Source organism: Podarcis bocagei, assembly GCF_964188305.1.
Source record: "Podarcis bocagei genome assembly, chromosome: 4".
NCBI classification, from domain to species: domain Eukaryota; kingdom Metazoa; phylum Chordata; class Lepidosauria; order Squamata; family Lacertidae; genus Podarcis; species Podarcis bocagei.
The window spans coordinates 54099374-54243552 of NC_138128.1; the positions used below are offsets into that span (position 1 = coordinate 54099374).

General features: G+C 41.8%; 2 protein-coding genes across 11 annotated transcripts; one reads left to right on the plus strand and one right to left on the minus strand.

The window, feature by feature from the left end:
• The first annotated feature begins 9781 nt into the window (after positions 1-9781).
• ENO4 (enolase 4) lies at positions 9782-36809 on the plus strand. 7 transcript variants are annotated; one of them, XM_081192987.1, is made up of 14 exons: positions 9793-10349; positions 11876-12004; positions 15090-15280; positions 16209-16351; positions 20064-20233; positions 22332-22463; positions 24885-24950; positions 25744-25800; positions 28432-28599; positions 28866-28991; positions 32488-32677; positions 33453-33520; positions 34515-34632; positions 36295-36809. In XM_081192987.1, the coding sequence occupies exons 1-14, from the start codon at positions 10167-10169 to the stop codon at positions 36405-36407; spliced, it is 1854 nt and encodes a 617-aa protein (XP_081049113.1). In that variant the 5' UTR covers positions 9793-10166; the 3' UTR covers positions 36408-36809. The 7 variants fall into 7 exon arrangements, 6 of the variants coding, with proteins under 6 accessions (XP_081049115.1, XP_081049114.1, XP_081049116.1 ...); XM_081192992.1 differs by lacking the exon at positions 9793-10349 and adding an exon at positions 10462-10673; XM_081192991.1 differs by lacking the exon at positions 9793-10349 and adding an exon at positions 10462-10612.
• An 827-nt stretch (positions 36810-37636) lies between these two features.
• Positions 37637-108597, minus strand: SHTN1 (shootin 1). Of its 4 annotated transcripts, none has more exons than XM_081192983.1 (17): positions 108492-108597; positions 102575-102627; positions 96955-97015; positions 88407-88501; positions 81947-82115; positions 80840-80937; positions 79523-79604; positions 77943-78037; positions 73102-73248; positions 64394-64547; positions 61285-61399; positions 57326-57408; positions 55997-56103; positions 54750-54803; positions 52471-52591; positions 51614-51785; positions 37637-43777 (listed from the first exon to the last, which is right to left on the minus strand). In XM_081192983.1, exons 1-17 carry the CDS (start codon positions 108547-108549, stop codon positions 43573-43575), a joined length of 1869 nt encoding a protein of 622 aa, XP_081049109.1. In that variant the 5' UTR covers positions 108550-108597; the 3' UTR covers positions 37637-43572. The 4 variants fall into 4 exon arrangements, with proteins under 4 accessions (XP_081049109.1, XP_081049112.1, XP_081049110.1 ...); XM_081192986.1 differs by lacking the exon at positions 108492-108597 and adding an exon at positions 108128-108217; XM_081192984.1 differs by lacking the exon at positions 108492-108597 and adding an exon at positions 107934-108076.
• Positions 108598-144179: the final 35582 nt, after the last annotated feature.

Here is a 144179-nt window from a genome sequence, read left to right on the forward strand (position 1 = left end):
TTCTTTGGAAATCTGCATTCAATTTCCTGTATCTTTCACTATCTCCCTCGCATTTTGCTTGCCTTCTCTCCCCCGCTATTTGTAAGGCCTCGTTGGACAGCCACTTTGCTTTCTTGCATTTCTTTTTCATTGGGATGGTTTTAGTTGCTGCCTCCTGTATAATGTTGCGAGCCTCCACCCATAGTTCTTCAGGCACTCTGTCCAGCAAATCTAAATCCTTAAACCTGTTCCTCACTTCCACTGTGTATTCATAAGGGATTTGGTTTAGATTGTATCTTACCTGTCCAGTGGTTTTTCCTACTTTCTTCAGTTTAAGCTTGAATTTTGCTATAAGAAGCTGATGATCTGAGCCACAGTCAGCTCCAGGTCTTGTTTTTGCTGACTGTATAGAGCTTCTCCATCTTTGGCTGCAGAGAATATAATCAATCTGATTTCGATGTTGCCCATCTGGGGATGTCCATGTGTAGAGCCGTCTCTTGTGTTGTTGGAAAAGCGTGTTTGTGATGACCAGCTTGTTCTCTTGACAGAACTCTATTAGCCTTTGCCCTGCTTCGTTTTGATCTTCAAGGCCAAACTTGCCAGTTGTTCCTTTTATCTCTTGATTCCCTACTTTAGCATTCCAATCCCCTATAATGAGCAGAACATCCTTCTTTGGTGTCACTTCTATAAGGTCTTGTAAGTCTTCATAGAATTGGTCAATTTCAGTTTCTTCAGCACCAGTAGTTGGTGCATAAACTTGGATTACTGTGATGTTAAAAGGTCTGCCTTGGATTCGTATTGAGATCATTCTATCATTTTTGAGACTGCATCCCAGTACAGCTTTCGCCACTCTTTTGTTGACTATGAGGGCCACTCCATTTCTTTTACGGGTTTCTTGCCCACAGTAGTAGATATGATAGTCATCCGAACTGAATTCGCCCATTCCCGTCCATTTTAGCTCACTGATGCCCAGGATGTCAATATTTATTCTTGCCATCTCATTTTTGACCACATCCAACTTACCCAGGTTCATGGTTCTTACATTCCAGGTTCCTATGCAATATTTTTCTTTACAGCATTGGACTTTCCTTTCGCTTCCATGCATATCCACAACTGAGCGTCCTTTCGGCTTTGGCCCAGCCGCTTCATCAGCTCTGGATCTACTTGTACTTGTCCTCCGCTCTTCCCCAGTAGCATGTTGGACACCTTCCGACCTGAGGGGCTCATCTTCCAGCGTCATAACTTTTATATGCCTGTTGTCTTTGTCCATGGAGTTTTCTTGGCAGAGATACTGGAGTGGCTTGCCGGTTCCTACTCCAGGTGGATCACGTTTGGTCAAAACTCTCTACTATGACCTGTTCATCTTGGGTGCCCTGCTCGGCATAGTTCATAGCTTCTCTGAGTTCTTCAAGCCCCTTCGCCACGGCAAGGCAGTGATCCATGAAGGGGGAAAGAACTATACTAAAGGTTATATCCAATGAAGTTGCCCTGTTAGTTTAAGGACTTAAGTGGGTCTACTCTGAGGATGACTAACAATGGATAGCATCTCCTGCTAGTTGCTCATTTTCCATCATTCTTTGTTGTGTGTCAATTTTGGCATATGACAAGAGGGGGAATAAAGGGCAAAGACAAGTTAAATTCCTTTGATATTTAGTGTTGGGAGTTTTTTGGTTGTTTTTTAGGTTTTTTTTTACTATAGCAATATATTCACTTGTCATGTTCTTTTCTCCCCTTCTTGTCTGTAACCATTTCCTAGAATTGCATAAAATGTTGCTTAAACTTTTCACATGAACTCTCTGTGTATTGGGAGTTCAAGCAAAGGCCAGTTTGTTCCAAAAATAGACAGCAGTGCCAGCTTATTGACACCAGCTCCTTCTCTTCAGATGTGTTAGGTTTGGAGGTTGTTTTTGTTCTTTTTACCTTTCATGTAAAATGTCTCTCTAGAGCCCTAGTTGTTTTCACTCCTATCACACTGCTAAAATTGAAGTAGATACCTATTTTTTGGTCCCATGTTACCTAATGACCTACGATAGTGACATTATTGTTCCTTTGCCAAATTTCCTCTATATAAAGTATGCAATTATTATACAATATAATAAATCAGCAGTGCATCTGTTTTCTTTCCTCTCTGGAATTTTCAACTACAGAAGAGTCAAGGTGCATTTTAAAGTGGATTACCTCTTCAGTTAGTGATAGTTGCAACACCAAAACTACTAATGGACAACAAATTCAAAACAAATTGGTTCTGCCATGTTTTGATTGCAGCTATAGAGAGCAAGGCTAGTTACTAATACAATTGTTATAGTCACTTAAGCTAAATATACCTTTGGTACCTCAGCTATAAATATTGAATTAAACAACACATGTCATAGTTGTAGTAATCGAAGAACACAATATCTATCTCAGCTTTTTTATATAAAAAAATACAGTCTTTATTTTCCTTAAAAGTTAAAGAAAATAAGAGAATATTATACTCCAGATGGGCGGGGTATAAATAAATTATTATTATTACCGTATTATTATTAATATTATTATTATTTAACTGTCATATTTTAAAATATTTACTATAAGGATGCCAATACAGATAACTTCCCAGTAAACTTCTCAATTTGTTTAAATGAAACATTTATTTTTTTCCCTTATTAAAAACTTCAGTTATTTGGGGAATAAGGAAAACACTGAGACATTAACACCATGCTAAATTAACATTATATGCTTCTTTTAAAAGTTTTGTTCACTGAGTCAAATATGCTAAATCATATCTCAACTGAGTTAGGATATCAGAATATCTTTAGATTCAAAATGTTCCCAAAAACCCACATCTCCCAGCAGAAGTAATAGTCTATTGGAGAACTTAAGACTTGTATCAAGTCTCATTCCAGTCACCAATTTCAATATTATCATAGTTAGGTTACAAAAAGCACAACTGTAATCCTAGGTGTGTCTTCTCAGAAGCAAGCTCTGCTGAGTTCTATAGGGCTTGGTCCCAGGTAAGTGAATGACTGATTGCAGCCTACAATTATTTTAAATGGCTATTCAATCCTTTAGAATATATATTAACATCATCTGGTTCAAAAACCACAGTACAAATAATTCAGGATGCAAAATATTTTATTGTCTTTACCTTAACGTAGCATGAGTTCACCTGAAAAAAAGTGTGGATTTTGCCAAACATCTTGTTACTGCTTGTATCTTAATATTTCATCATAGCATTGTCAAAAAGTTTTGTCATTCTATTAAGCTAAACTTGATCTTCCATTTTGAAATTGTGATTAAATTATGAGTTTTGCATAGGCATAGCAATAGTTGATATAGAAACATACACACATGCACAAAATGTAAATTGCTTATAGTCTGCAAGCCCATTAACGCAACAAATGACAACATTGCCAAGAGAGTCATTATAGTCTATTGTGTCAATGATCCTTGAACTAATAAGTCTTTAAGTAAGCCTTGACATGATAGCTTACAACAGCTCCTTCATAATGTCAGTACAATAGAATCCTAGTGAGACTTGAGATCATTCTCTTACTATGTAAATAACCTATATTGTACAGCACATACAAATGTACACACTACAGTCTCCAAATGGATTAGGGGGAAATTGCTGCTGGTTACCCATAAGCTAAGAAGTTAGTGATGGGAGTTGTACTGAACACTAAGCAATTATGTCTGAGTTGTGTTTTTTTTTGTATCCCAGAGCATTAATCAAGCTGGAAGGCCATCTCATACTAACTGGCAGGAAAAAATATTCTTTAAATACCCCTTACTCCTGATAACATTTTATGGAGAAATGCTATGTTAATGCAAAGTTATAACCACCCCCATGTTATAAATTTTATGTAGTCATCATTTTTAAAAAGAACACTAAATGCAACAGCACAGGTATGACTACTCTGTAGCTGGTGAGCCTTGAGCGGTTTCTGTGCAGTTTAAGTGCAACTTCATTTTCTTGAGAAAATGAATCAAAATGCTGCTGTCTAGGTACTAGTCATACAGTAAGAAGTTACACCTTTTCCTCAAACACATGCAGGCATCAAAGGGGAAGACAGCAGTAGTGCAGTCCCCCAGCCTGCAAATTATTGGAGTTTGCAGACCAGTTTGGCTGGAAGGGAAGAAACGGAACTGACTAGAGAACATCAAATGGTGTCAGGGACTGGTTGGACACAGAGGAATGATGGGGGGGGGGATGAGACCAGCTGGGGAATACTAAAGGGAAGAAGGCTCAGAGCCTGGGGAATGGTGGTGGGATGACAATGAGTGGTCCGAGGGAGAAGACTGGAAATAGAAGGTGTTGGAAGCTGAAGAGGTAACAGGGATTAGTGATCAGGGAGAGTCTGTGGCAGAGAGAGGAGGAGGAGGAGGAGGAGGAGGAGGAGGAGGAGAGTGGGATGAGGGAAGTCAAGAGGCAGAGATGAGTGAAGAGGCACAGATGTTTTCCTCTCCTGCAGTGACAAGCTACCCTGGTCTCCCAGAACCAGGAAAGGCATGAAGAAGGCAGAGGAGAAATTATTGTCACACATGTGCAGTCTCAGATTGCTTGGCTGCCCCATTATCAAAAATGTAACTTTGAAATGAAATTTCCAATGGGAAGCATAACAGTTCCTTCCAAACTGCAATTCAATGTGAATTCCACATAATTGGAATTGGGGATCTAGCAGGAATTTAAGGATAACCCAATTTAGAGGAAATGAAACTAACCAAAGTTTGAGACAGTCACTTTATCTGGAGACATATGGAACTGAAAGTGATGTCGCAGGAGACTTTTCCACAATTTAGCCAGATCTCATGGGATGTAGAAATACACTGCAATCACAATCGCACCTCCTATAAGGAATGTCTTTTCAATTTAGAAACTTCTTTGGTGAATACAGAGACACGAGGAGGGATTAACTCCCTGGAGAGATACTGTGATATTTCAGAAAGGATGTGAAAGGAAAAGAAAATGATTCAGTGAAGATTTTTCTTCATTACTTCCCAGCCCACCAAAGTGAGCACACAATGAGGGAGGTTCACAAACATTGATTTTAGATCTGAGGAAGTATACAGCTAACAGCATTTTAAGTGTATCAATTTTCAGTTAGTTCAACAACATTACAAATGAAAAAAGAAACAAAGTGAAAGTTTTTATGGGAAATTGCAGGCTAAAAGTGATCATTTAGATTGTGAAATGTTTCTTTTCATGAAAAGTAAAGGGTTTTTAAATACAGAAGTAAAGTCAGGTGGGGCTTTTGCTTGCTTTATCCTTCCTAGACATTTTGCAAGCTGTAATCTGTGTCCCTTTCAGGATGGTAATCTTCAGCAATTTTGTTGCTCAAAGAGTCTTTTTTTGATCCTAAGAGGTACTTGCTAGAAAATTTATAGCAATAAAGATCATAACCAACCTTTGAGAAGTCTTGAGAAACAGTACACTTTGTGTTCAAAAATAAAAAAGGCCGAACACATCTCTAACCAAACTATGCCTAAAGCTTTCTGCAATAAGCAGTTTATACAAAAAAGAGCAGTTTAAAGCTTGCTTATGAATATTGTCAAACTTCATAAATAACTAAGTATAACCCTGGATTTTTCTGTAGCCCTTCTTGTATGCAACAATAAATAGTCCTTACGAAGTTATTCCCATTTTATAGATGGAAATGTTTAAGACAGCAGAAGTTCAAGTAAATGGTCTACGGAAGGCAATGCATCAAGGTTCAATGACAACACAGAAGAAAGAACTAAGCATTTTCATATGAAAACATTACAGTGCCTAATTTATTGTGATGTGTATAAACAGCTTCAAATGTTGAAATGCAGTTATAGCATACCTCTTTGCACAGTTGAACGAAAGAGCAAATGTAGAAAGGGACAGAGTAAAACAAATGACATATTATGGCTGTGTTTGAACATTGTAGTAAACCATGGCTTATCATGATGAGAATGAACCACAGAGAGCCTTGGGTTTAAGTGTATTTCCTTCCTTATCCCTCTGTGGGTATCTGCAAATAGTTCTGTTTTTGATTAACTGCAGTTCATCATTTAATCTCAACCTGACAAACAAATAAATCTGTTTATTCTTAACTTGCAGCACTGAAGTGACCTCCCCGGGGTACAAGCCTGGGCAGTGTGATGGAGGTCCTGGGCTGCCCAGATGACAAGAACCCCCTCTCGGCCTCATTGATGTGGCTCAAAGGAAAGCAGTGCAGTTTGGACCAAACTGGCTGCAGGAATTGCCAGAAGGAGACGTACAAGGCACCACCCAACCCTCTGAGGGACTTCACTTCAGATTTGTGTAGGGTTTACTTCTTGGCCTTTTCTTCTCCCAAAGAGACTGCAAGGCAGTGGAGGTTTAGGATCACAGTTTTCCTTCTCCTAGATGTGCTGCTTTCTCAGGTTGACGAGCCCCTACAGCACTTGCAGAAACTGTCTTCTTGACTGTTGGACCCACTATTGGTCTCACTTACTCAATCTGCCAGAGCTGGTCTTCACATTCAAGGGAAGTCCCTAGCTCATTGAAGGTTTGAGACCCATTGGCTACTCTCACCTTGTTTAGCCAGCCAGTCAAAGCTATTTCTGATGTGGCCACTGTTGCATGCTGACAGCTTCTAGGAGTCACAGGTGAGAGCTGAGTGCAGGGTGGAGATCAAAGGTAGACAAACTACTCCAGAAGGAGCACAGTGTGTCTCCCACCTCCCCCAACCTCCCTTATTAACTATGGTTTGTTTAAAATAGGCCAAATTCAAACCATGAATTATGAAGTGAGCTTGTCAATCAAAACTGGAAGTGAAAGCTTCTGATCTTTTTGTTGCTCTGCTAGAGGAGAGCGAAGAGCAAATGAGTCCAAGACTCACAGCAGTTTGTATAATAAACCATGGTTTGTTATGATGTGTGAATGAAGCCAGATCCTATAGCAATGTGGGAAACTTTCTTTCTTAATCTGTCCAACTAATCCAACTCCCATCTCTTGCAGGGGCTCAATTAGTGCCAGCACCTTCTGTCAAGAGTTTGGGTGTAACCTTTGACGCCTCCCTTTCTATGGAGGCACAGGTTGCAGCCACGGCAAAGATGGCATTTTCCCATCTCTGCCGTATTAAGCAGTTGGTCCCTTTTTTCTCTCGCACTGATCTGGCCACAGTGATCCATGTGACAGTCACCTCCAGGCTTGATTATTGTAACTCACTCTACGTGGGGCTGCCCTTGAAGCTGACCCAGAAACTCCAGCGGGTGCAGAATCCTTATGGGGTCCTTGCCATGGGATCACATTCATCCAGTACTTTACCAGCTGCACTGGCTCCCGGTGGAGTACAGGGTCAGGTTTAGGGGACTGGTTTTGATCTTTAAAGCCCTGTGCAGCCTAGGACCATCATACCTCTCCTGGTATGTCCCGCAGAGGACCTTAAGGTCCATAAAAAACACTTTGGAGGTCCCGAGCCTCAAGGAGGTTAGATTGGTCTCAACTAGCGCCAGGGCCTTTTCAGCACTGGCCCCGACATGGTGGAACACTGTCACAAGAGACCAGGGCCCTGCGGGATTTGACATCTTTCCGCAGGGCCTGCAAGACGGAGCTGTTCCGCCTGGCCTTCGGCTTAGATTCACTCTGACACCTTATATGGGATTTGGTATATAAATTTTCCTTTGGCTTTTTTGGTGGCCCATGTAGGACCAGCACGGATAGCTGTCTCGGGTGAATACCTGGTGTTTCCTCCCTTTATGGTCTTGATTTAGGGGCTACTACTAAAATGAGGCTGCATTTTAAGCCGTATTTTAATTAACTGTTTTTTTTCTATTACGTTTTATTGTGATTTATATTTGGTGTTAGCCGCCCTGAGCCGGGGAGGACGGGATATAAATAAAAAATTGTTGTTATTATTATTATTAATCTGATCCTTTCTTTGGAAAATTGGAGTGGGCCGCTTATCATTTTTGGAAGCTGAGCTGCAGGAGGGCTTTCATGATACAGGTGAACCACTTCCTGTTTTGAAACTTTTTTTTAAGACAAAACACCATCCCTGCATAAAAGGGCATATTAGGAGGTCTGAGGAAACCCAAAGGTTTTGCAGAAGGACAACAAATATTTAGGAAAAAACCAAAGGTGAGAAACCTCCAAAATACCAAAAAAAAACCAGAACACATTCAGTGGCTATGGGATGCTGACCGGAGGGCGGGGGAATGGAAAACCAGCAGAAGTGAAATGGAATGGAGTTTCATGAAGGCAGGTATGGTTGGCTGCTGCTTAGCACATGTGAGTGACTCAACCGGAACAGGAGGGGTTTGCTTCTGCTTCTCTCTCACCCTCTGGATGGCCTAGTGGGGAAACATGTGGCTTGTGGTGCTGTGCAAAGACAAGAGGAACAAACAAGAGCGAGGCCTCTGCTAGCTACAAGGCTGGATACAATGGCACTGCTGAGTTAATGGCAGTAAAAGCCACTGCCTATGCTGGTTTTTACTTTAGTCTCAGCAGCATGGAGAATTAAACCCACTGGGCCTAATCAAGGCTGTTTCACCACCCAAAGGGAAAGCACAGGAGACAAAGAGAGGTCATGCTGAGGCTGCTCCTGTCTTGGACCACCTTTCCTTGTGGAAACTGCAGCAAGGACCATGGGGCTTACTGAGCCTCCTCTGGGTGGCTGTGTCACTCAAAGGAAGAGAGCAGGTAAGAAGCCTTGCAGGACCAGCTGGCACCTGTCTGGCTTGCTCAGTGTCTCTAAAGGAGTGACAGGGAGCCTGTGGTGTTGCAGATATCAGTGGGGAGTCCAATTCCCATGAGCCTCAGGCTGCATGGCTAATGGTGAGGAAGGATAGAACAGCTTGTGTGACAGCAGCTGCAGGTGGCGGTATCACTGGCTGAGCAGCCGGCATGGGTAGCACATGCAGGTACTGGGAAATTCCCCCCATTAAGGATTCCCTTATTCAGGTTGAAAACTGCAGTGTCTGAGCTGCTGGTAATAAACGAGGCTGCCCAATACCAGGTATGTTAGGCTGGCCAGCAGCAGAGGCAAGCAAGGTAATAGCTAGAGGGGATGCTGTAAAACCAGAAAATTCATGGGTGGAAGATGATGTCCTATCTACAAGGCCCCTTGCACTTGGGATGCAGTATCCTCCTCTGAAAGGAGTCCTACTTGTCCATGTAGGAGGCCCCTTGAAAGGACATCAGGAAGCTCTCCCATATAATGTGCCCTCTGCAATGCTGGAAAAGATTTCAACAGGCAAGGACACACTTGTGTGCTGTGGTAGCAGAAACAGCCAAAGAATGTCCAGAGCTGGGTGCAGAGCTCTTAACTGCCATTTTGTCTGCCGCTCCCCCATCACCCCCAAGGCCAAGTGGGGCTCCATTGGTACAGCAATGCCTGGCAGTGCGGTTTGGGGGCACTTCCTGATGATTTCCCTGTAGTGTGGAGTTGAAAGGAAAAAAAACTCTGGCTGCTCCCTGCCTGACATGAAAGGATGAAGGCTTGGGCTGCAAGCACTGATGAAAGAAGGCATGAGTCCCAGACAAATAAGTACCGAGACAAGGGAGAGAAAACAGGGCTAAATAAGGGAAATAAGTGTTTTTTGTTTTTTAAAGTTAGGAAAAACAACACAGGAAATGGAAGCAAATCGAAAAGCGACGCACATGCGAAAACAGAATCGGAGGCAAAAAACAGCAGTTGAAAAATTGGTCAAAAGGTCACAGAATTGGTTGCGGGGACGGACCAAAATGCAATCACAAGCCTGAGCGGAATGACAGGTCTCTCTCTCCCTCTCTCTCTCTCTCTCTCTCTCTCTCTCTCATACACGTTCTCTCTCTCACACACACACACATGCGCACAGAGGCGTCTGTCCCAGGTGAAGGCAGGGAACCGGCTGAGCTGACAAAGACTCGACTGCGCTTCCCGCCTTTGGGCACCAGGTGGCGCTACAACCCGCCGTGTCCCAAGTTTATTCATTCTCCGGAGGAACCTAATCAGCCGGCGCCGCGCCGGAGACGTTAACAGGGCTCAGCAGGAACCTCCTCGTCGTGGTCCTCCCTCAGAAGTCGGGGCTGACGGATTCCGAATGGGCTCTGCTAAACTATTCGGCACAACTATTCGACCGAAGCCCGAAGGAAAGAACTTGAGGAGAGGAGGAGAAACGGGAGGAACGCGATCCCGTGAGAACACGGTAATCTCGGGGCGGGAGGTGCGCGTGCTCCGTCTCCTAGCAACGGAGCCCCGGCGCTTCTCCGAGGAGACATGGAGTATTGCGGGAACCGGACTGCGGGCGAGCAGCTGCAGCAGCCGCAGCGGCGGTTCACCATTACTGATCTCAAACACCAGGCTGCGGAGTATTACCGCAGCAACGAAGTGCCGCAGCGCCTGGAGGAGGTGCTCAACGCCATGTTCTACCAGCGCCCAGAGGACTTCTACGGGCACCTGGTAAGCCGGACCCCTGTGTAACGGCACCCCCGCTTGCGCATGCGCCTTTGGCCCAAACCGGAGGACGGTACGATGTGTGCCTGGTGCGCACGCGCACCGGGAGTAGGGGGGGGGCGGCGGGAGACGCCTTAGGTGTGGGACCGGCTGGGTGGGAGTGCAGAACTCCCAGTGACCTTAATGCAGGTCGTGTGTTCCTGGTGTGTGCATCTGCATGGTAGTATTTTGGCCCTTTACAGGGCGAGCTTCTCCATGATATTTCCGAGGCAAGTCCCACTGAGCTCCTGTGTGTCCCCATTCAATCCAACGAGAGTTACTCCTAGCTAAGTGGGTATATAGTGGCTGCAAATTTACGGAGAGCCTTGACAGCACCTTAAACACCAAAATATTTATTTTATGGGTTGAAATCTGCATCATCATATGTGAAGAGTGCACTCTGGTACATGAAAACCCGTGCCATAATAAATTTGTTTGCAGAGCAATCCTGTGCAGGTCAACATAGAAGTAAATTGGGCAGGGAATGGTTAACATATGCTAACATTGCTACATATCAGTATAATTTGTACTGTCACCTGCATTATGATGAGCAAGGCACACTTAGGAGGTAGAAGGGTTCTCATTCTGTACAATTTGCAAGTCTATTGTAAAGAGGACGTTCATGAGATTCATGCCACATGACTGTATACTGGTAGGTTGGCAGAGTATACTTACATGGTGTATAATCTTATGAATTTCCTCTGAACAATATACTGTAGCATATACAGTAAATGTCATGATCTGCCTTTGTTTCCCATTGGTAAAATTGTAATCTTATGACATAATCTCAGTGTTAATTCGGATATTAATAAAACAAGGGTTATAATGCACTAAGCCCACTAGAAAATGTGATTTAAATGATTGGTAATAAAAGAGGGAATTAGAAAATGCGAACATACTTTTTATGATACCATATGTCATCGGAAGCAGAAATAGTATTATATGTCATAGCAAGCTCACATTTGGGCAGGCTACCAAGACCTGCCAATATTTGTGGACCTCTACCTCTGAAATTCAGCCATCAGTAGAAAACATCATAGTGCCTTTTGGAGTGCTTCCTGATCGATTATTTCTCCTGATTGCCAGGCAGCATGCCCTATACTAGCGTGTGTCAGGGAAAATGCTGGTCCCTGTATTAATTCCTGCTAGTCCAAAGGGCAGGCTAGGATCCTGCAGAATCAAAGTCAGTGGCACAATCCAAGAATTTATTGTGATCCATCCTTGACTTCATTGCAGATGAACTGGTATCATTACAGTTTACCATACTCCAGAAGATTTAGTGAAAGCCAAGAGGGTACCATTAGGATTTTAAAAAGAAAGGAGATAATATTGTTGGTAATAGGTATGATCCCAAGCCATGGGTGCAGGAACTACTAAATGAGCAGTCTGATAAATGTCAGGGAAAAGTTTCACTGCAGACGACTGTGTACTAGGAGAATAGAAATCTCATTTTAAATATATGGGAAATAATTTCTATAATTGTTATCTTCCAGGCAAACTACTTCTCTGAATTATCAAAGCCTCCAGTGATAACCAAATTAGTTGGGAAAAAGGTGCTTGATGGGATTGGTCGGCCAACGTTAGAAGTGGAAGTGTCATGCCGAGTTAGGAACTGTGTCAAGGTATGAACTGTTATGTGCTTAATTCTCTATTTGATCCAGAGATATCTGACTGCCAGACTGAGGGCTGCCTGCAAATAACATTGTCCGTGAGCTTATATGGACACTGGTCAACCCCTGCCAATTTTTGTCTCAATATGATGAAACCAAAAGGCCTAAAGTAGGTTTGATGTTAAAATGTGTCAAGGCATTTAACATATCTAGGTGTTTTCCCCCTTAACTAGCTGCTGTGTGTTATGTGTGTGTCAGGATTGCGACCATGGTGCTTGGAGAAGGGTTTCCAATACTTCTTTTTTTCCTTGATGAAAATCCCCCCTCATGCTATTAATGTGAACAGAATCTAATTAATGTGTCCTAGGGCTGGTAGCAATTTTGGTGGAGCGTTTCTTCAGGACCACTGCATGGTAGAAAGTGGTAATGTTTCCTTTGCCTGTGCACCATGATCCTGAGTGTAAAAAAAGTTTAGGGGCAAATTAGACATCATACTATCACCCTTTTGAAATTTGGAAGGGTCTTGTCTGCTGTGACTTTTTATAAAATGTCTTCACTAGGGTTGAGGGATAAGGATAAGGATGAGACACCCAACAGTGAAGTCTACACAGGGCTGGCCCAAGGCATTTTGCTGCCTGAGGTGAACCAGAAAATGGCACCCCCTGGGAATTGTGGTTTGTTAAGAGTGCTGGGTTAGGGCATGGGCAGGGAATATTAGGCTCAGAGACCAAATGCAGCCCTCTAGGCCTTTCTGTTGAGGTCCAGGCCAGTCCTCTTCAGTCCTGCTTTGCATCCTCTTTGAGGTTTTTGGGTTTTTTTTTGTTAACTGAAATGTCTTTTTGGATGGAGAGAAGGTACTGTGGTTGTGGGATAGGGCTCATCTCACCCCCCTCAAAACCCACTGCCTCTTTCCATTCTGCTGGCTGACCTCTGTCTTGCCTTTGAACCATGGCTTACTGGAAACCGTGGCTGCTCTCTTGCAAAGCTGGGAGCTTGTCCATCAGGAGGCAGCTGTGCACGCAGCGTGCCACTTGAGCAGGACTCTGTGGGTTAGTGGCTTGATAGATTTACGGAAAAGACGATGTTGTGAAATGGGGAGGAGAAGTGCTCTGGTGAAGCAAGGGGGACTAAATGCAGATGGATAACAGGGGTGGGAGGAGAGAGAAACAGGAATGCCGGAAACAAGGGAGGGTGAACTAGAGAAGGAAAGAGCAGGGAAGGAGAGGGAAAGTAAAGAAGCCAGAAAACAAGTATGATTTGGAGAATGAAAGTGCGGGGGTAGGGTGGGGGACTTTTCTGCATTCCTGAAGAAATTGCTCCATGGAGGAAGCAGGGAGGTGTGGACTGTACCTAGATGCAAATTTGCCACCCCTCACAGAGTGCCACTTGAGATCATGGGAGGGGTAGCCCCAAGTTTACACTTCCATGAGTACATATCCCTCACTTGGGTAACAGAAATGGCATGAGTGGAAGGACAGAAGACACCCAGTGTTTCTGTGTATTTGCTCTTCAAAAATGTATATTAAGGTGTATTCAATATTAAGGTATATTCAATAGAGAATCAAAGGATAAATAACTGTTAGATGGATTTGTAGCTGGTTGATTGACCGAACCCAAAGAGTACTCATTAATGGTTCCTCGTCACCCTGGGAAAAAGTGACAAGTGGGGTGCCGCAGGGTTCTGTCTTGGGCCCGTTGTTGTTCAGCGTCCTTATAAACAACTGATGAAGAAATTGGGCGGGGGGAAGAATCATAGGCATAGCCAAGGGGGGGCAGCTGCCCCCTATAATCCTCAAAAATTATTGAAAAGCATAAAAAAAATACTCAATTAACTGCCCCCTAACAAAAGCTTGCCCCCTGTAATGCCCTCTTTTAGGTGGAATTTTAGCCGTGATCTCACCAAAAAAGCTCAACAACTTTTTGGGACCCCCATAACAAAAAACGTGGCTACGCCCATGAGGGGGATGCTAATCAAGTCTGCAGATGGCACCAAACCGGGAGGGGTAGCTAATGCCACAGAAGACAGAATCAGGATTCAAAATGACTTTTAACAGATTGGAGAACTGGGTCTAAACTAACAAAATGAATTTTAGTAGGGACAAATGTAAGGTTCTGCGCTTAGCCAGAAAGAACCAATGCACAAATATAAGATGGGGGACACTTGGCTTACTAGTAGTACATGTGAAAAGGATCTTGGGGTCTTAGTGGACCACCACCAATAGTGTGATGCTTCAATAGAAGTATAGTATCCAGATCAAGGGAAGTAATAGTACTATTCTCTTCTGCCTTGGTCATACCACACCTATAATTCTGGGCACCACAAGGGATATTGACAAGCTGGAACATGTGCAGAGGAAGGTAACTAATATGATCAAGTGCCTGGAAACCAAGCCTTATGAGGAATGGTTGAAGGAGCTGGGTATGTTTAGCTGGAAAAGAGGAGAGTGAGAGAAGATATGATAGCCATCTTCAAATATCTAAAGAGCTGTCACATGGAAGATAGAGCAAGCTTGTTTTCTCATACTCTGGATTGTAGGACTCGAACCAGTGGCTTCAAATTACAATAAAGGAGATTCCAACTTAACATCAGGAAGAGCTGTTTGACAGTAGGAGCTGTTTGACAGTGGAGTGGTCTCCCTTGGGAGGTTGTGAACTCTCCTTCATTGGAGATTTCTAAGCAGAGGTTGGATGTCTATGGATGCTTTAGTTTAGATTCCTGTATTGCAGGGGGTTGGGCTAGATGGCCATTGGGGTCCCTTCCAACTCTACGATTTTCTAATAATATAACCTAGAGGAATTTGCATTATTCAGAAGGTCATATAAACAATGTAGTTTACATGGTCAAAGAAGCATATGGACTAAACAAAATTGAAATGAAAGGAGCTGTGAAGAATTCTACTCTAGCAATAAAATTCTTTTAAATACCTTGTCAAAAGATTTGACATGTGGAGTTTATAACATTCGACAGTGAAAGTGGTAACCCTCTCCATACATCAGAAATAAAGCTTAAATAAACCTTTAGCACAAAATGATTTCAATGTAGTGTTTATTATGTGAAATTTCAATGGTGAATCTATTTTTAAATACTGTTCTGCAGAGGATTTGTTCCAGCATGATCTCTTCTCATGCTGAAATTCTTGAAAATGCTTCACCAGAAGCAATTGATGCTGATGAAAGGGAAAGAGAGGAATCTATAAAGATAGCAATTGAATGGATAAATGAATCACTGAATGAAATGTTCATAGGCCTTCAACCTACTGACCAGCATAAAGCTGATGAACTTCTAGGGTAAGTTTCACATATTTATTCTGCATGTTATATAGCAATTCATTTCTTTTGAAAATCCATTATGTTGCACTTACAAGACTGTAATTCAGGCTGCAATTCTATACTTGAGAGTAAGCCCTTTTGGACTCAGTGGGACTTACTTTTGAGCAGACTTGTATTGGATTGTACTTGTGCTTACCAGCATGTGGCATACTTGAGGATTTGAAATGGCTGTGCTTCAACCATAACAGTCTGGTGGTCTGGAGGCAGATTATGATTGAGTTTAAGCTTAGTCTGTAAATAAAATTATCATCTACCTTGGAGGATACCAGCCTGGAACCCATGAAAAACTTTACTGTGTCAGAGCCTGCTGCCATTTTATTTTAAATAAAAAAGTAAGTCTCTAAGCCCTCCTAGAAAGTTAAGCAAAATGTGCAGGTACCCTTCTAAGCAATTTTAGTGAAATGATCACTCATGGGCTAAAACCACTGATAGGTAGGAGTAAAATTAGAGCTGTGATAGTTGCTTGGACACCAGGCAATGGAAATACCTTGGGTCCGAAAGAGTTGCTGTTTCCCTTTCATGTACTTTATCTGCTTCTGCCTTATTTTCTAGTAGTCCTTAGAATCTCCATAGTTTGCCCTTCATTTTTACCTAGCAACCAGGAAACATCTTCCCCGTGGTGGGTTTCTCTGAGTTCATGTACTCCCTAGAAGTTATTTTCTGCAAATATAAACTACACGGTAAGTGTGAGTGGGGAGGTTAAAGACCCCCCCCCCCGGCAAATACAAAATACCTCTCTAATTTTGTGTTATGTGTTTTATCAGAAATGTATTACTATTTATAGAAGTGAAGGTAACAAATTTCAGTGTACCCTGACTTGCGTGTGTCAAGAAGTTTCTTGAAGTACTAAAGCAACCAGCGGTTACTGCGCTTCCTTTTATTACAGTGAATATTTTGCAAAGAAAGCAGAAGCAGATGAAGAAAGAAGGGAAGCTGAAAAGGAGAAAGAGAAAGAAACACAGGAAGCAGAGGCTTCTGGTGCTTCAGCTGCTCCAGCTCCTTCTGGGAAAAAAAAGCCAAACAAAGCAGGTTATAGAATAGACCTTGTATCTATAAAGTAGATAGCATCCCGTTCCATTTAGCAAATGGGTATCATGGCTCTCAGGCTTGTATCCAATGAAGTTGTCCCGTTTTTACAACTTCTGGTTGTGTAATGGAACGTCCCCTCCATCTTCTCTTCCTACATGCCCCTTGCACACCCACCCACCCACCCACCCAAATCTTTCTCTGGAGGGTTGGCGGAACTCCCAGAACAGATTTGGGAGGCCACCTGGGGAGGAGAGCATGGTGAAGTTCTATTCTGCAAGTAGGAGTCCTTTCTGGGATAAAGACCCACATTTACTTTCTTACCTAAGCTTGTGGAAGGGAAGGGTAGTTCAAAGCATGCTTCTGCTATCACATTTTTATGAAATGTTATTGAAATGTTATCAATGTCGCATTTTTATTGTTTTTGAGTAAGCCACTTATTATTATAGGAAGGGGTATAAAATGTTATACATACATACATAAATAAATAAATAAAACTTTTGCACATAACCCGTTATGCTTTCCTGGATTCTCCACCCTTCAACATATCCCCATATCACTCTGCATACTGGACTTAATGATCCCAAGTAAAGTCATGGCAGTTGTAGATTGAGGTGTGGGTGGGTGGCTTGCTTGCCTTTGTTGCTATGTGATGCTTCCAAGTGGGAATCACACAGGCAAAACAAAAGAAAAAGATTGGGAAACACTTGATCTGGATACCTAGCTCTCTTTTCTTGGGCAATGCCTTATCTGAGTATCAGACTGCATTATTTGTCTTGACATGTGAATATGCACTCCGTTGTCTCATGTTGATTTGTTCATTTTATTAGGAATCAGTTTAATAGAGGAACATGGAACAGCACACCTGCTGTGAAGTTTATGTTTGTTTAATGGGATCTGGCAGGGCAGGAAAACAGCACAGTGGAAGGGGGCTAGGGTGTCTCCTAGCCACACCCTTTGGCTTTAAATTGAACTGCTAGCTGATCTAGTTGCCAGCCAGGGCCATGCCACTTGTTATCTGTAACGTTCAGTAATGTTCCACTAATGGAACCAACATCCAGATCATACTGACCCTTGAGAGCAAGAGTCTTAAGGATGCAACACCCATTGACTGTTTAACTCGAGGGAAATGTGTCGAATGTTTCTCCTCTTATTGGCTTTTTGCATAATTGCAGTGACCTGTTCATGATAAGAAGAAAGCGTTCTTATTCGTATACTCTTTAACATTTCATATCTTTCATGATTCTCGCAGTGTTTTTTTGTCTGACAGTACTCACCAGTATGGAGTACCATCACCCCTTTTGTAGCAGCTCATGACAGCCATTTTATGCCAGCATCCATGGCATTTTTATGAAGATTATGAGTACTGGCACCCCAATTTGTACCAAAAACACTGCTCAGAGTTAAATTTGCTTAAAAGTAGTACTGTAGCAGAAGTTTGTATTGCTGCATTTGCCTCACTGATAATTTTAATTGCCATTCTTGATTTCTTAGCAAATATAACAAAATCATTTTTACTTTTCTGGGAGAAAATATTTAATTACTGGAATTTCAGTAGTCTCAATAGAAGCCGTTATAGAGAAGTTGAACTTCTGAAGAGTAGAATTTGTCATTTTATGGAGAATAAAGGTGATTTTTGAGAAACTTTGGAGAACAGCCTGTTGCTTCATGCCTGACACCTCACTCATAATGCACTCATTGCTGTGCATTCCAGACCTAAGGAATATCAAATATATGATGTGCTTCAAATATATGATGTGCTTCAAACACTTAAGTTGGGTGTCTGCATAGAGTTCCATAGCTGCACTTGACAGCTTTCATGTTCTGCTGTTCGAAAGTTCTGTTAAGTGCTTGGATTAAAAGGTCAGGTTTTCAAAGGCACTCAGCACCCACAACTAGTGCTGGATTTTCAAAAGATGCCAGCTCCTATTTTAGAGTCAAAGCAAGCCATTGGATGATAAGAATTTGAGGACTTGAGGACATAAATGTCACAGTGGGAGTTTATGGTTGCTAAGCTCTGTGCTTCAAAAATCCAGCCATTATTAAGGTGTCCAAGTGAGAGCCAAGTAATTTTCAAAATCTACTCTGGATTCTTAAGTTTTGTGCATATAAAACGCTCTTTGGAAAGTCTGCATCTAAGGGTGCTGGTAGATGAAGGGCATAATAATAAGCAATGGAAGAGAAAAGGAAATAAAAGAGAAGGGTTCTATCCAAGACTGAAACAAGCCTTCATTGCAGAGGTCAAAATATCAGATTCTTATGTCTAAGAACAGATGTGATTTAAGCCTAAAGGTTAGGTGTGACAGCATGGGTTATAGCCTTCATCATGAGAGGGAAAGAAGGCAAGCCAACCAGCCAAACCAACCCCACCTTCCTCTCACCATTGCCACTGTGGATGACGTTTATTCTTCTCTGACTCCTCTGACTCCCTGACTAAACAACAGCTTCAACTTTCTGTTGGACCACTTTAAGCGGTCCAGCTCCTGTCTATATTGGGAGGAGTGGTATTTAATTAATTGGTTTATAAACTGCTCCTATATTCAGTAGTGTGGAAATGGTGTAGAGAAATAAATATAAAGCAGATAAAAAAACATAAATTTTATTTATTGAAAACTGCAGACATATACTAATTTGGGACGGGCTGGGCGAAAAGTTTTTGACATGACAACATGGAGGCTTGTTTCCCATCTGTGGAAGATGAATTCCAGACAACTGGTGCCACAGTTCTCAGAGCATGTGCCTAAGTCACAGCATGGTTTACATGCTTTGCTATAAACACCAACAGATCTCTATTCCCAGATCTAAGTGACCAGCATGGGATGTAGGGGGGAGAGGTGGTTTCTTAGATGCAGAACTGCACTGGCAATTACCGTTTCCACAGCTGTTGTATTCTGGGTCAAAGCACGTGTCTGCGGAGCACACATAAGCCTGCCCTGTTCTGCCCCCATTCCTCCCTCTTCTGGGTGCAAAAGACCTGTGCGTTGGCAGTTGAGTGCTAATTGGACATGCGTAAATGGTCGCCACCTGTATAGGGATTCTTATACCAGTAGCAAAGTCGTGAATCTAGCTTGGTAGCAAATTGGCAGGGGTGAGTTGAATAACAAGGTCTCAGACCAAATTCCCTGCTCCCGAATAAGCTATGCTTTTATTAAAGGTATCAAGTTAAACACTTTTGGGGGAAATTATTTTAGAAAAAAAGTTAATTTTACAGTTTAATTCAAGCCCCTTTTCTTTCTTGCAACTCTTCAACTTTTATATGGAATATTTTAACTACCCCCCCCCATTGAGGACAAGAGTCTTGGTTAGGTTTCTGTTTCTCCTTAATTACCAGGTTCTCATGCAAAACTTCCCGAATTAGTATCCCTTGCATGTTTCACCTTCCTGCAATTTTTTGAAGCCTATATACACGAGTTTTCAACATAAAGGGCAACCATTTTACAGCCTAGTTACAAACAAAATGCTTCAAAGTCCTGTTCCATCACAACAGGAGATTAGTATTAGAAAGTTCGTTAGAAGAAGTGTCTTAATATAAGGGGTTAAGATGGCAGTCCTCAAAACACCTATCTCTGGAGCAGTGTCTTTGACGCCAATAGAATTGATCTAGAATAAGAAGTCCAGATTCTTTGTTTTAATTGACTTCATAGCCATATTTTACTTAACCCTATGATGTTGATATTGTCAATAGAAAACTATAAACATGTTTTTGTTTTCTCAGCAAAGAAGTTGTCTGTGCTGGAGAAGCCAATCCCTCCTGCAGAACCCACGGAACCTGTAGTTATGGGTAGCATGGCTATTGGGTGTACATCTCTTGCTTTTGCAAAGACTGCTGCGACTCTTCGTGACATGCCTTTGTACTTACATATCGCTTTGCTGAAACACAATCAGGTACTTGTCTGGATTTAAGCATCCAGAATTCTCACTCAAGATAGGAATAAGAAGTAATCCAGACATACGTGCAGCCTAAGTTCTGTGGAACCTTTTGCTCAATATTGATGTGGTTTGTATCACAACCATATTCTCATACATTTATTATACAAGTATGACTTACCGTATTTTTCGCCCTATAGGACGCACCGGCCCATAGGATGCACCTAGGGATTTTTTTGGGGGGGGGGATAAAGGGGGAAAAATTATTCCCCCCCCAGCCGCGGATATCTGCCCGAAGCGTAGGGTGCTTTGCTTCAGCGCGCCCCGCGCTCCGTGCAGCAGGCTGCTATCCGCAGCCTAGGGAGCCCTGCGGGAACTCTCGCGGGCTCCCCAGGCTTGCTGATAGCTTCCTGAAGCCTGGAGAGCGAGAGGGGTCGGTGCGCACCGACCCCTCTCGCTTTCCATGCTTCAGCGAAAGCCTGCATTTGCCCCATAGGATGCACACAGATTTCCCCTTCATTTTTGGAGGGGAAAAAGTGCGTCCTATAGGGTGAAAAATACAGTGGTACCTCGCAAGACGAATGCCTCGCAAGACGGAAAACCCGCAAGACGAAAGGGTTTTCTGATTTGGAGGCGCTTTGCAAGACGAATTTCCCTATGGGAAATCTCCGGGGACCTCTTTTAAATGCTGGTGGTGGGGAGCAAAGCCTTTCCCCCCCTCCGGCCTTCAGAAGAGGTCCAGGAAGGCTGGCGGGGGCCGAAAGGCTTTGCTCCCCACCGCCAGCATTTTAAAAGCAGTCCGGGATAGCAGGGAAGCGCTTCCCGCTATCGCGGACGGCTTTTGAAGGCAGGCGGGGGGGAGTAAAGACTTTCGCCCCCCCGCCCGCCTTCAGAAGAGGTCCTGGACCTCTTCTGAAGGCGGATGGGGGGCGAAAGTCTTTGCTCCCCCCGCCTGCCTTCCCGGGAGAGCGGAGAAAGGCAGCGCGTTTCTCCGCTCCGGGCTTTTGAAGGCAGGCGGGGGGGGGGGCAAAGACTTTCGCCCCCCGCCCGCCTTCAGAAGAGGTCCAGGACCTCTTCTGAAGGCAGGCGGGGGGCGAAAGTCTTTGCTCCCCCCTGCCTGCCTTCCCGGGAGAGCAAAGAAAGGCAGTACGTTTCTCCGCTGTCCCGGACGGCTTTGGAAGGCAGTCGGTGGGGAGCAAAGACTTTCGCCCCCCGCCCGCCTTCAGAAGAGGTCCAGGACCTCTTCTGAAGGCTGGCGGGGGGCAAAAGTCTTTGTCCCCCCTGCCTGCCTTCCCAGGGGCTTTTACATCGCCCCGGACAGCGGAGAAGTCCTCCGCTGTCCCGGGCGATTTTAAAATGCCGCCCGCCAGCATTTTAAGATCGCCCCGGACAGCAGAGAAGTCCTCCGCTGTCCCGGGGTTTTTTAAAATGCTGGGGGTGGGAAGAAAAGCCCTTGTCCCCCCCCCAGCCTTCAGAAGAGGTCGGGGGACAGACTGTCCCCGGACCTGGTCTGAAGGCGGTTTCCATAGGAACGCATTAATTGATTTTCAATGCATTCCTATGGGAAACTGTGCATCGCAAGACGAAAAACTTGCAAGAAGAAAAAACTTGCGGAACGAATTAATTTCGTCTTGCGAGGCACCACTGTACAGTAGCTCTGTGCTCTTTATTCCACCAGAATCCATAGTAATGGCCGTAATGAATCTGGCAGATATCTCTGTGCTAGAGCGAGGGCTTAGTCATCACCTGGTGTATTGCTGTGCAAATTTGTGCCCTTGGTCACTAAAATGCAACTGTCACATTTTGTGACATATCAATTAATTCCTTTGGTTTTAATTCTAAAGGTGTCCAGGTAGTCGATGCTGCCCCATGCTTACTGTGCTTGCTTAATTTAATAATGTGCTGTTGACCAGCAAGTAAGCCTCCCAGAGAACTGCATGGGATGGGATGGGATGTAAATGCCGAAATTAAGTAAATAAATAATATGGAGCAATCAAGCTGCATCTACAGTTCCAGCAGTCCATAGTATTTGGGGGCATATGTAATCATCTTTCTGTTCTGGATAATTTGCAAAGTGAAGCCTAAAGAAGTTCCCATATGACTTTTTCCACTTTAGGAATCGCCTAAAGAACTGGCTTTGCCACTTCCAATGGCAACAGTTTTGAGTTGTGGAAAATCATCACCTGGAAAACTGAATCTATTGAAAGAAGTGATGGTTATACCTCCACACTGGTTACCAGTTAAGCAGGTACCATGTGCAACTGTTTTCCCTTTTGTTTATAATAAATCACAATATTAAAAAGCACTTGGTCATATTTTAATCAACCTGTAAGAAGTTAATTGCTTTTTTATGGCGTAATCCAACTTCCCGTTCCCTACGCTTATACCTGCTGTCTTCAATTGGAGTAAGAGTGAACAGGGTGTAGGACTGAAGCCTTACTGCCTCACTACTTATTACAATTGTGGCATAATTTCTAATGATGTGGGGTTACAAGTATTAAATACCAGGCATTAGGTGGGAAGAGGGCATTTTCCTCAGGAATAAAGTATGTGGTTTCAGTCTACTCTCTCCAGTTGTGTGATAGAGGTGAAAATCATCCACTCCATGTAGCAATTAGCACAAGGAAAAAGTCTCATTGGTGTCTCTGTGCTTGGTATTATTATTATTATTATTATTATTATTATTATTATTATTATTATTATTATTATTATATGATTGCTAAACACATCATTAATGTAACATGTTATTAGGTCCTTAAACATAACAAAGCATTTCTGAAGAAATAAAAAAATATTTGTGCAGTAGCACCTTAGAGACCAACTAAGTTTGTTCTTCAGATACCTCGTGTGCATGCATACGAAAGCTTATGCCCAGAACAAACTTAGTTGGTCTCTAAGGTGCTACTGGAGAAATACTTTTTTATTTATTTCAACTGCATCAGACCAACACGGCCACCTACCTGAATCTAAAACATTTCTGAGTTGGTTATAAGTATATGGAGGAATCATGCATTGTGCTTTTAATGCACAACACCCCATTCATTTACATCTGGGAAGTTGCCCGTGGATATGTCTCTTGTGAGTAATATTGACAATGGAAAGATATAGCAGAGTTCTGTGTTATAGTAGGCATTTCATTTTCACAAAATGAGACATCACATTCCTATAGAACGAATGAGTTATTCTCCTGAGAGTTCATTATTATGATGATTCCAAATACCTTGAAGATAAGTTTTAAAATTTCATTTTCATAGATTAATGTTTTTGTCAAATCACCTTCCCAGGTAATGTTTGTTCAATCCCACCTCACTCCTTTCAGATTAAGGATGTATAATGGTACACTCATGGATAGAACAACTGAGAGCAATGAAGTGGGTGAGATGGGAAAGAGATTTAATTAGATATGGTAATCTTCATTTGAATCAAGTGGGAATTGGCATAGATCCCCAATTACCAGTTCCTAAATGGGGGAAAAAATGGTTAAAGCAAATGTTTCATTCTATTGCACAACATCATGTGTGTGAACAAAATTAACTCAGGTCTAATTGCATGTTGGCTTTCCCTCCTGCTAATACCTGGATTTACTTACTTGGCAGGATTTAAGATACTCTTAATCCCCCACAGAACATTGCCACTGGTGTTGCGGTTTCTCCTAAACTTCTCATGCAACTTGGAACATGTCTATTAAAGTGAATAGCTGCAGTTTAATGAGCATACTGATCAGAAGAGCGGTGGTTCGAATCCCCGCGACAGGGTGAGCTCCCGTTGCTCGATCCCTGCTCCTGCCAACCTAGCAGTTCGAAAGCACGTCAAAGTGCAAGTAGATAAATAGGTACCGCTCCGGCGGGAATGTAAACGGCGTTTCCGTGCGCTGCTCTGGTTTGCCAGAAGCGGCTTAGCCCTGCTGGCCACATGACCCGGAAGCTGTACGCCGGCTCCCTCGGCCAATAAAGTGAGATGAGCGGCGCAACCCCAGAGTTGCTCATGACTGGACCTAACAGTCAGGGGTCCCTTTACCTTTACCTAGTAACTTTTGGAAAAGGTCACTTGTTTTCAGAATGTAATTGTTGTGAGCCTGGCTACTTTGGGACGGGTGGCAGTTGCTGTCAGAGGAAGAGGAGAGTGCAAGCATGTCAACAGCATGGAGTGGACCAAGGAGCGTGATGCCGCCAGCTCCATTGCCCCTGGCTCCCTGTCAAGCCCGTACAAACAGGGAAGGAATTCCCTAGCAATGGGGGAAGGCATCAACTAGTCAGGAGGGGCGGTTGGACAGCTGGAGGAGTCAGAGGGTCTGACCTCTGACCTCTCACAGAGAACTCAGTGCTGCCTGCACCACTGGGAACAGGCCCCTGCCCCATTTGGAGAAGTGTGTGCCACCAGTCTCATTGGGAGAGAGGCTTGTGTCGCAAGTGACCATGTCTCACTTTTAGAAACTGGTAGAGGGCTGTGCCCCCCTCTTTTAAGGACTTCTTAGCTTTCATTCACTCATGAACTTTTAGGACTGCCTTTGGTGATCTGCAGCTGTAGTGTGGCCTAAATTGCTGTAAGCCTTGAATAAAGCTTACTTACACACATACTGTCACTGAGTTTGGGATGGGAGCCAAGGCAATTACTTTTAATAGGGGAAAAAATTGTTTTTCTGTGGGATTTTTTTATTTTTATTTTGCAGGGTGTAGAAAGATGTGTGGATATTCAGAGAGAAGTAATGAAGTTGCTGAGTCAAACTACTAACGTGGTAAGATAAGTTATAAATTAATCATTTTTGTATTTTCAGGAGTGTGTGTGTGTTTATGTATATGTTTATGTGTATGTTTGTGTGCATATATACCTTGCTTTACAGAAGGTATACACAAGTCCAGTCTGTTGTCCTGGTTGGCAAGTTAACTTTTCAAGTAAAAGCCACCAGAAGTAAATCAAACCCATTATCTTTTTATACAGTATGGCAATCATTTATTTCATTTATGCACCAGGAAGACCAAACAAGAAAGCCACCTCAAACTCATGGAGAGACCCATTTAATTAGGGACTCAAGTTACTATTGTGTCTGTTTTTCACATTTCTATGCAGGTGCCAGGATGTCTATTAAATTTTTTTCAATAGAATGATTAGCTGCTTTTGCATTGGCTTACGGTTCACGTTTATTTATTGACACATATCTGTTACTTGCTGTGACAAATACAACCTCTCCAGATGCCCTTAGGATGTGGTGTACTATTATATATGTCATTTATATTTCATGTGCCTAAATTCTGAAAAAAGTCATCAATGTGCTTCATTTTGTTTGCTGCAAATAATCTGTTCAAAATCAGGGAGGTTTATTCATAGTGATGTTTTGGATATCTGTTGTCAGTTTGCAATAAATACATTCTGTTTCAAACTCTGTGTTCTGTACTATACCCAACCTTTATCTTGGATAATATCTTTGAAGCTATTACAGTATTTAAAAGATGGCTAATTTTTTGGTTACTATTTTTCCTGAATATATAATGTTGGTATTTCTAAACAAATTTTTAAAACCTTTGTAACAGCCTAGTTCTGTGGGAGAAGGTAAAAAGACTTCACGGGATGCTGCAAAAAAAGCTCCGGTAAGAAAAAATAACAATACAGTTTTCAACTTGAGGAGTGGATTATTGCAGAAAACAGTTGTTAGAATCATAAGGTGATAGGTTTATTAGCAAGTGTGATGGCCCTTGATGTATTGAGACTTGTGTACCATTATTTGTTGGGAGGGATTTATATTATACTATATTGTGAATAGAAAAAGAAGATTGCTTTCCATCAATCAGCCTTTCTGACATAATCATATCAACCATTAGAAGCTCAGGTTTGTAGGAATTCCTACTGCACTTCACACTGATTGAAGAAGGAAATGGAGGCACACACTGTCTCTTAAACCTGGAACCAATGTTACTCCTGTGATGATGGCAGCACAGTGCTCAAATAAGTCATGCTGGTTTTGTCTCTAGATCCTGTTACTTGGATCTGTATCAGTCCACAGGTTGCGATTTCCTAGGTATTCTAATGACTTCCCATGAGCTAGGTTCAGTCATGTGTTCAAAAGCAGAATATGAAACCATCCAGTACCGGTAAGAGTTACTTATTTTTGATAGCCAAATTGGAAGCCCAATTTGGATAGGAATGATTTTTTTAAAATTATTTATTATAAGAGCATTCCTAAAACAACCAATTCAATAAAAATATCATAGTGATGCACACTACAATAATTAAAACATCATAAAATTATAAAAAGCATAAAATGTAGAACATGTTTATTCTATTTTATTTATTAGACTGGGAGTTAGCAGTGCCCCTGTGAGGATGTATGTATGAACAAATATGGGTTATGTAGGTTGGATGGCGAGGAGCGGATGCTCTCCAGGGTAGGGAGAGAAGAGCAGGTAAATTTAAGTGGAAATTTTTACGTGTACAATTGCATTTTAAAAATGTTTTCTCTGTAATACTCTTAGATTTAATGTTTAATAAACGATTACATTAAATGGATGTATTTTTATTTAAACCGTTGCTAAAAACCATTTTTATAAGGTAAGAGAGGAAACTAAATAAATATTGTGTGAAAAATGTAGTGTGATAAATAAAAATATACTGGATCATATTTAACATTGGTTCTGCTCAGAGTTAGACCCATTGAAATGAATGAACATGACTAACTTAGCACTATTAATTCCAGTGGGTCTACTCTAAGTAGCACATACTTGCACATAACTGATAATTACATAGACTTTTCTTACAACAACAACAACAAAATTTTTATTTATACCCCGCCCTCCCAGGCCAGAACCAGGCTCAGGGCAGCTAACACCAATAAAATTACAATAAAACGTAATAGGAAAGAAAACAACAACAACAACCACAAAATAATTAAAATACGGGTTAAAATACAATTTAAAAAGCAGCCTCATTTTAGCAGTAGCCCATAAATCAAAACCATAAGGGGAGGGAAACATAAGGGTCAGACTGAGTCCAAACCAAAGACCAGGTGGAACAGCTCTGTCTTGCAGGCCCTGCGGAAAAATGTCAAGTCCCGCAGGGCCCTGGTCTCTTGTGACAGAGTGTTCCAACAAGTTGGGGCCAGTACTGAAAAGGCCCTGGCCCTAGTTGAGACCAATCTAACCACCTTGCGGCTCAGGACCTCGAGAGTGTTGTTATTTGTGGACCTTAAGGTCCTCCGCGGGGCATACCAGGAGAGGAGGTTCCGTAGGTATGAGGGTCCTAGGCAGCATAGGGCTTTAAAGGTCAAAACCAGCACCTTAAACCTGACCCTGTACTCCACCGGGAGCCAGTGCAGCTGGTAAAGCACTGGATGAATGTGATCCTGTGGCAAGGACCCCGTAAGGAGCCTCGCCGCGGCATTCTGCACCTGCTAGAGTTTCTGGGTCAACTTCAAGGGCAGCCCCACATAGAGCTGATTTAGTAGGATTGGGGGATGAGACAAATAAGCATGCATATAATTGCAGCCTTTTGGGTTGATATTCTTAGGATTTTACAACAACTGTTGTTGGTGGTAGGATTCTGCCAACAGCTTCAGTGTTACATTGTTTGCATTCTAGGGCCAAGATGGCTTCTATTTCTATTGTCATTGGCACAAATTGCCCACTTTTAAATGGACTTCAGTGGAAGAGTTTGGCACATGGTTAAATCTCTCCCACTGAATCAGATTAATTATGCTTCATTTTAAGTGAATCATGCCCATTACTTGTGTTTCATATTTTATTAAACTTCATAGGAATATTGCATCATTTGGAAGCAACAGAGTTGTTTCATCCTGTTTCTTTTGTTTAATTGCCTAAGGACTACAATATATTTCTATTTTCTCCCTTTTCAACTTTGTGGAAGTATGTCAAATCTGAATGTATGAAACAGCATGCTTGGAAATAGTATTGTTATCTCTATGTGTCATCTGTTCATAGAAACTGGGAACATTAGCCAGGCCATCTGCAAGAAGCTGGTTGCCTTCATGTAGATGCTGATAATTTATATACAGTTGATGCACATACAAAATAATAATCCAATCATAAACTGAATTATAAAATAGCTATACAGGGAGAGAATGTTCTATCTGGCTAGGTTGTAGGACAGTATGGTACCTATATAATGCAGCAGGGGATGGTCTTGGGGGTCTTATTCGGAGATTGGCAGAACACTTCTTGTACATGACTATATGAAATTAATACCAGTGTTTTTAAATTCATTTACAGTCTCCTGTTCTTAAAAAGATGTCTCACTTAGGCTGCCTGGTAACAGGGTTTGAAAGTCTTGAACAACCTCTGGCTTTGATCCAGTCTGCTTGTACACACCTTTCCTTGGAACTAGGAATAGATGTATATTTGGGAATAAATTGTGCTGCTCATGAACTAATTGACTGTGTAAGCATTAATTTTTGGTATCTTTATTTTCTTTTGTCCTTTTCAGTACCTCTTCCTCTCTCCCCAAAAGGGATCTATCAAGGGGGTGGGCTCTGTAAAGGGAAGGAAGTCGATCAACAGACTTCATTCATGTAAAAGACCAGTGGCTCCTTTGCGGCACCTCAATGTTTCTAATTATTGTACTTTATTCCTATCATTATTAAAAAGAAAAGTGAGCACCTTCAACTCTGATAGTGATTTTTACCTTTCAGTATTTTTAATTTTAGTCTAAGGGAAAATATGAAGTGATACTTGGAACATTCAAGAGCCCTGATGAAATGGTGGATGTGTATGTGGACCTAATTCGTAAATTCCCATCTATTATGACATTAATAGATCCACTGAGGAAAGAGGTAGGAGCTTTCTCTCTCTTTATTTTGGTATTTTTATCACTGTCCTTGGGGAGAACCCAACAATAAAAGAAACACATAAAACGTGCTTAAACTTTGGGAGGGATATGTTTTATAGAAAAGAGGAAGTCATAGAGGAAAGAAAATTTCACTGAGCTTCATTCCTCAGCATTGTGGCCCCGATCCAATTAAAGTTAGACACACTTCAGTCCCACTGAAATCAATGTGACAGAATTTTGACTAAGATGACAATCCTGTATCGGGATATGTCTGAGTAGACAAGAATAGCATTTTGTTGTAACTTAAGATCCATTATAATGCTTAATTCCCATTGATATCAAACTTTAGATGGCTGGGGGCCTGTTTGTATGAAATGTATGAGATTCATGCATCATATTAAAGTCTCATTTTCAGAGAATGATTGCAAAACACAGCAGCACAATTAACTAGGACGAGAATATTTGCCACATTTCTGTGTTCAACTATTTGATATTTTAACTCTATACAGTATATTGTTGACTTGTATTTTGTTGTGAACTACCTTAGAAGGATTTGTATCCTGAAAAGAGGGCTATAAATGACTATAATAAATAAATACATTAAAGTAAAAATCAGTGGCAATGCCATTACCTTGAATTAAGTCTACCTCAGTAGACTTAAGAGATTTAATAGATATATGCTTATAGATACAAGTCTCGCTCTCTACCAACTGAGCTATCCCAAGTCACATGACAACATAGATTGCCATCAGAGCCCAAATGGCCAAAGAATAGGCAAGTAGTTTAGAGCCTCAAAGTTTTAAATTTGTGATATTAACTTAAAGTCAACATTTGTCACCTTCTATTGTTGGAAAGTTATAGATATCTGCTAGTTCTGTATGCAAATTGAAATTGAAAAGTTGACCATGCACTTGTACCATTGTAGGAGCTAAAGTGAGTGTATTTTGAGTGTATTTATGAGGGAGAGGAAACCATCAGAAACAGACATGCTGCAGTGCCTACATGTTTTCTGCAGTCTCTCCACACTCATGAGAAAAGCTGTGTGCTCTGGAGCTTTCCTCTTCCTCCTGTGAGGCTGGTAAAAGTGAGTAAGGAGAAAAGAGAAATAAACTTGGACATCAAGTATACCTGAAGGAGCGTCTCCACCTCCATCAGTCTGCCCGGACGCTGAGGTCCAGCGCCGAGGGCCTTCTGGCGGTTCCCTCACTGCGAGAAGCAAAGCTACAGGGAACCAGGCAGAGGGCCTTCTCGGTAGTGGCGCCCGCCCTGTGGAACGCCCTTCCAGCAGATGTCAAAGCGATAAACAACTATCTGACATTCAGGAGACATCTTAAGGCAGCCCTGTTCAGGGAAGTTTTTAACGTGTGACATTTTACTGTATTTCTGTTTTTTATGGAAGCCGCCCAGAGTGGCTGGGGAGGCCCAGCCAGATGGGCGGGGTATAAATAATAAATTATTATTATTATTATTATTATTATCACCCCTGTCCTTGATCCTCGATTGGACTGTCAGACAGTCTAGTTGCCAGCTAACTGCTATAAAATAGGATAAATGCTTTCATATCTGAGCAAGACTGAACAACCAAATATAACTGCCTCCAGTTCCCTCTTAATGCAGGCCATTAAAATCCAGACAAAACTAAGAGGTCTTACAATAGTTCTGGGAAGACAATCAGGCTGTGATTTTGGCAAGTCTCCAAAAGGAGAGAATTCTGTAATTGTGGAGCAGCCATTAAGAAGCAGTACATGCCCATGGCATACAGATTGTATACTGAGAAAATGTTTTGTCAGTCTTTCTCAGAAATCATAGTGGAGACATACGAGAGAGGATGGAAATACATATCTTGCTGCTTTAGAATTACTGGCAAAATATTGGTAAAATATACTAGTTTCCGTTGTAGAGGTATGTATAAGGAAATGTTGGCAGACAAAGCATAATGGATAACATTGATTTCCTTTAGACCTAAATGAGACGGGAAAATTCACTCTATTGATTTCTTTTAAAAAATCAGCCTTCTGTTGCAAACTGTAATAGGAATAAAACTGTTACACATAAATATAAACACATTTACTTTTTTTTTTTAAAAAAAGATAAAGTGTTGTGAAGTACATTGGGGGAAAATGTGAAACAGGAAACATTACATATGGTTAAATATATAACTATTAATTCTGCTTTACTGTCATATAAAAATGCATTGTTTTGAAATAAATTGTTCTCTTTTGTGTATAAAAAAATGTAACAAGAACAAATTTAAATATAGGGAAGATGGCAGGGTTTTTTTTTCCTATTAGGAACAAAGATGACTATGGCTTTACCACATTCATCTGTTTACTTGATGCCTCTCTGGGTATTGAAAAGGAAAGGAAAATAAATGGCTAAATAAATAGCACAATATAGTCCTGTGAGCTTCCAGTACCACAATGAATGTTGATGGCTTAGAGATAAACTACCTTTCTTATTGTCTGAAGAGGGAATTCAGAGTTTACATTGAATGCCAGAGACTGCCTTTGCTGCTACCTTTGTTGGATGGGAACATGCTGTTGCTCAGTAATAGCTATGCTAAAGTCTGTAGGCAGCTTCCCATACACCTTCCAGCCAAGTGGGAAAGGGAAAAGAAAAGGTCCAACGCAGAAATGGGGACCGCTTTTCAGCCCGAGAGCTGCATGTCCCCGTGGGCAACCTTCCAGGGACTGTGTGCCAAGGGTGAACAGGGCCAAAAGTGGGGGAAGCAATGACTTAACATTTGTATGGTTGGGTCCGTATCAGTCTGACAAAATTCAGCGGTTTATATGCACAGCACACATATACACACTTTCCATCCTCAGACCTGCAAGAAACATCAGAGTTAAAGAATACATTTCAGCAAAACAAGATCCCTCAAGGGCACAGAGCAGGGCCAGTGGGGGGCAGGGTCTGGCCTGTAAAGAGGGTGTGTGACTTTTGGAGCACCCTCACATCCCACCTTCCTGTATAGCAATCAAATATATGGCGGTTGTTATAATTATTTCATTCACGAAGTGATTTGCAATATAATAAAAACATAGAGAAAACAGTTACATGTGTAAAATCATGTTTAAGATACACACACACTGAGTATATATATTTATAGTGTAAAACAAAAACAGCACATACTCAATTCAAACCCACTACCAACTGGGATAAATATCTGATTAGAAGGGTTGACTGTTCACCAATTGGCTGGTGCTGATGGGAATTGAACTCCAGCAACATCTGAAGGGTCCCTTGTTGGCTATCCCAGCTATATGAAGTAGCGAGGGAAGAATGGGAACCCAAAAATGCATATTTTGGGTTCCTATTCCAAGCAGGTTAGAGCCTTGGACAGAAGCACTTCTGTAGGGTTGCAGGTATTAGTTGTGGGGGCCCATTTGTCTTCTCTAAAACAGCACATACTGAAGTTTATACTGAAAATACAGAGTATCCATCTGGTTTCTGGCATTAACTTCTGAAATTCTTAATCCGTTATTTTGCTATTTGTATAGGACTTCCAGCAGTGGATCACATTACGCAACACGTTGGGATCTAAATGCTATATTTTTGCAGAAGAATTGTGCAAGAGTGTATCTAAACTTATGGAGAACCACAACACACCAAAATGCAGTGGTCTCGTCCTAAAATATACCAATGAAGCTAAAATTTCTGACCTCTGTAAAATAACTCAGCTTTTAGATGGTGAGGAAAGAACAGAATTAAAATAAAGTATACACTATAGGTTTGCCTATACGATCTGTAAAAGGATGTAACATGTTATACTTAAATACAGTAATTGACAGTGTTAGAAATGCTTATTAGACATAATTGGCTCTCATCATGGCACAACAATAGAGTTGTGGGCTCATGTTCAAAATATATTAAATGAATTCTTGGAATACAGTTCCGCTCAAAGTGCTGTATAGAGCCAGGGTAACAGGGCGTATCTCTCATATGAATCGTTTCTGTTGTATATTTCTATGGACATTTTACAAGTTTTCAAAATGTAACAAAGCTGCTGAAATAAATGAACTCTAAGCTTCAGAATTTAATTTATACTAGCTAGAGAAGTGGTTTCCCCCCTTTCTTCTTTAATCTGCAGCTATATTTTGTATAAGTTTAGATTAAATTAAATGCCTCAGTGCCTCACTTTTGTCTTGAATATGCTACCAAAATGATATGTTCAGTCATTAGTAGTTGTAGAAAGTGACAGAGCAAGTATTTCAGCTGTTATACAGAATGTCCACAATCCAACACTGAGTTAAATGAGTTCAAGCCCTTTTAAATAAGTGAGCTTAAATTCTCAAAACTCAAATGGATTATGAACCATGGATTTAACAGAACAAGAGAAGACATAGAAAAAAAGAAGAAGAAAACTATTGTAATAGCCAAAGGCAAACAATGGAAAACAGATAGTCTTTTGGCCGGATAGAGAAATGAAGAAACAAAAAGCACTTTTCATTTCCATCCTATACAGGTCGAAAGCGCATTTCCATTTTAGGCAGTCCAGATGGAGAGACTTCTGATGACAGTCTTGTAGACCTGGCAAGTAAAGTAGCGAAAGCTGTTCAATTGCTCAAATACTGCTTTTTATCTTGACGTGGCCCACAGTAGAAATGTTGTCTGTAGTTGAAACACAGGTAACCTTTTAGAAAATTGGCTTTTTTGAGAGAGTCGCCTTTTAAAGAGAGTTAATCTTTGAACTATAAGGGGGGCGGAGATGCACAACAGTGGGCAATGGTAGCACAGTGAAAATATGTATTGTCTCTTGCTGACATTTTAAGGAAAAGTTAAGCAAATTATTCAAAACATAGAGCACTGACAGTATTTCTTGAATAACAGGTCTTAATGGACTCAGGCTAGTCTCTTTGTGTTAAAGCATAATTGCATAGAGGATGTCACTAAAAATTGGCCACTTATTTAAAATTAATGTGTGAATTTTAGTCCACCCCCCTCCCAGTCACCCTACCCTGCCTCCTGCTGTCTCCTGAGCTTCCAATTCCCTTCCTTTCAGCACTATACTGTTTTCCTGACTCTCAGCTCAATGTGGTTTCCCTTTCCTCTTCTCTGGCTTGGATAGCTCTTTCTCCCTACCTATCCCACCAATGCTAGAGCTTGCATGAAATTCCCTCCTAACAGAGTTTTTCCTTTGACTCATCGCAGCCAAGGTATTTGTTAAAATGCCATGCCTTACTCTTACTCTATGACCTTACAGCAGTCCAGTCAATGACCTGTTTACATGAAGGTCATGGGGTTTACATGTAGGAAGCAAAAAATTAGCCAGAAGCCAAATTTTAGCACAGCATTACAAAGCAAACACTCACTGTCCTGTGGAATAAATGTTCCGGCCATACATATGGCAGTGTTACAAACACAAGAATAAATGCTGAATTGTAGGCCTCCACATAGAGATGAGAAATATGAATGTTACATAATTGAAGTCTGCTTCTAAGTCACCCAAGTTATGTAAATAGCAGGAAAGGGGATTCATTTTTCCCCTCAACGCTGAAGGTTTAAAATGGTAATTTTTTTGTTTAAGGCTGTTGGACTGAGAACTAGGTTCATCAAGTTGGGAGGTCTTTCACGTGGCGAGAGGGTCGCCAAATACAACCGTCTTCTTGCAATAGAGGAAGAACTCGGCAAGAATGGAAGACTTGGTAAAAAAAAAAACCCTTTCTTACATTGTTTTCGGTGTTTAATGAATAAGAATACAAAGATTGGAAAAGGAGTGATTGAAAACACTCTGCAGGAGGGAAGGAGAATCAAAAGACTATAAATAAGCACTTGCAGAAAACAGGATGACATTTGCCACAAAGTACATTGTCCTTATAATGAGTTGTCTGTTTACCTGAATGTTAAAATAAGACATCCTTTAGGCACAGCCTACAACAAGCTTTTCATGAGCAGAATTAATTGGTTGGAATCTTCAAGGCCAATGGAGAACATTTCTAATGTTATTGGGATTTTTTTTGTTCACACAGAATTTTAGCTGGAGGCAGGCATGTTGCAGATGATGCTTTGAAAATTGTTCTGTAGCATTCCATATAAAGATGCAAAAATATAGCTGTGTGAAAAAGCTACATGGCAGCTTCATATAGAATATCATATGTGGTAGCAGTCCTGGTAAGGGACCTGCTTGGTGATAGGTCAGAGGCTTTGAACCCAGAGGTTCCAGGTTCAATCTGTGGCATGTCTGACTAAAAGGAGATAGCATGTACAGTCATACCTCGGGTTGAATGTGCTTCAGGTTGATCGCTTTTGGGTTGCGCTCCACGGCAACCCAGAAGTAACGGAACACGTTACTTCTGGGTTTCGCCACTCGTGCATGTGCAGATGCTCAAAATGACATCACACACATGCACAGAAGCGAGAAAACGCGCCGCGCCGATGCGCCGTCATGTCTTACATTCCATTCAGGATGCGAACAGGGCTCTGGAACAGATCCCATTTGCATCCTGAGGTACCACTGTAATGGGAAAGGTCTTTTCCTGAGACCCTGGAAAGAGCAGTTGCATGGACATATGATCGGGCACCGTGTACGACAGCTTCCTATGTTCCAGTTCATTCTGCCAGTGGCATCAATCCAAATGAAAAACGTATTTCCTTGTATATTTCCCATGGCATGTCATTGAAATTTTACACTTGTCAGCTGTTCCCTAAGCTGTGCAAAATCTATGGGCACAATCCCTATGCAGGAATCCCCAAATGGCATAGCCGAGGCCCGGTTTTACCGCTTTCTTTCTTTGTGCATACACACAGATGCAGGCACTGTGCCAAGCCATTACAGGGAATGAGTGTATGTGCGCATAACTCCATAGCTTCTCTTATAAGCTAAGGAACATGAGTTTGATGTTCACATTCCTTCAGCAGAGTGAGGAGGGCTGGATGAATATACAAGGAGTACATATGCTTCCCATCTCCTAGACTGACCTGAAACAACTTGGATGTCGCCTGTTTAAATACACGTATGCAACGAACTATGCTGTATTCACAGATTCAGAGATGTAGTAGAATAGAATTGTTTACAAATGGAATAACCGTCCATGCTTCTACAGAGTCGGCGTAGTGTATTTGCTAGGAGTGTGAGCTGTGAGGCAAGAAGGCCTGGCATTACACTGCACGTGACTTAACAGTGCAATTCTACATCTGTACTCCTAGTTAAGTATGTCCAGGATCCCAGCCATACCAATTTAATCTCCATAGGTACAAGCCTGCTAAAGTTAAGCACTTTTAAATCACATTGCTTTTGCTGAAAGACTTTTGTAAATACTGTATGTGGGTTTTTTAAAAAATACTCAAGATACAAATTTCCATTTCAGGTGAAAGAGAGGATCATGAATTTGTTGATTATACTGAAGAGGAGGAAGAAGAGGAGGAGGAAGAACTTGAGTCTACTGATATTACTGCAAGGACAGAGCGCTCTGCTACATAGAAAGTGATGTTTCAGACTTGACTTTTTTGGCCCAGAACTGACCCCTGAATTCTTCATTTTGAGGCCAACAACATGTTCCTACAGGACTATCACAATGGGGCAACAGTTGGCATAACACAGTCAGTCCTTTGGTTTTATTTTCCTTTAAAATGTTTATATTTCTGCTATGCATCCTTTAACACAGCTTAATGGGAATTTACCATATGGAGTAACAGTTGTTTGTTCTATAAAGATATGACAGCGCTCTGTGTAGGACAGAAGGACCACAGAATCCATGAGTAATGCATTCTTTACTAGTCTGTTACTCCATTTATGAATGTGTTTTTTTAACGCAGTGTTCACTTTGGAGTCCTTTTTTCCAAAGCAGCATAATAATAATAAAATTTAGAATGTTTGCCATAATTTTGTTTTAGGACATTAATTTTCACACACAATTTTAAAAACCACTTTTTCAAGCTGATTTTCCTTTCCAATAACAGTGTCAGCAGTCAAAGTATAATTCAGGTTTAAATATCTCTGAAGTAAAATTCTCTGAAAGTTTGAATAGATCAGGGGTGAGGAAACTGACTCAGAGCCGAATGTGGATACCCAAGCTTCTTTATTTGGCCTTTGAGACTCTTTCCAGGCCACATCCCTCACCAGTCCTGCTCTGTACTCTCCCTCAAGTGCTTTTGCCTGGCTTGACTATATATGCTTGAACTATAATGCCTTTTGCATGCCTGACGTGGCAGGAATATACCCTGTTCTACAAGGCAAAAGTCACATCCATTACTCTGCTCATTTTTGGCTCTAACCCCACCCACCACCACCACTGCCCATTGTCTGAAAAACATGTCCCAGCCCTGGAGTCTACAGTGGTCGTTTTCAAATGCAATGAGTAACCTTGTCAGCAAATGCTTCCCATTCAACAGAAGACCTCTATCTTTGCACACAAAGAATGTACATTTTGATTTGACTCCTTCCATGGATATTAATTGGTATGATATAACCTGTATACAGAAGAGTTTCATTCATACATACATACATATGACCTTGACTGGGCTGGCTTTCATTACTGACTGCGAGCCTTATGCTTTTTCTGGGGCTCTGTCTGTCTTAACGACCCGTCTTTGATTCCTGTATCTTACGGCCAGTCACCAGTTTTGCTACATGACAGACTAAAAACAGATGTACCAGGCTACCCCTGTCTTAAAGCTGGAAAGAACAACAAAATGCCACAATTTCTGGGAAAAAAGTCAAAAACCTTTTTTAATAAGCAGCATTAAAAAGATAAATAATTTATATCATAGTATAACAAATAATTTAACTAGAAAGAAATACGTTTTTCATTTTTTTGCATATTCTCCTGTAAGAATTCAAGGAAAAATACATTTAGAAATTGTCGTATGAAATTCATTGTAATCAAACTGATATCTTAAGTGCAAAAGCAATTAGTAGGAAACAAAACCTACTGAAGGGCAAGTTCATGGAAAGCAAATGGACATGTTTCCCCATATTTATGAAACAGTTAACTGATTAGATCGATCCCATTATTTGCTCAACAAACATGCAAAATAAAAATAAGAATTACGCACACAGTTACCACACTAACAATGCAATCCTAAATGTATCTACTTAGGGCAGGTCTCGACCAATACATTTTGCTGCCTGAGGCAGTGCAAGCAAATTGTGCACCTTTGGTCATGGTGCATATGTACCTTAGGCTGGTCAAGTTACTTTGACATCTGAGGCAGAAAATCCCACAACCACCTCTTCCTGGGAGTAAAAACACAATAATAAATTAAATAATTATTTGCTGTCCTCTCATGGCATCCAAAATCTGCCAGAGACTGCTGCTTCACTGTGCCTAATGGTAGGGCTGGCCCTGACTCGGACAGTGGGGCTTTCTCCCAGGGAAGTGTATATAGGATTATAGCTTTTAATGATTTTGCTTTTCAGGAGATAAGCATTGAACAACTACTATAAAGCCAAGCTAACAAACCAAACACATTCATCATTTAATCCTAATTACTGATCATTGTCTCCTATCATTAAAATCTCACAGTGCATTCAAGAACATTGCTACCCAATTTCAAACTAACATTAAATTGCTCAAGTGTTTTTTTTGTTTTTTAAAGGAGAAAGTCCTGACCGCACCTGTCCACTGTAGTGTAAAAAGTATGTTGATTTTGGAAATGTGAAAACTGTGTAAAAAGCACATTTGTCACTGTCTTCACTGGGAAATGAGTGATGCCATAATTGTGCTATGTAAGCTATTTCACTTAGTTAAAAAAAACCCCAACAAAAACAACCCCTTGATGTTTTGACAGGCTATTGTTTTCAGGTGTCATTTTACAGTAGAATAAAAGAAGCCTGATGCTGATTCACTGAAGAACTGCAACATATATAGCAAGCACGTCCAACTCCCAAGAGACTGCGATATACTCCTAGTATAAAAAAACACACCTGGCAGTGATCTACCCATTGTCATTGGAGGGAGGAGGAGCATGCATGGGGTGGGTGGGTGGGTTGCGCAAAGTTGTTGAGCTTTTTGGGGGGGAGGATTGCAGAGCTTTTGGGGATGATCTCGCAATCTACCAGGATCAGCCAGGGATCTACCGGTAGATCATGATCTACTGGTTGGACATGCCATGATCTACTGGTTGGACATGGTGCTTTGTGGCCATGTACATGTTGGTTTACAAGTAAATATTCTTTAAGCAGCACAGCACATGCAAATGTTTATTAATCTCCTCACTGGAGGGGTGCAATGGAGAAAGGAATTTTGGTGGTCTCCATATGAGATTCTATTACTCTGCTCTTAAGCCTTTTAAAACAGACAGAAGCTGCTACCTATACTTGATCCTAAATACTATACCTACATTTATTAAATATGGAGCCACAAGAGAAGGTCAGCTCAATACAAGATTTCTATAGACTTGGTCTTGTGAAATGATTCAGCTGCCTGCAGCTCCATGTACATGTTACTCATGCGTAAGGCATACTCTAGTACAGACCAGAGCATTTTTAAGAACTGTGCATTGAGTGTGGTTGTCAGTACAAACATACATAATTTTATTTGTATGCTCCTTTCCACAGTTCTGACCATACTCAAGGCACCTTACAACATGAAAAAATGTAACAAAAGGAGTGACAAACAATAAAGAAAATAGTAAAATGCCCAAGCAAACCGAACAATTTCCAAATAAATCACAGGATCTAAAATAGAACCAATAGCAACAACTTTCCCTGACAACAATCCCAAAACAGCAACCCAGCCACAGTCTGCACAAGAAGGCCAACATGCCTCCTTGTCTGTATGGCTTTGTGCATTTTGGACACCTGGCTGTTTGGGCATCCTAACTGCATGGAGGCCCTACACATGAGGAGGTGCTTGGGTGTTGGCCTTCTTATACCGACAGCCACACTTTATGTGTGGTTGTTAAAAATAAAGCTGGATGTTTAAAAAAATGCTCTGGTCCATACGCATGCATTCTCTACACATGAGTAACATGTGCACAGGGTTTGCACAGCCTGGTAGAACAATCAAGAAATGACATACTGGTAGACTGAATGTTTAGTTGAAAAAACAGTTGGGGAAAAGTTTTTTTTCTTCAAGAGATGCCTCAAAATGGTCAAATATACTAATTTCTGATCGCTGTAGAAACCCAAAATGTGCAAAGTGCTGATAAAAAGAATAATGGAAGTATCAGCAATTAGCAACCAAAGTCCCATTAGAGGAGGACCACCAAGAGCTGGAGGCATGTTCTAGATGTGCCTACACACAACATTCTTCTTGGGTTATTGATAAGCAAAGAAGTTGATGAAGTGTGTCACAGCTGCACATGGTTGACAGTAAATTAGAAACATGCACGGAAGTAGGCATTTCAGTGAAGTGCATGCAGGCAACAGAAATGCTGAGCCCTTATTTGAAAAGAGCAGAACATTTGAGGCAGCACTTTAAAATATGGCTAAGACTGCAAGAAACTGTAGGCTGACCTCTTGCCACAGGCAGCAAAACCATGACCACCACTTTTCTCCTATGCAGCACAGAGGTGTTAGTGAAGATCACAGCTACTTTAAAATGCCACATAAACTGGCAAACTTACTATGATGCCCACAGCTTTCCAGGGAAGAGGCCATGGCTGCATAATGAGAGCTAAGTACTGGTTAACGTAAGTTGTGTGGAGACACAACATGGTCTAAACTCTCAGGAAGGACCATGAATTTTCTGGGTGGTGAAATGACACTCTGACTATAGAAAGGTTTTTAGTTTTCCTAAGTTTATCTAACTCCATTAACACCTTGCCTGGTGTGCCACAAGGCCTAGTTGGACAACAACAGCTGTCTTATCCAGAGAGATGACTAGCTTGTTTTTATTGAGTGTACAGACGAAAATATTTGCTTGGGGGTTTAGAGCAGTTTAGCAGCTACTGTATGTATTTTAGATGCTTTTGTTTAATACAATTTGCCTCTCATTTCCAGGTATAAGATAACTGGCAAACTACTTCTGGTAGATGCAATGCACTTAATTCTACAATATTTGTATGCAGGAAACTACAAACCTATAATAGGAGATTTTGAACATTACGGATATAGGAACTATAAGAACTGAAAGATGCAATGAATCTGGGTTTCTTAACAGATGGACATTGAACATTGTTAACTATGATTTTGATTCATAAGTGAAAACTATGATACTCAGGATTTTAGCCAGCTTCTGCTCATGGCCGATAAGTGCCTTACGTAGTATGAGTACCACTGGTGAAACCATGGTGGAAAGTCAGATTTGCCTTCCTTGTCTTAGAACTGGGGTGCTGCTTTAGTCTGCCTCCCTGAGCAAGTATTTATTTTATTTCATCCAGGAAGACAGATGAAGCCAGGTGGGGACAGAATTAAGCAACAAAATGGCAACCAAGCAGAAGTTGCATGAAACTGCATCCATATGAAACAGCATCCGTATGGTCAGTTCTTTGCATGAGCCAGCTCACTATGCTGCCTGTTTTAAAATGGCACAAAACATCCCTGCCAGATGAATCTTGTAGAAATTATGGTCCACGTGGTGAACCACCACACATTAAGAGCCCTCTGCGTGGAGAAGCTTCCAAGCAAAATCAGACCATTTTATGTTAAGGCATAAAAATGAATTCCAGGTTCCCTCAGCAGTGAAAATGGAACCAGGATTAATGACTGGTTTGGTGCTAAGTATGAAGCTTGCAGAAGCATGAAGAAAGAGTGGCTGGGGAAATCCAGCCAGGTGGGCAGGTTATAAATAATAAAATTATTATTATTATTTATTAAATATCAGTTGAAAGGAAATTAGGTGAGAAATTAAGCCATTTATATAGATATCAATGCAAAACCTAGCTGGGTTGTATGATGTCTGAACAGGTAGATTATTTTAAAGGAAATAGGCTTCATTTACTTTCTTTTCCATAAGGAATTCAGTGGCATTGAAAGCCATGCCTTGGAAGCATCAGCTTGCTATTGCCAACTTCTCTGACTGATCCTGCCAACAGCAAAACAATACTCAAGGGGACACTGCTGACAAGATCCTGTTATAAGGCAGAACTACCGAGTTTTTGCTTTTCAAAAGTATCTAAGTACAGCTGTTATGGGTAAGATGGATAAAATAGTCCTTATATAAAATTCGTTTGGGCTACTGAGGTATAGCTATGTGGGTATGAATCCACTGGGGACTTTTCCTGTAGAAGCCTCTCTGAAACGAATGGAAATTGCATAAACTCTTGTGCATTTTTTTAAGGGTGTTATTCTGTAGCCACCTACCTAGGAGTAAACCCCAATGAATCAATGGAAAAACTTATGAGCAGACATGCACAGAATTGCATTGTTGAATGACTGAAAATGGTGCCCTAATTAGGGAACAGCTTAAAAAATAACTAATTTAGTACAGAACTTTTAAAAAGCACCACTGGCATTCCCCAATGAAACAGAAGGAGGAATGTGTCTTTTATGATGATATCTCCTACAACATATTTGTATATAACCTAATAACCAAGAGAATCTACCTTGTCTTTTAAAAACTGTGCCTCTTCGCCATATGCAGATATATGCAAACAGTGATATATTAAAAGCAATACAATTGACTGACTAACAGTGCAGTTCTAAACATTTGTGCTCAGTTCTACTATTTTTAATGGGACTTACAGCCTAGTGAATGCACAAGACTGTAGCTGAAGACCCTTTTAATCAGGTGGTAGCTCAAAATTTCATAAGTCTTGCAGAGAAGTCCCCAGTACATTTGGGACAAGCCTTTTGGCTGCACATACATCCTCAATGAACAACAACAAAATGCAGCTCAACACCCTGGCTTGTTCCAAATCTGTTAACCAGAACTGTTAATTAAGGGAAAACTTCCTGGTTGGTTGGATTGCTTGTGTGAAGAGACGACATGGATGGCCAAAAGGCTCACTTACATCTTTTCTTATTAAGGTGAGTTATGTTCATCTTTCCTTTTCTAAAACTGATTTGTGGCTGCATCTATCAGTAGAAGTGCATTTCTGTGATTACCTAAATAAAGCTCAATCTATCAGTTTTGGTGAGCTTTCAGTCCTAAACAAGGCATCAATATAAAATAATATCAAAATAAATTTTGATGTACTGCATAATTTAAGAAAGAAACCCAATACGATAATTCAGTAAAAACTTCCCTGCTGCTACAGGAGAAAGTCCAATTGTATATAACTTAAGGTCATTTCAATAAACAATTATGGCTACATGATTAGAAACTAGGAGGAGTTGCATTCAGTTAAGCACTACTCCAAGTAGTCCCATTGAAATTAATAGACGTAAGTTACTTATACCCATTAATTTCAATGTGTAGAATTCCAGGCTGCACTATGGAAATTGTTCCAGTGCAAGCATTTTTGCTTGCCAGATGGAATGATCTCCCCTTGTGCTGTTCTTGGGGTTTCCTGACCTGAGCAGATTTGGGGAGGTAGCAGGGGGCACACAGTGGGAGAAGTCCTTGTTGTGCTAGCGAGACTTATTGCATTGGTTTTTGCTACTGCAACAACTTAGCTGAATCCAACCCAAAGGATCTACTCTGAGTACAACTAAATTGGATACAACCCTACAGAATTAAGCCCTTCCCAGTACACATAAATGAAACAACTGACGCTCACTGAAAGGAACTTCCAGAAGTTAATGCCTTTTAGCACATCAATTAGCAATGAGAGCTATCTGTCTCTTTTGTTTTCCCAACGCTAGCATCTTTATGAAGCTGTTGACCTTTTTCTTCAGTCCCCTTGTCTTGATTCACATGTCCAGGCGTGTGCTCTTTGGTTTTCTCAGGATTCAGTAGTACCATGGATTCTGCTTCCTTTTCTGTACCAGCAACCTTATTTTTAAGCCCCATGTTGGTTGATGACCTGGAAGCACAAAGCAACATGTAAATATAGGAAGAAATCATTAACATACTAACTGGCTTGCATCCCAACTTCAAAAGCACTAAGTACAGATTATTTGGCTATTTTGAGGGCAGAATATGGTAGCTGCCAAGAAGCTATAAGTATTGGAAAGAACAAGAAGAATCCTTTGGGGAGAACGAAATTGATGTGATTGGTGCAATTATTATTGGAGCAGTTTGGGCAATTGTTCAGGAAGGAAGGTAACTCAGCAAGGGCAAGGTGAAATAGAAATGCTGCCATTTCAACTGTTTTGTATTTGATTTGACGGGAAAGCCGTAAAGCCCTACAGTTTTAAAGAAAGAAAGCCAGATCACAGAAATAACCAATTGTCATCCTTGCAGAATTTTATGTTCAGGTGCCAGATTTCTTCAGCAATAAATTGCTACTTTATAACAGCAAAACCTTGTCCTTCCTCTGTGATCTTCATGGTTCAAATTATATACACCACATTCACACCAAACACTGGAACTTGAGACTAACTAATTCAGAACCTGTCTCTAGCCGATCCATTTGGCAAGTCCGTTTGGCCATTATTCAAATCCCAAAGTCTTATTTTATGCAGATTCTGCCTGGTGCTTATTTTTGTTTTTTTGCTGAAAGTGGAACAGGTTCCCCCCCTTAACATCACCGTGAATGAAACTTTGGAAGTGACATAAACAACAAGAAGAGTTATTTTAGAAAATGCTACATCTGAAAAGCTGATTGCCCCAACACTATCAAAATGGTCAAAGCCATAAATGCCAAGGTCTTTTAAAAAATAAATCACTTTAGAGGTAACCATCTTTCAAAATCTCAACAGCTGGACTATTTAACACAATCTGGTGAATCAGAGTATAATTCTTCATTGGGATCTCCACAGGGGGCCTGCATTAGTGGATGGCAGCAATCCAACGGCTGATGCACTGCCAAAGAGTGTGAAGCCTGTGTCATTTACAATAATAAAAAAGGATAACAGAGCAATCATATTTATCACCTTTGAGGACAGAAAAATGGGAGATTAAAGTCTGTCACTATAACACAGTTTAATGGCAAAACCCAGTGATTATGTACCAGCACAAAATAAGAAATTGCCGCTCAGGGTTCCTTCGGTGCATCTCCGCCCCCAAGTCCCCTTTTTACACAACTGCTGTTATTTACGGTGCAATATTATTGTTAAAAACCATAAAATCTCTCTCAAGTGTTTACTGCTGACTTACCACACTGTATCCTGAGCTGAAATTTGGCACAGCTTAACGACACAGTGCAATACAGATTTTTGAATTCTGTATAAAAGAGTACAATCCCCTCAGCTTTATTGTAACTGTCAGTGGTACTTTATTGTTCTGAACACAATCTGTACAGGAGCAGATCATAGTGGGATTGCACTCAGCCCTTACTTCAGACCAGAAAAATCTCAGCGGCATTGGTGAAACTTTGCTCTTCTGCTTTGGAATAAGTTTCAGCTGAAATGAAACTGATTTTTAAAAATGCTATCTGTGCAGACTATTTTTGTGGGGAGGGCAGTTGGGAGGAGAAAAAATAAGTCTGCGCTGTATTGCCATGAAGGATCACTCAGGTGTTTTTTGACCTATACACCAGTTTGTATGGCATGGTGTTTAACTAGTACTTGTAAAGGCAGATATGAAGTGATGGAGAGTCTTAACTTCTAGCTCTGTGCATACTCTATTGATAACACAAATTAATAGTTGTGCAGGAAGAAGAAAGGTTGGATATAGTCTCCCGTTTATGTAATGGCAGCAGCACTCAGTCCAGATTTTAAACATCAGCTAAATGCTATTAACCTTTGAATTAAGAACTAAAGACATACCGTAATTAACAAGATAAACAGTAACAGCTTGGGGTTTTACTGTGTAAGCTCACACAAATATTCTAATAATAACTGCTATCAGTCAAGAATTTCAAACACCTGCTGCCATTCTCAGTGCAAGGACTTATACATCACAAAAGATAACACAAATCATTAAATGTGGAAAGGAAAAGTGATAAGACAGTACTCCGCATGAGCATCAGGGTTATAGGTCACCTGTCCACCATTTTCATGCAAACAAAAAGAGTTAATCCAAACAGCAAACACAACAGCATAAGCTAAGGAATATGTGTGCCTTAGATTTATTTAGGTATTTTTATACAGCCTTTCATGTGGCATCCCATCATACACAATGCTCTTGGTTTTGATGCAGCATTTGCTTTACTACAATCTGAAACTGAAACCTTAAAAAAATGAAACAATTCTCCAGAATACATGCCAGTCTGACAAATGGCCTTTATAATTTGTAGAAGTAATGGAAACACTGTCATCTTGCTCTAGAGCAGTGTTTCCCAACCGGTGTTCCGCGGCACACGAGTGTGCCGTGAGACATCGGCTGGTGTGCCGCGAGATGCCTGGAGGGAGGCGGGCGAGTCGGGCGGCGAGAGGCGGGGCGGCGGCGGCGAGGAGAGGCCGCGCCTCCTGCTGCTGCCTGGCGCTCCTCCTCGCAGCCGGCAGCGCTGCCTGGGCGCCTCCGCGCGACTCTGCCTCGCTGGGTTTGGTCTCCCAGCAGAGACGGGTCACACGCGCACCTCCCTCCCTCCCTCAGCCTGCGCGGAGGGAGAGCCAGAGAGAGGCATCGCTCCTGCGCGGCGGGAGAGGGAGCAGCCGGAGCGATGCCCCAAACGAGCTGAATTCCGAGCGAGGGACTGAGGGGGGAGGGGAAAAACTTTCACTTTCGTGCGTCCCTCCCGGCGTGACGCTGCGCGCTGACGTCACGGGGCGGGGCTTTAATGGTGGTGTGCCGCGAGATTTTTTTTCAGTAAACAGGTGTGCCGTTGCCCAAAAAAGTTTGGGAAACACTGCTCTAGAGTCTAGAGCAACGTTCTCTATCTGATGTTTATGGGATATCTCCATTGACTGTAAAGCCTCCAGAGTGCATTAATTCCAATCCTACAAAGGGAACTAGAAACTAATTTGTCACCTTGGAATTATTAAAACACATAGCTCCTGGTGAATATGAATCGTGCATCTGAGCCACGGAAGACCATTATCAGTGACTCCCCCAAAGACCTCCTCTCCAAAAGACCTCCATGATTAGACAGGGGCATTGGGGATCAGGAAGTCCTTGAGGCACCCTGGACCCAAATTGTTAATGGCCTTGTAAACTGGCCTGGTAGCATACTGGCAACGAGTGCAGACCTCTGAGTACTGGAACTATGTGCTGGTCATAGTCTGTCCCCACCAGCAGTCTAGCCACAACATTTTGCACCAGCTAGACCCCCTGGGTCAGACCCATAGAGTTCTATGCTTAGTACTGATTACAAACCATCAGGGTATTACTGTTTGAAGTAACAGGCTCCTGGGTTACCCGGGAGTAATCTCATTGAGCAGTACTTATACAACACATGAGATACATAAAGAAAATACTGAGCAGAAATGCTAAGGGCTACTGCAGCATAGAAAGGTGGATATGAATGGGGACACAACATTGGAGACCTTGTGCTAGATCTCATTTTTAGGAAATATTCTTAGGATTTCTTCTAGCCATTGTATGGCATGCAATAAAGAGCAGCGAGAAGATGCCAAAACTGCTCAGTTTTCAAGCATGTTTCTGATGTATCTATGCACCCTTCTTTCGCCATCCACAAGGCATCAATCTTTTAAGGAAGAAGATTCTCAACTTCCAGCACATCCTGTTGTTCTTTCCAATTTGTTGTTAAAGCTTAATTGCCCATGCACAAACTGCACACAGAAAACCTTTGTAGTTGACTCTCTCTAAGGCTGAGCTGTTTCCTGCAGTGCCAGTAGACAATTCAGTGGTGCTAAGATTACAGCTGAGGGAAAGAGAAAATCCTTTAATAGTATAAAATCATCAGATTAAACCTTACCCAATATGTGGCTTCTTCTGTTAACTGAGTCCTCTACTACATGGAAATGTTTACTAAGTGCAGAGAACGTACTAAGTAAAAGGAAGGGGGTAGGGGGAAGGTTGGAAGAGTAAGATACAGCAACTTTCCCGTCCATGTACATACACCACAGGAACGTCAGGAACTGTTCCACACTGAACAAAATTAGCACCTAGTTTCTCTGAAGAAACTGCCTAAATGAAACTCCTGCTGTGTTTAATTTTGCAGAGAACAATTGGATTAGGTCTCACGTATTATACACAACCTAGCCTCCATCCACTGGTATTTTCTCTTGGTCTTTCATCCCTAAACCACTTCCTCTGCAACTTGGGCTGAGCATGGGAGCTGGGTTCAAATGTACAGCGGACTTTAATGATTTTCTCAAACCAGGCCAGTTTTATTTTATTTTTTTAAAAAAAGTAAAATCATTTTTTAAAAGCAGCTGCAGTGCAATCTGATAACAATCAGGACTGTGGAGACAGGGACACACACATACAGGAGGGAAACTGCCACTGGTTCAAATTTTTATCAGGATCACAGTCCAAGGAGGAAGGGTAAAAATAAAATCTCTCCCATCTCACTACAGTCTGATCACCCCCACACAGTGGTGTAGCTAGCTGGGGGGGGGCTGGTGGTGGTGGTCCACTGGGTGCCACGGGGGTCTGTAGTGCGGCATGGTGGCTACTGTGTGTTGGGGGTTGGGATTCTGGGCAGCAAGGGAGCTTGCGGGCAGCGGAGCCACTTCCCACCCCTGAAATCAGTGGCTACCCTAAAAAAAACCTGAACAACAATGGTCTGCTGCTACGCCACTGCCCCCACACCACTGCTATTTGAAGAATCATGGAACACCAAACTATGTGTTCAAGTGTAATGTGGAATCTGTCCCTTGTCCTCATGTCACAAAGCTTGACTCATGTTTTGTCAGAATGGTTCTGTCATCCTACTACAGTGCTTATTTGCTACTCATATATTATCATTGTATGCTCTCTCCCTGGGATGTATGGGGTCTTAGGGGAGCAGTAGTACCTCTGGTGGGAGACATGTTGTGCTCCTTTTGGGGAAGTCTTTCCACCTTTGGTCCCCACCCTGCACACAGCTCTCACCTGTGGCTCCTAGAAGCTGTCAGCATGTGAAAGTGGCCACACCCTGGGAACGGCTTTGACGGGCCGGCTAAACCAGGTGAGAGTAGCTGATGGGTCTCAAACCCTTGGTGGGTTAGGGACTTCTCCTGCTTGCAATGACAAGCTCTGCAGATTGAGTGGGTGACGCCTTGTATGCCTCCTTCTGGCAACTCCTGCAGCCAAGGTGGTGCCAAACATACTCCTCTGCTTTCCTTTGGACCACATCAGTGAGGCCAAGAGGGGGTCTTGTCAACTAGACAGCCCAGTACTTCCATACACACTGCCCAGGCTTGCATCCTGAGGAAGTCACTTTGGTGCTGCTAATGCAGCGGTTTGACTTCACCCCAGAGGCATAATCCATCTTCTTGCAAGGTAGATGGATGTCAACAATTTCTCCTTGCCACTCTTTAAAAAGTGCCACAGAGTTTTGTACAATTATACACGTCTACAATATTTAAACAGTGACTCATGCAAACATAGATGCAGGGAATGCTCATATAATCAAGGCAGCCAAGTACAAAACAAGATAATGTGACTATAAGGCATTTGAGCAAACCCAAGAGGGTTTAAATTGGCAAAGGTTCCACAAGAAAGCAAGCCCTAACCCCAAAATTCCCATGTATGGCAGCTACTTTAGCCTAAAGGGGCCGTCTAAGGACATTCAGCTGAAAGCAAATCAGGTCTTGAAACTGTCCAACAACGTTAGCACCTCTGCAACAGACTATTTCTAATGTGTATCTATAAATATAAATTAGACTATGCAATTCTTAAAAATACTGATCAGTGTCCTCTTGTTCTGGTAACAGCTAAGTGGCCCCTGTAGCAGTTGCTCTTTGTAGCCCCCACAGAGGGGTACTCCCCTAGTTAGCAGTAGATTCTGAAAGGCTGCTCAGATTGCCCCAGGTAAACATTGCCAAATGGACCCACAATTCAGCAGTTTCATAAATTGGTCATTGTCTACTGGCTGCATGATTAGGTCACACCAAGACTACATCGCCTCTACAAAGTCAGTGACACTTGTTTCACTTTTTAAGCATATAATTTAAAATAAGAAGGTGTCCTTTTTGGTTGTTGCTGAATAGGCAAGCTGCATAATCAACAGAGTTTCACGTATGCTTTTACAGCTCCTAACAACTATGACAGTCGATACAAGATCCTTTTCATGGTCAATTCATCACGCATTCTGGGAGACCTTGGGCCCCGCAATTATTTCATTTCCTTCCTTGCAAATGCAATTTCCACTTAGTTTACTAGAATAAAAGGTAGACAAAAAAGGTAGCAAGAGTAAGTAGAATCTTCTGATTAACATTATCCATCCAAAGCAGTGGAAATCCACAGATGAACAAAGCCGTAGTTCACAGAAAAACAACAACTCATCCCTGAACTAAATTGCCTTTGTGTTTCACTAGTGGCTCACAAATGCAACAATAATGATGTCAAATTAAACACATTTAATCGGAAAGATAGAAACTCGGTAATCTTTTATCAGGGGTGTGTGAATGAGAAGAAACAAAATACAACTGGAGAGAGCTATTTCCTTTCAAAACATACTTTAAAAAACACACATTTAAAACAGAATGAAATGAAAACCATAAAAGCAAGAGAAATAAGAAATAAGGTTCTTAGCCTGTTTTTACGAATGATAAAGGAAGCACACAAAAATAGGCGTGAATTGAATTTCCACTTCATTTGCTGAGATTTACCCCTTTGAACTATGAGATGCAGTTGTTTGAGAATAGGTGTTCCCTTTTCAACTGATAGAACAGGAAATCAGAGCTTTAATTAACCATGATTATAACATTTTGCTGATCTGATTTGTCTCACCTATTTCCTTTTTTCCTCTTTAAGTAATAAACTGCCTAACATCCTGGAAAGAGGACCAAACGGAAAGCATCAGAGAAGTTTATAGAAAGCTGGGGATTGTTATAAAACAAACTGACCCTCGACCGGATCTGTCTGAAGTGTGCATTTCTGAAGCAGGATTAACTCTTTGATGATTAAACAGCACTTTGAAAGAAAATGTACAGTCAGGTAATACCTTGGGCAAACCAAACTGCGGATTTATTCAGCCAAACAGATGGAAGCTTCAAAGCTCTTGATCACAACACCTCCAGGTAGCTCAGCATTCTGTTTACCGCTGATTAAAAGTTGCATTGCCAGCTGCATCTTAGGCTAAGAAAATACACATATTCCTGGCAAAATTGAATATGCATTGCTGCTGCTGAGATATGTTGTCTAATTAATTAATGGCTAATTTGCAGTAGTATAATTCAGTTATTCAGGACTGTGGCAACCCAAGAACTGCAGCTGACATTTAAATGGGAACATGTATACATCCCAAACACTGAAAAATGAAATACAAATAAGAGACAGCATATCATGACATTTAATGATATAAAGAGCGATATTTCAGTTTTCCATCTTCACAGAGAGTAATGCCCAAAGCCTTTGTTATCTCAACTAGATTAAACTTAGGGCATTAACTAGAAGGCTCTAAGATCCAGCACTGGAATAATTTTTCATGCTCCCAGTTTCCACAGCTGAGCTATGCAAGTGCTTCAGTCTACTTTGGTACAGAAATCATGCAAGTGAATATGAGCAGTAATCACAATCTTTTTTAAAAATGCAAATGTTATTTTCTGCATTGTGCTTGGAAGTCATAGTTTTATACCTGCTGTGTCATACACGTCTAGATGTTCTTGCAATGTCAACCCCTATTTTTGAATGGAGGGGTTTTGAAAGACCTAATGACTTTTGATCTCATTGCAAGGGGAATAATCAACAAACATAAACTACTTACTGAATGTCGGAACTTGTGCTTTCAACCATTTTGTGACACTTTTCATCTGACCCCAAAGAACTGGGACCAAGTTCTGCTGCCAGAGTTTTCTTGTTCAATCCAGACTGTGTTTCAATGGAACCCAACACTGGCATAGATTTGGATTCAGAAGAAGCCAATATTCCAATTGGATCTAAAACCCAAAGAATACAGCATCTGCATTATTAAATTACATTATTATACACTTATAGAGTGGCATTGTGCCAAAGCATTAATTAGTCCAGATCAATTTTGATCACTAGATGCACCACTTTCTATTGAAGATTGTGCCACTTAAGACACACACACACACACACACACACACACACACACACTCACTCACTTTTTCAAGGTTTTCTTCCCTGATGTATTATCTGGATGTGCTCACTTTGGAAAATAATTAGCATTTTATTTGTATGTACAACTGCTCTTGGAACAATGAATAAGGTTTTCTTATTTCCTATGAGTCTGAAATCATATTCCTGATGTACAAGCTTATATGATAACTATCCGTTATTGTTCCTATGATACACAGGTGTTAATTTACGAACCTATTGGAAAGAAAGCATATCGGTGGAAAGGATCACAATGGCTTTAGTGTCAGTGTCTGAACTTCAGAGCAGAAGGTTGCCTAGAATGGCTTTACTGAACAATGCTGGGGATGTTAGAGTGCAGCTCTTATGAGACCATAGATCAGCCAGGAAAGCAATCAGAGCTCACACAATTAATGAGGACTGAAATGTTAAAGGTTTCAAAAGGAAGGCAATTAGACCTTTGGAACAGCATTGAAGAGATAACATAATTCAGTTGCAGGATCAGAAAATATCTTGGTAACTTACTGCTATTATCTTGATCGGTTGTCACCTTCCTGAGCCGCAAAATTCTTTCTAATTCTGTTTCATTACTATCTGCCTCAAGGGATTTTAGGCTTCTTGAACTTGCAGATGTATTCATTGTTTCCTAAAATAAAATATATCAGTAAAATGTTCGGCCATGTGACAGTCAACAGAAGATGCCATAACCATACATCAAAATTTGCTGGTAAGCATGTAATCCTGACTTGGTTACCAAAAATTCTTCACATATGGGGCTGCCCTTGAAGACTACATAAAAAGTCCAGTTGGCTCAGAATATAGTAGCCTGATTTATTGCCTGGAACTGGTCACTTGGAACTTATCTCAACAGCATTAATGATAATAATAATAAATTCACTCCTTGTTTGTTTCTATGTACAATTCAAGCTGATGCTTTCAACCTACGAATGGCTTGGCACCAGGATATACTGTTGCATACTGGTGACACTTTGCCCCAGTTCTCCCAATGACCATCACCAGCAGCTTCATATAGACATCAAATAACACTGGAGACAAAATTGTGCAGTGTTCCCCAGAGATCAACTAACACTCACCTAATGCTACTTTCTGGAACCGACCCTGTAAGCAGAAGTGAAAGCACCATAAAACAGTGCCCTCAGCTGCTGACTCATAGAGACAGTCCAAGATGTTACAATGATCAATGGCATCAGAAGCCACCAACAGATTCAGCAGAATCATCAGGGTTACACACCCTTGTTCCTCTCTTGAAGGAGGTCCTCTATCAGAAATACAAAGGCTAATTCTAGTCTGAGCTCAGAGCTGGAATGGGTCAAGATAATCAGCTTCATCCAAGAGCATCTGTAACTGAATACCTACCACCATCTCAATCACCTTGCCTAACAAAGGTCTATTGGTAATTGGGCAGCAGCTGGAATAAACCTCTGAGTCCAGGGTTGGTTTTTTTCAAGAATGGCCATATCACTGCTTCCTTTAAGGAAGTAGGAACCACCCTATCACACAATGAAGTGTGATCTACCCAGTTAACCTTCCATGGCAGGCACAAACCAGCCAATGGGCATGTGTTGAGAGCATGTATTAAGCCACACAACTGCAAATTCTTCAAAGGGAAGAGTTAGTCTCCTTCCCCATGGAACTGGTGCAGGGCCAATACTAAACTGCATTTCCTAGCCTGCACATGTAAAACCTCAATTGTGCTCATGCTTCTCTTGACTATTGGTAAGAAAATGGAAAATGCAGCACATTAATTCTTAAAATTGGCACATCTTTCAAGTTTTCAGCAAAACAGCACTTAATTCGCAATGTTTCCTTCAATTAACTTAAATCCTGCATTTTGTTAGCATTCTGAATTTAACAGAGGAGGCATATTATTAACACGTAACTCCTTGGTATTGTGCTCATGCTACAGATCTAGTAGCAAAGGAAATAAAGTAAGGTGTTTTACATCAAGCTTGAAATGGAACAAATTAATATCACTTTGTTTACAACAATTATACGGAGACCTACACAAAATGCATAATTAGCACAGTAACAATATGCATATAAGGATTTAGCTTTATACCTCCCAACCTTATTTTTCCTGTCTCACTGTGCTAATGACTAGCCTGGCAAATGCACTAGAAGTTGGTTTTATCGAGTGTTCCTTTTACTTTTCATAGTGAAGCGATTTGCATGGAACCAGTTATATCTATTAGACCAGGTACTAAGATTCAGCTGAAATTAGGCAGGCGTAAATCTGTCAATTTCAGTTTCTCATTTCCCCCAATCTTAAATTAGGTACTCCACATTTCCATATTACTTTGTGATTTTTTAAAAAGGTCTCCTCAGCATGTAAGTGCTGATTTCTTCTAATGTACGCATTTTTGCATGCAATTTCCCCTGATATAGTGCATTTTTAATGTTATTTTCACACATGTATGCATTATATACACATTTTACCCTAGTATATTAATTTTTATACCCATTGCTTGGCTGGAGAACTGCACCGTAAAATTTGGAGAAGCACAAAATTTGAATGATGGGCATGTTTCAGTTCGTGAATTGTTTCAGAAAGTGAGAATTAGGTAGGTTCACCATTAAATGTCATTTGATCTGAATTTCTTCCCCATCCCTAGGTGAAATCTTTGGAATGTCACATGAGCTCGCATAATTAAGTAAGAAAAAGAAAACATAATTCTGAACATCTGTCTACATCCATCCATCTTGTTTTCCTTGGGACACTTTTCAGCAATGACACAAGGACACAAAGTATAATGCAAAGTTGTTGTTTTCTCTCTTTTTCTTACCAGAATTCCCTTTAACTCTTTCATTGCACTCTCAGAGGGTTTGGGTACTTCTGGCTGTAAATGAAAACAAAACACCCATCTAGGTAATGTGATTTTGCAGACATTGACTAAAGCACTTAAGGCGTGCAAAAGAGGAAAACTGGAGGCAAGGATATTGGAAGAGGATATTTCTTTCACCACAAAGAAATACACTAGACTATGCTAGCTTCCCAGTAGGTGGGTTCCTGTTGCCTACTAGGAGGGAGTGGGGTGGGGTGGAAGGGAGGTTGGTGTGGTGCAAACATGCTGACAGGAGCACTGAACTGGCTCTGCTGGTGTGTTTGCACAATACTGACCTCCCCCCACCTCAGTAAGCAGCAGTGACCTACCTTGCAGGAAGCTAGCGCAGAAATTTGATCTCGCCCAGTGACTGCTTCTGAATGAAGTAATAGAAATCAGATGAACCTTAATACAGTGGTGCCCCGCAAGACGAATGCCTCGCAAGACGAAAAACCCGCTAGACGAAAGGGTTTTCCGTTTTTTGATGTGCTTCGCAAGACGAATTTCCCTATGGGCTTGCTTCGCAAGATGAAAACGTCTTGCGATTTTTTTCGCTTTCCTCCCCCTTTTTCTAAGCCGCTAAGCTGCTAATAGCCTTTTAGCCGCTAAGCCTTTAATAGCCGCTAAACCGCTAATAGCGCTAAGCCGCTAATAGGGTTGCTTCGCAAGACGAAAAAACCGCTAGACGAAGAGACTCGCGGAACGGATTATTTTCGTCTTGCGAGGCACCACTGTAGTAGAAAATGGTTTGGGAAACTTTCAAAAAAGTTATTATTTTGCTATCTGCCTGGGTCATCTCCCCTTGAAGGGGAAAATAAATGAGTGTGGTCTTATAACTTAGTTATATAATGCTGCATTAACTCTGCAATCCAGGTTGGAGTGCCTCAGCGGCTGTTACCCTCTTTTCCTTCTGCCCAACATAATCAACCCCATTCCTTCTGACAGATTATGGCAAGCTCTTGCTTTCACAGGCGTTAGCTAGGGGTCAGTTTGAAGAGATAGTTGGGAGAGTGAGCCTACCCCTCTGATTACTTTTTAGCAACCTACAGTTTATCTATCAATAGTCCAACAATATTTTGGGATTTAAGGTTGAAGCACACTGCACTAGAGGAGCTTCAGAACCCTTCTACTCTCCTGGAACAGAGCATGTATTTTATAATAACACAGTTCTCCCCCCGGCATGTTTTACACGCAAGTTGTTAACAAACCTTTGTCTTAGAACGGTTGGTCTGATTAACAGGTCTAAGGTGAACCCCCTTTTTAATTCTATCCATCATTTCTTCAACAGCTTGTCTCTTCAGATCCGATACTTCTCCTGTTGCAAAACAACAAAAAAGTCAAATTACTTTCTTTCAGGAGGTTCCTTCCTTTCATTGTAAATTGAGGAAAACAAAGAGCCAGAAAGAGCCTTCCTGACTCACACTGCTTAAGAATATTGATTTCCAAACCGTACTACAGAAGTTATAAGGCTAGAATTAAGGATGGGATTTGGAAGGGAAATGGTTATTTTTTAATTATTATTTTAATATATTTCATATTACTTTGCCACTTTGCCAGCTCATATTAGGTGCTCATGCTACTACTCACTCAATGCTTTGACTTGCTACCAAGTTAACCTGGAATTCTACTAGCAGTTTTTGATTTACAAAAATAAGGTGGGTCCAAAAAATATACATCTCAAGTGTCAAATGCCAAGGTGAACAGGTGGCATCTTCAGCATTTACTGAAAGCTGTATAATGAAGGTGTCAGATACACCTCTGTGGGGAGGGAGTTCTACAGATTAGGGGCTGCCACAGTGAAGACTGTGGAGACGGTGGTTCAGAACCTGAAGACACACAGCTACTGCCCTAAATTGGCTCCCTGCTGCACACATTTGCCCTCCAACACGCGGAAGGCCACGGGAGATGGGCACTGGGATATGGATGAAGCTAGTGTACACAACCCTGATCTCCTCCTCATGGCTTGAATGACTGAAAAGGGCTAAAGATGGTTCTTACAATTCAAGAACACAGGAGCATAATAGCCTTGCTGGATGATGCCAGTGGTCCATCTAGCCCAGGCACCCCCAAACTCAGCCCTCCAGACGTTTTGGGACTACAACCCCCATCATCCCTAGCTAACAGGACCAGTGGTCAGGGATAATGGGAATTGTAGTCCCAAAACACCTGGAGGGCCGAGTTTGGGGATGCCTGATCTAGCCCATCACCCAATTCTCACAGTGGCCAATCAGATTTCAGCAGGACCCGAGCACGGAGCACTCTTCCCTCCTATGGTTTGCAGCAACTGGTATGCAGAAGCATTACTACCTTGGATCATGTAGGCAGAGCATAGTCCTCATGGCTAGCAGCCATTGATAACCTTATCCTACATGAATTTGCCCAGTCCTGTTTTAAACCCATCCAAGATGGTGGCCATCACTACCTCTAACGCAAAAAGGTTCCGATGATGCACTGTGTGAAGTGAAATGAAAAGCTCAGATATCACCTTATTGAACTAGGAACAAGGTTCATTTTGCTGGGAAGAAAATGTGCTGTACCTGAGCCTTGCTGAGATGCCTTTTCTTTCTTCGCCACGCTGCTATTTGCATGAGACTTCTTACGAATCATTGACATCAGTGACCTTTCACAAAGTAAAGATGGAAGACAGTCACTCAAGCTTTCTCTTGAACCTGACACCTGCACTTTCAGAACCAACTTAGCACACTTAGTTGCCCGTAGTCCCGTATGACAAGAAGACATAACAAACACATGTAGAATCGGGGCCTGTTCCTATGACATGCATTGTTCCTATGACATGCATTGTGGAAAGAGCATTAACCGACAAACAGCTAAGCTTTCTAATTGACTTGAGTGTTCAAACACTTCTAGGCAGAGGCAGAAATGTCACACCTCCTTAAAAAAAAAGATTTAAAAAATACAGAGAACATATTATTTGTTTCACGATTGCTGTTGACAAGGCATAGTGCAAAACACTCAAGATCTGAATATTAAAAGGTAACATGGCACCGTGACATGTGTGACAAAATAAAGCCTTCTCACACAATAAAAAATTGAAGGGTTAGGAACGTTAACATAACGCATTACACTCCAGAGAACAATGCCACCCAGGAGGGAGCCTCTATATTGTCCCCTCGTTTCGACAGTATGTATTTGCTGGAATAGGGCTACTGGTAAACAAACAAAATGAGAACAGAAAATAAAAACCCTCACATTATCTATGCTTTTGGTTCAATCTGCAAGGCATGATATTAATCTTAAACAGGCACTGCCAAGTCAATATTTGACCAAATATGAGAGGTTTGCTGTCATTCCTTCCTCCTTTCCTTTTACTTTAATACAAAAAGCTTTCAACATGCCTTAAAGGGGGGAATAGGAGGAGCTGTTGTTGTTATTATTATGTGTCTGTACCTGGATGTCTTGAGCACCTTTTAAAATGCTAAATGGCAGGCAAATGAATAAATCAATCCAGTGATCTTTGAAACAGCCACCACAATTGCCTGCAATGTTTGGAGGATAAGCACATTTGAGAACGGCAAGAACACTTCCAAAGCATAAAGGCTAACCTGCATGACAGGTTGCATGCTGATTAAATTGAAATTGACCAATTTTCATTCTCTGTGTTAAAAAGGATCAAAGTGTGCCCCAACCATATTTTATCCTTTGTGAAGTATGCCAGTGACAATAGTGCAATGTCTATTACAAGTATAATGGACAGAAAGGATGCCTATCCCTGTCTCTCTTAAAAGGAATCTAGATGCATTTATTTATCTATTTAAAATTATTTATTTTCCATTCTCCCTCCATGAGATCAGAGAAGTTGACAGTAAAACAAGAAAAATAACAACAAACACACACTATAAAATATGAACAAATTGAGAAAAGAGTGAGGCCACAAAGTGGTGGGGCCACCACAGAAAAAGCCCTTTCACACACTATCAGCTTATGAATCACTGAAGAGGCAGTTGGAAGATCTCAATTATTGGGCAGGATTGTACAAAACAAGTTGGTTCTTCAAGTACCGTGGTGAAAATATTTTTCCCCATCAAACACTTAATATCTTCTTTATTAGTATATAATACCAAGCTAGAATCAAACCCCTTTCCAACTTCAATCTCATTACCAGGAAACAGACAAGAGTTAAGGGTTAATTAAGTTTTACGATAATAGTTTAATCAGTGTGTCCAGCAGACTATCTGATGGAAATATAGCTACTATTAGTAACTGTGCTCATCAAATGTAAGAAAGCATGCAAAAAAATCTTCCACAATCAGTTAACAATTTTAGATCTGGAATGTTTTAGGTTACACAAAAAATAATAAAAATAACTAATAATAACCCCCATCATTCTGCCTGGACACTGAGGTCCAGCACCGAGGGCCTTCTGGCGGTTCCCTCATTGTGAGAAGTGAAGTTACAGGGGACCAGGCAGAGGGCCTTCTCGGTAGTGGCGCCCACCCTGTGAAACACCCTCCCATCAGATGTCCAACAGATAAGCAACTATATGACTTTTAGAAGACATCTGAAGGCGGAGGGACATTTTAATGTTTGATGTTTTATTTGTTTTATATTTTTCTGGAAGCCGCCCAGAGAGGCTGGGGCAACCCAGTTAGATGAGCAGCATATAAACAACAACAACAACAATTTTATTATTTACCGGTATATCCCACCCGTCTGGCTTGGTTTCCTTACAGCATATATAAAAACACAATAAAACATCAAACATTAAAAAACAGAATATCTTAAACAGACAATAAATAGCTTTATAATGATGATTTAAGATATCATTCATTCAGTTGTTGAAAACGCGAACCTACAGTGTGCCTTCATCCAGGCTTTAGATCATGTGTGAATATTATTCTGCATTAAGCACTTCATAGATTTAAAACGGATTATACTCCTGCCTGGTTTTGGAATACCACAGAAAGGCTTTTAAGAGATACAGTACTGAGCACACTGAGAGCATGGCATGCAAAGAATCAACGGAGTAGCTGTTCTCTTCAAATAGACTTAAATTGCACTGGAAGTAAATAAAGCAGTTGGGCTGAGTAAAAAGATTAAGCAAATCACATGAGGCAAAAGGAAGGTAGAAACAGGAGGCTTACAAAACAGGGCTATTTGGGAATTCATGTGACTGAATTGGATGCTTTATGGCAGGCTAGGTTTCCATTAAAACTGCACATATTTAAGTTACACATTGATACATGTATTGAAAACCACTCTTGTTCAGAAAGTTTGGAACAATAAATTGCAAGGAAGCATTCATCCTTACAATTTTTCCCCTATGTCATAATGTCTGTTCTTGCTGAATGCTAAGCACACGCAGCTAACAATTACTATGTTTTAATGGGTTTGGATTCATGCAATGTCCCAGGACCCCTGTAAACCACCTGCCATAGTTTTGCTTTGAGACAAAGAGAATAACTCCAAACTTCTTAATGGCAGTGCATGGCTGATTCCTGAGATCACCTGCATATAGGCAGCGGGATATACTGCTAGTAGACTGGATGATTAATATAATTATATAATTTTAGAGTTAGAAGGGACCTTGGAGATCATTTAATCCAGCTTCCTGTTATAATGCAGGATCCTTGAAAGATGGTTGCCCAGCCTCTGACCAAACACCTCCAGCAAAGAGCTCACCAACTCCCAAAGCAGACAGGTATTAACAGCCTGACTGTCCTGCAGAATGGGTTATGCAACAGGTTAAATTTGTAGAAATTACATATGAACTGAGTATATGTATTTGAATTTGGTTTCATCCAGCCACCCAAGCTGTTTTTCTTCCTAGGAGGCAAAAGTGCATGTTTATCCTCAATATGCTTATAATTAACTCCTAAAACAGGGGTTGGCAAGGTTTACCTTACCTGGGCCGGATCACTCCTGCGGAGATTGTGAGTCGGACCAGCGCAGCGCCGGAAATCGTGTCTTTTCATGTCTGTGATGCCAGAAATTGCTTCTGCACAAGCCCAGACGCCGGAAAAAATCACGCCTGCGCAGAAGCGATTTTTGGCATCTGCGTATGCACAAAAGCGATTTCTGAAGCTGCGGAAGAGACCTGTGTTGGGTTAGCGCAGTGTGCCAGGACTCGCTGAGGGGGTGGCTCGGTTCTGGGGTGGCTCGTGGGCCTCCATGGGCTGCTTCTGGGCCATGGGCCACATGTTGCCGACCCCTGTCCTAAAATCATATACTTCTGACCAGGAGCAGCGGGCAGAGAAGATCACGGCAATGCAGCTGTAGCACTGCTGCCACTTACCAGAAGGGAAAGGGAGAGGAGGGAGGTGGTGAGGAGCATGGCACTGTGAGGGCACACCTGTGGAGACAATCCAGTTCCCCCGCCACTCACCTGCACAGCTCTGACCTCCCTGCCACCTCAGTAAGTGGTTGCAGTGTCACTATCAGGAGGCCAGGGCTGTAATGCAACCCCTTCATCCTGGCCACTCAGGCTTCTGTCTAAGCAAACAGTGTTAAGAATCAGTCAGTATATAATTTTACTTACCTTATTGGATTTGGAGGTGGAGGAGGAAGAGGAGGAGGAGGTGGTGGTGGTGGTGGTGGTGGTGGTGGTGGTATAACATTTTCTGACTGGTGTATTCTTTTTTGAAGCTCTTCAACTGCACAGAAACAAAATCGAGTCCTCAGCTAAAATGCTCCTCTACCCGTGTGTATTTAAATAATGCATGCAGGGGGTTGGCAAAATAAAAAGAAAGTCCTATAAAATGCAAATGGATTAACAGCCCAGTGGACTATGTGAAACCCCAGATACAGCTTGTCAGAATCGATTAGGTACTGAGAGTCAGTAAGTAAGTATCCCATACAGAAATAATTTCACATTGTAAAAAAAAACAAAAGCAAAAAACAAAACCTGCATTTTGGAGATTTTATTAAAATATCTAGGATGAAGATATCACTGCCTCTCTCTTCTATCACTGTCTGTTTTCTTATTATCTTAGTATTTTTGTGAGGAGAAAATGTCATCATGCTGCTATTTGTGTGGTTGTCAACAGGCGACCATGCAAACTGTATGTAGCATGATAGCAAACGGACCAATAGCAAGAAAAGCAAGCAGACGACTCGATTGAGCAGGATGGCAGAACAAGTCGATGAGTGAGCAGGCAGCCAGGTGGCCCAGGCAAATCTTCCCTGTTTTACCACTGCCACCTGCCTGTTTGCTCAAGTGTCCAGGCAGCCAAGTGGCTGGGTCCAGGCAGGCTTTCACACGCTCCCTGTCATTGTCTCTCTCTCTCTCTCTCTCTCTCTCTCTCTCTCTCTCTCTCTCTCTCTCACACACACACACACACACACACACACACACACCACAGTTCACCCAAAACTCCCCCCCTCACAGCTTGCCCCCAAATCCAAGAACCCACTGCCATTTGCACTGGAAAGGGAAACGAGGAGGACAAAGTCTTTCCCTTCTTTGCCCTGCACTGCCACCCACTTCCTCCTGTAGGTGGGCTTGGTGAGCAACACAAGCAGGGACAGCAGTTCCTCGTGCTATTCTAATGAGGAAGCAAGATTTTTTTAATTGAAGTATGAGAGGAAATGTGATGGCTGTTGCCGTCATGTGCCAGACTTTTGCTCCTGAAGGTAAAGAAGCTGTCTGCTTAGTTTTCTTGGAGAAAACACCTCTCTGACCATAGCACTCCCTAAATATATAGTCTATGGTTTCCCTTTTGCATGTTCAATGTTTATGGAGTGTTGGAGTAACAATTAGGAGGGATGAAAAGATCTACATCCAGGTACTTTGCAAATAAAGGATCACTGAAGTTAAATGAAAACGTATGGATTCCATAGAAGCATCATTTCTCTCTTTTTTCTGAGTCCATGGGTCCAACTTAATAGTGTCCTTTTCGGCTGGTCTCTGTTGCTAAACTTGGAAGCTAAATCTAGGACACACAATTGCATGCTGGGAAAAGCAACCAGCTTTGGCTCTTAAAACTAAATGTTTTTGTACTGATAACTGGTTTTCTTTACTCGTATTTCATAATACGTAGCTCTGGTGGGCATGCTACCACTTTGAAATCCCTGAAGAATCATTAGTGGCTTCTTCCTTCTCACTTTTTGATATAGTAAACAACCATTATTTTTATCGTTCAGATAATAGCTGAATGTGGCAGCCATTAAAGGACGCCATCAAGTTGAAATGTAGTCAATACATATACTCAGGTAATTTATTTCGTGTCCTATAGTGGTCCCTGAGTGGGTTCCCTTGGTAATTTCCATAGGTTTTCCAGTCACTTTACAAGGCTGTGATTAATTTAACACACAACACTGTAAAACAGTTTTAGGACCTTGCACAAAGGCATTAGTATGTTTTTCTTTTGACATTTTCCATCCACGTAATCCAGCTGCTTTAGGATAGTTAAACAGTACTTCCCCTGCTGGTAACTGTATTTTGAATTTATTAAGAAATGGCAATCTTAGATAAAGAGTAGTAAATTACAGTTTTTAGCATTTAATAGGTACGATGCTGTAAGCTGGTCAGGCACCATCCTGGCAAATAAGTCTTTGGTAACAACTAAATTACAGTAGTTTATCCATACTGTATGCATTCTAAGTGGTTTTGTCAGTGCTCCTGATGTCTTGCTTTAGCCTATAAACTGGACAAATAATAGCCAGCAAGTCAGACAGTTTCTACAGTCAGATAGTGAGGGGTAAATGTTTTGCCTGATGTGCAGGGAATTAGCCACGCAGCTCCCATGGATTTTAGCCATTAACACCCATGGGAGTTGCAAAGCTAATTCCTTCTGCATAGCCTTCGACACAGCATTTACTTTTTAAAATGTCAGTCGCACAAGGGCACATAACGTGTTGTTGCTTCCCAACTCTCACTGCAAAGCGCTAAATCATTTCTTGGAATATACTAATAACTTCTGCAACTAGAATGTCGTGAGGATATTTTTTTTAATCCCTATGTGACTTTTGCATTTGGAAGAAAGAATACCAACTGAGTGAATACAAAAGCATTAGACAAGGTGGTCGTGATGCAACTTACGTCCTGCTGGTTTGAATGGAGAATAAGTGCAACTAGCTAAGGCTGCAATCCAAACTCACTCACCCCTGCCTGTGGAGCAACTACATCCACAACCCAGCCATTCACGGTGGCCACAGAGAAAGTGGTGGGAGGGCAACCAAGCCCTGCACAAGCTCCAGGCTGATGCACTGATAGGGTGCATAGCAAGTCCAGTGCTGGCCACAAGGACTGGAGGACTGGATCAAGATCCAGCCAATCCCTGGCTGGCTCAGCTCCTCACTGTCCTTAGAACACCCTGTTTGGGGACTTTCCAATGGCGGGGATACCACCAACAGGCCTCTACCCCTCAGCCAGGTGAAATGAGCAGTGGGGTGCTTCCACTCAATCCAAAACACACAGAGAGAGACAGCCTGGTGTATGGGGCAGTTGGATTGCTTTCTTTTGTAAACATACATTACAAAACACATATTTATGAAGTTCTAGTCACGAATAAAGCTTGAAAACTCCAAGCACTGATTATCATGAAACAACATGGTTATGTCTTAACTGGAGTTCACATTTAATTCTATCTGTTTTGCATCCATCATACTGAGATTGAATATGGTATCAAATTTATTCAATATTTTACCTGAATGCTTTAGGTTTTTGACTTTTTCTTCAGCACTCTGGTATTTTTCCTCTAATTCCTTTTTATCTTCTTCTAAAAGTTCTAGCTGCTGCTTAAGGGATTTGATTTCCTTATTCAAGACTTCATTAGCTAATTGTTCCTCTAGTTCTTCAACCTGTTATTGACAAATAAAAAATTGCAATGAAAATCAACATCTTGTTTTGTCCCACCCACCAACTTAACAAAGAAGCACACCCAATCAAGTCAAGCTAATGATTCCCCAGAACCCAAAAAAATATCTGGCAGTAGAAAAACTGGGATCCTGACAATATGTAACAGGAATACTGCCGAACCTTGGATCCCAAACGCCTTGGTATTCGGATGTTTTGGCTCCTGAACAAACCCAGAAGTGAATGTTCCGTTTTGCTAACGTTCTTTGGAACACGAACGTCTGACGGGGCTTCCGATTGGCTGCTGGAGCTTCCTGCAGCCAATCAGAAGCTGTGCTTTGGTTTCCGAACGTTCTGGAAGTTGAACGGACTTCTGGAACAGATTCCATTCGACTTCTAAGGTACCACCATACTCTAAATGCTGTTATTCAAACCCAGTGCTTAATAGTTCAAGGTTTAAAAAACATGCTTGAAATGAGGAAGCATTTGTAGCATTTATGAATGTATTGGGTTGTTTGTTTGTTTGTTTGTTTAAAATCTGTTCTACTCCAGAATTTCCAAGTTTTATAATGCAATCCTAAGAGTGGTCATGGGAGAGTGGGATCCATGACTGCATCCTAAGTCTTCCGAGGGCAGATCAATGGAGGAAGAGAACTGACATTTTTTTCTTCCATTTTACACCAGCTCCAGGCTTAGAGTAATCATTAATCATAGAGTAGACACATGGAACTCGATAGACTTGAGCAGGCACCCCCAAACTCAGCCCTCCAGATGTTTTGGAACTACAACTCCCATCATCCCTAGTCCCAAAACATCTGGAGGGCTGAGTTTGGGGATGCCTGGACTTGAGAAACTTGAGTTCATTGATTTTAGCAGGTCTGCTCTTAGTATGACTTAGTTGGATATTACTCTGTTTTGAAGCTACAGCCTGAACTATTGTATACTCCACTCTTGTGGCTACAGCATTGGGCATAACTACTACTGAAAACCATGTCACAAGCCAGATTCTATACCTGCAGAATGGTTAATTTCCTGAGATGCCTGACAGTTGCTTAAAATCAGAAAATCCATTCATCTAGCCCAATGTTGGCACAAGCAGTTAATCAAAATATATGAAGAACAGGACAAAAATCTCCCCCTTGGAGAGCCATGAAGATCTCATAATTTGGTTTGTATTCAACTAGAATGTTGTTTTGTCAATTATTATTTTACAAAACACTTCAATTCTGGAGTGCCTAAATGTTTTAAAGAGGATTTAAAAGAGGGGAGCGTACACCTTCTTACATTTTTTTTATCTCAAGCAATAAAACACTAATGTAAGTTATTAAATGGTTGCCTTTGTTAAATGTTATTATTTGCACACTCTTTCTTTAACCCCTGCTGTTTGCAATGGGTGAATTATAGAATAGTCAAGTTGAAGGGCTGAGACACGGTAAAATAAAGACCTCTCTGCCCCTGTACACAATTTGAACAAATTTGGAAAACAATCCTTTCCCAGAATCTGGGAATTACTCCCAATGTATAAATACACAAACATGTGTGCATTATATTTTTGAAGCAATCGCTGCTTTCTTTTTACTATTCCTAAAAATTGGGGAAAATAACATGGCTTCAATTTTAACTATTATCCAAACAACTTAGTAATTGCTTCCAGTACTGTAGATTGCTAAAATCTCCACCAAATTCAAACCAATAGAAATCCAAATAATTCATCTCCAGAATATTCCAAATACTTCCGGTGCCATTTGTTCATGTGTGTATCACCTAGTTTGCATATGTAGCTTGTTAGCCTGCTTTCTTTCATTAGGACTTAAAAGACAATGGAACACATTTCCTGTTTATTTGAAGAGATACCCAGAAGCTCCCTCCTCCTTTTAAAAGGCCACAGTGTGGTGTCTCAGTGGCCTGCTTTGCTTGTTATGCTAAGCCAATCTCTGCCATAGACAACTGTCTGAGCATGTGGGGCTTCTGGAGAAGAGCTCATGGCCCAGTTCTTTTTACTACTGCACTGTGCCAACCTGCACCAAAAATTGCTCTTAGTTACAGCACCTGATTAGTCTGGAGAGAGATTAACTATGACTCTGGGTTTGGAGTATGCACTAAGGAAAACCTTTGACTTATGGTCCATCCATACTTGTCCAATGATTTCAAGTCACAGGTCCAAGACTTTCTTCTTTTTATCAGCCACTTTCCTTGGGAGAACCCGCTGTTTACTGCTAAATCGGAACAAACGTCAGCTGAGCTTTTGGTGGATTGTTCTGAATCAGCAGGGAAAAATGGATTTCCCTGGGGAAAGCAATGGGACAAATAAAAGCACTTGGACCCATGACTTGAAATTACAGTACTAATGGTAGTGTGGATGGGTCCTTAGTTTGCTGCTGCAGCAGCAGCAAAAAAAAAAAAAGGGGGGGGGGAACCAGGGAGTTTACAAAACAATTACAAGCTCCTCTCTGGAGACCCAGGCATTCTCGTTAAGCCCAAGAATCACAGAATTGTAGATTTGGAAGGGACCCAAACGTCATCTAGTCCAACCCCCAGACAGTCCCGGTCTTCCAGCCCAAGAACGGCTGGCTGCGTTACCCCTATGGCTTAGCCCCTTTAGCACCCACTTTGGAAGGATGGTCAGAAGTCATGGAACTTTGGAGTGTCAGGCATAGCCCTACTGGCTTTAGCCCAAACGTAGCAGAGTTTTCCTGCACAGCGAGGAAGCTAGTTGCGGCAGTAATGACTAGTCAGCTAGACTCAGAAGAACTATTTACAGGATTTATTAAAAGGAAAAGATAAAACCAGCAGAGTTTCTGCATACAAATAAAAGCAAATAAATCCTCTTTCTTTCTCTTTCTCTCTCTCTCATAACCATACACAGCACTTCTAACTCCTAACACACCTCACACCAAACTGTGCTAGCAATCCCTAGATAACAGAGTTGAGTGCTGCTCGTTAACCAATCAGAGTGAGTAGTTTCTAGGTCAAGCAGACCTGGGCTTTCTGCCAAGAGTAAATTGACTCCAGCTTGAGTTAATTGGTGAAGCTAGAATCTGCAAGTTTCCCACGAGAACCAATTACCAGAAACTGAAACCGAAACTGAACACCCCCTCACAGATTCTGCTGAACAATTAACTCCAAATACACCTATGTAGGAGATCATTTTTCCAGCAAACCTAAACCCTTGCACATTCGCTTGTTCTTTATCTTTGCCAATGGTTTAGTTAACACATCTGCTACATTTTCTTCACTTGACACATAAGTACAGGTGATTACATTGTCTTGTACACAGCAACGTACATTTTGGTATTTTACAGAGATATGTTTGGAACGCGATTTGAAACCCTCTGTTTTACTTAAGGTTATACAAGCTTGATTATCAATGTAAACTTGTACTGGTTCTCCACAATTTACATTTAAATCTGCCATCAAATGCTTGAAATAAATCACCTCGTTGCACAATTCACTCAATGCGGCATACTCTGATTCCGTTGATGACACACTTACAACGTCTTGCTTGCGTGACCGCCAGCTGATTAAAGCTCCACCGACCATTATGACTAGTCCTGTGACAGATTTTCTATCTGGCAAATTTCCCCAGTCACTATCACAGTAGCAACTCAACATTTCATCCTCTGAAGAATTTAATTGTAACATATAGCCAATTGTCTGTTTGAGGTATCTCAGAACTTGTTTTACCCCTTTCCAGGCATTTAGTGTGGGTTTTGAGACCAATCTACTTAATATGCCTACTGCATAGCTAATATCAGGTCTGGACCACTGTGCTATATACAATAAACTTCCAATTACAGAGTGATATACATCAGGATGTTCAAATTCAGGACTCTCATCTATGTGAAGTGTTTTTATGAAACCTGGATCCATAGGCACCGCTGCCCCTTTGCAATCCTGCATCCTGTATGTAGTCAGTAGTTGTTTAACTTTGTTCTGCTGACTAATTAGGCAGCTGCCATCTTGGGCCCAGCACACTTCCAACCCTAGATATGTCCTAACCGGGCCTAAGTCCTTCACTTTGAACTTACTGGACAATTGCTTGGCAAATTTTTTAGTTTGTTTATCTGTTTTACAGGCATACAAAACATCATCTACATAAATCAGACAAAACTCTTGATCACTGCCTGTACCACGTACATAAACACAATTGTCAGCTGTACTCTGCTTGAAACCAAATGACACTAAGGCCTCATGGAAACATCTGTTCCAAGATCTTGCAGCCTGTTTGAGACCGTATAGAGCTTTGTTTAATTTCAACACTCTATTGGAACCTGTCTCATAACCAGGCGGTTCAGCTAGATACAGGTCTTCTGATATTGGTGCATGTAAATATGCAGTCTGAATGTCAAAATGGTTTAACAGGAGTTTTCTCTTTGCCCCAAGCGTTAAAATCAGCCTTACACTGTCCCCCTTAGCAGTTGGGGAAAAAGTTTCGTCATAATCTTTTCCAGGCCTCTGAGAATATCCTTGAGCAACTAAACGAGCTTTGTATTTGTACTCTCCTGTCACCAGAGGTTTAAGTTTGTACACCCACCTGCAGCCTACAATCTTTGCCCCCTCAGGCGCTGCTACTGGTGTAAAAACCTTGTGCTCATTCAGAGAGGACATCTCTTCCTCCATTGCCTGTTTCCAGCGCTCTGCCTCCTCTTTTGGTAACTTTAACACCTCCTGAAAACTCTTGGGTTCTGCACTTACACTAAACACATTTGCAGTATCTGGGGAAAAACGCACTGGAGGCACTCCTTTGTTTTGTCTTTTAGATCTTCTGGGAGAAAATTTTTCTTCTGACCCACTTTCCTCCTCAGAACTACGACCTCTCTTTTGTTGCTTAACAACTGGTCTCTGGCTAACTCCACTTTCTTGAGAGCTCTTATCTGAACTTTCCTCCCCCTCAGACTCTGACTCTCTGTGTCTACCTTCAGAGTCATGGAGCTCCTGGGAAGGTTCAAACCAAACCTCAGTAGTGGCATGTAGTCTCTCCCAGCCACTATGTTCACAAAAACTGGCATTCCTGGAGATCACAATGCCATTTGTCCCTTCAGCAAAGCGGAAACCTTTTCCCAGCTCCTGGTAACCCACAAACACTAACTGTTTGGTCTTAGGATCTCCCTTTTTCCTCATTTGTTTCGGAATTAATACCCAGGCTTTTGATCCAAACACATGCAAATGGTCAATTTTGGGTTTTTTCTGAAACAATTTAAAGTACGGGGTTGTACCTATTGTTTGGTGAAAGAGCCTATTTTGGAGATAACACGCGGTGAGCATGCTCTCCCCCCAATAAGACATGGGCAAATCAGCATCTTCAAGCATGGCAAACATCATATCTTGTAAAGATCTGTTTTTTCGCTCTGCAACGCCATTCTCCTCTGGGGAAAAAACGTTCGTTTTTCTATGCCCAATGCCACGCTTTTGTAACCAATCTTTAAAGGCATTTGACATAAATTCGCCACCTCTGTCCGTCTGAATCCTTTTGAGTTTAACAGACAGAAATCTTTCCACAGATGCCACCCAGCCTTTAAACTTAGTGAACACGTCACCCTTATTTTTCATGGGAAAAACCCAAGAATAACGCGTGGCGTCATCCACAATTGTTAGTGAAAAGCGCGATCCACCCCTGCTTACAGCAAATGGACCAATTACGTCCATGTGAACCAGCTGTAGCGGTGACTCACTAACTCTGTCACTTCTGGGGTAAGAGACTCTGTGGGTTTTAACCTTTTTACAAACATTACAATCAAGGTACTTGTTACAACTCTTTAAATTACCCCCATCAGCCAATTCAGACATTTTTAGTACACTTTTCCAGCAAGCATGCCCCATTTTCCTATGCAATAAGTGCACACAGTTGTCATGTATAGCTTTGTTATTCACTGCAGGCTGAGATTTACTGACTACTGCTGCAACTTGAGATCCTGCTTTAAGCCAAAACAAGCCTCCCTCTGACTTAGCAGTGCCTAAAATCTCACCAGCCTTCTTAATAATGCAACTGTCTCCTTCAAAATACACTTTAAACCCAGCTTTTAGCAAACAATCTACAGACATCAGATTGCTCCTTAATGACGGCACACAAAGTACATTTTGCAGGCATTCACGAAGACAAGGAACAAAAACTGCACCCCCCGAAATCACTTCGGAAGTACTTCCGTCTGCTAGAGCCACCTGGCTGCGCTGTGCTGAGTTCTTGGAAACAAACAAGTCATCTGAGTTCACGATGTGGCGAGACGCTCCCGAATCGACCACCCAGACCGCTTGTTTCTCATCAGCAATCTTGACCTCGCCGGTCACCAGCTGAGCCGACTGTTTTCGTTTGAAGAATTTCTTTTTACGCTGCTGCTGCTGCTGATCTCGTCTCTGCTCCTGCACTGGCAATTGAGACTTGACCAACTCCGGACATTGTCGTTTTAGATGCGCTGAAGACCCACATCGGAAACAACGCCTAACAGCAAACGCCGACTCCTCACCAGTACGCTGCTTTTGCTTCACCTCTGGCACGGCATGAGAACTCCTTCCAAACCGTCCAACTGTAGAAGCCTCTGCAGCCACCGACCTTTCTTGCCTCTTCTGCCATTCTTCAATCAAACGCCCAGTAACGTAACTGACTGATAAATCATGCTCCTGCATGCCTTCTAGAGACAAAACTAAATTATCCCAGCTTTCCGGGAGAGAACTCAAAATAATAGCCACCTTCTCCTGCTGGTCTAATGCACAGTCTCTTTCCTGTAGCGCAGCAAACTTTAACTGTAAACTGTGTAGGTGTTCCTGCATTGTAACCCCAGGCTGTAACATTGCCTTGTACAATGCCTTGCGAATGAACAGCTTGGAAACCGCTGTCTCACGCACATGGAGTTCTTTAAGTGCTTGCCACACACCTCTAGCTGTCTTGATTCCCCTCACATACGGCAACTGGGAATCTTCCAGCCCCAAGACAATTGTGGCCCTTGCTCTTTGGTCTTTATCGAGGTCTTCATCATCAGGCTTCGTAGGAAACTTACTCACCACTTGCCAGAGACGATCCCTCTGCAGCACTGCCTGCATGCGTTCCGACCACAGCAAGTAATTGGAGTCATTCAGACGCTCAAAAGCCATCTGAACTGGTTGTGAGGTCATCTTGAGAGCGATGTCCCTGGAACCCGGAACCAGCTACTCACGACCACCGAGAGAGAAAACAGGAACCACAGCACCCAGCACTCACACGCTGCAGCTGTTGTCCTTGTGTCCACTGCGTCACCAGCTCACCACGGTCAGGAACCAGCCAGGAACAACAACTTCTGGAACTACTGGAACCAACACCGTTGATGCTGACACCACCGCAACTCAGGCTGGCAGCACAATGCCCATAACCTCATGGAACTTTGGAGTGTCAGGCATAGCCCTACTGGCTTTAGCCCAAACGTAGCAGAGTTTTCCTGCACAGCGAGGAAGCTAGTTGCGGCAGTAATGACTAGTCAGCTAGACTCAGAAGAACTATTTACAGGATTTATTAAAAGGAAAAGATAAAACCAGCAGAGTTTCTGCATACAAATAAAAGCAAATAAATCCTCTTTCTTTCTCTTTCTCTCTCTCTCATAACCATACACAGCACTTCTAACTCCTAACACACCTCACACCAAACTGTGCTAGCAATCCCTAGATAACAGAGTTGAGTGCTGCTCGTTAACCAATCAGAGTGAGTAGTTTCTAGGTCAAGCAGACCTGGGCTTTCTGCCAAGAGTAAATTGACTCCAGCTTGAGTTAATTGGTGAAGCTAGAATCTGCAAGTTTCCCACGAGAACCAATTACCAGAAACTGAAACCGAAACTGAACAAGAAGCTTCCCCCAATTACACTGTTAAAGCTTCACTGTGGAGTCCAGAATCTAACAATGTCTTGGTGCAGAAGGGGATGGATATTTCACGCTGGTTTAGACAACTTTTTAGTTGGACGACCACTTTTAGTGTTTCATATTTGTAATGTTTTATTGGCTTTTTAATGCATTTGAAATTTTATTATTGTAAATTGCTTCAGGACCCCTCTGGATGTGTGAAGTGGTATGTCAACGGGATAACCGAAACTAAATTAAACCAACTTGATAACTTACAATCAGAAGTGGCTGGCAAGGCGGGTCAGAGCCACTACCCTAGCTTCCTGGCAGGTGGGTCACGGTTGCTTACTGGGAAGAAGAAACAGAGGAGTTGGGGAAAGGGAACTATGGTGCAAACACACTAGCAGGGGTGCTGGATTGCCTTAGTTCAGGCATCCCCAAACTCGGCCCTCCAGATGATTTGGGACTACAGTTCCCATCATCCCGGACTACTGGTCCTGTTAGCTAGGGATAATGGGAGTTGTAGTCCCAAAACATCTGGAGGGCCGAGTTTGGGGATGCCTGGCTTAGTTGGTGTGTTTGCACTGCACTGACCTCCCCACTGCCTCACCTCTCCCCTTCTCCCTCCCATTAAGCAACAGTGGCCCAAAGCTCTGTCCCACTCAGTGAGCTACTTCTGCTTACTATATATTCTTCAGTTTGGGAAGACAGGTGTCAGAAACAAAGCACACCACAGTCTCTGGAAAGTACAGTGCTTACCTTTTGCTGGTGTTGCAGCCTCTCTTCCTCCAGTATTTGATTCAGCTTGGCATTTTCATCCAGAGCTTTCAAAAGCTGTTCGTCGGGGCCAGCATTTTGCAGGAGAAGCTGACTTTGCCGCTTCAGTGTTTTTTGTTCAATAAACATCTACCAAACATGACCAAATTGCAAATTAGATCATTTGCCCAGCATTTATTCAAACCCGGGTATATGGGAAATTGGTTATCTAGCATCCAGATGGAGCAGGCATCAGGAAAATCCACAAGCACACACCAGAATCTTGTCACCTCCTCTAACGTTCAGGATCTCAGCAGGTCAATGCTAAGAGCAAATGACTGGACTGTACCCTAAAGTCTGCCTAGTCTTCTATTAGATTCGGTCCAAAGGAAAAAGGCATTATTTTACAATGGTAGAAAAGCTGGAAAAGATGTTTAGGTGATCAGGTATAGATAAATGAAGTTCAGATTACCGTAGATTCCGGCGTATTAGTCAGGGGTTGTCTTATACGCTGGGTATGAATCATAGAATCATAGAGTTGGAAGAGACCACAAGGGCCATCGAGTCCAACCCCCTGCCAAGCAGGAAACACCATCAGAGCACTCCTGACATATGGTTGTCAAGCCTCTGCTTAAAGACCTCCAAAGTAGGAGACTCCACCACACTCCTTGGCAGCAAATTCCACTGTCGAACAGCTCTTACTGTCAGGAAGTTCTTCCTAATGTTTAGGTGGAATCTTCTTTCTTGTAGTTTGGATCCATTGCTCCGCGTCCGCTTCTCCGGAGCAGCAGAAAACAACCTTTCTCCCTCCTCTATATGACATCCTCTTATATATTTGAACATGGCTATCATATCACCCCTTAACCTCCTCTTCTCCAGGCTAAACATGCCCAGCTCCCTTAGCCGTTCCTCATAAGACATCGTTTCCAGGCCTTTGACCATTTTGGTTGCCCTCCTCTGGACACGTTCCAGTTTGCCATTGTCCTTCTTGAACTGTGGTGCCCAGAACTGGACACAGTACTCCAGGTGAGGTCTGACCAGAGCAGAATACAGTGGCACTATTACTTCCCTTGATCTAGATGCTATACTCCTATTGATGAGGCCCAGAATTGCATTGGCTTTTTTAGCTGCCGCGTCACACTGTTGGCTCATGTTAAGTTTGTGGTCAACCAAGACTCCTAGATCCTTTTCACATGTACTGCTCTCAAGCCAGGTGTCACCCATCTTGTATTTGTGCCTCTCATTTTTTTTGCCCAAGTGTAATACTTTACATTTCTCCCTGTTAAAATTCATCTTGTTTGTTTTGGCCCAGTTCTCTAATCTGTCAAGGTCGTTTTGAAGTATGATCCTGTCCTCTGGGGTGTTAGCCACCCCTCCCAGTTTGGTGTCATCTGCAAATTTGATCAGGATGCCCTTGAGTCCATCATCCAAGTCGTTGATAAAGATGTTGAATAAGACCGGGCCCAAGACAGAACCCTGTGGCACCCCACTAGTCACTCTTCTCCAGGATGAAGAGGAACCATTGATGAGCACCCTTTGGGTTCGGTCAGTCAGCCAGTTACAAATCCACTGAGTGGTAGCATAGTCAAGACCGCAGGTTGTGGCAGGTGGCGGCGGCTGGCTTGGAATGGCAACGGGCAGAAGGGTGGTAGGAGCCGCCCCCCCACCTCTATCCCTGGCCGCCTCCCGAAGCAGCAGCAACTGCGGCAGCCTCCCCTTCCCACGGCGAGGTGGTGCACAGGTTTGGCTGGGGCTCGCTCGCCCTGCCACCATGGGGACCGCCAGATTCCCGGAGGGAGAGAGGGAGGGAGCGAGTTCCACCCACCAAACGCCTCACCTCGGGCTGCTGCTGCTGCTGCGACAGCAGAGGCAGCAGAGTGATGCGCACTCTGCCCCTGGCAGCACTTGGCGGGTGGCCAAACTCTATAATTTAACAGCAAAAGTTGGGGGGTCGTCTTATAAGCCCAGTCGCCTAATACACCGGAATCTACAGTAGTTGGGGCATGTGCTGTACTGAAATATTATTTCAAATTAATCTTTTATATTTAAAAGATGGTGTCTCTCTATCTGAGCACTCATAACAAAATCCATAACAATTTCCTTTTGTTCCTTATGCTGAAGTTGCTTTTCTACTTCATTAAGACTCCTTCTTAATGAACAACAGATGTAAGACTAAGCCTGGTATCAGAAGGTGAGGGATTTTTTAAAAAAATCTATATGAAAGACAATATTGCTTATTTCTGCATAAGGTAGGATTTTCTGTTTATGGAAAGAAAAAGTAAAGTAATTATTTAAAAATGACTAAGAAATTCATTTGTAGTGAAGCAAAAGCAGAAATGTGTTTTAGGATTGCTGTATTAGAAACAGAATGCCACATTATTTCTTGTCCAAATTCCATGCTGTTTGTTTACCAGCACAGTAAATAACCACAGCATGGTGGCTGATAGATTCTTACTATCCCTTATTAACACGTCATTAAACAAAAACAGAAGCAAAATCAGTTATCTGGACACTTGCTTGTTTTTACAAACAGCCCATGCACCACTTGAACTGACTATATTTCCAAATCTACTGAAATATGATCAGTGATCTCTACTCTTAACTTTGTGAATCACCTGTTTGCAAATGAGGTAAAATATGGCCGAGTGGTAGATTTTGGCATTTATTGGCTTACGCCCTTCAACCTAACAGGTGTTTCAACATTGTCATGATGGATAGTGCTGATCACAGTTCCATAGACAAGGACCTACACTGAAACTAGTTCATGTGGAAAATGTAGTGAAAGAAAAAAACACAGAAAGAACAGCGTTGTATGCCAGGTCGCCAGGTCATGTGACCAAGCTGAACGGGCTTAGGATGCAGCCTAAGTTCCTCTTTTCTGGTCCCGCCCCCAAGAACACCCCTTTTTTGGAATTTACACTGGCCTCAAGTCAGGCAGCTGTGGCTTACCTGGCTAAGCCAGAATGAGCAAGTTACACCGATGTATTTTCGGCTGAGTCACAATTGGGGACTTAATGACAGCTGAGACTAAAATTAGCTGATTGAGCAGGAGATCAACTGCATTCTAAGATTCTCAACCCAGCAGATCTTGCCATATGATTGGCCCCATAGTATGACAAATATTAGATTCCTTTACAATGGAATTCCTTGGCACTCTCCCTCCAATAAGCTGAATCTTCCATTATACTCTGCAGGTGACAGGTTTCAGATTCTAAGGCTAATGTATTTGTCCCCTGACCTCACCCAATTCCTGTATATGACAACTGAAGCTATGGGGTGTTACATTAATTATAGTCATATAGCAGGTCCCCTTGTTCCCACCCTTGGCGAACTAGGCTATACATAAGAATCTTTTCGTAAGTGCAGGTTTTTCAATCCATTTAGAGACACGTCACATATTAATGGAAGAGTTATTACAAAATAACCCAAAGGCCATTAATGCATCTAAATGAGAGTTATTGTGGAGCTCGTCACTAAAAAAGCCCATTGATATCTCTGAATCAAGAGCATGCAATCTCATGAGAGGAGCAACATTCTTATACAAGGAGGTCATGGCTGTCGGAAATTATAAGCGTTTTCCTCTACTGTTGAGGGGGGTGGAGGAAGCAGATAACAGCATTTGACCTTTTGTATGCAAATGTTCAATACTGGATTTTAAATACAATGTCTGCAAGTGTTGCACAATGACAAGGGCATCCTAAGTAACCAAGATAAGTAAAGGCATTGCACTTTAAAAATAACCGTATTATGCACATATTAAATTGTATATGGAACCTTTATTACTTACACATAGGCAGTAAAATTGAGCAAAATGATAGGCAGGTCAATGGAACTTTCCTAGCTCCCAACCCACATACACCCTCAGTGTTAGGCTGCACCAGATATCAGATATTTTCCCCCATTCTGTTGTTTTCCTCTATTTCTTTGCATTGCTCGTTTAAGAACGTCCCCGGGGTTTTTGCCAACCCCACATGCAGAATCAAATCTGAAACCTGCTGCATGTAAGCCATGTGCTCCACCACAGAGTTATGGCCCCTCCCTGAAGCAAAAGCTGAGTGCATTTTACAGATTAGGACCCCAACCCACAACCCAAAGAGCATATAGAATATACCACATAAAGCCCCAGCTTTACAGATAAGCCACATTCAATGCTGATAGATAAGCCACATGGGAAACTTCATAACTGGCCTCCAATTTAACACAATAATTTGCTTCCTGCAAGCCCTTCTGCATACCCAAAAGCATGCACTACACAAAAGGACACCAAAGTGTCACAGATGCACTCTAGTCCAATTCTGGGACTAGACACTCTTAAAATGAGCATAATAAACGTACACCCTTCTGCAGAGTGGAAAGAAGACAGTATTTATTTATTTATAAATAAACAGAAGCCGCTATGGAGTAAATGGCCCTTTACTTCAGAAAACCTGTATCAAGCTAAAATATACAACTGGGTAGACATACAATCTACAAATACTAGAGTCTTATTACAGTTGTGGCATATATATGAACCTTGACAGATTGACTAGACACATACATACAAATGGTCTTAACTGATTTTAATGTTGTATTCTTACATTAAAAAAAAATAATTTTGTAAAATATTGACCATTATTGCAAAGGACAAATAATAACAACAAAAATTCCCCCAACTGATGGCCATTGTGTCTTGGCTTTTGTTTACTTATCAATACATCCCTCCCCGCACCTTATTCTAGACTGTTTGTGTGCTGCACATATTTAATGTCTGTGGCATATATAACCTTCATTCCTTACTTAGGTCATTTTTAAAAATCCATGTTTCAAAACCTGATTTGATCTGTAGATTCTGTTGGCCTACATACCTCCTGTGCAAAGGATTCTGCTCTCTGTCGCAGATCTTTCTCCAGTTCAAAGTTTACTTGCAGCTCTTCATATTCTTCTACTGCCAGTACAGACACTATTTAAAGCACAAAAAGACAAAACAAATCCAAACACACCACAACACATAACAACACACAAAGATGAACAACAAATTAGGAAGCAAAATAAAAGTGACCATCAGCTGCAAGCCATTGCAATTCACATACAAAGTGCATCAAATATATAAACTTCAAAATGACATGTTGTATCATGCCATGAAACAAGATTACACAAGATTTATGGTTGCATGCCACCATAAAAGCTTTAGCTGCAATACTGCATTGGTGGATAAATAATCCCAGAACTGTAGTGCAGTGGGGTGGAAGACTGGTTTCTGTGCAAATAGCTTCGCTGGGGGCAAGGAAACATGTCTTGCCTTTTCCCCAAAACAAAGATCTGTTGTTGTTATTTATTAGAAGTATTTATAATCTGCCTTTCACCCAAGCAGATAAACACAATCTAAGCCCAATCTAAACAAAATCTAAAACAGCATTGTGGGCTGGCCTCGCTCACCTGATTGGTAGCATCACTGCTGCTTATTGGAAGGTAGTTGGGGAGGGGCAAAAAGGCAGTGAGACAATAAGGAAAGGGTGTCCTAACCAGTTCCAGCTTTGGCCCAATGCAGGTCATTAGGACTGAGTTTTGCAGCTAGGCCTGATTCTTGATTTGCAATATTCTGGCAGTGCAGATCAGGTACAAATTCTGGCCGTGCCCAGCAAATCTCTTTTAAATCTTCCTCAGTCGCAGCTTTCCTTATGAAATGCAAGTTGAAAATTGGTTGCCTCTTGGCAGTTTCTAATTCATATTGCAAAGGGCCTTTTCATGGTGCTTTGACTGTTTTGGCTTTGGTGAGGGAGTGCTTCCACGCACACAGTGGATTTACTGAGTATATAGATTTTGAAATTCTATGCCATTATTCTGAAAACTGACTCTTAGAGCTGAAGTATGTTGCAAAATCAGGGCTTGTGAGCAGTCATTAAGAGATTTTGAAGAGTTGATTGTTACTACTTTCAAGTCCCGGTTGAGCTGTGTGGGCAGAACAATACGAAAGAGCCTGCACAATATCTGTGCACATTCTGGGCAATTTTAGCCAGCAGGCTTGCCCCCAATTTCATGAACCAGTGTTTTGCAATCAACTTGTGGGGCTGGGAGCTATGTATTGATAATGTTAGTAATGGAGAAACCTGTTCTATAGGTAAGACAGTAAGAATAGTCTGTTGGATCAGCCTTGCTCCCCTGATTCTGGCTTTTCTTTTATTTACTTACAATAATTTATAAACTAATTACTTTTTTAAAAAAATCCTAAGCAGTGTACATAAAAAGAATATACAACAATTATAAATAATATTCAAATAGAACCAGGAAGATTTTTTAAAAAGAGTACACAAAACTAGATGATGTTTTCTGATTTGGACCTTGCTGCATCTATATAGGAGAGGAACTGCAGTAACAAGGCTCTCCAAATGGCAGTGCTGAGAAAGCAAACTGGAGGAGAAGATGACTATGAAGCAAACGTACATACTTCGGTTACATTTTTCCAACACCTTCTGATGCTTCTGAACTTCAGCTGTCAAGACTGCATTTTCTTCCTTGACTTTATTTACCTGGGTAGTAGAGGGAGACATAGAATCATAGAACTGAAATGTTGGGAGGCACCACAGGGGTCATCTAGCTCAACCCCCTACAATACAGGAAATCTTTTGCCTAACGTGGAGCTTGAACCCACAACCCTGAGATTAAGAGTCTCATGCTCTACTGACTGAGCATAAAACATAACAGAGATCATCAGGAAAACAAAAACACTTAATGATTTACATGGTATGAGACTTGGCTGTAACTCAACCAATATGCTAACACTGGTATTTCATTTAGGTATTGGCCTGTACAGAGTTCTTCCGTGTTCTTTTCTGCTCTTGCTGATGTGCCTGTAAGAAGTGACAAGCCCTTTTTGCTCATAATTTTTCTAGCTAACCGAGCAATCATAAGTTACTCTGACACACGCCTTGGTTTCAAAGGAATTTACTTTCTAATATGTTTGCTCAGCATACCAACCAAAGCTGCACAGAAACAGCTGGAATACCTTAAAATGCTTTACTGAATAATAACCGAGAGCTGAGAAGTGGCAATAAGTACTTCATACGCAGCAAGGAGATTTTAAAGCCCTTGTATACAAGGATGTAGAATCTTAGCTAGCAAGATCGCTTGTGGGAGATGGAGGGGGCAGGAGGCTAATAGACACACAGCTAAGTCTCTCTCTGGCTGCAGTTTTGTACAGGGTAATACAATAGCATCAAACAGCAATGAGGGGGTTGCTGATCTCCACTTTGGTGAAGTTAAGAGTGCTTTTGAGTCATACTTTCTGCCTTCATCTCCTCTTATGGATTTTGGAGGCCAGCTGATGGTTGTGATACAAAGCTCCAAAATCCTGACACTGGACCTGAGAAAAAGCTGGTTGGGAGAGGTTACCCCTTCCAAACTACCATAAAAGCCCCAGTGTTCAATCCTAGTATGGGACTGCACTGGAGTCTGGTAAGTTTGTAATATTAGGGCAATCCACCTGAGTGCACAAACACTCAGATGCTGATACAAATTATTGTTTACCACATTCCTTTTTCTAGGATCCAACAGATAATGATTCGTCGAAAGGAAAATAGATATTTGAGAGGGGAAGCGGACAACGGAAAGTCTCCCACCCTTAAAAAAGAAGAAGCAGTTAACAATCCTGTGGGATTAGGTATTATCCAATTAACTTCACAGTGGACAGTCATAAACCAAAAACTAGGCACAAAAAGTCAACGTCACATTCACCAACTCCCTGCTTTCCTGACACAATACTTACATCCACAATTTCTTCTACTAATTTGCTCCTCAGGTTTTCCAGCTCAATGGCTAAGGCCTTCTTTTCCTCCTGAAGAGATATAATTTGATCCCGCAGATCTACATTTTCAAGAGCGGTGGTGGGAAGAGTTCGTTTTTCATTTGAGACAAAAACACACACAATAAGCACACAAAGACAGACACCGGCAGGAAAAGCTGAAGAATCGGTCATCAATAGGTTCTTGAATTATTAAGAAGGCAGGTGCCTTACATGCAGATACCATTACAAGTTTGCCTTGTCTGGTCCTTTGTCTTAGTTTGATTTTCATGGCAGAGACATCATAGTCTGAAAAGCCAGAAATTCAGAGGCTGTAATGCTTCTGAATACCAGTTGCTGGGAACCACAGGAGCGGAGAATGCTCTTGTGCCCGGATCCTGCTTGCAGGGTTCCCACAGGCCTCTGGCTGGCCTCTGAGAGAAGAGGATGCTAAACTAATTGGCCATTGGCCTGATGCAGCAGGCGCTCAACTGTTTTGAGTTCAGTTCTGCAGTGCACAATGCATCTCTCAGCCTGCCTTAGAGACCGGGCATCCCTTAGAAAGGGCTGCAGTTCTCGGTGGTAAAGCCCATGCTTTGAAGGCAAAAGGTCATAGGTTCAATCCATGGCGTGTTCAGGTACAGCTGCAAAAGATTCCTGTCTGAAAACCCAAAAAGCTGCTGCCAGAGTATTATTATATATTATTATACAGCCCTTCACCCGAAGATCACAGGGTGGTTTACACTATAAAAACACAAAATACTTGAAATAAATAAATAAATAAATAAATAAATAAATAAATAAATAATAATAATAATAATAATAATAATAATAATAATAATAATAAATGGATCATTGGCTGACTCAGTAAAAGCCAGCTTTGGACCCAGTCCAAAATAAGAGCCCATGAATGATGAAAATTTCATCTCTGTCCGGGCCCTATTGGTTGGTTTCAAATCCTACTGGAAGCCCATTAGCTGCATCTAAAATCTCTTATACAACTAGACAAACATTTACTCATTACAGTACAACTCAACTTGATTCATGCTCGCTTTTTGAAAAGGCACCCCGCCCTAATTCAGAAGCACCCACCTTTTATCATCTGCTGGCAAAGCACCGAGTCACATGCCCCTGGACTACCTTCCGTATCTGTGGACGATTCTTCATCATCAATGTTTATTTCTTCAGTGATTATATCCGGCCCCAGTTTTGCCATGTACAACATGCTGATTCTTTTCAGAGTCTTGTTTTCTTTGTTCAGCTACAAAATTCCAAGCACATACTCTTGTTGCTTAAAACAAAAAAGCCCTTTCTCTTTCCTTTCTTAAGTGAAACAGAACATGTCAGTCATCCCAAGGCCACCAAGCATAACTCTGAAACACTCGCTGCGATGGGACTGAGGAGTGTGTCAAACAAGCGTTTCAGAAAGAAAGAAAAACCAGCTCCTGGTGGCTGGAGTAGAGTGGGATGTTCAGACTTCAGAAGCAGAGCAATGGGTTGTATCCAGCAGTTCCCTTTGTCCAACAGAAAGAGTTACTCCAGAGGAAGTGAACCTCTAGGTCAGGGCTGGGGAACCTGGTGCCCACCAGATGTTGTTGCACTCCAACTCCCATCAATCCCACCTATCGTGGCCATGGTCAGGAATTTGTAGTTCAGCAATGTGTGGAGGGCCAAAGGTTGCCCAGCCCTGCTCTAGATGCTACCTAGCTTTTCTTAAACTCTGGAGTGGGCCATTTTGGGGAATGGACAATGTCCTCCACCCAGCAGGTCAGATCAGAGGGGCAGAGGCAGGCCACATGGAACACACCTCTCTATCCTCTACATTCATAATGCTGCTCTCCCCACCTCACAGCACCTGCCACCAGAGGCAACTGCCCCATCATATCTAATGGTAGGGCTGCCCTGCCTCTGCATTGTTTTTAAGTGTGGTTGTCTAGTAAGCATCTTGATTCAAGATTAAATGGCTTATCTGATTTAAACCACAGAAAGCTGCACTGATTCTCTGAATTTGAAAGAAAAGTTTTGCAGAAATGGAGGTGGGGTGGGGGTTAGGAGAAAAAGAAAGGTTTTCATAAAGAGTCTGAAAAATCAATTTTGAAAGGAGGTCAGCAGAACAAGAGAGAGAACAGAAAGACTATGCTAGACAATCACTATGCTTATTTTAGCACTCTCCACTCCTTTCATTTCTACTGTTTTTGCCCCTGAATGTACATTTTCATTAACAGAAGGAAAGTGTTCACAGCAGCCATGATTATTCCAGATCAGCAATGGAAGAGGTTTTATAAATATGGAGTCAAGTTCCAAAGTCTAATAAAACCAAAAGAGCAGAAATTGACAAGGTTATCCTACTCATTTGCACATTGGGAGCCCTTATAATATGCCATGCTTTTGTCATATTCTGAAATATGCACTGCACTAAAACACTACATACTAGCATGGCCAAGCCTTACAAATGAGGACATTGTTCACTTAGGGCAACCCTGAAAACACCTGCTAAAATCATAGCAGGCAGTCTCCATGATCAATGCAAGACAGAGACAAGTATCATAATCCTGCAACTTGGTGTGGAGGGGGCTCAGTGGCTTGCATAGCTTTCCCCCCTAAATTATTCTGTATTACAAGATGTGTAAGAGGCTGCCATAGACCTAATAATGCAGAAAGCATGCATAATAAAAATCAGTGCAGGTGCAGAGAATAGGCTGATGGACAGGTCCCTCCCCATCCACTTCTGAAAAATCTGAAAAGTTTCAATGCATTCCATTGCTCCTAGCTGTACCCCATGAGATACTGGAAACCCTTGAATTGTGAAATGTAGGCACAATTTCTGCCACACACATGGACAGTGTTATAGCAGCAAGCATGGCCTTGCCCAAATTGATTGGTAAACTCTCCCAAACTTGCATGATCTCTGTCTGTAGCAGGCAGGGGTTACATTAGTTTTGATTTCTTGGACAGGTCCTCACATAATAGTGATTGATTGCTTAGGATGGGGGAGAGACTGGCAGCCTCCGGTTTCTTGAAACACAGTAGCTGGATCTGGTTTTGCAGCTAGGGATGGGTGAATCAGTTTCATGCAGGTTGGATGGGGAGACAAGGGAAAGAGTGGCAGCAAAAAGAGAAAGGGGCTGCAGAAAGAGAGAAAGAGGTGACAGAAAACAAAAATGTTGGTGCTGATCTTTAAATCCCTAAACAGCCTCAGTCTTGTATACCTGAAGAAGCGCCTCCACCCCCCATCGTTAAGCCCAGACACTTCTGGTGGTTCCCTCATTGTGAGTAGTGAAGTTACAGGGAACCAGGCAGAGGGCCTTCTCGGTTTGACATGTAATGTTTGATGTTTTATTGAGTTTTTATATTTTGCTGGAAACTGCCCAGAGTGGCATAATAATAAATAATAATAATAATAATAATAATAATAATAATAATAATAATAATAGATGAAAGGCCTAGCCCACCTTTTGCTCAGTCCCTACCCATGTTTCGCTCATTGCTGTATGTGGTCCCTTACTGCTGTCCCACAAGGGAATGCAGCCCTTGGCAGGAAAAAAAGCTTGCCTGTCTCTGTAGTATAGTGTAGAGGATATATAAAATAGATAGCTGAACAAGTGCAATTATTGTTAGGATATTTTATGCAGCTGATGCTGCTAGTGTGATTAGTATAAGTCACATGAGATGTCTGAGAAGAGTGTGGGAACGGAAGACTGTCTTATCTCTTCCTCCTGAGCGTGTTATATTGTAACTGTGGTTTCACTTTTGCAGTATGCAACAGTTGTTCTGCCAGAGCTTGGAGAACACAGATGTGATTATGGATTGTCTGTATCGAATGTAAATAAAATGTAGTTTAGATCTACGGATGTTTCTTTCTTCTTGCTGTATGATGCTAGAAGACTTGTGTGCACTTTTCATATGAAAAGTGTTGCAGAGAGGCACTCTGGAGATGAAGGGACATGCCATTCTAGAGACGTGCCTACCGGGAGACGCTCAGAGATCCTGGGGGGTCGCTGTCTCCCCAAGAGCATTTTCCCAACAATTATATCTTCTATCCAAGCATAAGAAGTCCTTCTGGAACAGGCCAGTGCCCCATCAAGTACTAGATCCTGTTCTTAGTGGCCAACGAGATGCCCATGCAAAGCCTGCAAGCAGGACCTGAGTGCAACAGCACTCTTTACTGGTCTCTGACCGTAATGAATTATTACAACAGCATTTTTCCTCCTGCAGCTACAAGCAAATGGTATTCAGAAGCAAACTCCAGCAGTCTAGAACAGAGCTTTCCAAACTTTTCCTGTTGTTGACACACTTTTTATACACATACCATTTTGTGACACACTAATTCAGTTTTACTAGCAAACCAGAGGTTAAGTCAACCCATTTCCAGCCCTGGGAGGAGTGAAGGAGTGTTCGTACAAAACACCTACACACTGCAGCCAACACACAGTTTGGAAAGCTCTGGTCTAGAACATGGCCATCAGGGTCAGTAGCCACTGACAGCCTTATCCACCATGGATTTGTCTAAATCTCTTTTAAACCCATCAAAGCAAGGCAGCCAAGCAATGTAAAGCTATACAAGCAATCAACTAAAAGAAAATGAATCTATCTTACAAAGTTATGGACCACATGATCCATAACAGGTGGCATTCCCCATTCCTTTTGTGTTTGTTCTGTCTGTATGATAAAAAATGGAACCACCCCCATTGGGAGATGCACAAGGTCACAACGCAAGGACAGCTTGCAGATCTGACCATGGGAGATGTCCAACTTTTATTTTGAATTATATCAAGAATCACCAAGGGGACACAAGGCACTTGTGCTTTCTGTCCAACATTTATAATAGCAAAAAGTCATCCAGACTCCACTTGCTGCTTTCCCCTCAGGAAGCTCAGCCTTTACTGCTGAAATGTCAATCTCGTTTTCAGCAGATTGACATTTGCTCTGATTCAGCACTAAAGAGCAGGGGAAAGCACAGGACAAGCAGAAAACCACTTGGACCCATTCTTTCTAGGCACGGGGGAAAGTGGAAGCATGAACGAACCCTAAGACACAATATCTTATTTTCCTGGGAAGGGACGCCACATAGTAAGAAGAGATCACAACTCTTGTCCTCAAACACAAATCCTCAACCTAGATGTTTTGAAAGAGGGAGATCTTCCCAGTCACCCTGCACTGCTAGTTCCTCTAAGTGTGTTTCACTCCTAAAGATCTAGACAGAAAATGTGAGAAACCCTTCCAGGGTTGGTCAAAGAGTGAGTCAGCTTTGACATAGCAAACCAAACAGGAAGGTGCTAGTCTCTTAGCTGTCAGAGTGTGTCACTCCATGCAAAGAATGGAAAGAAAGGATAGTTAGTCATAAATTCATTTTCTTAGTTATATGTTGATTGACTATATTATGAATCCTAATGTAGTATCATTATGCAAACAATTAAGTTAATATATCCAGAAAGTACATTGCTAATGAATCTAAAATTAAAAAGATTTCCTACTGGTGGGATTTCTGCTACATCTGAAGAAGTACTTTGAGATTTTGCAAGGGGGGGGGGCGTGCACAAATGCACACAGACTAGCCAGCATTGCTAATGAAATTTGGCTCAAAATTGCCACAATCCATTTTCTGATTATGAAGTGGCTCAGATGTGTTATTCACAACCGTGTGTGTGTGTGTGTGTGTGTGTGTGTGTGTGTGTATCCATGAAGAGATAAAAACATTCTGTAATAATAATAATGCACTTCTGATGAGATGGAATATAGAAAATTATATACTTCGTAAATTCATCAACCTAGATGCAATCAACAGAGCAGTACAGGTCACCTTTTGCTTGCTCCATGGTTTGCTTTCATAAACAATCACCTGAAATGTAATACTCTGGCTGACTTTTCCATTTGATTCACACACTGAAATGCTCATTATTCTTTCATGTCGCAGACACTCAGGACATTTCTAAACTTGTTTATCAGTTAACCCAGATGCATAAAATGGTATGTGGGAGGTAGTGGTGAAGGGAGGCAGAATAAAAAAGTAAACATTCAATGAATTATCCTTTTTTTGCTTTGTTTTTTTAAAAGCTTGAAAACCCAGTCAAGCAAATCTATCTTTAGGGGACTGCACATATTGAGCAAATAAAATACTAAGACATATATTGCATTGCTTGAAAGAAAGCAAAAAATCCTTTATTACATCCAAAAGTAAACAGTCAACTTCCCATCCTCTCCCCGCTTCCTGGCTCAAGCAAACAAATTCAGGGCTGTTTCATAAAGCTCTTTTTTGTCAGAAATAAAATAAAACTCAAGATTGTCACATATCATGACTGCACACACGTATTTGGACCCTGACAACTCCCCTGCATATGTATATGCAACAAAACAGAAGCATCTATAATCATAATATGACTATTTTTCATTAAGTTGCGGGCCACATTCTACATCGGAGTGCTTTCCATGTAGGAATTTTGTCATGCACTGAATCTGTCTGAGGGCACATCCTTCAGCACTGTCAAGAATGGAACTGATTGCACATATATACTGGGGTGTCACATTGGGAGGGGCTGGGCACACCCTTCCTGGGTGCAAGACATACTGGCTGCATCCACACACCTGTTTATTCCATTTCCCTGACATTTCCCTAACTGTTAATTTCCATATTATAACTGAGCCTTCACACAACGTAAAAGCCACTACTGGAAAACTAATGGCACCTATTTAGTGCTTGATTCTGTGTTACTTGGTTCCAGGGGAAAAAACACAAATCATTTGCAGCCAGAAACCCAAAAAATTGAGGGAGTCAGGTGACAAAATTTGGGGTGGTATTCTGGCATACACTTCTTTCCTGTTGGTCTCATGGGGGAATTGTGCAGGAACAGACACATACATGCACAGAAAGGGTGGGGTAGTAGTGACACAGAATGAAATTTAGCACAACATGCTGGTGTCTTGGTTAAAAAGCCACAGTTCCATAATGCTATAGCTCCTGCAGCATGAAAGGAAAACATATATCTGAATGTGCTTGTCTGGACATGGCTTCTTACACCTCTTTGGGCAACTGACATACACTGTTAGGTTGTTTTCATAACTGCATTCTCTCCTAAGTACTACGCAAAAAATAATAATTTTTAACAGTATATTTTTTAAAGAAAATAAAAGGAAAGGAAAGGAAAGGAAATGGACAGAAGCAGTAGCACTTTAGTCAGGGGATCTAACACAATAACTTACACATTTGAATGTGCCCACAATGCATATTAACTCAGATATTAAACCTCACTCTTCATGAGCCTCAGTGCCAAGTAACAGCACACAGGATCTCAACATTAGAGAGCAATCCTTTGCGTATTTACTGGGGGTCGGGAATCATTCTGTTCAGAGGCACTTACTCCTAAATAAGTGTGTAAAGGATTGTGGTTTCAGTCTCCTCTGCTGACCTTACAGCTTCTCAGGCCTTCCAAGTGGACTACAAAGGATCAACATCATTGTTATGCGACTTAAGCTTACCAGCCACTATGAACCAGTGTTTCAGAAACCCTCAGATTAGGTGTTCCACACAGAGGAAAAATAAAATATATATTCTTACCTTAGTGGCCAGAGCTTCTGCACTTTCACGGCATGTCTTCTCAATTTCAAGGTGGCTCTGTATGCAGCTCACTTCCTCAATGACCATGTGAGAAACTAAAACATAAGGGGAAAATATTTGATTCACACAGTGTTTAATGAGTCAAGCCTTCCCTCACTCTGATTTTTATTTTACTCAGATCATTCATCCTATGATTATGAAAATCTAATTCAACTTCCACGTCAACTACTTCTTTAAAGCTAATACTTTATCCATATGAAGCAAAACATATCTATAAAAGGACCAGATGTTTATGAATGCTTTAAAAAAATAACTAAACATTAAGGTCAAAAATGATACATAGTATTTCCAAAGTTTTGAATACAAGGAGAAACAGGATTCCCATCTGATCCTATGGCTGTTTGATCAGACTGCCTCGGAAGGAAGGCCCACTGTTTTAATGGGACTTATTACCAAGAGAGACAGCACTGGATTGCAGTCTGAAATTCCTAACAGAACCTACTAAACATTAACTCTTCTTTCCCAGTGCTTCACCTCTCCCCAAAGTGCATCCTGTATTATTTCTAGTCCTACTTTACCTCTACTTCTGCATGCTTGCCTTCATCCTCCCTGCCCCAAATCACCACCCCATCAAAACTCATGCCTTCCATTCTTATAACAATCACATTTTCTTACTTTCCTCTTCCCACTTCCTATAGCATATATTACAGCAAACACAAAAATAATTTCAAACTAATTTTTATCATCCTAATTGCTGTTGTTGTTATGATTACATTTATATCCCAACTTTCCTCCAAGCACTCAAAACTGGCACACATGGTTCTCCCCCACCCCAATTTTATCATCACAACAACCCTGTGAGGTCGATTAGGCGGAGAGACAGTGACGAAGCCCAAGCTACGTGGCCGAGTTGGGATCCGAACCCGTGTCTCCCGGGATCCTGTTGAACCACTACACCGCAGTAGGAATTGGAAGGGCAGGGAAAACAATTATTTTCTATAAATAAAGGTTTTTAAATACATTTTTAGCTTTCTATATATTTTTTCAAAGCTTAATATTTCCTAAAGCCTAAACTCTGCCCCAAATGGCTTAATTCCAGTCCCCAAAGCTGGCTGAAAGGTGCAACAGAGTTTTCAAGATGCAAAGATTCAGGGGTGACACTTGTGAGAGTGGACTCTCTTCCTTCATAAGAACATAACTAAGAACATATACTAAGTCAGACCAACTGGCCAGTCTAACTCAGTAATGTTTACATTGAGCCTGCTGAGGTTTCAGGCAGGGTTCTCTCTAGGAGTGGCCAGTGGCACAGAGCGGGTGGGGCTGTGTTGCCCTCCCAGCATCTCAACACTGCTGCTTACCAAGAGAGATTGGAGCGGGGGGGTGAGGCGTGGCGGCTATGCAGCCAACCAAAACTCCTGCCACTAAGCACTGTACCACACTGAGCTCCCCACCCCTCACCCTGTCCATAAGTGGCAGCAACAGTGTTGGGAAGCCAGGAAAGCAATGGAAAGAGAGCTGCTTCTGGTTCTCTTCCAGCCTTACTTGGAGATTGAAGCTTTGGCATAGAAGGTCACACATGACTATTCTTCAGAAGCACCCATATTTCTGGCCAGACTGCTGGATCTGTAACCTGACTTCCCATTACTGTCTATGATATTTTACACATATTTGATAAAATTGCTTAAGTTATTTTGAGGCATTAAAGATAACCTTTCTAAGTGCCTTTAAGAATTCTTTAACTCTTCGGTGAAATTTTGTTTCCAAATTTATTGCAAGCTGCCATGAGCATTTTTTAAATGGAAAGTTGGGTATAAATATTTAAACAAACAACTGCCATCACCGCCATCCAATTTACATCGCAATATTTTACATGCTTACTAAGGAGTTCCACCGGGTGGTACCGTATTTTTCTGTGTATAAGACGATGCTTTCTGCTAAAAAAATAAAAGGAGAAAAATTGGGTGTCGTCTTATACACAGATAGTGAATGCAGAGGGGGAGGGGACGTGCGATTAATGGCAGCAGCAAGCAGGCGATTGGCGGCTGTGGAAAGTGGGCGGGTGGGCTGTTGGTGATGGCAAGCTGGCAGACAATTGGCAGCTGTGGCGAGGTGTGCAATCAGCAGTGGCTGTGGCAAGTGATCGGCAGTGGCGGGAAGGTGGGTGAGCAATTGGCGATAGGGACCTCCCTCCCCCTCCCCCCAAAGCTAAACAACTTAATTTCTTAATTTGGGGTTTAAAAAATAGGGGTTGTCTTATACACGGGTGCATCTTATACACAGAAAAATACGGTATTTAACTTTAAAAATGTGCAAACAGAACAGTTTATGTTTATGTACTGCTGCTTTCACCCTTTCCTTGTCCCGCGGCATCCCCAAATCCGCTTGGGAAGGTTGGGAAAACCCCACAGAACAGATTTAGGGGGCATGCACTGGTTGAAAGCAACTCATTGTATTTAGTAGGACCTATTCCCAAGTAGGCATGCATTAGATTGCCCTTGTATATGCCCAAGGGCAGAGCTATAACATTTATATCTCTGCCTTGAATACATAAGTCTCACTGTCTCATCTTCCAAACCAAATGAGAAAACTTCAGAATAAAAGCAGCCTCCAGTTGTAGGATAGTTACCCAACTGCATATAAATGATATTGTTATGAAGTTGTAAATATCTGTTGCTGGGAATCACAAGTCCTGCTTTCATGTCTTGCTTATGGGTTTCCCACAGGGCATCTGGTTGGCCACTGTGAGAACAGGATGGGTCACCGGCCTGATCCTGCAGTGCTCTTCTTATGTGTACTGTGTATCGTTATGGGATACTAGAGTTGATGTGTTTTCTTCCCACTCTATTCCGCCTTGGTCAGACCACACCTGGAGTACTGTGTCCAATTCTGGGCACCACAATTTAAGAAGCACAGTTCTATGATTCTTTCACTCTTGAATCCAAGCCCTTTGGGGCTTTATTGGTGGTGGTGGGGAAACAGTGCTGTGAGCTATGGCTCGAAAATGAATAAGAAGCCAATGGCTTTCTCCCTCTTGTTTGCTATAATTGTTATTTATGTTTCGTGTTCTGTCAGCATCTGGCACTGAACCACCAGAGAGATGAAAGAAAACAGCCTTAACCGAAGGAGATATACACAGACACACCGCAAGAGCCTAGATGTGTTGTTATAGCTGGGCCTCGAAAACCAACACATGGCAGTAGTTTCCCATGTAGATGAGGTAGAAACACAGAGACACCAAGGGAAATACTCAGCCCTGGGATCCAATAATCAAAAGAACACAGAAGCCCTGTACTTTAAGAGGTTTATCTTCTATTAGGTCAACCCAGGCTACCTATTTGGCAGCGTGTCATAAGCCAAGAACAGGAGTAAGCACTGCATGCGCTGCAGACATACTGTCAGAAAATGGAATGAGTTGAGCAAAGCATGGGGAAATGCCGCAAATAATCTCTGCCACATGCTGCAGTGGAAGGCAAGAATAATAAAACAAATGGTCATCAGCCAACCTCTCTTAGGCCACAATCCTACGCCCACTTACTTGGAAGGAAGCTCCTCTGAGCTCAGTGCAAATCACTTCTGAATAAACACATACAGGATCAGGCTGCATGGAAAACCAACTTCAATGCCCTAGAAATCTAAAGATGTTGAGCCAAGAAAGCAAAGCTCATAGGTTGGATCCTGCTAAAGAAGGTATTTTGTAGTCTTCTACCACACCAACCTGGCACGTTACAATTTTCTAAGTGTACACAAAACAGGTTGTACATGTATAATTCAATGTGTAAAATGTACATTTGGAAATGTGGGGAAAATTCAACATTGTATGAGCTGGCTTCTGCACCCCCAGCTTCAGGGAGCTGCACTGGGGAGAAAAGGAAAGGGAAGTCCCATTGTGCAAGCAGATGTCCATTTTGTCCATACATAGACACCACTGAATTTCACCCAGCGTGTTTTATGCAGATACACAGACCAGGTAGTTCAGGTTTGGTACCCGGATGTATGGTAGCGTAGAATGCATTCCAGCCTGAAGAATCACAACAAACAGAAAAAATAAGCTATTGATAATGTGTCACCGAGTTGTGACATCTGTCTAATCCACTGTCAAAAGAAAAGAAGAAGTGATTACATGGCATTTGTCCAAAAAGCTGCTTTGTTGTTTCATAAAGTTAGCCAAGAAAGTTCTGATTCCTTTTACATTAAAGGGTAGGAGTAGTGCATTAAAAAAAAAAGGGTCACTTTACATTAATGGTAGGAGGTGAAAATTAACTAGATTTTTCATGTAAAATATAAAGGGTTCTTTTTTTAAGACCTCATGGTTCATTTAAAGATTAGTTAACCTGCAATTATGATTAAATTCCAAAGGTAAAATGTATCTGAACACACACACACACACACACACACACCCTTCCTAAGACTGTCCAAAGTTCTTATTATGCTGATATTAAAATTCATAAAGCAACACTAAGTGGCCAAAAACCTCTCCAACCTCAACATTTTTTCAGGGGTAATAATAATATGCAGCAAATGCAGGCCAACCAAAAACCACTTAACTAATTAGTAGTTGCAGTCGCCGAGAAAACATGAATCAACACTGTTATTACAAGTGGCACATTTGAGTGGCATCTAATTATGACTTGATGAGCGTGATACTTGCATTATCAACATTACTACCGCATCCCATCAGGGACTAAAAGCCGCTGATGGCATTGACTGCAAGAAACTCCCCCTCAATGGCACTGCAGCACCCAACAATCTCCTTGGCAGGGGCACCCTCACTAAATGACACGTTAAGCGTAATTACTGGCCGACATTGTAAATAAACAGGATTGGAAGTGAAAATTGTACCAAGTGCATAAGACACAATCTGACACATTGGAAGTGGCAGCCTTAATTGAGAGTTTCTTTGACTGCTCAAGATCATTTCAACTGCATTTCTCGGAGGACAGTGATTATAACTGTGGAGACAGACGGCATAATGGTATCAGCACTGCTGACAGAGCAGTGAATTAAATTGTATCTGCTGTTGTGTGAAAGCCTTGATGAGAAGTACAGATCCTTAGTGGTCTTATCATTATCACACAATGGTCATGTTGTCATCAACCTTTCTGGCTCCAATTGAAAAGAAATGATTGTGTGTTGAAGCTTCCCCCCCTACCACCACCTCCTATCTCTTCTGCTGAATAGAACCAATTTTCAGAGAGCTATGAAATCACGCTATAGGGCCTAAAATGCAGCTGCTTGGCATACAGACTGGGCCCCATTAAACAGGAATCACGCACAATATGTGTTTATGCCGGGAGAACAAATAGAAGCTGAGCGCAGGCCAAGTTTATTCACAGACACAAAGCCCGTGTAGCTCTTCATCAATATAATTGCCTTTTATATTGTCGTTTAAATAATGGGCTCCATTATTGCTGTAAAATCCTAATATTCCTGGCATTTTATCGCTATGTTTACAAGGTATGTCTTTTTCCCCCCTTTCTTTTTTTTAAAAAGGGAGGGGGTGAAGCACATGAAAAGGAAGATAAAGGAAAACCCACGGCATTTTACAAGAGCAAATATTACTTTCAAATTTTAAGACTCCACTCCTTGACATTTTCTGCCAGGCTCTCGAATTCCCAGTATCACTAGCACATATTAACAAGTCACAAGGTGTCTGTGTGTGCCTGCCCTATTCCTTCCACTTCTTTTCACAGGAATTTGACTTAGGCCTTTCCCCCCCTCAACATATAGCCACTCCACCAGATTATTTCAAAACAGCTTAAAGTTTAGGACTATTTCACTGGAGGTTTTTCTACTGCATTTATGAACTGACGCAAACCCCAGCCGTGTAAATTTCTTTGTCATCTATGTATGAGGTGCAGGTTCTTTCTTTTAACCCTCTATTGCTAATGCCTAATACTGCAACAAAACATACTATGGTGACAGAGACCTAACATAACAGGCTGCAGTACTGTTGTCATCTCCTCTCTTGAGAAGCTATTCACGGGAGGGCTTTCCACTCCCATTAGCTGTGCTTTGTTACCTCCAGACACCACATGGCATCAATAGAACCATTATCACACAAGAGGGAAAACTGGATATTTGGTGGAGGGGGTGGGGGGTGGGGAGAGTTGTTAGCATATTTGTTCCTTGCGCCAGTGGGAGACATCATCATACCCACTTTAAATTTGGTTATGTAGATGTGCTTGATCCTTCATAAAGAAGTCAGCAGCCTGAGCCTTAGACAGCAAAGCAAACAAGCCTTCTCCAATATATTGAATTTGGGTCCCCACCCCATTTCCCACCACAGAGATATTCAAAGGAAGAGTTCCACACAGCCGTCACAGCCAGTTCCAATTAGAACCCTCCATATGCGGGCAAGAATAGCAAAAGCACACATGAATAAACGTAAAATGTAAATAAAAGAGGGCAAGGGCAGAGATTTCTTTTCCTTGCAATTCTTTGAACTAAAGAAGATGTTCTCTGTCTATCAGCCCCTGGCTAGCATTCTGGGTATTCCAAAAATTAAAAAATAAAAATACTTCAGCAGTTGACAAATGTTGAAAGTAAGGAGGCAAAAGCTGGCATTTAGTGTATTTGTTTCAAGTAATTTTACTTATAAAAGAATAAGTCCTTTGGAGAACAAATACTCCTGCCACTTTTCAACCCAAGTAATGCTATCCAAATGGAAGTATTTAAAGGAATATTTCATTCCCCTATACAGATAAGAAAGAAAGAAAGAAAGAAAGAAAGAAAGAAAGAAAGAAAGAAAGAGGAAGGAAGGAAGATTGCAATAAGACAGTAAACAGAAGTGATTCTTTGACCAGAAAATGTAAGTGGAACTGGTGATGCCTTCACCATGTCAGAACTGAAATGTAGGTTTTCCATGAGGTTGCAAGTGCCTAGAAAGCATATTGACGTATGTTTTTCGCATTACATCACAAAAACAGTGTTTATTGTTTTCAAAAGTCTGCAAAACAGGCAGAAATTCCTCATCGCTGCATCTTTGTGACAGGGAGATCTATACCACTTGAATGTCTGCCTACTTTTAACAGCATTTGTGTGCCCTACGATAACTTTTTTGAAAAAACAATATGCAGCTTGCTTCCGATTTATTTAGAAAGAAGTAAATGATGCTTTCAAAGCTCTACAATTACCTTTAAAACTTAGACGATAAAATCTTTCTCATAACTGCAGTTCCATCAACTTATGCTTCTCATAAGCAGGGGAGGGGTGGCAGAGGGGGTGGCAGAATCCCTGCTAGGAAAAACTTTGTGCCTAATGTGCCAGAAAAGGTCATCCTTGTCAAGCTTTATCTTCCGCATTTTTTGTGGGTAGAGAGCAAGGATAATTTCAAGGGACTGCCATAAAATTGCCTCTCAACCTGTCTCAGCTTTTGCTTTCATTCCTACACATTTTCATGGCGGTTCAACATCTGGAAGATTTTACCAGCTACAACAGGGAAATGGAAATCCCACAAGAGGACTATTAGGACTACTTCATGTTGTATTTTGAGGAGGGAAAGAATATGATGCAAAGTGGGGAGAAAGTGACCCTCTTTCTTGAGGTTTCTGTATGTGCCAAAGGAATTGTGGGACACAAAGGGGTCTTACAATAGGCTTCAGAGAAGGCAGAAGTGGGCAAGTCTATCCCACTGTTGCTACCCCTCACTAAAACCCGGCCCAAGGCAATGAGAATATTAGCATTGCCCATTCCTGAGCATGACCTTAAAGAAGCAGAGATGGTAATGCAAACCAAAAACAAAGATCACCTCCTCCAAGTTACCCGTTTCTTTGTAGGGCCAAGCCATAGGAGCCAACTCCTAGGGGCCAAGGTCACTTCGGCCTGCTCAGTAAAATATTTGAGGGGTGCCCCCCCTTCTGTTTGATGGGCATTGCCATTCAAATGGTGTGTGTGCATTGTGTCATGTGATCAATTATGTGCAGCAGGGCTTACCACCTCCCCCCCTCCCAAAATGTATTTTAAGTTGGCACTCCTGGGCCAAGCGTATCGCACCTAGTCAGTACCACACTACTTACTGGTTTGTCCAATCCACAAGGACTTAAGAGCAGCCTTGTTCAAAGATTTAAATCTCCCAGTTGAGAGATCGATTGGGTACCTGATTAACTTTTTATTAGGGGACAAGTTTGGAGAATGTTAAGGAGAAAAGTTTGTGGGGATGGTAAGTTGAATTCCTCAGGGGAGCAAACTCTTATCTGACAGAATGTCTGATTTTAATAATCACTCTGTGTAATGTATTTTACTCTGTTTAATTGGACTACTGTTATTAGTAGTATTTTTGTACATTATTATTAATCTTCTCTCTCTTTTTAAATTTCAATTAATCTTTTTTCTTTTTCTCTTTTTTTTCTTTCCTTGCTAAATCTGAAAATGAAAAAATAATTTTTAAAAACCTGTGAGGGTAAAACCCCAGAGTAACTGAATTACTGTACAGATTTCCAAAAGTTAGATCTGAGTCACAACACAAAAGGTACTCAGAAATAGCTAACTGGTGTTTGCCCATTTGATCTGTTAGCAAAGAACCCTTATTCCTTTGGAAAACACTACTTACTTTTCTGAATCTCTTCCAACTGCTTGACTGCTTCATCTCTCTGCTGCTTGATTTTGTCACACTGCCGGAAGATAAAATGGCATTTTCAGAAATTAAATAATTAAATCAACTTCCACATAATCAACAGAAAGCAAAACAACGATCAGGAATTAGGGTAAAGCTAAAACCAAATTTTAAAGAAAGGCAAATGGTAATTTGGAGCCAATTCCTGCTTTTGGTTTTTAAACTCTAGTACAAAAAGCTATGGGACGCAGGTGGCGCTGTGGGTAAAACCTTAGTGCCTAGGACTTGCCGATCGTATGGTCGGTGGTTCGAATCCACGCGGCGGGGTGAGCTCCCGTCGTTCGGTCCCAGCTCCTGCCCACCTAGCAGTTCGAAAGCACCCCTAAGTGCAAGTAGATAAATAGGTACTGCTTTATAGCGGGAAGGTAACAGCGTTTCCGTGCGCTGCGCTGGCTCGCCAGAGCAGCTTCGTCACGCTGGCGACATGACCCGGAAGTGTCTTCGGACAGCGCTGGCTCCCGGCCTCTTAAGCGAGATGAGCACGCAACCCCAGAGTCGGTCACAACTGGCCCGTACGGGCAGGGGTACCTTTACCTTTTTACAAAAAGCATCCAAACCTTTTCAAAAAGTTCTTAATGCACACCCGCTCAACTGTTGTGCAGAAGAATCCAGGGTGGGATGTGTAGCCCTGATTCAGGGCCACAAAGCACACCAAGGGGATTCTTGTACAGCCCTTAAAAAGCATATTCTTCCACTGCTCTAGGGCTTGTTTATACAATCACAGATGCTCAGACTCATCAAACTTGGATGGTTAAGAATTGCTGTTACAAGCCTTCCTTGCCCACAGAGACAAATTCTTGGGTGATTCAGTCCTCCTCCCTCTATACCCATTACTTGTAATCGCAAAGTATTACACCCACCTTAGCATGCCATGACCGTACTTTCATTTGAATGACATCTATTCAGTCAGTTATAAGCTATTCAAGAATGACTAATTGTCCTAGGGTATCTCACCTTTTCTTCCAAAGTTCAACTAATCCCTTGAATGGGTAAACAAATCAGGCAGTAGAGACCTATCCTCACCTTCTATGTGCATATATACTGATCAAATGAAAGAGCAAGTTTCCACAATATAAATCACACCACTTATACTGACTGATATTTGCCTTACGGGGGGGGGGGGGATGCACCAGAAAAACAGCAGCCTTTGTTTGGTGTGGGTGGCGGGAGAAGTTGACTGGAATACTAGTGTGGGGAAATGTCTATCCTCTCTCCACCATGCAACTTCGAAATTTGATTGAACCATGCTCATATCTCCTTTTACCTTTATTTGTTCGTTTATTAACAAAGGATTCCTGACCCTGCTTGCTCTGCTCACCAACCCCTTTGCCAGTGCCCTTTCCCATCACCTGGCCAACCCTCCTCCCTTTACACAACATTCACCCCCTCACAGCTCTCAAAAACCTCCCTATCCCCTCCAAAGGAAAGGGAGGGGCTTCAGAGAGAAGTTTGTCAAACTGTTATTTGAAGCACCTCCTCCCCTTCCATTAAACCTCACTGCAGCTGTGTTTAATGGAGGGGGCAGGCACTTCAGAGAGCAGTTTGGCAAACAACTTTCTGAAGTTCCTCCCCTTCTCCGTTAAACAGGTCATCTGGGAAGCTTACAATTTTAAACACACACACTAATTCAACTAAAAATCAGTTAGTAGACATCAGTAGCCATTTTTTTGACACATGCCATCAACTATGCACATTTTAGGGAATAATAACAAGCAATGATGAAGCCATACAAATTTCCCTGGGTGGGGAGTTCCAAAAGTGTGGGGCCACTACTGAAAAGGCCCTGCCCCTAGCTCCCACAAGCCTCATAGTTCTTACTGGCAGGCCAGGGAAAGACAACCTGGAAAAATCACAGACCTCCCATATCACATCTAATTTGTGCTCTGCAGCTTTTCAAGGCATTGTTATACAAAGGTAACTGTCAAAGAAAGACTTGAGTTTGGAAAACATTAGCTGTTATTTCAACCTAGCAAAATCCAAATTCTACTGAAATTTCAGGACTGCAGCCTGCATATCCATTCATTGAAATAAAGCAAAATGATAAGCAACTGTGGGAGAAGATAGAATTAAAATGTCTCATTGAAAAACCAGATATGCCTGCCACAACAATGGAGTTTCTACCTTTTAATATATTAAAGAAGAAGCCCTTTATGTCTTAGAATGCAAATGAATGGTCAAGGACAGCAATTCTGGAGGTGCCAGCTGCCCCTGCCTCCAAAGTAGTATTCTTTTCTCAAATCTTAACACACAAAAACATCCACAAAAAGACAAACCCTCTTAGGGTATGGAAGAGAAGACGAAATATTCATGTCAGTGGTTCATACTGATCAGACTCAGAGGCCTGAATATATGGATAGTTTTGCTGTAAATCAATAGTATGTTGTATTTACTTTATGAGAAGACTGTGAATGGAAATCAAGAAAAGGAACCAGTGCAAATGTATAGCTTTCTAGGAACAGAAACTGGTTATTTCCATGAACAGAAACATGCAATGTGCAAAAAAAAAAAGTTCAGAAATATGGATTAGAGATAACCAACGACTTTTTATTCTGACTCTCTTAAAATTTGTCTCAGTGCAGATGTTAACGCCACTGTTTTCTTAACTGTTGTTAAAAGATCAGGAGCTAGTCACAATCATGTCCATTCACTTCCCAACCCCTGCAACATGAATTTCCTCCAACATTCCCTTGTCAGCCTTAACCATGGCAAAGCATTACATCAATGACTCGTATCAGGTTCCATCTCAGCTACGGAGTGCAAATCTGCATCAATTTCAAAACCTGATTCAGATAGCAATTCTGGTTAGTGTTGACGATCGTTAGTCTTGATGATGTAGGGGTGTACTGCAGTCTTACAAGAAGTTGTTTTGAGCTGGAAAGTGGGGAGAGGACTACACAACACTGTAGCCTCCTCTCATAGTTTTATCTGCGACATTAGTACACTAGTCTAGGGTAGCCCCTTACTGTCAAAAAAATTCATCACACAAAAGGCCTTTCCATATGCCAATTTATATTTACAGGTGCAAATTTATAATTCAAACAGAAATATAGTGCATTCTGTCCAGGTGCCAACTGATAATGGACAACTTCAAGGCCCTCTCCCTTCTTGTAGAGCTTATCTTAAATTGGACAAGGACTGGATGACCCTTCAGATGGTGGCCTCCTTCAAAGAGAAGAATGTCTCCTGACAGCCCTTCAAACCCTGCAGTAAACCAAGGCTTGTGGTTTGTTGCTCCCAGCTCCATGAAGGGTGGAGTGACACAGGAACAATTCAACAGTGTGCTTGAGCAAAGTGCTTGTTGGTGGTAAGCCAAGGTTTATGGCTTATCATGGCATGTAAACAGAGTACAGGACACATAATTATTATGAATTAGGAAGTTGCAATGACAAAACCCACACGCCTGGAAAGCCCCAGCCACAATGCATCAGTAAAGGCAAGGGGGAGCACAGCAAGATTCACCTACTGACATTGTTGGTCAAACAATTGTTCATTTAGAAGATTAATTGCCCACTTTTCAGTACAAGTTTCACAACACAATAAAGGCAATCACAAAAACAGTAAATGGAAAAACCCAACAGCAGCAATAAAAGCCTCAATAGTATCAAGCCACATTAACTTGAAGCCTGTTTAAAAAGAAAGAAAAATATTTAAACTGATCTAAAAAAGACGAGCTCTCAAATTCTGTCCTCAGCTATCACAACTTTGGGAGACCACAGGGGAAACTTGCTTTATGGGTGTTAATATTCTGATGGCCCATCAAGTACTGGATCTCGAAAGGCAATAGAGTACGTATGGGAGAAGATGCTTCCTCGAGGGTGCCAGACCTAAACCAGTGCCATCCTTGACATATCTACTCACTTAAGTCCCATTAAGCTCAACAAAGCTCATTACCAGTAAAGTGGGTATAGGGTCACAGCTTAAAAGAAACAGCACCTCACATTTAGACTACAAACCAAGGATGCTCAACAAGTGGCCAAATCCCTCTCGTCTAAGAAGGGATGTGGTTGACGAATCAAGAGAATATGATAAAACGTGATTGTGGACATCGTCTTGGCATGGACATCTACCAGGAGCACTCCCAAGCTGCCCCTTCTGGGTGAGTGTGATCCTATTTAGGACGGGCATTGCCATCACTCCCCAAGTGTTGGGACCACTCACCATGAGCTATTTCTTCATCCTGTCCAAATTAAGCTTCTATTTATTCACAGTCATCCAATCCACAAGCAACTTTAGACCATCTTTTAGGAATGGAATGTTGGAGGCTGCCTTATACTCATTCAGACCAATGGCCCATCCAGTTCAGTACTGTCTACATTGACTGAAGGTTGTTCTGCAACATTTCAAGACTGGAGTCTTTCCCAGCCTACCTGTAGATGCTGGGGATCTTCTGCATACAAAGGAGATGTTCTCCCAATGAGCTACAGACCTTCCCACTAAATTAGACCAGGGCACTGGGTTCAGATGGAGGGGAGGAATGGTGATGGGAGTCATTCCACATAGTTCACTGTTTCACTTGCTGTAGTAACCACCATGAGCACTAGGTTTCTACCCATTTCTTTGTGTGGGAGGGCAGGGAGGAGTTTGCAAGAAACCTGATATTGGTTTTTGCTTTGCACCTCTAACAGGCAGGAGAAGAAAATGATTGCAGTGTGTGCTCCGGCTTGCAAACTGCATCCAGGCCAGGATTAGGATAGGAATCATGATCTAAGAGGCACATTGTGGTGGTGGTGGCAGTCTGAAATTACTGTGTAAATAAGGAAGTAGTTTTGTTACTGGTTTCTGCTGAAAACTTGCATGAGAAATTTTCTTATCTGAACTAAATACGGGCAATGTCAACTATAGCTAACTACAACGAGAATTCTCTTATATCAACATATCAAGTTTGGCAGTTCTCATTCTATGGCTGCAATCCAAGATACACTTACCTGGGAGAAAGTCCCACTGAACTTAATGGGGCTTACTTCTAAGTAGACGTTTATGGCCTTGTTATCCACTGGGACATACATATACAGTATGACTATACACTGTGCCACTGCTGGGAGCTGCTGGTTGGCATTGGCTCATGACAGGGCCTTCTAAGTGGTGGCTCCCTGAAGAGGTACATCTGTCTCCCTCATTACTGACTTTTAAGAGGAATTTAAAAGCAATCCTGTCTAGCCAAGTATTTGATGGCTGAACAAACATTGAATCTGGCAAAAGGAAATCATTGACTGAGAGAATGTGAATGCTTTAAAATAGTATTTTTAAACTGTTTTTAGAACTTTTTTAATAGTACTGTTTTAGTGCTGCTGCTCTGGCCTCCTTTTGTGGAAGGCAGGTATAAATCAAATAAGTAAATAAAGGACAAAATTACTAAGCAAATTGGTGATACACAGATATACATACCAGTAATTTCCACCATCACAGTGGTACCAAAGTACTACTATGGTTATGGAAGTTGCTGCAAATACTTCCTCATATGGATAAAATATTTGTAAGGGGAAATGCCAATTGTGCCAAGGTCCATCAAAATCAATAATTAGACAATATTTTATATCACATGAAAACAAGTACAAACCTCTTCTTTTGTTTTCTTATTTTCTGCTCTTAGATCTTCATATTCACCAATAGCTACAAAAACAAGATACATAAAAAGTTATCTTGGTGGTGCTCTTCATAGAAATCTCATTAACTTTCAAAACATCCATAAATTTTACAGCTGCAAACATCATGTTGCAAGTCTATAATAAAGATCACTTTGCTTACTGGAATAACACATAGCATTTATACAGGACTTTAAAAGAGTGTTCAGGTAGTATCATAGAATCATCACAGACTTATCTAAGCAATTAAAAGACATTTAGGATGCCATATATCCAGTCATTTTGTTACTCGTGCAGAATATACCCTTTATTTAGAAATTTTGCATTACTGAACTCATGTTCTCTCACAATCAAACTAGCTGGTATAATCACATCATGAGTGAAGTTAGATCTTCAGTAACTGCAACACCAATGGTGTTTTGACTTTATAGCCTCAACTTAATTTTAATTACTGATTTCTAATTTTCCCCACAAGGTGTGCATAGCGGTGCATAACTGTAGGATGGTTCACACAACATCACACACACAGTCACAGTTATGACAGTATACATATAACTTTGATATTGTTACCACAAACAAAATGCTTTTTAGCAGGTTCAGTTCACACGTCCAGCTGCAAATCATGTGCTTATTTATTATAACATTTATAAGCTGCCCTTTAAAATGTTCGCAGGAGAGCTTTACATCAACAACAAAATTACAGAAACACTAAAACTAATAACAAATAAAGGCAGAATTTAAAAGCAATCTTGCATAGAAATTGCAGGTATCTATTTATTTCGTTATTATATTTATTTGTTATCTCATACAAGAGGTCTCTGGGCAACATACAACGCTAATATCTAAAACCAGAAGTAAAACCATAAAAAATACAAACAATTCAGCCAATATTCAAGTCAAGGGGAAAATATTGAACAATTTAATCATACAAAAGGAGCAAAAACACCCAAACACAACCTAAAACCAGGTAATCCCTGTCAGTTTAGAAGAGCCTAAATTAAATAATATTGAGATTACGTTTTAAAAAGATGTTTAAAGAATAGAAAAGTCTTTGCCAGGCATGTGTAATTCTAGCACTATAGAGGCACTATGAACCCAATGAGTGATGCCCGACTTGGACTTGTCAATTGATTTCTGTGGGTCTACTCTGATCACGACACACAACTGGGTATCACTCTGTGATCTGCTTTTATATAAAAAAGTGAGTCAGACTTTAACCTGCTGCTTAGCAAATTATGTGGAGACATTTTCCATGAAAGATTAACCAGTTGTCACGGAGCCCAAGATGATTCCTGTACCATGTCTTCTGCCCAGCTTTAAACTGTTCCTTCTGACAATGTCTCATCTGCAACACATTCAGAACACCTATTAATTATTGATGCACTTTCTAAAGTATTTATAAAGGTAACCTTAGTGTGAGGCGAAAAGTCAGAAGTTCTGGAAGTATAAAAGGCTAACAGAAGTGCTAGACTTCACGGACTCATGCTGCAAGCCTATGCAGATTCTTAGAATTAAAAAGGTACAGGGACCCCTGACCATTAGGTCCAGTCGCAGACGACTCTGGGGTTGCGACACTCATCTCGCTTTATTGGCCGAAGGAGCGGGCGTACAGCTTCCGGGTCATGTGGTCAGCATGACTAAGCCGCTTCTGGCGAACCAGAGCAGCACACAGAAACGCCGTTTACCTTCCCGCCAGAGTGGTACCTATTTATCTACTTGCACTTTGACATGCTTTCAAACTGCTAGGTTGGCAGGAGCAGGGACCGAGCAACGGGAGATCACCCCGTCACAGGGATTTGAACCACCAACTTTCTGATTGGCAAGCCCGAGTCGGACACGACTAAACGACTAAACAACAACAAAAGGCTCTGTGGTTTAGACCACAGCGCCACCCACGTTAAATCCCCTTGAATTCAATGGGGTTGACTTCTGAGAAGACATGCCTAGGAGTCTGTGGCTACAGTACAAATAGCCTCTTAGGTCTTTGTTTTTTTAAAAAAGGAGTGAGGTAGCTTCAGCCTTGTGAGGCCTAGAAGCCACAAGGTGTCATTCATCTGTGTTTTAAATTTATAAAGCATTAAGTGCCTATACAGGATCTGCTGGGGCACGCACAAAGTAATCTGGGTTAACTGATCCAAAGAATATACTGCTATTTGCCACACACAGTTAGATTTAGGTTTAACTAGTCCAACATTCTTTGTAAGAATCCCAGCAACCAAATAAGTACTAGGAGGCCCACCAGAAACAAGACATTTCTTTACGGGGGGAAACAAGGGCTAATCTTATTTATTTATTTATTTATTTATTTACATACATACATACATACATGTATACACTGCTTTATTGTAAAAAACAAAACAAAAAAGTCAAATGGTTTACAAAAAGATAAAGCAAAACAAAAATATAACCACACTTAAAAGCATACAAAAGTTATAATACTAAAACAGCATCAACTTTCTAAGCATCTTTGATTTGCCTGAACAGGCAGCATCCTGACACTAACTGCTCAAGTGCTCTCACTTTGCTCCTCCTAGTAAAAGCAGTGTGCACAAATCAGGAAGCTTTGTGTTCATAATTGTGTCAAAATCAGATTGTGGTTTGTTGCTCCCTAAAACACAAACTTCCATAAGCCTGCAGCAAACCACAGTTTAGGGTATAGATAGGAAGCAATAAACCATGGTTCATACGCAATATAAAGTCAAGGTTTCCTGATTTATTTACCACCAGCGTGCTGCTCATTCATGGTATGCCAGTGACATACTGTCTCTGCACATGAACGTTCCAAATAGTCATTGAGACAAATAGCCTGTGGTTTATCTTCTATCAACCATTAATTTATTCTCCGTGAATTTATGACTCGCATCCTCCATCTCCCTGAAATCAAAAGGACCTGGGAACTAAACTCTAATAGTCAGAAGTATCCAGTCAACAATCAGAAGTATCCAGCACGCAAAAGAAGGCTAGATACTTGGCTACTTCTATATTCACAAGTGTCTTTTAAAAAAAATAAAAATGGAAAAACCAACATTCAGGGGATGCATGTCAGCAGTAAATGTGGGCAGCTGATGTGTGAACATGTAGAAATATGTGATAATGACTGGAGCTGATGGGACATTGGATGACTCCAAAGTTTAAAGGGAGGGTAGGTTTTCCACATTCTATCCTGGTTATGATTTCCTCTACTGAGATTCTCTGGTAAGTGTAAAATACTGTAATACAGCAAGTGTTTGATAATGTTTTCCTGCCACTCCCTATACAGTGGTCCCTCGGGTTACAAACATTTCGCGTTACAGACTCTGCTAACCTGGAAGTAGTACCTCGGGTTAAGAACTTTGCCCCAGGATAAGAACAGAAATTGTGCAGTGGCAGCACGGCGGTGGTGGGAGGCCCCATTAGCTAAAGTGGTACCTCAGATTAAGAATGGTTTCAGGTTAAGAATAGCCCTCCAGAACGAATTAAGTTCATAACCAGAGGTACCACCGTACCTTAGGGCCACATTCACACTATTCATTTGACACATTATGATACCACCTTAAACATTCATGGCTTCCCTCAAAGAATTCTGAGAGCTGCTGTTAGCAGGCTCCTACTTGCCCTCCCAGAACCTTCCAGAGTAGTTTAACAATCCTTCTTCCCATGGAATTCTGAGAATGGTTGTTCCATGAGGGGAAGAGGGCTCTCCTTAACAAACTGTAGCTCCCATAACTTGTTGCGGGAAATCATGACTGTTCAAAGTGGCATCATAGTACAGTGGTACCTCAGGTTACAAACACTTTGGGTTACAGACTCCGCTAACCCGGTAGTACCTCGGGTTGAGAACTTTACCTCAGGATGAGAACAGAAATTGCACGGCCGTGCAGCAGCAGGAAGCCCCATTCGCTAAAGTGGTACCTCAGGTTAAGAACGGTTTCAGGTTAAGAACGGACCTCCGGAGCGAATTAAGTTCGTAACCAGAGGTACCACTGTATTTCAAACCTATGACGTCAATTTGGCCTAGAACAGTAACTCTGTTCAGACATTCTATGATCACTGCATTGAGTCGGAGAGCAGGCACCCAAATATCCCCTGCGAGCCCTACCTTGTGATATCCGTACACCGGGGGGAATGCCTGAAAAGGCAAGCCTGCTCTTTCACCTCATGATTTCCAACCATGTTCTGAATGACCATTCTGTAGACATGCACGGCTTCCCTTTTCAAACTTTCCCCAAATGCATGGACAGCAGAAGGGGGAGGGCAGTAGGAAATGTGACCGTAGGTAAGATCCTGCTCTCCACAAAATATAAAATTGTGTGATTTTGAATGTCTGCAACCTTGGAGAGCTGCTGTCAACCACAGTAGTCAATACTGAACTAGATGGGCCAACAGTCTGACTCCCTATGAGGTCAAATGCCAACAGCGAAAACCTTCAGATGCCACAAGCTGCCCAGGGTGTCCCATCAGCATGCACAGAACTGACAGGAGGCTGGTAACGTGGCTTGAAGTTTAAAACAAGCCGAAAACTAGAGCTGACACTGCCTGAATAGGCAATGGAAGAATAGATGGAAGAAGCAGGGATGCATGCTGACCACCACCCAATTCTACTAGATGATAGATATTTTAAAGCTTCCCCTTTCTCCAAGGACCTCATATAGTTCCATGGGCATAACCAAGGGGGGCAGGGAGGGGCAGCTGCTCCCCTAAATCAATAAAAATACATAGCAAACTGAGGTTCTGGCCCCGCTAAAAAAAGGCCTGCCCCCCCCAACAAAAATCCTGCCTACACCCATGTACAGTTCCCTTCTTTTATCCTCACAACAACCCTGTGAGGTAGCTCTTGCAGCAAGAGCATTAGCTGGCAGTTAGCCACCCCGTGAGTTTCATCACTGAATGGGGATTTAGAAATCTGGGATTCCCTAATCCTAGCCTAGTACTATAACCACTACTCCATGCTTCCTTTAGTTAAATTTTAACCAGCAGCAGGCATGTACAGTATTTAAAAGTTGCCTTCCTATATGAGCATCAGCTCTCTGCTCAATTAGTGGGGAGACTCCCTAGTCTGAATCATTTTGCGCTTTGCTGCGGGGAAGGTAAAAACACCAGGCGAACGTTGTTTTCTTGGAACCCTTCCAACTGGGAAAAAGGGATTGTTTCACTTTGGGGAATAAGGCTCTTTCGTAAGGGGGAGGGGACGTACAAAGCCAGGCACGTGCCACGGATTTCATCACCCCTTGCGCCCAAACCCACAAATCGTCTTTTCCTCTTCCAGCGCCAGGTGGATAAGAAAACAATAAGCCTTTGCAGCCGATGGGAGGAGGTGGCGCAAGCCGATTAAATAATCAAACCCGCCCGATTTACCCGGCAACCGAGGAGAGAGGATTGCCAACATTTTCCTGCAGGGAGAAACAAGGAGGCAAACGGGAAATCTTCCGAATCCGGTTGGGTGTGTGTGTGTGTGGAGCGGGTGGAAGAGCTGCCTCCAGGTCTCGGGGTTCAGAGACGCCAGCCCTATTAGCAAGCGCTTCCCCGGGGAGGGGGACCCATCTCCCTACCAGCTCCAATGCGGGGTGGATTCGGTTGCCGGAGCTCACGAGCGAGGAGCGCGCGCGCGCGGCGTCCCCTCCCCTCGCCCCCGCCACCCTGCGTCTCGCCGTCTGGCTGCCGCCTTTGACACTGGGCGGCGGGGCGTCCCTGGTCCAGGGCAGCGCAGCGCGGCACGACCTCCCGCCCACAGAGGGGGTCCTCGCTAGGCGGGCGGCCAAGCGCCGCTCAGGTCGCCCGGGTGCTTTTTGTTTCGGCAGCGGCGCGCCAGCCGCTCCCCGAGCCTCTTGCGGTTTCCCGCCCAGGCGCTGCAGGAGGAGCGGCCGGCCGGTGCATTGGCCCCCCCGGTCCTCGCCCTCGTCCGGCGCGGCTTACCTTGGTCTTTGAGGCCGCCGAGCAGCTCCAGCTGCCTCGCCGCCTCGGAGCCGCTCATGCTGCCGGGCCGCCCGAGAGCGTCTGGCTCGGCACCCGGAAACGCCGCCCGAGCGCGTCAGGCAGGCGCCGCTTTCACCTGCGAGCGCCGAGAGGGGCGGAGAGGCTGGCCGCGTGCGCTCGGGCAGAGCCCTCGAGCGGCCGCCGCGCTACTGCTGCTGCTGCCGCTTTTGCAGATGCCCTTCCTTCTGGCGGCCGCTTTCGCCCTGTTCGTATAGGGCAGGAGGGAAGCCAGGTTTTTGTTTGTTTGTTTTTTAAGGAAGCGAGAGAGAAAGTTTGCTTCCCCCAAAACGACAAACATGTCATGGACATGTAGTGATCATGCCCAGACCATTTCTGTTATGGCTCTATTCTCGCCATTACTCCTGTTTTGGTAATGAGTGAGCTTTCATCTTTTACATCTCTTGCAAAATATTTGCCACACACTGTTCCCAGTGGTGGTTGCAAGGTCCCAGTGGAATTAAATTGGATGGGCCCAGTTAAACAAAGGAAGGGCAGGGAGTTCATGGACACAGTGTGCGGTGAAATCTTACTATCATTTTGAAGGAAAAGACAGGATCCATTCCACGGTGCTGTTCACATACCGAAAAGTCCATAATCAGAGTGACGTGTTTGCCACGTTTTTAACCTGAAAAAATGCCACATGAAGCATTCGCAAGGAGATATGACTGTATGTGCATGCCAAGGTACTCTACTCAACTAACTAGCAGCAGGTGTGTTCTGCACTAGCTACAGCTTCCAGGCAACCTCAAGGGAAGCCCCACATTAAGTGCATAAGTTTTTCATGAGATTGTTATCAACACGAGTCACAGTAGCAAAGCTATCCCTGATCAGGAAAGCATATAGTTGGAGTATCAATCTAAGTTGATAACAGGCACTCCTCAAACCTGGGAACCACTCACCTACAAAGTCTTGATCTTATCAGGATTCCATCTCACCTGTGGGCTCCATCCAGCACACCATTGCATCCAAGCATCAGTTCAAAAGAGCCATGGCCTCTACCCATTTAGATATAACAGAGAAGCAGACCTGGTTGTCATGAACTTGATACCTCATCCCACCTCCCTTCAAACGATGGCCAGCATACAGGAGATGTGCACATAGCTCCACCCAATGTGTTGAACCTGGTCCCATACATAGGAATGGAACCATTGGAAAACAAATGAAAGGGAGGATACCATGGTCAACAGTATCAAAAGCCATTGAGATATCAAACAAGCAGAAAATGATTGCACTACCACTCCCTGGACACACACGCAGTTAACTCCCCACTCCCAGCTGGCACAAATAAGCCATGGTGGGCGAGGGTCAAAAGAGCATGTAGTGGGCCGGTTTTTATATCCATTTAATACTAAACATTAATAACCCCGAAATGAACTGCAAACGTCTTGGCTGTATGTGAAAATTTGTAGTGTATAATAGGCAGTGCTTTTTTCTGGGGGGACACGGGTACGGTTGCATACCCCTAAGCATTTTGTGAATCTTTGTACTTTTTTCCATTTACTGTATTTTTCTCGATTTGAACCATAAAATGGTGATTTTCTTGAGTAAAAATGAGAGTACCCCTAAACATTTTTAAAGAAAAAAAGCACTGATTACAGGACATAAATAAGATCATGGTAATGTATATTGTAGGTATGGAATGCAACAACCCTCCCCAAAAAAAGAATTTTAAATGGCAGATTTACACAAATGAACTGACATATTCCATTGCAAACCTTTTTCACTAAACACCATCTACAGGTCTACCAGACATAGATTAAAGGCTATATATATTAACCAGCCCTCCTCTATGCAGACAATATGCTCAGAGAAATCTTTTCCTCCTCACCCGTTATCACAGGAAAAGAAGCTGCCACCATGTTCCCAGTTGTGGGGGAATTTAATATGGGACTTTGGCAAGTTTTAGGCCCAAGTCTGATCCAGAGCATTTTTACTCAAACATAAAAATGGGGTGGGCAGGGTTGACTGGGGCTGTTCAGGACTTCAGTGGGATTTAAGTAGCCTTAATGGGACAAACAGTGTGTGCTTGCTTCAGGGGGATCATAGGTGGGGGTTGTAAAGGTGGGATGATGTTTACTGATAGACTCTAAGATGTACTAGTGAGATACAGCATTTTTTAAAAAGAAGGGGGTGGTAGTAAGTTAAATACTATATGGCACATATAAGAGGCATAGGCATTCAAGATTACTGAGTGGCTGACTCATCAGAAGGTCAAATCATGACTTGTCATGACCTATTCAGCTCGTGGCATGACATCTTACAACTTCAGGATGAAACGGCAGACTACCAATTAGTCAACATATGAAAGCAACCCACAGAGCTAGCATTACAAATTCCAATAAAGATTTTTTTAAAGAAAATCTACTAGGCAACAGCATCAAATTGTTACGTGTTCTGGCACAAAGGCATCTGAACTTTTCCAGGTCTGTCCATTTAAGTATTATTTTAGCAGTAACTAATTGAGCAGAACATCTTGGGGGAGAGGCTGTCACTGCTGCACATTTGTGTAGCAATCTTTTCAAGTTTGCAAAATGTTTTACTATCTTTCTTGTATTCATTGCAAACCTCTGATTTAGGGAAACACCCCCATTTAACAGAGCAGGAGGGGGTTTAGAGGGAAATGAAGGGACATATGCCAAGGATTCAGTGATCCAGCTCTCTTCCTAATGGGGCATATACTGATTTTCACATCTGTAAGTATCATCGTGTTCAGTGAGGCTTATTCCCAGGTAGGTGTCCATAAAGGCACTTAGGCTTACTTTCAGACCTGGGAGTAAGGCCCACTGAACATAGTAGGATTACTTCTTGGTAATCATGCATAGGATTACGCTATCATGTTGCAATATTTCACACTTACATGGGAAATAAGCCCTATTAAAAAAAAGTGGGACTTGCATCTGAGTAAACATGCTCATTGCACTATGGATCACATATATAGAACAAATAGGGACTGGAAAAGATTGCACAAACAATACTCTCAGGCCTGTAATTCTGCAGCTGAGAATACTAAACTGCACTAGTTAAGGGAGAAAATCATTTAAAAAATAAACATTGAGGAACAAACAGCAATAAAAGGCAAGCTTCATATAGAGGAGTTAAAGTAATTTGCAGCACATTTTACTGAGTTGTCTGATGTATTGATCTTCAGCACTGGAGACAAACTGAATTGATGATGTTTAAACAACACTGTCTGTTGAAGAATCAATATGTAGCAGCATGGTATCTATCTCTTTTCATTCAGAGGCATTACAGGGCTGTGATTCAATCTATGAGGTGTTTCCAAGCACAAGCTTATGCATGTCTACTCAGAAGTAAGTTCTACTGAATCCAATGGAGCTTATTCCCACATAACTGCATATAGGATTGCAGCTTTAAAATATGTTCTTATCTAAAAACATATTTATTCTATGACTGGGAATTTTCGAATAGTAGTGCATAATCTGCATTTTAACATATTCATTTTACTACTGTGGTGGAGAGAACTGTGGTTCAGAAATGCAGAAGAGAGGCCACCCCCTTGCCTGTTTGTTAAAAAACTAGATTATTTCTGAAATGAATCACAACTTGCGATGCTCATGTATACTTCTACACAGCATAAGCACAGATCTTGTGTTTCTACCATGTCAGAATTAGTATAACATGTACATATCTTCCGGGCCGTTGAAGGAAGCATAATATATATTTATATGTAAATGGGTATTTGTGTGTCCCTTACACAAAAACACACCCACACCCACACACCCTTGTACAAGAATCATTAGATTTCCTGAGTGGACTTCTTTTCATAGCCAAATTACTAAAGAGAGAGACAACAAGCAAGGTTCAGGCTGCCTTTTCTTTCCACAGTTTTCTCCAAGATCAGCTCCAGCTTTGAGGGTGGAGCCCCTCTGGTGGTGGCAGTGGTGGGCAGCACCTGTTTTTATTTCCCAATAACGCCCTGGACTGGCACTGTATGTGTCATGTGAGTACAGTGGTACTTCGGGTTACATACGCTTCAGTTTACATATGCTTCAGGTTACAGACTCCGCTAACCCAGAAATATTACCTCAGGTTAAGAACTTTGCTTCAGGATGAGAACAGAAATCTCGCAGCGGCGGCGCGGCAGCAGCGGGAGGCCCCATTAGCTAAAGTGATGCTTCAGGTTAAGAACAGTTTCAGGTTAAGAACGGACCTCCGGAACGAATTAAGTACATAACCGGAGGTACCACTGTAGTTTGAATAATAATAATAATTATTATTATTATTATTAAATTTTATATACTGCCCTTCATCTGAAGAACACAGGGCAGTTTACAGTATAAAAACACAAAATATATAACACAACAACACGATGATCAAGGATCTGGAAACCAAGCCTTATGAAGAACAGTTGAGAGAATTGGTTATGTTTAGCCTGGTAAAGAGGAGACTGAGAGGAGATGCAATAGTCATCTTCAAATATCTAAAGGACTGAAACATGGGAAACTGAGCAAGCAGTGGTGGAGGAAGCAGCTCGGGTGCCTGGGGCGGCGTGCCCAGGGCAGGGCAAGCTGCCCATAGGGGTGGGGCGAGGGCAGGGCGATCTGCCCATGGGGCGGGGCTTACCGTGGAGCCTCTGGAGTCTGCTTGCCTCCTCACATTCAGCCGCCTTACAGCTGGGGGGGGGGGGAGGCAGCAGGCGGACCGTTTGGGCAGCGCAGAGCCAGCCCGCGCTCCCAAGCCACCGCATCTCTCCCAGGAGAGAGACGTGGCTCAGGTGCACTGCAGGCCCCGTAGTGAGTGCCGACCGGCATTTTGTCACCCCACCCCCAGTGGTGACACCCGGGGCAGCCTGCACCCACCGCACCCCCCTTCCTCCGCCCCTGGGAGCAAGCTTGTTTTCTCCTGCTTTGAAGGGTGGGACCTGAACCAATGTCTTCAAGTTCAGGGAAGGAGATTGTGACTAAACAGCAGGAAGGATTTTCTGACAGGAAGAGTTGTTTGACAAGGGATTGGACTCCCATGAGAGGTGGTGGGCTCTCCTTCATCTGAGGTTTTTAAGCAGAGGTTGGATGATCAACTGTCTTGGATGCTTTAGCTGAGATTCCTGGATTGCAGGGGGTTGGATTAGGTGATCCTGGGGTTCCCTTCCAACTCTACAATTCTATGATTCTATAACAGCAACCCAATAACCCCACTCTCAGGCACATTTAAAGGGCCATAGATCATTTAATAAGCCAAGAAAGAACTGTCAGGTAGTAGTGTTATTCCAGCATACTAGCTAGAGAACCAAAGTTTAATACACATAAACTGAAATACCCTGATTACTAGAGAAGTCATGAGACATCAGTACAGGTCTTTCTCTTTTTCTACATCATCTACACTCCTCAGCCTGTCACCCAAGACACCCAAATAAAACATCTGAAAATGTGACAGTTTTGTATGTAACAGTTAAAATCTTTTGCACAAAGTTTCAGCAGTATGCGGTGCCTTCCAGATGTTTGACTACAACTCCCATCGCCAAAGATCATCTGACTTAAACCTTAATGGAGGCCAATGGTCCAACAGACATCAAATTGTATCATTTATTAATTCAGTCCATGGGGTGGTCCAAGTGCAGGACTTGAGACATTGCACAACAAACTGGACGAGTGCAGAGCATTTATCATTTGTATAGCAGGTCAATCCCATAGGCATCTATGTAGGTGTAAGGAAATATAATTGCAGAGACAAACAAACCTTCATGCAAAATGCCATAAAGAATTAATGGCAATAAACCATTGAGTCTATAATTAACATCATGAATAAGTTTAAAATGCAGCCCATATTTGCTCTCATATATTATTACAGAGTTGCTAACGGATGCAAATTTCCTATCAAATCAGCCAGGACCAAATAATAGCTCTAGCATAATATATGAGAATAAGTGTCAGCTGTATATCTATCCACAATGAAAACTAACTAATCAAAACACATTCATAACCAAATACCTTCTATGATTAAAGTAGCAGAATCTAATGACGATGAATCCCTTTTAAACTTTACTATTTGATTAGCAGCATTAACATGATTTTTCGCAAGCCGGCCACTCCCACTCTGGCGGATTTTGCCTGTCTAGGCAAAGAAATTACAACCTTGATGAGAAGATAAATTAGGGGGGAAAGCCCAGAATAAACACATAATGTAATGTTTTAAAACACATTGTTCCGATGCAATTAACGATACCGTCTGTGAAATGTACAGCTATGAATGGTGGGTGTCACAAGACGCTTCTAGAATAGCTGCTTCTCCTAGAAGTTACATAAGAAATTTGAAGGTGGTGGCTTGCTTATTGATTTGTACCCAACCTTTCCTCTAAGGATTTGTGGGACCATGAGCATGCAGCAATATAAATTCATCTATGTGTGTCACCAGCATTTCTATAATACTAGGTGATGGAAGTGCCAAGGAAATAACAGAACAGCACAAGAAGCCTTTTATTACAATAACCTTGGCAAAGCTGATCTATTTCTGAATGACAGCATTTTAAACACTACATCTCTGCAACAGAAGAGCCAGTGTCCATGTTCAGCCTTTGTACCAAGATAAAGGCTAGCAAGTTGGACTCCACATTTTCAAGCGCTGCGGTGGCTTTACAGATTTTCTTTCCTAGAATGGTACAAAAATACAGTAACATATAGTCCTTTTCAAAGCCAAAACCAATAAAACACAATAAACATGTCCATATGCTGCCAGCAAGACTGAATTCTTTATCCTCAAGTACTGAGAGCTAAATCCGACATTATAGCATCTCAGATATTATGACAAACTATTGTAACCAGAGTATATTGCAGAGAACTTGGGGGTTGCACATTCTCTATCCCCTTCTGCTTCAGTGTTGGAGCATGCGCAGGCTGCCTGCTAATTCTCACCTAAACAGTATTTCCTTCTTCACATTAGCATTGCACAGGAAGTATGAGGCTAGTTCTGATATTCTGATATCATGAGAATGTAAGAAAATCTTGCTACATCAGGCCAAAAGCCCATCTAGTTCAACATCCTGCTTTCACAATAGCCAGCCAGATACCTGTGGGATACTCACAAGCAGGATCTGAGCATGAGAACAGTCTCCCCTCCTGTGGTTTCCAGCACTGGTATTCCAAAGTATTGTTGCTGTTTAGTCGTTTAGTCGTGACAGACTCATCATGAGCCCATAGACCAGAGCACGCCAGGCACTCCTGTCTTCCACTGCCTCCCGCAGTTTGGTCAAACTCATGCTGGTAGCTTCGAGAACACTGTCCAACCATCTCGTCCTCTGCCGTCCCCTTCCTCTTGTGCCCTCAATCTTTCCCAACATCAGGGTCTTTTCCAGGGAGTCTTCTCTTCTCATGAGGTGGCCAAAGTCTTGGAGCCTCAGCCTCAGGATCTGTCCTTCCAGTGAGCACTCAGGGCTGATTTCCTTCAGAATGGAGAGGTTTGATCTTCTTGCAATCCATGGGACTCTCAAGAGTCTCCTCCAGCACCATAATTCAAAAGCATCAATTCTTCGGCGATCAGCCTTCTTTATGGTCCAGCTATTACTGCCTCCAATTGTGGAGGCCGAACATGGCTATCATGGCTATCCTTCTCAGAAACCTCACTGGTCATATGTGCCCCTTGGGGAAAAAAATCCTGGAAAGAAGACCATCTTCCTAAATTTATTTATTTATTCCATAAAACTTATACACCACTTGGTTGTAAAAAAAATCCACAACACCTCAAAATGGTTTACAAACAGATAAACCAATAAAATCAAGAAAAAATTACAATACTTTAAAACATACAGAAATTTGTAACACTAAAACATGAAAATTCACGTCAGCACTTCTAGGCATCTGGGTAGGCTTGCCTAAACAAGGATGTTTTTTGCAGGCACAAAAATTTAAACACCATCTTGCTAAAAAAAATTTGCAGCCTGTAAACTGAAATTTCCCCAGGAAACTTTCAGGCAGGGGGGGAAATGACTGAAAAATGTTTCATTTATACAGTAAAGGAGGAATCAATGTACCCTTCATTCAATGAATGTATATTCATTTCTTTTTTTGCAAAATCTCCAAAAAAATGAAGTTTATGAAGTCTGGGAACTATTTTTAAGGAAATTTGCAAAAAAATCAAGACATCCTACATGAGTTGCCATATGTCTGGATTTTCCTGGACTTTTGAGGGGGATGATTTTCAGAAATTCCACCCGGACGCTATTTCCAGCAGATGAATCCTGGATATGTCCGGGAAGACATTGACATATGACAGCCTCTACTTTTGGAAGTGTCAGTCTTCTGCCAGGCAATTTTGAGTCAACTTTATGACTTTATTTATTTATTTATTTATTTTAAATTTATATCCCGCCCTATACCTGGAGGTCTCAGGGCAGTTCACAAAAAAAACCACAGTATATAAAATAAGAATAAGCGCAATAATCCTATAATACACCCCCCCAAAAGAGCCACATTTTAAAAGGGTATGGGATGTTGATTAGGTCAACCAAAGACCTGGTTGAAAAGGAACGTTTTTGCATGGCGCCTAAAGGTGTATAATGAAGGCACCAGGCGAACTTCCCTGGGGAGAGCATTTCACAGACAGGGAGCCACTGCAGAGAAGCCCCGTTCTCATGTTGCCACCCTCTGGAGCTCTTGAGGAGGAGGCACACGAAGGAGGGCCTCAGAAGATAATCTCAGGTTCATATGGAAAGAGGCGGTCCTTGAGGTATTGCGGTCCTGAGCCGTTTAAGAACATAAGACATAAGAACATGCACTTTGAATCTCAATCTAAAACAGGAATTCTCTTGTTCTTTGGAAGCTATCCAGCCTATTAAATATGGTGACTTGGTGGGTGCCTTCCTTACACTGTCTCTTTTGTATCCATCCTGGCAACTACATTCCTTAACTGAGCTGCCGACCTGTGTCATAATTTCATGTGTGAACCCCTTTGTGTTCATGCTCTCGAACATTGTTGAATGGTGATGGGAGTCTTAAAGCTATACTGGCAAAATAATGATGATGATGATGATGATGATGATGTCATAGTCATTCATAGAAATACAAAGATGCAAACTATAAGTCTGAGCAAAAGCCTCCATCCCTGAGAAATAATGATGCTAAATGTTGACAAATTCTCCATTCCTGGGAAATTCATTGTTGAAAAGGTAGGGCATGTAACATATTCTAAATTTGCCCCTTTTTACAGTTATGCCAGATAGATTTAGTGTATTCAGTTTGTGCCCTTTTGCCAGGAAATAAGCCCAGTTGAAGACAGTTGGGATTTTGAGTAAACATTCATTGAATTACACTGTTCGGCAATTAGGGTTTGTAATCAGGAACTTTAAAAGCATACTATGTGGTGGTACCTGTAACTGCTTGAGAAGGTATCCATGTGATTACGTCCAGCATCACCACTCCTCCTCTTAGAGCATAGGCCTGTGAATGACACAGAGTTAAATTGAGTCTTATTCCCCATCAAGTGTGTATTGGATTACAGTCATGGATCTGTATCAAAGACAAGACAAAGGGGTGGTACTAAACACACAGCCAGAAAATATAGGTGACTGTCTACTTATGGCACGTGATAAGCATTAAAGCAATTAGAGCAGCCTTTCTCAACCTTAGGTCCCCAGACGTTGTTGGACTAGAACTCCCATCATCCCCCAGCCACTGGTCATGCTAGCTAGGGATGATGGAACTTGTAGTCCAACAACATATGGGGAACTAACGTTGAGAAAGGCTGAGCTAGAGTGTGGCTCCTGTATGTCTGAATCAGATATATACAAGGTATGTATGTGTGCATGTCATTTATATATCATAAGGAACTATGGAAGACATCCTATAAGATACAGTATATCTTATGATTTCGTGCTGATTGTATGTATATTGTTTAATATATATATCTTCTCCTTGGATTGTACTTTTATTTTGCTGATGGTACGGTATAAAAAGTTCGCAAATAAATAAACACAATTTTAAGGGTGTACTCCCAGACTTGGTGTGAATAATAGCTCCCTAGGAAATCTGGGAGTGAGAAATGATGCAGGAAAGAAAAGTAAGTCTGAGTAAGTCTGCCCCACTTCCTGCCTGGCCTGGGGAAAGCTAGTAGGATATTGGAAGTGGGGTAGATCCACCACTTTTCATACTCCCTGGCCCCACCTGGGATTGTGTTGTAGGCGTAATTGAATTCAGCTGCACAGCAGGTCTTCTGGAATTCAATGAGTGAATCATTGGATGACTCAGTACTGTACATTTCTGGCACATGTCAGTTTCACAATTGTTCATTTGTAAGTTTGTTCCATTCCATTTCTGCATTTATCTGCTTAATATATTTTTTTAACTGTATGAAAATTTGTAATTTTAATGCACCATTAAAGATCTATTTAATGATATATTTTATCATAAAATATATGTTTTCTTACATATTGTATCTCATTGTATGTATTTTTAAATGTATTTTGTCCCAAAATGGACATTTCTAACCTCTTCTGGTGCATTTTTTGAGCTGAGAATGGTAGTGCAAAATTAAGAGGAGTGTGAAATCTGAAGACTAATTATGTTCTGATCTGTACATTAGGATGAAGTGTGAATAATGTCCATTTCCACTGGAATTCAAAGAAAACTGAATGCCTAATGCATCCCTACTTCAAAGCATACATGGATAGAATAAGGATTCACTTATTATATTGTGATGAGCTGTTGTTGTTGTTTAGTCTTTTAGTTGTGTCCGACTCTTTGTGACCCCATGGACCAGCGCACGCCAGGCACTCCGGTCTTCCACTGCCTCCTGCAGTTTGGTCAAATTCATGCTGGTAGCTTCAAGAACACTGTCCAACCATCTCATCCTCTGTCATCCCCTTCTCCTTGTGCTCTCCATCTTTCCCAACATCAGGGTCTTTGTAGTTATATAAAACTATATAGTAAATTCAATTCCACAGAGGCAGATACAGATTTGCACATTGGTCAAGGTCTGTTTGGTATTCTTTACTGTTTTGCCATATACCATCCATTATGCCAGCACTTCGTCTTGATCTTTATGATGCAGCTTGTTAACATTTGTTCCTGCTCATTATGTAGTTTCCATAAGAATGCTAGATTATCCCACTATATTAATTTGCTGTTGTTTTTAAAAAAAGAAATTCTAAGCAAAGCCACTGACCTGCCTTCAAAATAAATGCTCTACAATGGCAGCTTTCTTTTGAATATTTATGACTTTCATGACCTTTGCACATTGCCTTGCAGTGCTTACTACTCTTACTCCCTTTGTGTCAGAGACAATGGGAAATTTATTTGTGTGGCTGCTTTTAATATAGAATTAGGCCACCTGGAATGAAACACGCAAGTTTCACCCATTTCTTGCCACCACCACTCTTTCGAATTACAAATTTTGTAATAATCTTGAAAATGAATTACTTCTGCTGCACAACCTTCACCCTGTAAAATTGCTAAATATAACATCATGACCTCACACACAATAAATAAATAAATAAATAAATAAATAAATAAATAAATAAATAAATAAATGTATGTATGTCAGGGGCAGTTGCCAGAAGCAGGTCAGCAATAACTCACACAGTGTCAGTGAAGTTAACTCTATATTCAAAGAAACAAACAGCTTAGGAGGACAGGCCTAGTGAGCACAGCAACTCTTCTTGGTAGATCTTGCCCCAATGAGGCAGTTGTGAGAACTGAAGGTCCTTGCCTTCCCACAACTCTCTAAGTGTCCTCTGTCCCTGAGCCCTTCCCAAGCAATCTGAGACTCTATCGACACATCTGTTTCTGCTTCACCCTCTTCATAGCTCTGTGGGTTCTGGGAGACCAGAGAGGAGAGAAGCCGGTCACATCAGGAGGGCTTCTTCACTTGCTTACCTCATCTTTGTCTCTTGCCTCCTTTCCAGCCTCTGCTTCTGCCTCTGATTCTGGACTGCTCTCAGTTACAGCTTCTTCCTGCTCACTAAATCCTGTTACCTCTTCAGCTTCCAACACCTCTTCTACCCAGTCTGCTCCCTCTTCTCCCCCTGACCACTCACTGTCCCACCACCAATCCCATGGCTCTGAGTCTTCTTCCCATGGAGGTTCCCCAGCTGGTGGTGCCTCCCAACACTCCTCTGCATCCAGCCAGTCTATGACAATAACTTGGGAAAGCTTCCAATGTGTCTCTAGTTTCAGAGTCTGACTAGCTCAGTTAGCACACTGTTGAATGCCACCCCAATCTCCGAGCAAGATTTATAGAATCATAGAATCATAGAGTTGGAAGAGACCACAAGGGCCATCGAGTCCAACCCCCTGTCAAGCAGGAAACACCATCAGAGCACTCCTGACATATGGATGTCAAGCCTCTGCTTAAAGACCTCCAAAGAAGGAGACTCCACCACACTCCTTGGCAGCAAATTCCACTGTCGAACAGCTCTTACTGTCAGGAAGTTCTTCCTAATGTTTAGGTGGAATCTTCTTTCTTGTAGTTTGGATCCATTGCTCCATGTCCGCTTCTCTGGAGCAGCAGAAAACAACCTTTCTCCCTCCTCTATGTGACATCCTTTTATATATTTGAACATGGCTATCATATCACCCCTTAACCTCCTCTTCTCCAGGCTAAACATGCCCAGCTCCCTTAGCCGTTCCTGCCTTAGCCATTCCAGGGGATCCATATGCTTACCCAGGGTTCGTGTTTAATTTAGGAATGAGGCACAGAGGAGACTATGGTGTCTTTATGTTTTATGGTTTATTTACACATATATACAACCTGAGCCTACAATGGAGGTGTTTGTAACATTAACACCTGAAAAAGGTCATGTTTCTCCATAGCTGCAGTTTTGGATTCAAACAGAAATCAAATATTGCTCAGACTCTCTCTCCAGCTTGCTGCTTTGCTTCTGATGCACATCATTGCAGCTCAACTCTAAACTCTGGCTTCATCCTTTCAACTAACTGTGAAGGCCACACCCATTTGCCATCTCACACAGACATCCTTTCCTTTGTTTCCCTTAATTGACCATCAGACTATCACCTCAACACAGGTAGCTAGCTTGGCTTATTTTAATACTTGTTGGATCCACAGGTTAGAAGGATTTCACATATAGCCTACTTACTCTCCCCAAAACTCATAACAATACTTTCACCAGAATGCTTCTAGATACGGCTGTACTCCCTCTGAAAGACTAAGTTCACAGCTTGGGGGGAGGGGGGTTCTTCCTGGATCCTTTGCTACCTGTGGTAATACAAGTGGCAGTAGTTAATAGGAGTCCATTCATCCAGATCAAACTACTGCATCACATTCTGTGTGGCGCTGCCTTTGAAAATGGTTTGGAAGCTTCAGCTGGGGCTGAAGTCTCAGTAGTCTCAGTGTTTATAGGGTCTAAACATCCATACTATATCACCCACCTATTCACTTCCAGGCCCAGTTCAAAGTGCTGGCAATTTAAAGCCTTGGCAGGTTTTTAAGGGTCCAGACTCCTTGTGCTGGCACCCATAAAAAGCTGCCAGGCTATTATGGGCAACTACAGAGTTGATGCTCATGTGCCTTCCAGGAAGGAAGGTTAGATTGGTGGCCATGAAAGGCGGGTCCTTTTAGGTGATGGTCCCAAAATTGTGTAATTTCTTCCCCAGGAAATACAATTGGTCCTTCCTTGTTTTTAGATAGACCTTAATAACAGTTTGTTATTGCCACTGATAAAGGAGGCAGATCATGCTTCCACTCTCGCTTAGTCATCCGTTTTAGGGCTCATCCACATTTCTGCTTGTTCTGCCACCTTCCTCCTGGAAAACTCACTCTTTACCTCTGAATCGGAGCAAACGTCCATCAGTTTTTCCATGGGGAAAGTAGCAGGGCAAATGGAAAAACCATTCAGTCACGTGTTTTCTAGGCATGGAAAGTGTGGACAAGTCCATAGTCTGCTCAGTGGTTTGTTGAAATGGACATTGTGCACACAGCGTTTTATTGTAATATTGTATATACTTTCTGATGATTTTAATCAGAGATGGCTCAAAGTGCCTGAAGGAGAAGTACTTTTGTGGGGGAAATGGTATTTGCTCTGCAATGTTGCCAAGAATTGCAAATCAGGACAAGTCTATATGTGGAGACAGAACTACTGCCTGATTTGATTAATTTGTTGTGTATGGAGGAGGTCCTAGACTTGTGTAGGCATTTGTAATGAGCATGTCCCCCCAAATGGTATCTTCAATTAAATTAAATGTGTGCATCATCATGAAGTAACAGCTTTGCAATTTGGGGTACTCCTTGGTCAGTCTTTGACACTAGAGGCACAAGTGACTTCTGTGGCTAGGAGTCCCTTCTTCCAGTTTCATCTTTGGCTGTTCCAGCACGAGGATAGCCTGACTACAGTCATCCATGCATTGGTAATTTCAGTACTTGATGAAACTCTTTGGGTTGTTTCCATGCCTCTGAGATTCAGTTCAGGCCTTTAGCAAGGACCAGACTTTTAGTGTGGTAGGCTACCCTGTGGAACTGCTTGCCAACAGAAGTTCAGCAGGAATCACCCCAGCTTTCTTTTTGACATGTTTTTGAAATTGTATTGTTCAGGCACACCTTTAGAATTTGAAATTTTTTACCAACCAGCTTTATTGACATGTTACTGGTGTTGTGTGTGTTTTTTTTAACCAGTGGTGTTATTGTTGTTTTATGGTTTTCGGCTATACACCACCTTTCCAAATATTTAAATAAAGAAGTGGTTGACAGCACAGGGATGCAGGTGCTACATGAGCAATTTTCATAACCTTCCACAACCAAATGAATTGCAAAAACCAATCAGAAAAGGATTGTTAAGTGATAGCTTGCGCTTGTCCATTGGCACATTTCAGCTTCCAACAGGCAAAGTTGCAGTACAGTATCTATAAAGAGCAAGGTTGTTATACCAATAGTTACTGAAATACAACAATTACAAAGCATGAATTATCGATGGATATGAGTGGCAGTGGAATGTAATTAGCATATGGTTTAAAGTAGTGCATCGGGATGGATCGAGACTAGACAACAACAGTAGTATTTATTAAATAAATGCCATATTAGTAATGACAGTCCGTTGTGTTTGGTGGAATGTCTACATTCCGTTAGGCGCTGAATGGCACCCTGATGACAGGCTCATTAGAGAGGCAATGACCAAATAGAGATCAATCTTCTTCAGGGTCAGGGTTAAGTGAGGTCAGTAGCTTTCACTCCCCGTGTCCTTGTGATTCATATTCCAAGGTTGAACATAACAGTATAGTCATCATGACTTGCCTATAGCACATGAAACAAAGAGAGTTCAAACTATAGCTATGGGACCAGCTGTTCTATTGTGCTAAGGGAATGAACACACACAAAAATTTGTGTGCACCTTGATCAACATACTTAATGGTCATTGATGGTCAATTGATGTTCCTGAAATAAATGCTGGTGACATTTTCCTGTTGGGAAAAGAGGAGGAGCTAAAACTAGTGTGTCCAGAACAGCTGAAAGGAACAGAGCGAGAAAAAAAGTTTGAGTTCCCAGTGCAGTTACGGTAGGTAAGATGGGCGATGGAGTTGCCACAACTATGACGTAGTGCACTTGAGAGCATGCGTAGAAAGGAAGGTGAGAGGGGCAAGGGCGCCAAATAAATAATTAGGGTGCCATATTACTCAAGTCCACCCCTGCTAAGCCAACTAAAAGACATGGGTTTGTACTGTGACATAAACATTTCCTCACTGCTAGGATTTCTGCATGAACAATGGAATATTCTTCCCCTCTTCTTGCCTGCTCCCTTGCACTCTCTAAATCTGTTCTAGCCCTCTGGAGCTGATTTAGGGAATGTGTGGGGCACGTGCAAGGGAAGGAAGGGGAAAGTGCAAGTGGAAATCTTTGCACTGATGGGATACTGTTCTTGAACACCACTTCAGTGCATTTCAATGCATTTACGGTGATTTTCACCGAGCACAAGGAAAATGGCTCACGCCACGGTCCTGATTCTGACCTTCCCCCTACACACAGAGAGAGCTGGTGCTGCTACAGTGATAATGACAAAAAATACATTAAATGCACACACATTTAATTTATCATCTAGTTTTGCTTCAATATAATATCATTCTAGCAAAGCATCATTCCTTTCATAGTAGTTCTCAAATGTAATAAATGCACCACTCTTCTGTGCTATCAATTCAGCTTACAGAGTCTGTGTGGTCACAGTACAATATAGTTGGTTGTCTAATAAGATGGGTTAGGCTTTTATTTGTTTTTATATAGGTAAATCACTTCCACCCTCCATTAATGGAAACAAAAAAGGGGTAAATATTAAAGGATTTAAAGTGTGCACAAAAGCAAAATGTATACTAATAACAGTAATAATAATATTAGTAGTAGTAATGAAGTAAGTGAAAAGACCTATAAAAACAGAATGATGAAAATGGCATTCAGAAATCCATTAGCAAGGGGCTATGATGCTTCAGAGCTCAGGGAAAGTATTTTAAACGTAAGCAAAGACCTTTGCGTTCAAAATCCTTAATGAAGATTTTTTAAAAAGACTAAAAGCTACTGTAAAATCTTGAAATAAGGCTAACACCTTGATTCATAATGGACTGCAAGTCAATACTGTTGTTCTTAGTTACATTACTGCAGACTACCATTATCAGAGTCCACAGTACTCTATGCCTTCAGCTCATTTACTTTCTAGCATGCTCTTTTTCAACCAGGCTTGCTCCATTATTTAATTTATTTGTGCTAGCTCTATGTAACAAAAGGATAAACAGCAGTGCCACTGGCTTTATTTACCTTTTGCATGGGAGGAGAAATAAGATTTGGGCACAATCCTCTCAATTTTGTTTGAATGCATTTCAATCCTGTTGATTTGAATGGAACTTAAGAGGGGGGTAGGTTTATTTTGGTGCATACCAGTTTGCAAATATATTGTGCCAAAAACAACAAATTAGAAAGAAACTGGAGTTGTAATGAAATATGGGATACTAGCAGCATATGGGATACTACACAAGTATCCAGTGTTGCTCAGGGACTCAAAGAAACCATAGAATCAGTGCAGTTTTTAAATCATTGGTTATGCAATTTTGAAAGATTTAGGCTACCATCTTGATTCAAAATGGTGTCCAGTTGTATCAAAACAGATGAAAACCCAGTCAGAAACTATCACGCAAAATCTGGATACACTGTCATTAAGCGGTGCCCAAATGCATAGCAAAGGGATAAATTTGCCAAAACATATAGTTGACTGGTGATCCACTATGTGGTCAGTTGGAGAAATTGAATCAAACACCCTGAACAACATTCTCCTGTTGCTGAAGCTGAGGGGAAACTGTTTTGTCCATCCTGTCCAGTATTATCTACTTTGACCTTCAAAGGCTCTCCAGGGTCTCAGGTAGAAGTCTTTAATGTCATTTGCCACCTGACAGTGGCGCTGTGGTCTAAACCACAGAGCCTAGGGCTTGCCGATCAGAAGGTTGGCGGTTCGAATCCCTGCAATAGGGTGAGCTCCTGTTGTTCGGTCCCTGCTCCTGCCAACCTAGCAGTTCGAACGCACGTCAAAGTGCAAGTAGATAAATAGGTACCGCTCCAGCGGGAAGGTAAATGGTGTTTTCGTGTGCTGCTCTGGTTCACCAGAAGCGGCTTAGTCATGCTGGCCACATGACCCGGAAGCTGTACACCGACTCCCTCGGCTTATAGAGCGAGATGAGTGCCACAACCCCAAAATCATCTGCGACGGGACCTAACGGTCAGGGGTACCTTTACCTTTACCTTTATTCTAACTGAAGATAATGGAGATGGAGCCTTGGGCCTTCTTTACTCAAAGCGTGTGCTCTACAACTGAGCAATATAGTCTCTTCTACCTAAAGGCAGAGATGGTGCATTTTCTCCTCGTGGAGAAATGTGTGGGAATGACTGAGCCAGAATGGAGCACATAGCAGATCTCCTAGAAACCTGCTGATAATACCAGCTGCAAACAGAAAATGTTAAAGCAAGCATTGAGACTTCTCAAATACAGCTTAGAAGTGTCCTTAAAGCAATCTTGAAGGAAAGACTTGAGGCCAACTGAATAAGAATTCTTTTTGATCAGCAGCTACAAGGGTCAATGCTGATTCAGCTGCAGAACATCCAGTCAGAAAGTGGCTGAGGATGAGTGCTGCTGCTGCTGCTGCTGCTGTTACCTGTTCCATTGCCAAGATGGCTTTTATACCAGTGGTTGGCAACCTGAGTTGCCTGGCTTGGATAATACTGCAGAATTTACCTCTTGGTCAGCAGGTGAAATCCTGGATAAAGGTTTGCACAAGGGCATACATCGAGTTTGATCCACAGGTTAGAATGGCCTGCAGATCAGTTCAGGAGCAGCAGGAAGGAAGAAAAGGACTCTTGAAAGAACAGGCAGCAGATGTAAATAAGTTGGTGATCATTACAAGGCAAGGCAGGAAGCCCTGGCAAAGGGCCACAAAGAGGCTGATTAGTGTTGATTAAAGGAAAAACAGGTATATAAAAAGGATAATTATTGGGTGCCAATATCAAGTTTGGGACAAGTACTCTTTGGTGAGAGAACCCCAATAGAAATTTAAAATCACAATATATGCAGTAAAGTGAAGCATGGAAATATAGGCTGTTAGATCTTTAAAACATATCCTTTCAAGTGACCTCCAAAATAGTCTCTTCTTCCTCCAGCATTGGAAGATAAAATGGTTTACTTACAAACTCTCCAAATGTCATGTTTACGTGCTTTTCCATACATTAGTCAGCAAAGTTGCATAAACAGTAAAACTTATTTTGGTTCCAAAGTGGTGAAAGTACTAAGGCAGGGGTCAGCAACCTTTTTCAGCCGTGGGCCGGTGCACCGTCCCTCAGGCCATGTGGTGGGCCGGGCTATATTTTGAAGAAAAAAATGAACAAATAACCCAGAGATGCATTTAAAATAAAAGGATACATTCTACTCATGTAAAAACACACTGATTCCTGGACTGTCCACAGGCTGGATTGAGAAGGCGATTGGGCCACATCTGGCCCACAGGCCTTAGGTTGCCTACCCCTGTACTAAGGCTTCCTCTCTTGACATCTCAGGAAAGTTGGCTGTGTTTTTAGACTCAGGTTGGGCTTGAATCAACCTTAGACCCATGTCTGTCAGGGAGAACTGCTTTTGTGATGCTCACTCTGCTGTGGCCCATTCAGTTTCCAAAGAAACTATGAACTTAAGAAAGAAAAGTCTACTACATTTTTAAAAGCATTTGAAAGTGAACATGGCGTCCATGCCACCTTCAATTTTGTTATGATAAAGAATTTTCTTTAAAAAAATACTGTTGTTTGCACTTCTAGATTTCTGTGCAAGGGGTTCTGGGGAAAGTTCTGGGTGTGTGTGTGTCCCCCCCCCCCATGTGCAAATCAGTCTCAGATTTTTCTTACCTAATCCCCTGACTAGTGGGCACACTGGTGGAACAATTCTTTTGTTTCATCCAGAATGCTGTAAGTGTATTGTTAAGTTGTTCAGTCACAGTCCAGCATAGGTTTGAGTTGAGGCTGGCTGCCTTCAAAGATGCCAGAGGCAATTCTCAACAACACAATTTGCAAAGGTCTTCCTGTAAACAGAGGAAAGTATTATCTAAATGTCATCAGTTGATAGTTTCTGTTACAACTGACCATCTGCTGAGGTGAAGCTGCAGGTTGCTTGCAATTTTTTTTGCAATTGAAGCCAAAACGACCCCAAAAGCAGAATCAGTAAGTTTTGCTTAATGTTAACCTTGCAAATAAGCATCAGAAAAAACAAAATAGTTTTGCTGCATCACAAGAAAGGTTCTAACAAAAAAACAAAAAAAGGTTTAAGGTTCATAAAGTGCTTTATAAACCTGTGGGGTATTTTTCACTACTATTACATTTGTAGTGATGTTAAGAAACTGACAAAATACTGTTTTTTCATCTTTGGTGCTCAATTTGTAGCAGGAAATTGAAAGAACAACATTTTGGTTAAGTAGCTGTAGATATGAAGACTAATGAATAAATTAAATGGCATTTTGTAGGGTTACTGACACCTAAGGTGTCAGGGAAAAGGCAGGATATAATCATATTATAATAATAGCCCCACTGCAATGGTGCTAGAATTGATTCCAAAAATATGTACCTAAAACATCAAATTTTCACTAGATTTAGGAGGTGAGTCCCTAACACACCATTATGAAATACCTGGATGTTGGAGTTGCAGATGACTGACATAAAAGTTTTGTTACCCAGTGTTAGGTACTGAGTTGAATAGGATCCAAAATACAGCAGTCTGATTGGTCCTAGAACAATAGGATTCAGAATGCAGCAGTCTGATTGGTCCTAGAACAATGCAGCAGTATGATTGGTCCGCAGGAGCCACCCAATCCAGCTCCAGGTGGAAGTGAATCCAGAACCTGATTGGCCTACAGGAGAATCCCAGAATTAGCCAATCACATGCAGCCCATTGTGTAAATAATGTATATAAAGCAGATATTATGGGGGAACTTCCATTCCTCCTCACCACTATGATCTGAATAAAGAGCATGAAATCCACTCTCGACTCTGAGTATATTTCACCCATGCACCCACCTTCTCCAGTATTGTGAGGCTACATTTGCTCTCAGATCTACATAGAAGGTTAAAGGAAAATGTAGAAGGTATGATAAAAAGAAACCAGTGAAAATGTGTGATAAAAGAAAACAGCTTGCTGGCCTACCAAATTCTATCCTAAGAAGTCTAATGTAGCAGCATACTTAAGCTGGGTCAGAATCAGTTGGGTGCCATCTCAAGAGGCTCTGTGAGCCACCAGAGTAACATGATTGTTACCAGGTTCAAGAACAGATTTTCCCTCAGAACAGGCTCCTTTAGAGGGCTCCTGGGAGGGAATCACTGCTTCTCTAAATGAGCCATTGACTATCTCTGAGATCCAATTAGAGAGCAGCCAAGATGAGCAAGAATCAAGCATACATGTAGATGGTGTTACTTCTCCAATAAATCTGCCCACATCCTTGAGGGACAATATGAAAGGTATCCAGTGGCGTAGCGTGGGTTGTCAGCACCCGGGGCAAGGCAAGTAATTTGCGCCCCCTAACCCATGGATTTGCGCCTCCTAACCCTAACCCCCAGGTGTTGCGTTCGGTGCGACCGGCCCCCCCTGCACCCCCCACGCTACGCCACTGAAGGTATCCATCTCTGATCAGATTCTGTTTCAAGAATGGAACTCCATTAAGAATGGGTGCAGTTGGTTTTCTGCAAGATATACAAAATGGTCACAGCAGGCCACCAATTGCCTTAGGCAGATTGTACAGTGCCTTTCATCACCTGGAAAGCCTCTGCTAGATGACACTAAGCAGTTGCAATGGTGGTTAAGAAGAAACTTTTTAGCCATCATTGCCACCACATAGTAGGCCCTCACATGGTTTCTAGTCTGTGTTTGGTCAGATTTATCACAAGTCTTCAGCTGTTGCTGCTCTAGGAATCTTCCCTTTCATTTCATTCTCTCCAGCTCCTTATAAAACCAAGGAGGCAGCTGGGGTCTGTGGATAGGACAAGGATATTTATGAGAGACTGTGTCACTAGCCCAGGTCATTTACCTACTCTAGAAGTCAACTAGGGCTCTGACAGAGCTGCCAGACTTATTAGTAGGAAAATCAAGAGACAGCAGAAATATTTGGATTCATAAGCTTTCAGGGACAGATTGAATTAATGGGTCCACCACCCACATGGATTATATCTGATGCATAGGCGCCATCTCTGGGGGAGGGGGCTGGTTGCCGAAGCACCCACAAAATTTTCACTGGGGGGTACCTGGGGAGTGACCCAGTGTGTCACAGGTGTGACATCACATGGCACACTGAGGCCTGGCAGGGCTCATCGCAGCCGCAGGAGGGTCTGATGGGGTCCCATCACACTGTGTGACATCAGAAATATTTGAGGCAGCGGAAATGTTTGGATTCATAAGCTTTCAGGGACAGTCAGAATTAATGGGACCCCAACCTGCATGGATGATATCAGATGTCACCAAGAACTCAAATCAGAACAGATAATAATCTGTTCATGATCATTGGAGACAACTAACTAGCCAATTAAGTCAGGGGAGGGGCCCATGACACAATCTACATAAAGTTTGCATATGCTAATAGAGAGATAATAATCTAAGTTTTAAAAATGTGGGGGAGGGACAAATACCTGGGGCATGGACTCTCTGGACCACCCCCCTAACACTGCTCCTGGTCCTACAGCTCAACATCATTCTTACCTGAGTAGAACATCCAAACTAGTACAGTGGTACCTCGGGTTAAGTACTTAATTCGTTCTCGAGGTCCGTTCTTAACCTGAAACTGTTCTTAACCTGAAGCACCACTTTAGCTAATGGGGCCTCCTGCTGCTGCCACGTCGCCGGAGCACAATTTCTGTTCTCATCCTGAAGCAAAGTTCTTAACCCAAGGTACTATTTCTGGTTTAACGGAGTCTGTAACCTGAAGCGTATGTCACCTGAAGCGTATGTAACCCGAGGTACCACTGTATATGCCCAAATAAGAGTTTGGCCTTATATAATTTAAGATGGGCCCATGGTTCTTATGGAGACCAAGAAGTCCAGAGCTTCTCCCAACAGGGAAGCTTAAGCATGAATGTTTTAATCCTCCCCCCACCAAGATTATAAGACTACCTTCATCAGTTCAGAAAAGGAAAGTGCCATTCAGTGGGGTGGACAAGTACACTAGCAAAATCTTGGAAATCTTATTCTACATGCAGATGCTAATAGCTGGTGGCACCTGGTCAGTAAGATGGAATGTCAAGAAACCATTTTAAGCAAGCTGGAACTGATGCTGCACCTGGAGACCCAGCAGGCAAAGCTGAGAGAGGCCACCCCATCCTCCTAGGCCAGCCTAGATTGGATGTAACTCAGGCCAGATCGGTATCCCCACCCAGGAGTAAATCCTGGATGTAAGCGGTTTTACTATTCAACGACTTAAGTGCTAAGTGTAACAATAACTCAGTGCCTTCATACATCTGAGAAGTATGGTATATAGTCAATGTCTGCTCTCCTCAGCTGATTTGAACCCGAGGGGACCTAACAGAATAACACGCCTCTCAGGGGTCCAGTCTGAAATTCAGAGAGAGTTCAGTCAGGGAATGGAATAGGTATTTGTTTTTTATCCTATGGAAATAATGCTTGGAAATAGCATAGCTGCTATAACTCCCCCCCCCCCAAACCCTAGAGTGGTTTGTTTTAGTTTCCTGTTACATGTGATTTGAAAGATTTATGGGGTGTTTTGTTTTTCCAGGTAAACTGTTATTCTTGCAATTTAGCAATTATCTATACGTTCCTCAAACACTGTCTTGACCCGCTCCTGTGTTGCGCTTTAGGAAATTGTCTGATTGTGAAAGGCACTATTACACATTGAAGTGATTGCTGTTGTTTGTTGCTGTTAACAGCCAGACAAGAACCATCCTGGCAGGCAAACAACATCTCAGCTACTAAGTATTCATAATTTGCATATCAGCAATAAAAAGAGGGAAAGAAATGTAAACATATATTATCATTCAATAGGCTGTAATTTTAATTGCTTATAAATGTTATTAATTCTGATTGTGATTATCTGAATAGGTAATAAGGATAAAGGCTGTCAAATTAATTAAGTACATATTCATTAAATTCAAGGTAGCTTCAGTTTCTTTTATTGCAAATACAATAAAAATCCACAAATACAATTAACACTTAATCTGAACTCAGTAAGTTACATAATCATGTGACTCAGAAGAAAAGGAGGATACAACCTTGGCCTTTTACTTTTTACATGGGAAAACATTAATGATGCTGACATTGGAGACAATTAGACAGTGTCAGCCAATTGTTTTTAGTCAGCTTTCTCTCACATCTGTGGTGTCTACAAGCAAGAGCGGCCATTGTTTCTGCAGGCCGCTGTCGCGCTTTGGCTTTTTGTGCTAACCGTCAATCTCTTGGCGAATATCAAAGCTGTGAGGAAATTAGAACAGACCAGCATCACACTAAAGCTTAGCAGGGTGCATCCACTATGCTACTAATTAGGCAGTGGCCAACAAAGTAACCTGTCAATGCGTGCTTGCTATTTCCCACACACCTGCATTTCATACACTAATAAGCATACATTGATGGAAAGAAAGGGAGAACCGCTGAAGTGTGAAAAATGAACAAAACATAACAATGTTTCTATCCCCACCTAGACCACTGCCAATTACCGTTAAACATGAGGTAGAATCAACATGTCGGAAGGAACACAATACAGTATCTGAAACTAAAGTGAGGGACGGGAGGGGGGCAACCGAGCGAGGGAGTTGTGTGTGGTGCTGATGCTGGTGGGAAGCCATGCATTGAGAACATTTCGTGTTTGCTCTAAAATATCTCACTGGAGTGGAGTTTGTAGTTATTTATAAAAATCCCGAGGTGGGAAACGATCATAATTACGGGGTTTCCCGTTTGCCTTGGTAGTTAGAAATTCTCACATCCTTAAAACAAATGACTAAATACCGCTAAGAATGTTTTGATCCAGGCTCACGCACTTATACTGGGCCAGCTCCTCAGCTGATATAAACTGGCTAAGTTCCATGGCATCAATGGAGCCAAGCTAATTGTCACCCATTGAAATCACAGCCTATTTTCATTCTTTTATGCCTTTTCCCTTCCATTGATTCCTGGTGTCTTTAAAACTTTCTCTTAGCACCATTTTTCATTACCTACCTTTCTTTCTTTTTAAAAAAGAGACATAGGCAATAGGATCTGGTTCTTCTGATGATAATAATATATTCACATTCATATCTTCTTTTAAAGCCTGGTTTAATAGTGGGATAGAAATAATTTTTCTATCTATGAAACAGCATTGCAGTTGTTGTTATTGTTGATGCTGCTGTTCTAGTTATCTTCAGCATTATTGCTAACTGGAAGAAAATGCTTTAAATCTGCTAGATTTGAAGGATGCTCGCTGCAAATATGCAGATATAGTTTTCATCATAGCCTGCATAACATGGTACAAATTGTAAACCTTAGCAAATCAGCAGGGTTCTTTTTAAGCAATAACACACAGATATATGTGTTACCTTTACCATTTGTTTCAACACCCTGTTATATTATGAAGAGGGGTTATATTGGAGGGCCATAATTTAGAAAGTCCATTAATGCTGTAAAGATTTCATTCCCGGAGTATAAATCAGCACATTTCTGTGAAAAAGCAATCAGTGGTAGTTTATTCTGTCTGAGTCTCTCCCCCCCCCCCAACTGAAATAAACATTCCAATCAATAGAATATTTTTAAAAACTCACTCCAGGGATGTGAAGGGCTAGACTAGACCTTACACAGAAGATCCATGTAAGAATTCCACCCCACCCCCTTTTTCAATTGAAAGCATCCGTATGAAGCTGCAAGTTTGAGTGGAGGAATGGGAGAAAATAAGTGCTGCTTCCTTACCACCTGACCAGTCTTTCCACCCCCTGCCCCCACCTCGTTCTTTTTCCACTCAAAGGGTAAAAATATGGATAAATTCAGTCTATTAAACAATGCTATAGCTGTCTCCTAAAAATATGTCTTTGCCATAAACAAACTAAAAGACATTCTACAAAACAGTAATCCCTGTGACAGCAATTTATAATGGATACTTTTTATTTTAAAAAAGAGGTGCCTGTTTTTAATCACGTTGCTATAGCAGTTCCCCATCACTAACACAAAATGCAGATCCCCATCACTTTAAAACAAAATGCAGAGAGTATGGCGTAATCTGTGGATTAATTTGTTTTTCCTCCAATAGGATGGGGAAATAATAATTCTCAATGTGTAGTGTGGAGTCACTATACTGTTACAGTATCCTTGATGAGCACTGAAACAATAAAGGACAATATTCAAATGATATTTCTTTGATACTTTTGAACACCACTTTGCCTTTCATTGCACATTATCCAAGAGCAGCGTTTTCAATTATAAATAAAAACTTTCTCCGCCTCTTCCCACTTGAGCTCAAGTACAGAAGGCCCTTATTTAAAATGCAGCTCCCGAACAGGCCACCAGGCCGCCTGTTCAGCTGCCAGTGGCTTTTGTGTACAGAGATGTTAATTGGTCCTAATCCCCTCCAAGAAGCTGTTTTGGTAGCCTGACCTGGCACCCCGAAGGACACCTTGGTGTGAAAAACTAAAGGGCCCATTCAGGAGAGAGTGAAAAGCTGCACTGAGCATTCCAACACATTTTAATTTCAAGAATTAAAAAGGGGAGGGCTGGGGTAGGGAAAAAAGAGCGAAACATCACCGTTCCGTTTCTCTAAATAAACTGTATTTCAGCAAAAGCAAGCTCCAGTAACAGTGAGGTCCTACACACATTCTCTGGACAGAAAATAACACGGGGGTTGTGTGTTATGTATGTGTGTGTGTGATCCGCATTGTATTCCTGTTATAGCAGTTTTAGAATCTGATTCTCAACTATCTTCAAACGTGTATATCCAATTAAACCATTCCCCTTACTGCAACATAGAGGTTTGCCAAGAGGCACAAAAAACAAAAGCATCTCATACATAATCCTTCTGTTCTGCAAAACCAGCAAATGATTTGATGTTTATTTGATGTGCCTTTTCTGCTGCCCCTCCCTCCCTCCCCTGCTCCTCAAAGTTCAGCATAAATCTCGTCCCTAGATTATCTCAAAGCAGCTAGTATAATATAAACTTTGGGCAATTTATAATCAAAACCAGCAAGGACAATCTAATATAAGTACTCTGTCCTAACAACTTCCAATGTGCATTTTTTTTTTCTCTTGGTGTGTCATTGTGCAGCATGCATTTACATCTTGGGTGGCAAATTATGCTAATAGGATGCAGAAACCTTAGCTGTGTGGTTCTGAATTTTTTGACCAAGTTCACAGATCAGCTTCATAGGTCAAAGAAGTTTGCCTCCCATGGTGTAAACAAAAAGATACAGGTATGTGTGTTATCACTGCACTCAAGTGCTCAGCAAGAGGGTTTCTTGCATATTTTCATATCTGCATTTAATCATAGCAAAAACTGTATTTTTTCATTAAGCACTAGCATAGCCAGGAGAAAAACACTTTGGAGCAGACTTTCATGGATGTAAACAGTGATTGAACATGCTGAACATAAAAAATAACACTTAGATGCTATGGCAGCAAATCAAGATAAATTGGGTGTGTTGCTAAACCACTGCATACACCAGACACCAACTATTTCAGTTTGGGATTTTGGAAAATGAAAGTTTGCAATCCCATCAGTGGGATCCCCCCCCCTTTTTTTCTCCATTAGCAATGACTTCCAGCTCAGTCCTGTGTCTTGTGCCATTACGCATGTTCAGAAAAGGCATGTGCTGACAGAGGTGCACCACTGTGACATCCATCCAAGCAGGTACACAAAGAAGAAGGTTTAGGACTGGATTATCAGCTAAATATTGAAAGTGATGGGAAAGATGGTTACGTTGTGTCTATAGCAACACAAGTGAACATGCCTTAGAGGCCCAATCCACACAGAAGTTGTCTTGCTCAAGTCCTGTTAAAAGAAATAGGAAGCTGCACAAAACCACTCCTGTGTTCCTTTGCAGCCCACATTCATTCCAATAGGGCTTGCCTAAGAGGCCTTCCTGATGAGCTGCGGATTTAATTCATCAATCCTTTTTGTCCTCCGGAGTCATGAACTATGCTTTCTGCATATTTTCCTTTACATCACTGCACTTAGTCATGTACTTAATGCAGTGGGTAATAATCTGCAGAAATTTAGAACTTACTGAATCTTTACACATTATTCTTTTAAATATATATAGAGAGAGATGTCTGTCTACATATTTGAACACTGTAGTCTGTTGCTGGAGTGAAATTGTTTCGTCTCAGGAGGATGGTGCATAGCGCATGCTACTATTTTATGGATCCCATTGATTGCTGTATTTCAACTAGGAAAGAATATTCTCCAGAACTCTAGTCTTCTCTTTCCTCTGCAAAAAAGGTTGGCTTACCAAAGCTCTTGATATTTATGACTATTAATAATGATCTCCTTGCTAATCCACTGTTGGGTTTGTTTTGAAATTTATAGTGCACTCCCACTGGGATTTACTGTAGGCTGGCAGACTTCTACCTGTGGTTTATTTGCAGGTAGGGCTGCCAACCAATCAGAAATAAACAGCCTTCCTTTCTCCCCTCCTCCCAACCATTTAAAACAACTGTATAGTTTTGATGACTAGAAATCTTTCCCCAGACCCACTGCTCAAGCCACTAAGCTGTGAAAATACTGACCCTTGGCTCTGGTGACACACACACATCCGACTCTGATCAGGTACAGTGGTACCTCTGGTTACATACTTAATTCGTTCCGGAGGTCTGCTCTTAACCTGAAACTGTTCTTAACCTGAAGCACCACTTGAGCTAATGGGGCCTCCCGCTGCCACCGCGCCACCAGAGCACGATTTCTGTTCTCATCCTGAAGCAAAGTTGTTAACCCGAGGTACTATTTCTGGGTTAGCGGAGTCTGCAACCTGAAGCATCTGTAACCTGAAGCGTCTGTAACCTGAAGTGTCTGTAACCCGAGGTACCTCTGTACTGGAGGTAGAACATGGGCAAGTGCAGCACTTCAGCTCATTTTTTCCTTTTTCCTTTTTGGAGCAGGGTGATGATGTCATCTGCTGGAACTTTTCTCCTGGTGATAATGAGGCTTTCAAGTTTGTTGGAGGCCAATTGGCCTAGAGTAAGTCAGAGAAGGGATAAAATAATCGGGGGGGGGGGGCTGAATCTGAATACTTCTTCCCTTCATTGGGAGTCCCTACTTCATGCTAGCAGTTTAAATGGTAACATTTCTTTGCAAGATGGTTTGCGTTTCTAATTTAAAACTAAAGGTTGTATCTCAGCTGCCTGAAGATCTTTTGTTAAAGCTCAGTGTGTTTTACAAGGTGAACCCGGAAGCAGTTGGTGGGATGGGGCAGGTGGGGCTTCATTGCTTTCCCAGTCTCCCAACAATATGGGTCGCTGCTACTTACAAAGAGGGGGAAGGTGTGGAGCTTGATATAGGCAGTGAGTAGCAGGGGAGCTAATCCAGCACTCCTGAAACCACACAACACCATAAACCAAGGTCTAGATCAAGTGCATATATATTTACCTACATATGCCTTAGAGACAAGACTCATCCTTTCCCCACTCAAAATACTTGGGGTTGGACACTGCGCCCCAAAGAAGGCAAACACTAGCAACTCGCCATAGCAAAATATTAATGTATCCCCGAAGCACAAAAATCAGGGCAAATGAGAGACACTGGGCTGTATTCAACTAAATCCTACTCAGAGGAGATCCACTGAAATCAATGAACCTAAGTTAGCCATGTCCAACAGCAGTGCGTCTACTCTGAGTAGGGCTGGGTTGAATACCACCCAGTAGATTTTCCAATGATAGGAACCAGAGAACAGTAACTGTACCTGGTGTGATTCTAATAAAGGAATTGAACCTTTAATGTGGCGGCACAGACCCTATCCCTGCAGACAGCATATAGAAATTGACTTTGTGGAATATCCAGAGCACATCTGTCCTGGAGCAGCAGATACTGCACCACTTTCTACACACCAGATAAATAAGAAAAGAGGAGCTATTCATTTGAAAACTCGGACATTAAAAATAAATCAATCCCCATTTCACTTTTAATATTGAAGGTAGAACTGTCTTGCTCAAAGGTGAATGCTCATTTTGAGGTGTGCAAACAGTAAATTATTCTATCTATTGCACATTAAATTGTTTGGACAATAATAGTGGTTATGAAGCATCTTCAATTGGAAAACGAAGGAGTTTTATTCTCTGCTGATGTTTTGACTGTGATTGCAGGAAATCTTTGTACATTAATTTTGTTTGTACATTCTTTTCCTAAGTTCTGAGCACATCCAAGCAGCTAATCATAACTGAAAAGAAATAACACACACATATACACGGTCTTATTCTGTTCCCAGAAAGTGGTTATTGGGGGGGGGGGAGGTATGTCTAGAATGACTTTCTAAGTTTATAGTATCTCTCATTTTCCATCTCCCTTTCCTTGCTGTATGGCTGGTGGTAGTACAATAACTTGACCATATCAATTGCTTGTCTCAGTGCAACCTTTGGTGACAAGCTTTGGCAGCCTAATTGTTCCCCAGCAAGTACAATGCAACCACCATCTTAGCCTGCAGTCCTATCTACTTAGCTAGGCGTATGGCCACGGTCCTACCCTGGAGAAAGCTATGGTGGTGTGGACCCTTCTCCACTGCTGAAAGGAGGCAGGCATCACCACAGTAGAGAACTGACCTCTGCCTGGGCATGTGGGAGGCTACCACAAGTGGTCCTCCTGACAGGGGTAGCTAACACGGCATCCTGCGATGAAGTGTTTCAGGGCCAGGGGCATAGTGGCTAGACCCTGCCCTGGCCCAGCTCCCAGTAGGGCTTCCAGATGCATTGGGACCTTTGTTGCTTTGCTCGAAGGGTAGGATTACTCTGAAGTTTAGCTCTGAGTAGACATGTATAGGATGGCACTGTCGAAAGTTATTTGTTGCTTGTTGGGCATTTGTACATGAAGCAGTCCCCCCACTAGGCTAAGAGAGATTCCTCACTAGCGTTTAGTGTGGAATTGCCATGCTTCATTCGCTCACTTTTTATGATGCATCCACATGACACTGTCATCCAGTAATTGTCCTCCTATATCTTCATTGTTCTGCCATCTTTTCTTGGACAGCAGATAGTCCAACTTTTTTTTATTTAAAAAATGGCATTGAGATATAGGGGCGCACACACCCTTACACGCATCCCATTTGCACGCAACCATGTTTACATGGGTCGCTGTGAAATAAATTAGCCTTCTCTCACACAGGGATGCTGCCCAGAAGTTGCTTGAAGCTTCCCTGTGTGAAGGAGGGAAGGCAGCCTTCAACTGACCAGCAGCACAGAGTAGGAGATGCCTTCTCCCCACCTTTGCCGCTTGGCCATGTGTCTGTGCCCCCATTCTGGCACCAGTTCTGCTGAGAAGGTATGCAAAAGTAACAAATCTGGAAAGCTGGTGTTGTTGATAAAATTCATCACCAAGACTTTAAAAAAAATATTATTATTTTCCAAAATTTAATACATACATCTTTAAATTCTCTTCATTCATCTCATTTCTCCAGACTTCCCCATCCACCCATCTACTTAGTTTTTGTTATGTTGCATATCCATTTATACCACCCATTTTGATAGCAAGATTTAAAACTTAATGGGAACAAAATTCTTCAAAAAAAAATTTCGAAGCAAAATTTGAAAGTGCTCAAAATTCAGCACTGGATATTTGTCTAATTTAAAAAACATGCAAAGCTTAATTTCCATTTTGCCCTGCTTTGTGGCATATGTGAGACATGCAAGCATACTATTTAGATCATCCTGGAGGAACAGGGGCAGAGGGGAGAAGAGAGAGGTAAGCAGGGAACCTGTGCATCCTCTTCCAGATGTTGTTGGACTCCGGTGCCATCAGCATCAGCCAGAGTGGTCAATGGTCTGGGATGATGGGAGGTATATTCCAATGACTTCTGCATGCTCACAGGTCCTCCATTCCTGTATGATGGGGTGATCTAGTATTATAATGGCAAACAGCAGCAGCAGCACCTGGTCCAATGGTTAGATGCAGCTTTAACAGCAGCGTTTGGCCAAATCCTTGCATATACCACTGCTAAGGATGGGATAAGAATTCAAAGCATGTTGTACAATGTAAGTGCTAGACAAAATACAAGCTATAAGGATAACCAGCGCTGAATGAAACTCAATTTCTCAGCCTAGAATTTGCCTGCTTTTCATGTCTTGGAATGTCCTTTTCTTCGCTGTTAAGCTAATGCTGCCATAAAGTGAGAGTTGTAATGGCAAAGTGCATTTTCTTCTAATGAAAAGTTTGATGGTAGCTAATTCTTTCTGTCTCCTGTGGAGATGCCTAAGACTCATCTCCAGCTGCTCAGGCTGGGCACCAGAAATAAAATATGAAGCTGACTGTGTGCCCTGCAAATGAAAAGATCTGAGGTTTTGTTATATCGCTTTATTAATAGCTTTTCCACTAATTCTCTATTCATTGATGTCCATTATGAGATTATCCTGCTAAAATTAGGTTAGTACATATAGCATGTCTATAATGAATTAGGCAATTGTGTGCTTCAAAAGGGGGAAAATGGTACTCTAATTATATTTAAGACTAGCAACGGGCAGCACAGACTCGGTTGACTGAGAGGTGTTGGTTAAGGCAATTTTTACCTTGTCTTTGCGAGTTTCAAGCATAAAAAATCTGGGCAGATTTTTCATTCCAAAAAATATTGATACAGTAGTGGAACATGGAGATGGGCACAAGGTAGGGAAAACGTTATGCCATCCCCCCCCCCCAAATATCTGTAGAGAAATCCACTAGGGAGATAAATTCATAAATTCATATCCCGTCAGTTGTTGTTGTTGTTTTGTAAATTGAAACACATGTTGCTGCAAATGGAAGGAAAAATTGCATTTCCCCACCCCTATGTTTGGACACCTGCTCATTTCACCCCCAGACACTTGGAACAAAGTTGCCCCACAGGTCTGACCCTACCATTAGGTAGAGTGAGGTGGCTGCCTCAGGCAGCTGATTTTGGGTGGCAACAAATTGTAATTTAATTTATTAGCATCGTTGCTGTGGGGAGGAAGAATAGGTGCTCATAAGGTTTCTGTCCCAGGTGCCAAAATAACAGGTTCTGGGTATTATGCATTTTGACTAGGTGTGTGTGACTGGGACAAATGGGGATCATTTGCCGTCCTACTTCAGGAAGCAAAACACTTTAGGTAGAACCTGCTGCCTGAGTCTTTGTCAGAGCTCAGTTTTGTTCAGTGCAACGAGGTCCTGAAAACAACAGAGCACCCTGAGATATCACTATTCTTTGCATTTTATCATACAATTCTATTTCAAAGAACAAATTGGAAATAACAAAAAGTGCCTATAATTTTATGTCAACTTCCTTGTAAGTTAGCCTCATGGAATTGCAAGGGGACTTACTTCTGAGTAGACATGTACAGGACAGCATTGTCTGAGAGAATATAGTATCAGCACTGTGATTTAGTTATGCACCTGTCTTACAGGGCAATCCTAGGCATGTCTATTCAGAGGAAAACCCCACTGAGTTCAATGGGGCTTACTCCCAGGAAAGTAGGTGTAGAATTGCAGACTTACTGGCAGGTAATTGATGCTAGCACTGCAAGCATTGTAAGTATATTTCTCTCTGTGTGTCTGAGATGCTATTGGCTACAAAGAAATAGTAGCACCATAATATATATTTTTTAAATCCAACATAAAAATATTTCACATCGTATCAGCTTCTGTCTTTGTCAGAAAATAAGTAGACGGCAGGAGAGCATGATATTAAGATGCCACTACCTGATAATTTCTTGAAAATTGCTTTTAAAGAGGCAAATGACAATGAAGTGAGTAAGGAAGAGCTTTCCCTCACTCACTCAGTCCTAATTTAGAGTCTATACCAAGACATATAGTGCCTTTAAATAAACAAAGAATGGTTCCATACCAATAGTTACACAAAGTCCATTCTCCCTTTGATGTGCCTTTGGTTTTATGTAGGTGAGACCCATTAATGTTAATGGAAGTTATGTGTGTAATTCTCCTGTTTCAGCAATGAGAGAATAGACCTTTATGTTTCTAAAGAAATTACATGGACCTGATATTAAAGGCTTTTTTGAGGGAGGGAGAGAGGGAGATTGTCTTTTCATATCTCAGCTCTTAACTTTAGGAGAAGGAAGAAAGGACAGAGAAACAAGAAATGACCTCAAAAAGCAGAACTGCCAGAATAAACCCCCAATGCCCAGGATCAAATTGGCATGCAGAGAACAAGCATCTGTGCATCTTTCTTATGGCAAAGGAATCATGTGGTTACTCTGCCATGCGCACAACATGCAACTCAACCCACATGGATTCACTCATTTAGTGCACAATCCCACTTACCTGGGAGTAAGCCACACTGAACATAATGGGGATCTGATCTTGGTGCTTAGTTACATATTTCATCATCATTATCATCATCATCACTAGAGGAGGACTTTTTTGATAGCCTCTGCCGAGTGATATATAGCAAACCCTCCAACATTTCTCCGATTAAAATAGGGATGTCCCATTCCAAAATCTACTATTTATACACTACACACATCCTACTGGGTTGCCCCAGCCACTCTGGGCAGCTTCCAGCATATATAAAAACATAATAAAACATTAAATGGTTTTTTAAAAAAACAAAATCCCTATACTTCAGATGGCTTGGGGGGGTCAGAAAACCCCATACCCTCCAACATTTCTCCAATGAAAATAGGAATATCCTAAGGAAAAGTGGGACATTCTGGGATCGAATCAGAAACCAGGACAGCTTCTCTAAATCAGGGGCGCCCCTGGGAAATAGGAACACTTGGAGGGTCTGGTATAGTGGGTGGCCAAAGGAAAATGTTCTTCAGTTGTGGAGTGCAAGCTTATTTTGTATTTCTCTCATTAAATATATAGGACAAAGTAAAGAGACCACAGTATGGGACACATTCCATTCTCATACCCATATTTTTGCATATGGAACAAAAACAGCACCAGCATACAAGAGAGAGAGAAATAACCAGACTTGGGGTAAGCCCAAGGTTTGTAGTGCTCAAAAGATCCATAGGGGAAAATATTTAGCTGCTGGAGTTTCATAGAGGTCAACTTCTAGGGACCAAGGTCCCTTTGAATCCCCTAATAAAATATTTGAGGGTGTGGGGCCCCCACAAAGTTGATAGAACTTGCCATTCAAATGGTGCGCATGCGTTATGTCATGTGATTGATTCCCCAATTTACACTGCAAATCTAATTTAAAATGTTACCAGTGAAAGCTACCAACAGATAAAAATGGAGAAATCAAATATTTCAATGTAATTTAGATTGGGTACAAGTCTCCCCCACCCCCAAAAAAGAACACAAATGAAATCTGCCCCACCCCCTCAAAAAGTCTAAGTGTGCTCACTGGGCATAGGAAGTGGACTGACTGGCTGTAGGAGAAAAAGAAAGAGAAAAGAAATGCCTGGGGGGAGAGGAAAGGAATGGAATACCCAGGACCCTGAACTACATACTGCAACTTTTTTGTTGCAGGACCCAACTTCTTACAATATGAGATGTAATATACATTTCAAATATCAAAGAATATGTTGTGGAATGAAAGCTTATCGCAGAATGTTACTCTTTGTGTCCTAAGACTTTTTGTCGTCTTTGCTTTTGTTCTATAGAGTATCAAAATGAAAAATATAATATAATATACACTTCAAGCACTATGCACCACAACTTTTTGTTGCTCTTGCAGGAACTCACCTTTTACAACTTGAAATAGCGAAGTCAAACAATGAAGTATTGTGGGATGAAAACTTATCTCATATTGTATTATTCTTTAAAGTGCCGTAACACTCATTGCTGTCTTTGCTTTTTTACTCTACAGAGTAGGTTGTTTAAGTCAAGGATATAAAAAGTGCAGAATTATAGAACTAAATGGAAGACCAGTGATCAGCTAGGCCAGCCTTGTACAGTAAGGTAGGGTCTATCGCCACCATAGCCACGCCATCAGTGAAATACATTGGTCTACAACCTTATCTTTGCTTACCTCCAGTTGGTATGCTTCCTAACTTTCTTGAAATAAAAAATTCTAGTACAGTGGTACCTCGGGTTACATATGCTTCAGGTTACATACGCTTCAGGTTACAGACTCCGCTAACCCAGAAATAATACCTTGGGT

What these genes read in the sequence shown, in the direction of transcription:
- SHTN1 (XM_081192983.1), bottom strand. Translation starts at nt 108,549, where the DNA reads ATGAGCGGCTCCGAGGCGGCGAGGCAGCTGGAGCTGCTCGGCGGCCTC. An exon ending in CAAAAACCTAAAGCATTCAG is followed by an intron (nt 61,400 to 64,393) that starts GTAAAATATTGA and finishes GTTTCTGTGCAG; the next exon opens with TTGAAGAGCTTCAAAAAAGA. An exon ending in CCACCTCCAAATCCAATAAG is followed by an intron (nt 57,409 to 61,284) that starts GTAAGTAAAATT and finishes ACTTTGTGAAAG; the next exon opens with GTCACTGATGTCAATGATTC.
- ENO4 (XM_081192987.1), top strand. Translation starts at nt 10,167, where the DNA reads ATGGAGTATTGCGGGAACCGGACTGCGGGCGAGCAGCTGCAGCAGCCG. An exon ending in GAGTTAGGAACTGTGTCAAG is followed by an intron (nt 12,005 to 15,089) that starts GTATGAACTGTT and finishes ACTGTTCTGCAG; the next exon opens with AGGATTTGTTCCAGCATGAT. An exon ending in ATGCTGCAAAAAAAGCTCCG is followed by an intron (nt 25,801 to 28,431) that starts GTAAGAAAAAAT and finishes ATTCATTTACAG; the next exon opens with TCTCCTGTTCTTAAAAAGAT.